Source organism: Micropterus salmoides, unplaced genomic scaffold (genome assembly GCF_014851395.1).
Source record: "Micropterus salmoides isolate LMB-PRFRI ecotype aquatic unplaced genomic scaffold, ASM1485139v1 Ms_hic_scaffold_2, whole genome shotgun sequence".
Lineage (NCBI taxonomy): Eukaryota > Metazoa > Chordata > Actinopteri > Centrarchiformes > Centrarchidae > Micropterus > Micropterus salmoides.
Genome location: NW_024041150.1, coordinates 4,855,533 through 4,999,711, shown reverse-complemented (window position 1 = coordinate 4,999,711; position 144,179 = coordinate 4,855,533). Strand labels below are relative to the sequence as shown.

Genomic DNA, 144,179 nt, shown 5'->3' with positions numbered 1-144,179 from the left:
TTAATTTTTATTATTAACATTACTACATTTCATTTCAGCAGTACTTGCAGAATATATGATTAAGTAAAAAAATACATAGGATATTGTCATGGAAATTATATTCCTGGTGAGGGGCACAAAAGAGACAAAGAGAATAAACAGAGAAGTACTACAACACAAATCAGCTGGACCAGAGCTTCTGTCTCCTAAGACAGTCACTAACGTCTGAACCCGAGCAAAGGGATGCATCATCATTTACACAGTCTAGGTTTCTATGTTTTGGGGAACAGAGATCTTCTCTCAGCCTTGAATGAACATTCCAGGAGAGGAGAGGAACAACAAGAGGACACCAAAAACAATCTCACAGCTCTGACCTAAACCCTAGTAAATGAGGACAGACTAACATAAGGAGTATAGGAGAGGAAAGGTTAAGGATAAAACATAATACATAATAATAAAAGAACATACATAAAAGATTAAATGTAAGAGGACACAATTTTCTGCCATAACAGATATCAATAATTCAACTTCAGCAACTGAACCAAACATGGTAACCAGTTCAACATTATTCAAACTTTTAAATCAAGTTTAGAAGAAAGCGTTAATCTATAAACCTGATAAAAACTAACACAGTTAGCAGTGACTAATATTTATCTTTGGAGGATAATGCAACTTCCATTATTCAGAGATTCAGTTACTTGAATTAATGCCATCGCATGCTGCTGACTCGGTGGTGTGTTCACAACACTGCCGCAACATAATGTGAAACGTCTCGGGAAGGGGAACGAGACACTGCGTCGGTGACGACACTATGGGAACGCCTCTGGGCGTAGCAGGGCTGAATTATGAATGAAACTACTCCAATCCTATTGGTGTTGATAGAACAGTAGCGTGTGATTAAGAGGAGAGCGCACAGGTGCCGGGTGCAGAAGGAAGGTCCAGACTGTAAAACCGGATTGTGCGTCACACAAATCCTGGAGCGACGCCCCTGCGAGGAGGGCCCTAGAAGCCGCCATGCCTCGAGAAGTCTCCCTTCCTCTGCCTTCACATGAGGTGGGGAATGAAACGCCTGCAGCACTGTGGACCCTGCCAAACTGGACGGAACCTTAGGGTCATAGCCTGGACAAGGGTGCAGGGTGGCCCTGACCCTCCCCGGGGCAAACTCCAGGCATCGAGGAGAAACCGAAAGTGCCTGAAGATCCCCCACCCTCCTCAGAGAGGTGATAGCGAGGAGAAAGGCCATCTTAAGGGTCAGGTGCTTGGCCTCAGCCGACTCCAGGGGTTCGAAGGAGGCCTCAGCCAGAGCTTCGAGAACCTCTGCCAGGTCACAGGTGGGAACCCTGGAACGAGTCACGGGTCTCATCCTCCGGGCTCCACGGAGGAAGCGCACGACCAGCGGAAGCCTCCCCAAGGGCCCATCACTCAGAGGGGCGTGGAATGCTGCAATGGTAGCCACATATACCTTGAGCGTGGACGGGGAGAGACCCGTGGAGAAACGGTGCTGGAGGAACTCCAGTATCATAATTACCGAGCAGGTAACTGGGTCCACAGCCCGTTCTCTGCACCAGGTGGCGACCACATTTCACTTCAGGCCTTACATCCTTCTCGTGGATGGGGCTCTAGAGCTGAGTAGTGTCTTGACCGGGCTGGGCGTCAGATTGAGCCACAGATGGCGCTCCGAAGCCACCAATGCTGCCATGGAGCGGCCGATGGAACGGGCCGTCTCCTTGGTAACACGGAGAGCTAAGTCCGTAGCTCTACGGAGCTCGGTCAGGTCCTCCTCAGAGGGACCCCCCCCAGGTCACAGTCCCGAAGATGATCGGCCTGGTACGCCTGCAAGACCGCCATCGTGTGCAGGCTGGCACCACCACGACCCGCTGCCATGTAGGCCTTGCCCACTAAATCGGATGTCATCCGACACGGTTTGGTGGGGGGCGCTGACGTCCGGAGGGATGAAGCGAGGGTGGGAGAAAGGCGCCGCGATGCCTCAGCGACCGCGGGGCCGCATCCGACCATCCTCCAGGAAGAGAGCCGCACGAGACCTCAGCACCCTCAGGGGCAGGGCCTCGGAAACGCTTAACGGACATGATCTCGGCTGCTTCACTTGACTTCAGGTAAGACGATGATGATCCAAACATACTCAGAGTGCCTGCTGAATAGAAAGAAGCTAATGTGTCCTGTGTGCCGGCGTGCTTATATACGCCTCCGGTTACGCCGTCACACTCACACACACACACACGTGTTTTAAATAGGACCATTCTGTTGTGTTTTAATTTTACACTTGCTTTGCAAACGTCTGTTTCCGATGCCAGTAAAGCCCGTTTAATTGAACTGGCTGTTTGTATCACAGGGATTGTCCCTGCTGACACTGTGCGACTGGTGTTAACTGTTCATCAGAGTGATGGCCTGTGGGTAGAAACTGTAATAGTGTCTGGTCGTGTTGGCGGGTCTGCAGTGATGTTTCCTGCCAGTTTTCTGGCTCTGGGGGTCTGACTGTATGTCTGAGCACCCATGTGCAATCAGAGGACAAACATCTGCAGCTTTCCTATAGCTAAACACAACAGCAGCTGACATCACAGATCTGATTCTGGTGTCTCTCTCTTTAGGATGTTTCCATCAATGCACTAACCTGCTGCTGCTGCTGCTGCTTTCCTGTTTGATTGGAAAGACTAATGCTACAGATGCTTGACCCTCCCGAGCTCATGCTTGCACAACCCTGGTTTAAAGTTTCATTAGTTTTTAAAGTACAGTGGATCACTGCTGCTCTCTGCTGGAAAATGTTTTTAATTGCAAAATATCAGTGAAAGTAAATCCAGAATAAAAGCATTATATTTACCAGAAATTAAGTTGTTACTGTGGTAAGACACAATATTGACATTGTATGTACAATAAGGTCTTTAAAGGATTGATTCCAGTTAATTTTCACAAGTGCAAAGTTCGATTTAAATGAATTAAATGTAGAAAATATAAATGCTGTACATCTTAAGGGCATGTGAATGTCAAACACAGGTTGAGTCCAAAGAATAAATAAATCCAGAAGAGGTGTAAACAGAATTCCAGTGAGCAGAAATTATCCACCAACAGGGAGAAGACACACAACATCATAAACACAAGACAAAGAACATGCAAATCTAAGTTATACATTTTTAAGCAGAATTTTCTAAACTATCTTATCACCAGAGGTCACTGTTGGATCACTCAAGTAAAAACACCACATGCATGAGTGAGGATGAGAGGGCAGGGGCTAATGAAGATACAGTACGGTGTGTGAAATATAAAGATTTGAGTGGAAAAGGATTCATGTGAATGACACGTGAAGAACTGAAATAGAGATCCGCTTAAAATGTGGAGAATGAGCTTCTGTGTGACTGCAGTCACATAGAAGCTACAACAGAATAATGTATGATGCATAAATCGGCAGCTTGTTTTGGACAATGCACAATTGTTTCTTCTTTATTTAAATTGCATTGCATGTTTTCTTTTTGTACAAATAAACCTTTCTCCAAGCATTTTCATTTCTTATTTAACATTTAAGTTTTTTTCCCCAGAACATTTTTAAGAAATGCTTTCAAAAAGTGATGTGGACAAAATCTAAATGTGGTGGGGACACGTCCACAGCGTCCCCAGTGTAACTGACACCTACCACTACAGACATTTTACTATGTTAAATTCCATTGACATTTCGCACAGCTGCTGCTTCTCACATCATAACCTGCTTTCTTCATCAAAAGGTTGAGACATAAAGCAGGTGACTTATCCTGGCCTCATTCTCATCGAGTAGTGATTATAAGCTTAACAAGTCTGGAGACTCATTTACTTTAAAACAAATAAATCACTCCCATCCCCCCAAGTCGAATCTACCTTTACAGAGTCCTGCACTGTAGTGTCTGTGGTGGAGGAATTCAAGCATTAGACTCACTTTATAAAGCTTCCTAATGAGGAGGAGTTAAACAAAATAAAGCTGGAGATAACTCAGGAGGAAATAATACTATCTTTATACAAAAATACTACATCGAAACATTGCAGAAATAACATTTCACAGCAAATATTGTGAGAATCTACGTCTAAAGAGAGTGTATTCCTTTCTGAATGTTGGCCTGAAAGAACTCTGGTTGTTTTCATAATGTTGTGTTTTAGATGAAACCAAGCACCGTACGGTTTGCATGCAGTGTGTTTTGAGTCGGTTTGCTGCGTGAGCTCCTTAACAAAATACAAGCAAGTAAATAATTTGGAATAAAATAAAAAAATAAAATACACCCTGCGTAAAAAATCATTTTAAATGTCTTTAAAGGGCTCAACAATAACAATGACCTGATTGCCCTGAGGCAAGTAAAATGCCATGTCAGGCTAATAATCAACTCACTTAACTGATCGGGCAAGTGGCAAAAATGAATAAAACACATTGTTTTTCCAGAGCCGATGATGGAAGTAGCCAAGGAGTGAGTCAATTCACTTCATTCTCATCTCTGTTGAGAGTTGCACATGTGCAGTATCGATCAGACCCTCGCAAGGAAATGGTAGCAGGTAAAGACAAAGTTTATGAGCTGAAGCTCCAACGAGCATGTCAATTATCCTGTGGCACATACAGTGGGTACGGAAAGTATTCAGACCCCTTTAAATTTTTCACTCTTTGTTTCATTGCAGCCATTTTCCAAAAATCAAAAAAGTTCATTTTATTTCTCAGTAATGTACACTCAGCACCCCATCTTGACAGAAAAAAACAGAAATGTAGAAATTTTTGCAAATTTATTAAAAAAGAAAAACTGAAATATCACATGGTCATAAGTATTCAGACCCTTTGCCGTGACACTCATATTTAACTCAGGTGCTGTCTATTTCTTCTGATCATCCTTGAGATGGTTCTACACCTTCATTTGAGTCCAGCTGTGTTTGATTATACTGATTGGACTTGATTAGGAAAGCCACACACCTGTCTATATAAGACCTTACAGCTCACAGTGCATGTCAGAGCAAATGAGAATCATGAGGTCAAAGGAACTGCCTGAAGAGCTCAGAGACAGAATGGCAAGGCACAGATCTGGCCAAGGTTACAAAAAAATTTCTGCTGCACTTAAGGTTCCTAAGAGCACAGTGGCCTCCATAATCCTCAAATGGAAGACGTTTGGGACGACCAGAACCCTTCCTAGAGCTGGCCGTCCTGCCAAACTGAGCTATCGGGGGAGAAGAGCCTTGGTGAGAGAGGTAAAGAAGAACCCAAAGGTCACTGTGGCTGAGCTCCAGAGATGCAGTCGGGAGATGGGAGAAAGTTGTAGTAAGTCAACCATCACTGCAGCAATCCACCAGTCGGGGCTTTATGGCAGAGTGGCCCGACGGAAGCCTCTCCTCAGTGCAAGACACATGAAAGCCCGCATGGAGTTTGATAAAAAACACCTGAAGGACTCCAAGATGGTGATAAATAAGATCCTCTGGTCTGATGAGACCAAGATAGAACTTTTTGGCCTTAATTCTAAGCGGTATGTGTGGAGAAAACCAGGCACTGCTCATCACCTGTCCAATACAGTCTCAACAGTGAAGCATGGTGGTGGCAGCATCATGCTGTGGGGGTGTTTTTCAGCTGCAGGGACAGGACAACTGGTTGCAATCGAGGGAAAGATGAATGCGGCCAAGTACAGGGATATCCTGGACGAAAACCTTTTCCAGAGTGCTCTGGACCTCAGACTGGGCCGAAGGTTTACCTTCCAACAAGACAATGACCCTAAGCACACCGCTAAAATAACGAAGGAGTGGCTTCACAACAACTCCGTGGCTGTTCTTGAATGGCCCAGCCAGAGCCCTGACTTAAACCCAATTGAGCATCTCTGGAGAGACCTGAAAATGGCTGTCCACCAACGTTTACCATCCAACCTGACAGAACTGGAGAGGATCTGCAAGGAGGAATGGCAGAGGATACCCAAATCCAGATGTGAAAAACTTGTTGCATCTTTCCCAAAACGACTCATGGCTGTATTAGATCAAAAGGGTGCTTCTACTAAATACTGAGCAAAGGGTCTGAATACTTATGACCATGTGATATTTCAGTTTTTCTTTTTTAATAAATTTGCAAAAATTTCTACATTTCTGTTTTTTTCTGTCAAGATGGGGTGCTGAGTGTACATTACTGAGAAATAAAATGAACTTTTTTGATTTTTGGAAAATGGCTGCAATGAAACAAAGAGTGAAAAATTTAAAGGGGTCTGAATACTTTCCGTACCCACTGTAACACGAAGCAAGTTCAGCATACTTAGGATATCTTTTCGTTATCTACTTCACTAACCCTAACAATCACAAGATCAAATCGGGAATCGGGTTAAGTGGACACAAGAAGCTGGTTATCAACTCGTTAAGTTTCTCAATACATTCTACAATAAGTACAAACCTACAAGGCTGTGGTAGCCTACTTCAATCAGTCTCTGTAGGGTGATGTCGCTATACAAAGGTTTCTCCCAGCAAACATAAAAGCAGCCTAAAAACCAGTCTGTGGGTTCTCTGAGCTGATTGGTCAGTAGGCAGTGTTTTTATAGAGTTGATCTCTTATCTGGACCATATCCTGCTCCAGTACTGTGCAGTTTGCCACAACTTTAAGAGCTGTACTTTTGCATGTAGATTTCAGACTCACTTGCAGGCAATAAAAAAAACAGTTGAACCCTGCTTTTCTTTAAGACTTGAGACAAGAGAAAATTACATTCTGTGTGATCACATGCATGTCATGGTTTCATGCTGTATCAGGTCTAACTACTTTACATCACGCTCAATAACAATAAATCATAAATTTTATGAGCTGCAAATAACCAGTTACTACAGCTCTAAAAAAATGTAGTGGAGGAAATTGTAGGCTATTAGATTTCCCCTTTTTTATTGCACATTTTCACACTAGAAAACAAAATCACTGACTGGATAAAAAACAGAGAAACTTTTGTATTGTTAGATTTATCACCAGTGGGGCAAAAGATGTAAAGACATGTTGTAGCGTAACTAAATCAGAAGGGGGTTTTCTCTGTATGGTGAGCATTTTAGGACATTATATTCAACTTGGCTAATGCCTGGTGCATACTAGAGGATTTTCAAATCTAAACTGATTCTCATTAGTCAGGACACTGGACACACACTTGGCATGTACTAAATGATTTCAGTTGCGATTCCAGGGACATTGTGATCTCACCAAAACTTGCGCGAAATCAGGGAGACTCTGATCCAATCGGTAGCATTAAGATTATTAGTCTGTAAACCCCTCACATACAGGATCATTTGGGCAGATGATCTGTTCAGACAGGCCTCAGATCAGGAATACGACCATGTTTGTCAGGAGGGGCAAATCAGACCCCAAATCTGCCCAATTATCCTCTAGTGTGGATCCAGCAAGAGCTAAACCAGGGGCGTTGCTAGACATAAAGCTCTACTGGGGCACAGCCCCTCCCATACCCCATATCCATTTTTGAATGTGTATGAAATGTGTTAGTATGTGCTTTACCAGCTTCCCTTGCTTGGCCCATTATAATTGGCACTGCCATGACTGGAGAATTAGCACACATACCTACATCACCACCTGTACTGGTCCTGACCTCCCTGGGGGGCCCTCCTACCTGAACCATTTAAATTATTTGCAATTGCTGCTCAGTCACACCGACACTGCAGTGCTCTCACCTCAATCCTCCCACCTTTAAAATAGTCTGTCTCTTTAACAAGCAACTGTGCTTGTACTGCTTGATGATCCAGCATCTCTACGGACAAATTTCAGTATAGCCCCTGTAAATTATAGATAACAACTACTACTATATCAGACCCATTCAAACTGCCCCCTCCAGGTTTCCTTTAATACTATTTATTCTACGACTTTGCTGAATAAGTGATGATTATTATTTACTGAGACGTCACATTGCCCAGTCAATAGACAATGTGAATCCACTGCTTTCCATATTACGAGTTGTAACTAAACCTTCACTGACAGAGAGATAGCCTAATCACGGTCTTGTTTTAAAGTGATGTGTGACTATAAGGAGTGCCATCACAATGCTTTTATCTTTTCCAAGCAGCAATTTATAAACACCGTTGCCTGTCGGTGTTTATAAAAAATAGTAAATAGTTGTGTTTCACTTTAACAGGTTTCAGGCACAAAGGCTGGAAAGCAGCTAAGACACAGCCGACAAGAGATGTGCTGCTCAACTGGGTTAGCAGGACAGAGTAGAAAGATTCACCAGCTGCACATTAACCTAACATTACTGTTATTTGCTGACATCAGACTTTGAGAGGAGATAACACAAGTTTACCTGACCGCTGTTCCCGAAAGTCACTCTCACTGAGTTTTTTTCTCCTTCTTCCCTCTTCATCCTCTCACATTGTAAACACTCGCTTTCACCTTTGACTCGTTGTTTTGCGACATTTCACAGCATTCACAACGTGCTGTTTCACGTTAACCAGTAGTTTTATTTTGAAAGTGTAAGCAGACATGCATATCTACTATTCCTAAACTGAAGTAAGCCAAAAGGTGTGTGACTCTCCAAAACAGTAGCTCAGACTCTGTCCCTCCTTTCTGTCTACTTGGTCAACTGACTGATGCCTTGATAATGATGCATTGTTATCCATTTGTTAGGTAACCCAAGGTCAGATTATCTTGGTTTTGACAGACTGACTGGCACTATGTAGAAAGGGTTGCATGTGGCTTTAATGAGACACACCGTGTCTCGATTTGAACCAACAGACTCTTCACACGTTTAGAGGGGTGAACAATAACCTTTTTTAGACACTTATACTTTCACACCTGTAGTTCAGTTCATTTTGTCTGGAACAAGTGAAAAAAATCATACCACCTCTTTAAGGAGGTCTTGGTACGCTTGTTTGGTCCGCTTTTGGTGTGCACCGAGTGCAATTGCTGCATTCACACCTGCCCAAACGAACCGCACCAAGGGGGGAAACAAACTCTAGTGCCATTCAACCGAACTAAATGGGCGTGAAAGCACCCTTAGTGAATATGAATGAATCTAGGAAGGATAAATATCCCCAGACAGGAACTATCCTTCTGATTTGGTGTTGGCATTGCATGTGTTCACACGTTGTATGCTGGTACTGTATCTCCCTGACTGGGCACATCAAACAGTGTTGCATAAGTCTTTATCAGCCTCCGAAACGTCTTCGTCACACCTCAACCTGGTTCTGTTTATTTTCATAACAAGCGTTTATCATGCTTATGCTATTGGTAGGATGTTATGCTCACATGCTCAAACTTGCTAGAGGTAGCAGTTTTAGAGGTAGTTGCCATAAACTGAAATGCTGGATAGGTGTAAACTCTGATAGTAAATGAAAGCCCTAGGATCAGCAAGGTTAATATGATTCATTATGTTAGCTAATAAACTATTGGATGGATTGAAACTAAATGTTGAACTTTACCATAAATTCCATCCCCGGAACCATACTACTGTGGTTAAAAGTTTATCAGAAAGTGACATTTAGATTCTTTGTTAGTTTACATGTGTGATACAAAGATCTTCATAAGACAGGACAAAAACAATGCAGCAAAAGACAAAACTAGAGAATGTGTAACCTACAAGAGGTTTAGTGTTTTATAAAAATGTGGCTTTCTCATCAGTGTTATCACAGAAAACCTCTTCACACTCCCGCCTGATAACACACGAGTCCAGAAAGTCTTGTTGACCTTGCGTTGTCCTCCTGTGTTGGACTGAAGCGACCGCTGAACTGTCTCCTGCAGTGTCAGTTGCTCACGCAGATTAACAAAAGCTGCAGCATCAGTCACCATTCCAGTCCGGCCACAGACGCCTGACTATTTCAAGACCAGTTGAGGCCAATGTGGCAAGCTGCCTGCCTGCGTGCGCGTGCCTGCGCGTGTGCGTTAATGTCGCTTACATAAGGACGATTGTGTGTCTGAAAATGGTCCAGCCTACTCTGACCTAATTTCCCATCATTGCCCGGGTGTGTCAGTGTGCAAAGTCTAAGAGGGATACACACCTGTGATAAAACTGCATGACTGACAGACTTATTTTACTTTGAAATTTATTAAAATATTCAGTAACACAGTAATCAAACAAGCAATTAATGTAAATTTGTAACTGCAGAGAACAACCCTCTCTTAGTGCAGCAGAGACAGGAACCCGTTTGTGTGCCTCTGTGGGGTCGTGTCAGATCATATGAGTGTTGGAAGTGGTTGGTATTCTCTCATGTTACTTTTATGTTGAAATGGCAGTGTGCGGTTATCACGATCCAGAACTTATCATCAAGACAGCAGCTGTGGGAGTGAAACAGGTGAGAATTCATGTCATACAGCAATGTCGTTGTGTGACCTGCACAGGTGTTTTCAGTTATTCTGGCTGATTAGACCTTTTCAGGAGAGACACTTCAATGACATCCTTCTGCTTCCTTCTGTTTGTTGGTTGATAGGCCGAGACAGATTACACCTCAGTGATTCGTATGACTTAATTAGATATGATAGCTTCAGAAATTCTCTGAATGACATTACAGATGACCTCATTCAATGTGCAAATTGTTTGAATTCTCTTGTATACACCAACAGATTCAACTCCAAAATAGAGAGACATGGCTTTTACTTTTTTCATGGCTTTTCCTTGCAAAACTTTAATTATAAAAAAAAATCATCAACTAAACATAAAGAAAGAAAAAAACAGCCTTTCAGTAAAGCTGTGTTTTGCTGAAAAAGAGGATGCACTGAAATATTTTTCCTCAAAGTTTTTATCACTATTTTAACCCATTTTTCCTGAAAAAGCTCCACTCAAGTGACCCAAAGTCAAAGTGAAGAATGGCGAATATCAAATTCCTTTTCAGTTATCACTCTCATTTCTGTCATATTTTAAAAACTTTTTGACCATGTTCCTGTTGAGAAGCAGTAAAAGAAAGTGTTGAATTCCCGCACACTGTCAGCAGAAAGTTTATTTAAAAATGCAACATTTTAGTCATAGACCTTCAACACGCATAAGATTCCCAATATAAAACAAGAACAACAACACATTAATATCTAATAATCAATCTTTTCACATCCACTGACCCACAAGTAGGTCGCAATCCTGACTTTAAAGAACACTGATGATCAGAAAGCAAAGACTCCATTGAGACTGGAACTGTCCTCCAAAGTTAGACTCAGGATTAAGTTCAGGTGAGGAGAGCTGCAGCTGCTTCAGTTGGCTAATCTCTGTACCCGTGTCCTCTGGGGGGTTGGAATAGACTTGTGTTGTGCAGTGTCATGGGGGTGTGTCCAGGGTTACAGTAGGTCAGCTTGCAACCCAGATTCTCTGCGCAGTCAACTGAATCGGTGGAGCCAAATACATTTATAGAACTCAAACATAATCAGGGAAAACAATTCCTGGAGCTCGTAGGCTGCAAGCAGGATCATGCATATCAGCAGGTTTGCTGCAGACACACCCACACCTTTGTCTCAACAACCTCAACACAAACACCATGTGGCTGCTAATATTTACCTGCGTGATCTCATGCAGGCATAAAAATATTAAACTGACAATAGGTCTGTTGTCTGAAAGTGCAAAGTTGAAAAATACTCAACAAAATCAGTCTATCCCTAAAGGTCTAGGTTTAACTTTAAATATTAGTTATTAGTCTTTCTCATTGTGGACATATTGACCTATAATCAAACAAACGTGACTGTAAAAATGAATGTTTGCAAAGATTTTGCAATTGCCATTTCTGTCAGGGCTCAGGGGTGAACCGATACCTAAGACCAAATGTAACTACGATAAATAAATAAATGTAATTAATACATCTGATACTAAGCAACAGCAAGATCAATACCAAAAAGAAGGATATTAAGTATTATTAGTTATGCATGCCCCTATTAATGACACAGTACCCTCCCCCATGAGTGGTGATCTACGTTGACCTGAACCAAATTCTGTGGTTATCGCCTTACCCTAGACCGGAATCAAAGTGCCTCAATCTCAACAGAATCACAACTCAAATGAAAGAGTTTACACCAGCCTTCTTTCTGTCAAAATATCAACATTTTACTTGCAGTAATGTCAATTTTTAAACTAATGATTGCACAATCTTCTGCCATGGAGGTTGGTGCAAACCAGTGTTCATGGCCGACACAGTAGTTCGACAGCTGCAGGCCACAGGTCCAAATAAATACAGAAACTCTTTGGTTAATGTGTATTGACAAGGACTCTGTCCATTGACCTTTAGAGTCATGTTTCCCTCTTCTAATCCTCCTACCTTAAACACAGTCAACAATGTAGCATCATGTTCGGACACTCAAACAGCTGAATGTTTGTTTTGGCTGCCACCAGATCACCTGATTGCCTAAATGAGGTGTTCACTTTCCATACAACCAAACAGCTTGTACGAGAGCTCACACAGGTGTTTGGCTAATTAGATTTCTCTCCGGGGAACTGCTGGTGCAGATAAATTACTTTGGGTTGTGTGGTGGCTCATTAGTTGGTTGCATTACTTGTGTCATATTTCGATTAAAGCTGCAGTAGAGAATTCTTTTAAAAATAGCCTTTTGTCATATTTGCTAAACGTCAATGTAGTACACACGACAGACAATCAGACAAATCTGGTTCCTTCTACTGTGCTGTTGTAGCAGCTGCCTCTGAAGCCTGGAGCGCTCTGCCTTGGGGCGCCAAGTGTCTGAGGGACATCTTTGACAAGATGAGTTGATGCGAGAGCGGCCAGGGTCCTGGTGAGACTCTCGCAGTATAAAGCGAGCCCTGCGCAAGATTAGGTTTGCCAGGGCAACATGCTCTTTCTTGTGGGTTTGGTGGGCAGGCTTAGCCTTGATACGAGCAGCAGAGGCACGGAAGGTTTTGTGTTATGTGTTCAACTGTTACCGAATGCTGCTTCAATGTGCAATAATACCTGCAGTAAAAAATGTAAAATCCAGTTTATTATTATTCTCAAATGCTTGTTGCTGTAATATTTCCGTCATCTAAAGCTGACCATAAACACCTCGTCTCACTTGGCGATCGACTAAAGTCGCACATGCTGCTATCTGACCCATTTGATCTGCCTGCGCTGCCTCAGGAGACCTCCGCACTAAAATCTGTTTCTATTTCTGTAGTTGTAATGTGAGGATACACTGCATTGCACTACGAGTAGCATAAATACAGTTTATGTTCTTAAAGTCTCAGTTGCATGCTGGTTTGTCTATAAAATCTATTCTACACAGTTTTAATGCTAAGAAACAAATCCTTTGCATGTCCAAATAGCAGCACGACAGTTTTTAAAGTTGTGAATAACGTGGAAATGTCAGCAGTAAGGCCACCTGACAGTCAGAGTTAATCTGAAAACTTAAAGTTGACAGTAATTTAGAAAATGTCAACAAACCCTGAAAAATCATAAATAACCATGAAAATGCACAAAAGTCAGTACATCATAAGGTCACGAGTGCCGTAACAGAAGTGAAATGCGCAAACAAGGGTTGGGCAATAAACAGACGTCTGCAGGCAGGTTTATTAGTTGGTAGCAAGGTTATTATACTTTTGGATTTTTCATTTGTTTGTTTTGACTTTGTTTTCAATTTTAGTTTAGTTTTTATTAGTTTTAGTGTTATTTTTAGTCTTTGTAGCTGCAGGATTCCTAGCTCAGCTCAGTTTAGTTTAGTTCAGTCCAGTTTAGTTTTTTCACCAAAGATTTAAATACAAGTACAATCACTAGAAATAATGTAGATTTGTGAAATGGGACAACCTTTTTTAAAGATATCTGAAGCTTGTATATAGGGGCCCAAACACTAAGCAAATCTATATATTTGAAATACTAAGACATTGTCTAAATACTACAAATAATTGAAGCACGAAAAATCTACAGTATAATTTCTAACCTACATACAGAAAACCCTTAGACCAAACTACCCTAATCCTACTAACCTGTGGTCCTGAGAAATTCATTACATCAATCTCTAGCTCCATCATTCTTGGTTAAAAAAAACTGAAAGATAGTGGAGGCCCCCCTTTGGAGCCATAAACGACAGGTCCCTAGCACCCTTAAGGCAAGTATGACTGGAAAGCAGTTCTATTAAAATCTAAACCTTTATTAATCAAAAAATAGGTATTAAAAACAATGTGAAGCACAAAGAGACAGTTTGGCTGAGATACCAATGAGCCCATAAAACACACACTAGCTGACATGCAGTAAATATAATGACCAGCACACACGTTAACCCAGAGCAAGGGGAGCTCACAGTCAGTGGACATTGGGCAATTTCATCACACATGCAGGATGAGCACTAAGCCAGACCATCAGAACAAAACAAGGAAAAGAAAACCACCAACACAGTGACTCACTAAGTTACCTGCAACCCAAACTAAACACAGCTCTGTCCAGTTGTTGCACTCATATTATTTTGTACAAATGTATGTATAAAAGATAATATAAAACATGTTTAAATCCCACCAGCTACGCAGCCGATCCCCACCTGGGTCTCCCAGGCTACGTTAGCCCACCCCTAATGTTACTTGGGGCTCTCCTTGTAACAGCGGTCTGCCAGACGCCGCCCTGACCCTGGGCTCTCTTGACGGATAAAGCAATCGTGGCTGGACAGCCACACGGCACGCAGCAGACAACAGCATAACACACCCACGGCCTATCGGCTAATCACACTGATTGAACTGCCGGTCCGGCCAGACCAAGTGCCCTGCAACGTCAGCTCCACCAGCTTCATATCCACTCAAAATGTAGGCTTATTTAAGTCCTATGAAATAAATAAACAAAAACTAAGGACATTTTCTCTTTCATTTTAGTTTATTTTGGTTAGTTTTGCAAAGCTACATTACAGTTGTAGTTATTTTTATGTAGAGGCGTTTTTATGTTTATTTAATGACAATGTTTTTTCACATCTAGTTTTCCTTGACGATAATATCCTTGGTTAGTAGCTGCATAGAAAGCTCAGAAGAGTTCACAATAAACACATTTGTAAACAACTGTGATGAGGTTTCAGAGCAGGGCCACGCCTCAACCACACATTCAATCACCCGTCAAGCCTACTTATACCTGGTTAACCCATCCTGTGCAGTTTGTCTCCGTTTTCTCGATTCACCCTCCCTCACATTATTGTGGCGTGTTCTTTGTGAAAAGACATCTCACTCATGCTCTGTGTAGCAACATCAGTCATGCTCCTTAAATAAAGTAAGACATTGTAGATAGAGTAAATATGTAAACCATAGATCAAGATCTTTTTCATCATAGCAACAGATGAGATAAAGCCTCGACTATTGCTCAAGCTTCTTCCTTCGACTAGGACTAGCTGGCACAAAGGCATTGCAGAAATCAATGCTTCGCTTAATCTCAAAAGCCAAATTAAAGTTTGTGTCTGTAGATCATAATATATAATTAAAGTGCTTTACAGATACTTGTCCCTCCCACCGGAGATGTGAGCTGTGGAGGCGAGGCGAGTTGAGGCAAAAGGAATTCAGACGTACTTCAAGATGGCGCTGAGATTTATTTCCGGGTACAGGCAGGAGGACGGAGGAGACGAGGATACTTTACGGCACAGATCTGATTCCTTACAAAGATCACTCAACTAATCTTGTTGCTTTCCTCTAAATCTTGCAGTACCCATGGAAAAACTACAGACGTAATGGTTTTAGAATTTTGTGCAGGATTTCTGGCTTCTTCTCAAAATATGCTGATAAAATGCCACATATGAAGCTTTTAGTGCAGAAAGACAACTGTCTGCCTGTTTTGCATCACACTGAGGCTCCACTTCAACCCTTAACCAATCATTTCACTGGGTTTAATGCATGGGCTTTCCTGTTATCCAACGATTATCATAGCTGAGGAGTGTTTTAACCATCTCACCCATTTTTGTCTCTTTCTGCTGTCATTGCAGCCTATGCCACTTTACCCCTCCACCCACTGCCGCCAGCGTCAAGGCTCCATTTAAAGCCACTTATATGAGGCTCTCAAATTGGCTGTTATTTATAGGGTTTTATCCCTACACATCTATCCAATCAACCACAGTCCAATTGTGTCTTCCCTGATTGAACTCCTTTAAAATTGTGGCCGGGGCGTTTCCCAGACTGAATGGCATTACTGTATACTGTAAAAAGTGGTCAGGAGTCAAGAAAATAAGTGGGTCAGAGGGCCCTGCCAATAGCCTTTAAGGAGGTCTAATTTGGAGACTTGGCTGATCCTCACTCGTCCATGCGTGCAAGCGGAAATGAGTCTGGTCTGGTAATGGCAACGGCCTCTGGTCAGGAACAGCAAAACTGTTGCCAAGGAGACACTTTAATTACTCTATTCAACTGCTTTTTTTTCTCTTCCCACACTGAAACGCATTTTTACAACCCGAATAAATGAAAATAAAAATGATAACACATGGAAGGAATCATGAGTATTTTTATTCTGGCTATCATACAGCTATGCCTGATATTTCACTGCGATTTGCTGGATCTAAGTGCTTGAGGGAAATAGTCGTACATAACCTCAGAGCTGTCAACATCTTAAAATAAATCTGTTTCATGTGACAGCTGTAAGCCAATCACGGTGCTTGATAGCCTCTCCTGATCCCTTTTGTCTGCAGGCCCAGTGGTTACTATGTGAACTGTAACCATGCCAGCTGGTAGCCCAGAAATCACGCAAGAGCCAATGGTATCTCAAGGTCTCTCTCTCTATCCATCTCTCTCTCTCACTCTCTCTCTTATTTACTAAAAGGTGTCACAACCTTTCTGGCATCTTTTCCTCTCAGGTTTCTGTTGTAATACAGACATTTCCAAACAGACTGAAAAGCAGAAAATGTGATATCGGGGTTGCACAGGAATGGTCTTTTCTGCAGTGGATTCCAAGGACAAAAAATTTTATCTGAAACCCTGGTCACACAAAGTTGAACAGGAATCTGCTTAAATAAAGTGAACAGTAGCAATACCACAATATAAATACACTATTAAAAAAAGAATACAGCATTCAACATTTTACTAAAGTATATGTGTAGAAGTATATATATCAGGAAATGTATCAACAGTACAAGTAGTCATTATGTGAATTTAATAATATATATGCAAGGATGCTCTTGAGACAGTACAGCACATAACAGCAGGGTGTAAGATGCAGCCAGGAACAGCTTACATAGAACACCATAACCAGGTAGCTGGCATAGTGTCCAGGAACATCTGCCATGAGTATGGACCGGAAGCCCCAAGGTCAAAATGGAAGACACCTCCTTAGGTAGTTGAGAATGACCGATCTAAGATCCTGTGGGACTTCAAGATCCAGACTGACAAACTGTTGATGGCCAACCAACCAGACATCATGTTGATCGTCAAACAGTAGAGGAAGGCTGCAGTGATAGATGTGGCAATCCTAAGCGACAGAAACATGAGAAGCTCAAAAAATGCCAAGAGCTGAAAGAGGAGCTAGAAAAGATTTGGAGAGTAAAAATAACAGTGGTGCCAGTATTAATTGGAGCACTGGGGACTGTGACCCCCAAACTACAAGACTACAAGTACTCTAGCAAATTTCAGGTGCAACATCTGAAGTCTCTGTGCAGAAGAGTGCAGTCCTAGAACAGCTAAGATACTGTGCAGAACCCTAAAACTTCCAGGCCTCTGGTAGAGGACCGAGCTTGAGGATGACACACACCACTCCACGAGGGGTGAGAGGGGGACATTTTATGTTATTTATGTATGTATGTATGTGTATATGTTGTAGTCAGGACCAAGACCAGAGTGTTTCGAGACAGAGACAAGACCAAGACTTTGAGGTGTTGAGACCAAATCAAGAACAAGACCAAAGGAGGGCAAGACTGAGTCCAGACCAGTGCCAGTGCCCCAGGACACACAATAAAATGGGGAACATGCAAATCATAAGCACTCCTCAAATTGATCTGAAAGATCCACATTCCCATAAAAACACCCACATACAAACACTAAGGGCTCTTTACGATCTAAGCACATGGTGTGAAGAGAACGGCACAGTTGCATTTTGGGGCGTGTCCAACTCAAATTTTGCTAGTTTAACGGCCGAAAAATTGGTCAGTGCACCAGGCGCATGGTTCAAAAGGGTTGTACTTAGTTTGTGAATTAGTCATGGGTGTGTTATGGGCGTAACCAATCACCAATCAGAGTGTCATCTCCCAAAACAACTGTTATAAATGTGATGTAACAGGACAGAGGACACTCTCCACAGAAAACAGAATTCAACTTTTAGCTTCTGAAATAATTTAGACACTCTGATGGAGCTCAGGGTTGTTCAGGAGGACAGCTGCTTTACTCCAAAAGGTTTTACTGTATGATCCTGGACTGTGTATGAGAACTTTTGGATGTGTAGAAGAATAATCAATGAAGTAATACCAAAAAACAGTGAAATACAGCGCCATTGACTTTAGACCTGTTTTTGTTGGGGGGGGGGGTCAATGGCGCAATCACTTTCTGCTGCCTCAAGATAGCAATGTGCCAACAATTTGCCTAACGACACCTCATTTTAAGACCAACACTCACGTCAGTGCACAGATGAGTGCAAATGCATTTACTATTCAAACAGGCTGAGCATGAAAATGACAACTGTCGTTTGGAAACTAGCAATAATACTTGCGCTACGCATTTCGCCATGTGCAGGATAGGGCCCTAAGAAATGAGATCAACTCAACCACCTTTTATTAAACACTCCTTTTCCATGTTTTTTTCCACCTAACACAATACATTTTTTGTGCAAGCATTAGGTTTTCTGTTTGACGCCTCGCACCTGTGTATTCAACATCAAAAATGGCACTCTTAAAGTAACATGCCATGTGCAAACAGAGCAAACTATTGAACATGTATGTTTTCATAGAAGTGGAGGATACACATAGTCTCCACTTTCTGCTGTCACATCTCTGGCCCAGCTCTCACCCAAATGAGGGAGCGGTACCACGACACGTAGATTTAATGTTCGGAGCTGTATTGGGCCGACATTAGCTAATTAGCCAGTATCTTAACGCACACATTCATAGTTTTATATCTTGTCATTGTTTGTCACAAGCAAGAATGTTACTTAGGAAAAAGTTCTCAGACCTTGCCCTGTCCCTTAAGTCTCTCACAAAGTTAACCCGGCATTCTCTACTTCCCTCAACATGTTAACTAAATTAGGTAGCTTGTGCACCTAGCTAGGTGGTGAATGGCTGGCAAGCAACTGAAACTAGTGCCCTGAAACAGCTAACTTAATATGTATAGCTAATATTTGCTAAATAAAGTTTTACATCAAATAAAAAGGTATGGATGTTAACAAATAAATCAGACAATGCACATGCAATGTACTGATATTCCCGGAGGTGTGGTCTTGAAATAAAATCACGAGTCCTCTTTGTTTGGGACAGACCAAATAGAAATGCGGTCGATTCCGAGACAAGACCCAAACTTTCAAAAAGACTGATCTCAAGTACTACATAAATATTATGTACTGGGAAAAAGAGTTCCCTGAGTATAACAATGAAAATATTCAAGCATACTTGTTGTTCAACATGTTGTATTTTGAAGCTGCAGTTACATAACCGTGTAAATAGTTGTGTAAATGTTGATCTTATTGTTCACCTTTTCCTTTCTACAGTTTATTGCCCCAGTTTTATGTTTGTTTGGACTGAATTTTTGGTTTAGCAATATGTACACATGCAGCACAGATGTGTGCAATAAAAGGTCTTTGAATTGGATTGCAAAAGAAAGTGATCAAATGAAATGTGAAAAGCTTCAACACAATTGATGCTGAATGGTTTTTATACAATTTATTGTTTTTACATTTTTTTTTTTTATATATATATATATATATATATATATATATATATATGATTAATGTTCTTCTGTTTGTGATGACATGGCAGCCTCTTCCAGCTGTTCATCAGCCTTCTGCCCAGTGCATTCTGGGACTAAGGCCCCTATGACTCCTGCTAAAGTAAATGGGTTTAGAATTGTGGTGAAACAGTTGCTCGTTTACTTCAGTGATTAATAAATACCAACTTTTAAAAATAGTAAGCCACTACACCCCAAATTGTCTCGTTCCAGCTTCTAAAGTATCAGAACATTATCATGGTCTCTGGGGAAATAGTGTCAGGCTCCAGACGTGGAACCCAAAAGCAGACCGGAGCCAGAGTAGAGGATTTAAGGTTATTTGTTTATAACAATAACAAACTGAGGCATAGTGGGTGGGCGGTGAGTGGGGCAGGGGTTCGATTTGAGTCCCAGGTCCAAACGGTGCAGGCAGAATATGGCAGACAGGAGACAGGCTGGTGTTTCAGGCAACGTGAGCTGGGTATGTCCAGGGTTTGGTGCAAGGGGTCTGGTTGCATCATTGACACAGCAATCCAGCAGGGACTAGAAGGCTGGTCTGATCCGAAGCAGGCTGAGGTGATTGGATTGATGTGGAACAGGTGCGTGTGTGGTGATTGGTGTCAGGGAAGCTGAATGACAGGTCCGCTACATCATCATCTCCATGCTGAACAGGAGAGAAGGAGCATAACACAGACAGACAGACAAAACCAAAACACATCAAGAACACAGCAATCATTCCAAAACTCAAAATAAATCAAAACACACTCACTCTCATACAAGATGTACTAGATGACGGGCATCATCATTATTTTCACTTTATTCAGAGCCCAGTGGGGAGAGAGAGAGGGAGGGAGATATTGGTAAATTCAGCAGCTTTTGTTAATTTCTTGAGCAACACTGTTTCTGATAAACGACACACCCACAACACTGCAACTGACTGTGAGGTAACATCTTCTGAGTGAGTGGAATGCTCCTTCCACGTGTTGTCATTTCCCCCCTTTCATAATTAATTTGGTCATCCTAACATCCACAGTGTTGCCTCAGTATGATTTTAGTTTGTTTAACCTTGGTTTTCAAGGTTTACTGTTAAAATCCCAGACTTCTAACTTCAGCATGATCACTCAAACACGGCGTGATAGTTATAGCTACAACCCAATATTGGAAATCTCTCATGCGCATTACCACAAAAATCTGCAGCTGATCCATGCAGAGAGGACATGTCCACCAAATTTCAGCCAAAAGCAGAAAATGTTTTCTTCACACAACTCAAACAATATGGGTAAAAACATCAACTTATTTGTTACGTTTGACATTTTGGATGTAAGGTCTCTTCATAAACCATAATATTTACTTGTCAGTGTTACAAATTGTTTTACATTTTGCCTTTTATAGCATTTTCTATCACTGCTGAGTTCACCTGGTTGTAAATTCTGCTATGTGAAGAAATATTGTTTCTGATGCAATCCTGAGGTCATGTTGAGATTGATCTTTGTAAGCCACAAGACAGACAGACAAGGCTGTGATAAATACTGTCTGTTGTCTTTGAGCATGTGAAAGTGGCGTGTTTGGTGCTTTGAGTCTAAAGTCTCCCGGCAGATGATGGTACACACAGGCATCGCTGAGGGGGAAAACCCACCAGTGATGGGAGCAACAACAGGAATCTTGCCCTCTGACCTAGACGTCTGCGGAGGAAAGAAAACAGCCTGTTTCTGACTCTAATTCAAAGATATCCCTAATGCAAAAAGTACTGTTTAGATTTACAAAAGAAATATCCTGGAACAGACTAAGTGGGCATTTCAGGGATTTCTTCTGCAGCTAAGAAGAGGCTGCAGGTACAGGTGAATGATATGGAACTGAATACAGATCAACCAGATGTTGGACTAACCTCTGTACCATTTTATTAGACTTGTTAGTGAGAACACAAAGCTCAGAGGACAACAGTCTGTCCCTCGGTTCAGTTCAGACCACTGTATTCTAGTTTTGGTTTGGAGCAGCACAGCCTCTAGGGGGCAAAACAGGGCAACTCAAAGTCTTGTTACGAGATGATCAAAAAATGTGGTCAGGATGACCCTCAACTGAGATTTCACAGTGTAACTGAGTGAATTGTTTTCTTGTAAAAAGATTAAAATTAAAAAAGGAGTTAAGTCACTTGTTGTCTGATCGGCCTCCGTTCTCCAAATAAAGTTGACTCTGTTCCATTTGATGTTTTTGAGGATAATAATTAACCCACAGCTGAAAAATCAATGAATGTTTAAAAATAGCATCTCTGTCAACATGTATGGAAGTTAACACCAAAAACTGTGACCAAGAGAAGGAATCCAAACCCCTCAACTTTTAATTATATTTAAAGTAGTTTTTTAATCATTGGGCATGGATAGATTTAACTGAACATCTTTAAAATGTGTCTGAATATTCTCATTCATTCAGGCCACAGTTATCAAAGGAAGGTTAAAATCAAAGGCAACTGGACTGTCATCCAAAAGGCTGCTTCAGTTCTGACTCCCAGCTGTTTCACCTCTGTGGGGTTGTTATCAAGGTGATTGATACCGCTTGGTTCGTTAGCGCTCCTGGCTGTGAACAATAGTCGTTATGGTGGTTGGAGTCACCTGAGGACAAGTCTGAATCACTGTCATTAGTATTGTCACACCAACATTTCTCCTTGGATTGTTGAAAGCAACATGTGCTTTAATCAAAGTATTAAAGTCTTCAGTAACCATTCATTAGGCAAAGTTTTTTCTCAGATAATTTCATCATATATCATCATTTACATTGACATCCTTGTAACGAAGACTAGGGAAGAAAAGCCTTTGAGTTCATTATTTCATTGATACCTAAGCCATCAGATAAATCACATCAGACCCATATGACCCTCATTATGTAAGCCTGTTTGTTTCTTAAATAAATGTTTGCTTTGGGTGTTTGTTAATGCTTGTCTATTTGTTCTTGTTGGTCCACAAATGTGCTGAACAAGCAGAATGAGACTAAATTTAAATTCCAACTTAGAAGTGAAATATCAAGCATAAAAAGTCTGTTATAAAACTGTCAAAGAAAACTATGGATTAATTTATGGATCTGTGGAAGAGAGAGTGAGTCCCTGGCTTACAAAGCATCACTTTTCCAAAACAAATTATAATGTTTAAAATTTAAAGAATCCCTTTGCTGAATAACAAATTTCTGTCTAAGTAGGAAAAAATAATTACTCTGATTTGTGCCAGGAACCATTTTTAGAACACATTTACCGGTAATCATCTTTTAAATAGATTACACTTTTCATTCTACAAAGTCATTGGGACTGTGCTATGGGTATCCCAGTCATGTCAGGGAAGAGCCAGAAGCTTTATTCAGCACTCTACAGTGAGTAATCTAAGATTATCTGAAGCACCAGAAGGGGTCCATCATGTTTCTCAAATAGCAACCGAGGCAACAGGCTCAGGCATCCGAACGATGGGGCCCTAGTAGGCGACACTCCCCTATCAGCTGGCCGGCAGCCAGCTCAGGTTTTCACTGATTGGTTGGCGAGGAACTCCACTAACTTTTCATTGGCTGATTGAGAAACCACATGACAGCATATGCAAATTGTCTCTATGTGGCAGTAGAAATCCCTCACTGCTGAGCAAACTCAGCACTGAAAGGCAGGAAGAGAGCAAGAGAGAGGTGGAAGAAAAGGGGGAGTGACGACAGCAGGCACTTTCAGAAAAAGCTCCTTTTTATAGATTTCAAAAGTCAAAAGGGACTGACAACTGAGACGTATCTTTTCTCCTTGGAATTGTTTATCTCTTTATTCCATGAGTGCTGCAAGGTAAGGATCACAGAAAGAGTTTGGTTTAGGTTTTGCAAAAGTGACGCATGTCATGCCAAAACATAGAGAATCTTTACCAATCTAAATCTTTAGCACTTTTTTGTGAAGATGATTTTGAAAACTGTGTTTGAATGTGTTCTGCATAGTTAAGCCATTATAAAACCATAAGCATAGGTTGTGAGATGAGAACTTTTATTGTACAGAAATTGTATTGGCAGAAGTGATGACTTTCATGGAACTGTTAAAGTCAGAAAAATTAAGCTTCTCTAAAAACTGTCGTCACTGTTCTAATCCCTCTTCCTTTGTCTCTCTCTCCACCTCCCTCATATTTTTTCTCAATTTCCTCTCTCACACCACCTCCATTCTTCCCTACCCCTCTCCCTCCCTCAGTGTGCTCAGGTCTTTCAGTCCATCAGCAATGCCTGGCCCAGTAATGCCGATAGATGTGGCTATGAGATTCTACATCAGTCACTCTCCGCCTCCTCTCCGGGGTTTCCTCAGCTCTTACGATGAGCTGCAGAGGGCCAAGAACCGGGTCAACCAGACCACCCGCAGCCACAACCAGCAGCTCTACAAACCCCTGCGGCCCTGCCTTAGCAACCAGCAGAAAGCGTTGGATGATGGCGTCTGCATGGGCTGGAACAACAAGGCTGGCAAGAAGAAGGTGGTGTTTGCAGACACTAAGGGTATGTCACTCACCGCCATCCACGTCTTCTCTAAGTTTGACGATGAGCCATATCAAAACAAGCATTGCAAAGGAATCATGGAGGATCTACAGTTTGACATGACAGACCTGGAAGCAGCCACAATGGATCTAAAGATCAGCTCGGTGCGCAGCCTTGCGCTGGACTTTAACCAGCCCTCAGCTGACTACCTGGATTTTAGGAACCGCCTGATTCGTAACTCGGTCTGCTTGGAGAACTGCTCACTGCAGGAGCGCTCGCTGACCGGCACCATCAAGGTTCGGAACATGGGTTTTCAGAAGTCGGTGCAGGTGCGCACCACATTCGACTCGTGGGCCAGTTTCACTGATGTCGAATGCACCTTCATGAACAACGTCTACAGCTGCCAGGATACTGACACCTTTGCATTTGTCCTGGAGCTGCCCCCCTACATCCCACCACAGAATCGGGTTGAGTTCTGCATCTGCTTCAAAGTCCAGGACCAGACCTTCTGGGACAATAATGACGGCAAGAACTATGTTCTCAAACATGTTGGCTGGAACGGAGAGGACCTGAAGAGACCCCCATCTTCTATTGCACAGAAGAAGCCTTCAGAGCACAAAAACGGGGATGTGAAGCTGCTGGAGATGGAGCTTGACCAGTTCGGCAGCCCACGCATGTCCAGCGGACTCTTTCCTGGCTGGCAGAGCTGGGGTCAGATTGATACCACCGTGCCTTATTGGTGAAAACATCAGAATGTTTGCTGAAATGGCATTAAAATAAGATAACAGACTCTGGTGTGGCATTGAGTACGAATCCAGTTGTGGGTTTGAGCTTAGACTGGCTCTCAAAAACTCAAGCAAACTACTGCTTTTTTTTTTTTTTTGCAGAGGAAGTGCACAAACCAGACTAACTGTAATTGTGCTCAGCTTACCAGCTTTTTGCTGTAAAGTGGTCATTTGTCCTGAGAGACTTGAGGATCTGTGGTTTGGAAGATCTCTCTCCCATTTGTTTCAAATATTCCTCTATTGTAAAATATGTGCCTTCTCAGAGTGCCTGCCCACTAAAATACAGACTATTTGTACAGTCCACGACAAATGTTAAGCACCTTTTGAGGGCCTGATGTATTGGTTAAATATGCACTGATTGAGATGTCCCTCTCAATGTTATGTCTGTAAACTGAAGCAGTGGAAATGGGGCTGATTTAGTCCTTCATATTGAAGGGAAAGTATGAGGAGTGCATGACAATGAAATGCTTCTCTGCTAAAAGAAACACAGCTGTTCATTTTGAATGAAAAATGTACACTAAACTTTTGCACCTTCAAAAGGAAAGAAAATAATTGAACGTGATTATAAATGGTCACACTTCTAAACTTTTAGCCATGCAGCCCTTTCTTTCCCTTCGTGTAGATTGCACATGTTTGTCTGATGAAAAATGTTTGGCTGATGTAATTTTGAGGTAAGTTAAGGAACTGAGCTGCTATCAACAGATGTGTCACGAGAGAGACTCTGCATGTGATTGGTTGTCCTAAACAGGGAAGAAGTTTGGAAATCTCTGTGGTTATGGTATGTCAAGAAAGGGTTGATGTAAAGACAGGTTGTTTTGTTTTATGCGCTGAGTGTACAGTATGTCTGGCTGGAATTGAGATTTTCCTTTTTTTGAAAAGAATCTACTTTTTTTTCTCATAGTAAAGAGAGGTCTGTGCCCCAGCATATATTTCACTTGAAGGTGTGTGTTGCTGACGTGCACAATGTCAGTCATGTATTTCCCTTTCAGAAATAAATTTCTATATTTGTGCAAACATGACTCCTGACCCTTTTGTTATAAATGTTTTGGTAGTTTAGCATACTATGCTTTACGTTGTTTTTGATGAATAACTCATCAAGATAAACATAAAAATACTACGTGCTCTAGAGCAAGTGCTAATGTATTTATCATATTTAAAATACACAATGATAAAATTACAAATCAAAACCAATTTCAGTTAATATTTTTTCAGTACACACATTTCTCACTTTGTTTTGTACTGTGAGCCTTCTACAATGCATTTGTGGTGTACAATAAACATACAGTATGAATGAGCTTACATTTAGTGATCCAAATATAATCAAACAAGTGGAAAAAAAACTAATCAAAACAAAATATTGTAACCGCCTACCTGCAATTTCATAGACAGGCCCTTCAGAACCGTGAATCTTACAACAATTCAGGTTTATTCTTGCTTTACGATGCTGTTAAATGTCTAATTACATAAGAGGTGTTTGTAAACACAGGAACAGTGTGAAGTGTAAACACTTGAGTTAAATGAATAATTTGTGAATATGTTAATACATATAGAGGACGAGGCTTTTATTTACCTCAACAAAAGGGAAAACCTGGCCTTTATTTGAGAAAGGCTGTTATAAGAGCTACTACATTTACTGCTACTAATGATATACTGTACTTATTTGTTGTGTTGATATGCTCCTCCTCCTGTAAGTTTAGTACAAAAATAAACACTTCATCTGTTTCAGATAAAAAGCTTAAAGCTGTTAAGGGAGGAAATGTAATGCATTACTTTCCCTTGAGAGCTCATTATTTTGAAACATCGGCAGGAAATAATGATTTTCAGTAACAGCTAAACATCTCAGTATAGTATAGTACTAACCAGGCTGCAGAGGGAGTATCATGGAAGTAGCATCATGTGCTTCACAGAGACATGGCTGAATGAACTCACAGCGGGCTCACTAGTAACTCCGGATGGTTTTCAATTTTTTGACAATGGACAGGAGAGCTAAGGAGATGAAAGTCGGGGGAATATCACTGTTTGTGAGTGACAGATGGTGGGCACATTCATGTTAAAGAGCAACTGACATTGAGCTGTTAGCTGTTAGCATATGGCCATATTACCTGCCAAGGACGTTCATCGTCGCGATAACTGTAGCCATCACCCCCTCAGCCGATGCTACATCAGCCTGGGAGCACTTAAGGCTCGTGCAGACTACACGACTTTCAGCGTCAGCCGATCGCCGTGCTGTTCACATTACACAACTTGCCGTCTTGAAGTCGTTGTGGCGTTCACACTACGTGACTGATCGGTGACAGGGGGTCACACGCTACACGAGCTGACAGTGGCTGTGTCACCCGACGCTGGTCTCCAAACCATGTTTAGTCAAGAAACACAAGTGAAATGTGAAAGAGGAAATGACGATAACCTGCACACGAAACAGCTGTTGTTTGTTATTATAAAGACAAAGAATCTGGGTGGAAGAATGGATTAGCACACGCAGGTAGCAGGGATGTGATGTGTGATGTGTTGAGTAGTTCACACATAACGACTGGCGACTGCTGATCAACCGATGATTTACCCCCGATCACAGCCTGACGGTCGCTGAGCGGCAAATCGGGTTAAAATCGTGTAGTGTGAACTAGGCTTTGTACACAGTCGTATCAGAGCTGCAGAGATCGTACCCACAGTCCCTCCTACTAATCTCCGGATACTTTAACCCAAATAAAAACTAAATATGTTCTGAAAAATAGCTTGTAACAAGAAATGTTGAATAATAAATGAAAATGCTTTTAGAAAGGTTTATGTGCACAAAAAGAAATCATGCAATGCAGTTTAAAAATAGAAGAAACAAATGTGCATTGTCCAAGAAAGCAACAAAAAAAGCCATTGATTACTGCATTATATTCCATCATATTTTGAATTTCCTCATGAATTTTGTGTTGCTCTTCATATAAATAAAAGACACTTACATCATAAATTGGGGCAGAAAATGTCTCCAGAATGCAGTAAATTAAGAGTTTAATGCCCTAAATCTTCTGGGGCAGGATCCCCTGACCCGAACCATATATTTCAGCATTGAATATTTCTTCAAAGAAGTGTTAAAATATCTTCTTGTCTTGTTCTCGTGACCAGTTTTTCATCACACCCCTAATCTCAGACCTTATGTCCCCACCACTTTTCAACTCAAAGAGATGCCCTTGCTTTTACCATGCTTTCCTGTCCTCCAGTCTTCCCACCCTCAGCCAGTGTGTTAAATGCCACACCAGGGACAATAAAACATTGGATCTACTGTAAGCAAACACAAAGGATGCATAGCTACAGCTCTTCAGCCCCACCCCCGCCCGGCCACTCTAATCACAACCTAGTACTATCTGCTGCCTGTTCACATACATTTGGTAAATAGACAACCCCCAACCAAAAGATATGTGAGAAAATGGTCTGAGGAGACCAGCGAAGCACTGAGAGAGACCATGGTCCTGCTGAATGAAAAGAAAAGACTTTTCAGATCTGGGGACAAAGAAGAGCTGAGGAGGGTACAAAGACAACTTAGATTGGAGATAGGAAATGGAAAGATCAGCTATAGGAGAAAGCCGAACGACCGCCTTTAACATAACACCACAAGGGGGGTCTGGAGAGGAGAGAAAACGTCTCTGATGTAGTGTTTTGCAGCACAGGGGTCCCACAGGGTACGGTACTCCCCTGAAGAAGTTCTCCGATGATACGGCCATTGTTGGACGGACGTCAGAAGGGAACGATCAGGAATAACAGGAGATCATCGCTGACTTTGTGCACTGGTGTGAGTAACCAACTTCAAATTAATGCCAGCAAGACAAGGGAGATCATGGTAGTCTTCTGCAGGAAGGTGCCCCAGACTACACCGGTCCTGTACAAGAAGGGCCAAAGTTGTCTTCATCTGCTGAGGAGACTGAGGTCCTTTGGTGCGTGCAGGACATTGTAAAGATCATTCTACGACACTGTGGTGGTCTGTTGGGAAATAAAATAACCGGTTCAAAATCATTTTGACGGTATACTGATATGTAATAGGGACAATGGCTGTGTTAGTGAGCGCTTCTCCTTTGCCGAGATAATCCATCCACCTCACAGCTGTGGCATATCAAGGTCCTGATCAGACAGCATGCACAGCTGTGCCTTAGGCTGGCCACAATAAAAGGCCTTAGGCTGGCCACAATAAAAAGGCATTGTGTTGTGTGATGGAACTGCACATTTTCAAGTGGCCTTTTGTTGTAATACATACACACACAGCTCTTTCATGAAATTAGAATTCATGTCTTATTATCCAGTTTCCTTAAACTTACAAGACCTTTAAATAATGAAACCTCAAACCCCACATTGAATACACACTATTAACAGTAAAGATTTTAAAATAATGCAAAACCCTCTTTTTATTGTTCAGTTGGATGCAGTTGAAAGTCTCAGTTGCCTGCAGGCATTTCTCTTTGCTTTCCTCAGACTCATTTCAATTATCCATGTCCATGTGTCCTGTCCATGATGGATTCATATTCAGCAGGAAGAACGCTCACTCCCTTTCTTTGGCATGCACAAAGGAAAGACCTCAGGCTGCACTAGGATGACCTTCTGAAGCCTAAAAGATTCCTGCATTATCATAGTTTTAACTCTTTAAATACAGGCTTAACTTTGCTGTTCTTGGTATTACTCATATTTCGAGAATCTTTACTCAAAACACTTAACAATTCTATGACATTACATTTTCAGGGGTCATAGCAATGGTATTGTGGTGTTTGTGCGGACACTGTAAATCAGAATGTTTTTTGATGCCTTTACCCACCAAGGTTTTGGGAAATAAAAATTCTTCAAACATGGAACAACCTGCTAAACAGAATCATCCCAAGTTTATATATAACAAAGATGTCATTATGAATTCAAATCAAGTTTATTGTCACATTCAGAGTGATACACAATACAATGTCTAGTGAAATTCATTCAACCCATCCTAAGTACAGGGAGCAGTGGGCAGCTACTCTACAGCGCCCGGGGACCAGCTCCAATTCTAAGCCAGTGCCTTTGTCAGGAGCAACAACAGGAGAATGAACCTGACATGTGTTTGATGGTGGGGCAAACCATCGCAATCACGGGGAGAACATGCAAACTCCACACAGAAAGGCCTGGGATGACTGAGGTTCAAACCCAGGACCCTCTTGTTGTTAGGCCACCCTGCTGGAATTTAAATGGAAGAATAAATTTTGTGTAAAGCATACTGAACACGCATTAGCTTTTCATTTTGAAATGGATTGTTGAAAAATCTATACAGACTCCAGATTGATCTTCAGAGCTGAATCTGACCTTGATGACTGAAAGATCGCCGTCCTGTTCCTCCACTTTTCACTGTGGGCTTTATAGTTGAAAATGGAAAAGCTGATCCCATATCAGCTTCAAAAGACACATCCTGAACTCAACTTGCCCTCAAGCTCCAGCTCATCTCCACCTGGCTGATGGAATCACATTCCTTTAATACCTGTAATTTCCTGATGGATCACTGTAAACAGCCTCTCTCTCTCTCCAGCCCTCCATCTTTCGGTTTTTCATTCTCTTTACATATGTATGCAGGTCTGTTTTTTACAGTACGGTTCACTGTCTTTCTGTTTATTGCACGCCCTACTGTCATTTCCTTTTCTCTGTTTGGTTTTCTTGTTTACATTCCTTTCTCCTTTCTGCCTACTGCCCACTGGGTTATATGCGAAGACTGAATTTCACTAGACATTGCACTCTGTATGATTGTGTATGTGACAATAAACTTGATTTTTTTATTTCATTTCTATTAGTTATGATGCATTTTACTCCACAAACTAACTGATGTAAATCTGTGTTACTAGACATCTACAAAGTCCAGTTTAACCATATTGAAAAGCAAAGAAATGTACCTGAACGTCAAAAAAAAATTTTCTCTACAAACCTGTAATCATCCAGGTGAGTTGTTTCTAGAGGAGATTGAGGACCATGTTTTAACACAATGCATGCATTTAGCCTTCTCACCAGCCTCGGCTTTGTCTTGGAGTAGATGTCAACTGACGTAATGCATAATTTAACAGAATTTCCAGACAATTGGCAAACTAAAAGGCAAATGAACGTGCGTTTCCATCCAAGTGTTGGTTCTTCTAGATGAGTGCCATCAAACCATTGCAGAAGAAAAGGTGGCAATGACATGACGTAAATTAAACAATGGAGGCAGATGGCCGCCCACCCTGAGCCATGGTTCTGCTTGAGGTTTCTGCCTCTTAAAAGGAAGTTTTTCCTTGCCTCTGTCGCCTAGTGCTTGCTCTTGCTGGGAATTGAGTATGGTCTAGACCTGCTCTTTTATGAAAAGTGCAGAGAGATAACTGTTGTTGTGATTTGGCGCTATATAAATAAAATTGAATTCAAAACATGATGAAGATATTGCATTTACATTTATTATGTATTAATTTGAGGAACGGTACAGTTATTGCATCTCTCCACACAGGTCTGATGTTTCCGTCTGCCTCCATTTTTGGTCTCGTCACAACTCATGTGCTTCATGTACATTATGATTTATTCTCTGTCTTTTTACATTTCACTTATGTTCTTTCTTATTAATTGTAAGTTTTCCACTTCAACTAAGCATGATATTTTTTGCAGTATTCAAATCTTTTGAATTTCTGGTTTACATTCAGATTTTTCAGATTCAGGTGCAAATTGAAAATCTGCATAAAAGGTGGATGGAAACGCACTCAATGCAACAGCCAAGGCACAATAAAATGATTTAAGAAAAAGCTAATTATCATATGCACCTACACCCGCCATGCAGCCAACAAGCAAATGATTGGCTTCTATCAAGAATGAACAGAAGTCCCATTATTTATATATATTTTTTAATTAAAGTGATGTCACAGATTTGGAATACTATGACTTATTTTCCATTTCCATTGAAATGCACCTGCACCAACCACCATAACTGTGCAACTGAATAATATATCCCTCATTGATCAGTTACCCTGTCAGCGCCTCCTGACTCTAATCCTCTCTTGCCTGACGCATCAGAATAAGTAAGAGTTGTGTTTACATTCATGTAACATACAGTTTCATTACCAGTCAAGACATGTGCAACTGGAGTCATGTGTAGCTCAGAGTCCAACACTGGTCAAACATTAAATGAGGCCGGGCTGCATCCAGACAATGACTGGACTGAAATGATGCAATGACGATGAAAAGACAGAAACCTCCCATACAGGTATATTAAGGTCACAAAAACAAATCCAAGTCTCAAAGATTTAAACAGGTTACACAAAGTCATGTAAGGTTCATCTTATAAGGTTTTTTACAAACAGCTTCTTAGGAGTACTTTAAAGATAATTAAAATATGAAATAAATCACCAGAAAAAGAACTAATAAGCAAGGAAAAACTAAAAGTACAAAAGGTTCTGTGTTGGGACAGACTGAAGTAAAGGCTCCGGTTGTTTTTCAAATTTATTAAAGATTTTACTGTATATTTGGAAACGCCTCAGAGAAATAGGAAATTATTGGTTTTAAAGGATTTATGGAGTTTAAGAATCTGTGAAAACACAAAACAGCTTTGTGACCTTTTATGCTGATGGGCCAGTGCCTGTGAAGAAAATAATGTTGTGTGTGTGTGAAAGAGAGAAAGACTCTGACAAATGAAAGAAGAATGTGGTATAAAACGTGAAGAGGAAGTTAAACAGAGGAAAACAAATGCCATTTATGGCTAATCTACTTGGGTAAGACCAGCACTTGATTTTCGGCAAGAGATGATTCACATGTCTGCGTGGTTTCCCGGGGAAACTGTTTAACTTATAAACTGTTTATAAAGACTTAATGGGCAATTAAGGAAATTAAGTTAATTTTGTTGAACTGTCCTCCAGACAAGTTACCTTTGAAAACATCCTATTTTTAAAGTGCTACAGTACACACTGTGGAATGAATCATTTATCTAAATATACCAGGTCATAGTTTAAATAAATGAAATGCTCTCTAGTTAAAGTTAGTCTAAATTGTAAGCTAATCCGGATAGATTCAAACCATGCCCACCAACCTGTAGGCCTCTGTATGCTTAAAGGATAACACAGCAGATATGTACAGCCATTGGACTCAGTACTGGTATTGATACAGCCTCCCTTTTGGTTCTTAGTCAGCCTCAGGTCATCACAGTGGTAATGAAGCCTGAGGCATCCAACAAGAAAGCAACAGATTCAGTTTGGGCATTTTGGCAGCTGTAGCATCTTTGCAGTATTTTTTTATTTGCCTCAAAGAGCCAGTGCACTGACTACATTATTTTAATATCTGAAAATCAGGTTAACAGGTTGACACAGGTGGGGGAAAAAATGTAAATCATTTCTGTTGGGTCCAGTAACACGGAGGGCAGATACGCCTCTGCAGGGACACAGTGTGCAGGTTGGCATGTAAACACATCCAACTGTCCAACCTGAAGGAACAGATGTTCTGTCCCCCCTGAACAAATAAAACCAACAGCTGCAGATGGGGGACAACATGAAGTGTCTCAGTAGGGAGTCAGGCCAATACAAGCCCCCAGAACAGCTTCAGCGCTCCTTTCCAAGTCTGTGAAACTCTACTGGAGGGATGAACACCATTTCTCCACGAGATATTTCCTCATTTATGCACACCACCTTTATTTAATCAGGTCATCTAATTGAGATCCAGAGAGACCTGAGTACAGCAGAGAGACCACAATAACACTTCAGAGACAGTGACAGACAACACTTAAGATGTGAAGATGAAGATGGTCTTATGGAGGTACTGGTGGACAGCATTGTATTCACATCATTTTCATACTCAAACCATTTAAGACGCATTTCCACCAAATGTACCCGGGACCTTTGAGTCCCTGGATCTCTTTTGAAAAGAACTAAAAGGTTCCTTCAGCCCATTGTTTTGTGCATTTCCACCGTGGTCTAAAGACCTGCGAAGATTAGGAAAATTAACCCGCTGACGTAGGCTGTAGGCCTATACTGCGTACAAAGCGATGCACAGGCATCATTATATAGTAACGATCCATGAGCAAAATTTATAAACGAACATTAGATTTGATTGGAATATAACGAAAATACGATAAAGTTTGTTACAAATTTAATAACAAACTGGATAAAACTATCAAGTTCTTAAAAGAACTCCAGCACAGAGAAAGCAACACAAACGTAATATTGTGACAGTTTGGAAGGTTATTAAAACATTTCCAGCCGACAAGAGCTGCAGATCAGCTGCAGCATCACGTCTGTGTTCCCTGAGCCGCAGAGGAACTTTAACAAGCTTTATTACCTGCTGTAATCAGCTGTTCCGCTTGTTTTGGAGAGGAGATTGACTTCAGCTCTGTGTAAAAACTTCCTGACTGATGAAAACCCAGCATTTAGCGCAACTCCATCAACTGTTTGCCATAAACACACCGCTGCACGCTGGCTGCTGTTTCCGAGCAATACATTTAATGCAGACGTACATCGGCGAGACTCGTGTAGCTATTTGACTGTTGACTGTGATTTATTGGTTTGCAAACAACGGTGGAAAAGAGGAACAGTTGTAGAAAAACACCCAACATTCTCGATTTAAAGCCAGTTGCCTCTAGTCACCCATTCAGAAATTCACTGCAAGGCGAGCCCCACCCCCTCAAAGTACCGGTACTTTTGGAAAGTACTACCCCCCCTAAGCAGGGACTTTTTGGGGGGTAAAATAAAGACCCTAGAACTAAATTTAGACACTGGTCCCTCCGGTGGGAATGCAGTGAGTTCCTTGTTCCAGGATATATTTCCTTTGGTCAAAACGCAGCTTTAGTGAGCTGTGGTGCACAGAAGCATCTGCATTTGATATGTTTCTCCACCACTTTTCAGGTCCTCAAGTGAAAAGAAAAGAAACTTGAGAATAAGGTGACAGATGGATGTTGGTGTGTATGTTTGTTTTGATGGGAGGTTAACATAATAAGCTTAACTTTTGTACTTTATATTGAGGTACATACATCTGTGTGTGTACTCAGACTTTACAAGGCCACACAAATGAACCGACTGTCCTTTACTACAGTGTTTGTGTGTGGTATGGCATGCGCGTTATCTAAGTTAAAAGGTCAAAGGTCATCGGATAGGACAGCTCTCTTTCTGGCACATGACCAGATAGATAAGAAAATTATATTCAAGGTGCAGTGCTGTGGCCACATCATGTGTCATGCAACACAAAATGAAATAAATGCTAACTATAGTTCAAAGTGCAAAAGTGCAACCAATGAGCAGAATGAATGGATCAGGGAATACTATTGGCTGGTTGCAATTTATCTTTGTGTCTCCCCCTTTTGTGATGCTTTTTGTGTTATTTCTCATTACTACACCTTGCGTTCCTTTGTCTGAACAAGCTCAAGTATGCTGTACAACACACCTGTTTCAGTTGCATGGCAGTTGTATTATCTTCTTCATTAAACCTTAAAGAGTTTTGTCAATAAAAAAAAGATAAAAGAAAAATATAGAAAAATATTTCCTAGAATTGTTTCTTCCTTCTCATGACATTTGGGACAGTCAGACTTCTTTTAGCTTGGCTGATAACCACTGTTTGATTTCAAAACTTTGGATGCATAGAGGTTAATGAGGCAATTAGAGGTTAAGATAAGTCTGTGAATGTTTGAGGAGATTCCTCTCAGGTGATAGCAGATTGTAACCACTGGAGCACTGGACTACATTGATCTGTTAAATCAATAGAAGGGTGAGGATTCTTCTTCATTCTTCATTCTTCTGCCTTGTCACAGTAGCTGTTTCTAATTGATGCTTAGCTGCAGCCTTGATGATAAACTAAAGACAGACTGTTTGAAAGAGGAGTGAAAGAAACCATTTACACCAAAAGAGAGAGCCAATCTCTCAACAGGGGAGGAGGCCTGCAACACCACAATGCTGTCCTTTCAATGCTGATAACCACTGTTTGATTTCAAAACTTTGGATGCATAGCAGGATGGAGGCATTTAAATGGTTTTCACTGTAACAATGTGTTCTTCCAATTTACAAGCGGTGTCATTATTATCACTGCTGTTTGACCTGGAGTGACTTACACAGTGATAAACGCTGCCCACATGTATTAGGAACTCAAACACATGTCCACATCCTTCTTTAATGCACATGAGAAAAAACACACACACACACAGTCATCAACACAACAGCACAGATGCATGATCGCACAAAAAATAGAATCAAAAGAATGAAATATTTTTCCTACTGAAATTTTCAATATTCACGTGTATGATTTTATTCTGAGTAACAGCGAGGCTCTGATTGTTTCTCTGTGCAGTGAATAAGACGCATCCCTTTGGTGTGAGAGACCCAGGTTCAACTCCCCACTGTGACATATCCACCACTGTGTCCCTGAGCAAGACACTTAACCCCCAGTTGCTCCAGAGGTGACCAGAAGTGCGACTTCTGACATATATAGCAGTTATAAGTCGCTTGTGTAACGGTGGTTAACCAGGATGGAAATAGTATGTGTGTCGTCCACTTTGGTCTGCTGAGGCCTGAAGAGTTTCTGGAGAGAGTCTGTCTCTGAGCTGAAAGGTGACCATGAGGCGCACGGAGAAAAATACTATAATTAGCGCTAAGACACAAGCCATGACTCGTGTTATCAGTTAGCCGACACGTACGTGCCGTAAGAGAAAGTAAAGTGGAGTCCAAAATTAAATTAGATTTTAATAAAAGCTACAATAAAATACCAAGGTCAAGGTTGAAAGAAACCTGTGTTGACTATTAACTGGTAAGTTAAAACTAAATCTATATTATCGTTACATTGGCATTTCACATAAAGAACTCGTTTTCATATCCCTGCATGGTCAGGCACCTGGGTACATCCTTGACCTGCTTCACCCCTGTATCACCACTGGGTCACTTAGGTCTGGAAACCAGGGCTTACTACTTACTGACAGTGTGGAATGCGCTTCCCTTAGACACACATTCTGCGGTCTCTGCTGAAGTCTTTAATAAAACAGCTGAAGACTCTGTTATTTAAGCTGGCCTCATTCTCGCCATGAGCTGTCTAAAGTGTGCCAACATGTGTGTTTAAGGGCCATTATTGCTTTTTCTTTTCTGATGGTCTTATTTCTAATTTTTTACTCTTTTAAAGCACTTTGTGACATGTGGTGTATTAAATAAATTTTATAATATATACACACACACACACACACACACACACACACACACACACACGGGGGTAACTGCAGGGCAGGGGGGAGTGGAAGGATCTAAAATGACAGGAGAGTTAGTAAATGGCAAGAGAACAGCAGACAGTAAATGCTGAACTAGAATCAGGTTGACGTAATAGTTTTGTTTTGTATTGTCTAAAATGATGGATGAATAGACAAACATAGCCATCTTTTGGTGTTGCTGTTTTGCAAATTATGTGGTGATATATTTTTCTGTTGCCAACAAATTGTTTTGAAATGATGATTAATCACTAATAAATTCCAGGGTTTCCCGAACACTAGAAAGCTGTGTTGAGTGTCTCTCTGTCTAAAAGAGCTCCTATCGAAAGAATGAATTTGTGTTGTTTCAATAAGAGTTTCGGTCTCGAAGGAAATAGAAATGCTAAATCAGAAGCTTGTAAACAAAGACTCAAAACCTGAAACAACACTAAATATACCAGAAATGGAAAAAAATACTCAAATGGGGAAACTCAAATAAAATCCTTCAACCCCCACTGTGACTCAAGCACTTCTGTACACACCCAACCATGCACACAGTAGTGACTCTATGGTGTTCAGGTGGGAGTATTTTAGTAAAAAAGAAAAATAGCAACCAACAAAGGCGTTCTTGTTCCATGCTACCACTGCTGGCTTCATCACAGAACCTGCATGGGTGTTTCTTGGGCCGAGGTCCACGCACCAGGACCTATAAACCACTGTTTGGAACTGATTTCTGTGCCTCAGGTTTGAAATCTTTAGCTTTTGAGAGAATCATGCACTATTTGGAGACAGCAGGGAGGCAGGGGAGGTCATGAATCCTATAGAAGATTAGCAGGGCAGTGTGTAGATAGTGGTCTTGCACTAAATCTGGGTACAAAGTGCTGTTCAGGTAGATTAAATCTACAGTACTTTGCTGCAGAAAAGGACAGAGTCTAGAGAACCTGGCCAGTGTCAGTTTTTACTGCGCTGAGAGTTTCATATCGGGCACTTTCCTGGCTCAGGAACTGTAGTATATCACACATGATTAAATAGTTCTGTATTTGGTTTGTGGGGAAACATGATTGGTTCAGGCTTTAACAAGGAACAGGGGGAACCTAACTTCTTTATTCCACAGAAACAACTTTGTTTGCTTCTGCAAGTGTGAACATACTGCGCAGATTAATGAAAACTGCCTCACCCTACCATATCAACCTTCACATCTGATACAGACCTTTTAGCTCGGTCTCTTTGTGCCCCAGATAAAAGCAAAGAGGATGATTGTTGCCCAGTAGCAAACTGCTCCTCAAAGAGCTTCTTTATAAAAGGTCAGTTACATAATGCAGTAAAAAGAATGTATAATGGCATCCTGTGTTTAACAAAGCTCACTGCTCCAAGACCTGACGTCAGCCAGTCAGTAGCACTTTATTAAACGTAATAAACAGAGACAGGCTGACTGGGAGACACGTTTGCCGCCTGCTTCTGTTTCTGCAAAAAGAAAAACAAAGAAGACAGACTAAACAAAAGCAGAAATATGGGTATTGTTTTTGCATCATACATAAACCGTATTTCAAAAATCCCTGTTTAGGCATTAGTCTGTTGTACATCTTAGTTGAATTGCACAAGCTCTCATACCATCAGCTGTCAGCACATCTCTGTTAAACCTTGTTTGGACATAAACGGGACTCATTCTGTCGTCAGCAACGGCAACTGCCAACAACCCCTATTAGTGCCAAAACTACAGTGGCCCTGAGAGCTCTACGCGCTGCAACCTTAAGAAAATACATGCAAATAGACAAAACACAAGCAAACACCATCTTCTTCAACAATTTGTCCACACATGCATAACATATAAAAAATGCTGCAAAGTCAGAAAACACAACCAAATACAAAAAACGTGTTAGAAAAACAGAAAATCACATGTGGGGCCACTCTACAAAATTGCCTTTGTGTCGTCACTCCGATATACATTGTGAGTCATTGTTCCAGTGTTTTTCTTATCTGAGCCAAGAGAAGTAGATGACCCCATGCAGAGTTAAATCAAATGACATCCAGCTTCCTCTCTGATGTTTTCTTCTCTTCACATGTGACTGCTGTGCAGCGTACGAGGAGGTACTGTGAATGTTTGATGAGCTTCCTCTCAGGTGATAGCAGATTGCAACCACTGGAGCACTGGACTACATTGATCTGTTAAAACGCCAATTGGCAAAATCAATAGAAGGGTGAGGATTCTTCTTCATCTGCCTTGTCACAGTAGCTGTTTCCAATCGATGCTTAGCTGCAGCGTTGCTTGATGATAAACTCTGTGAAGACAGCTCAGGTTATGAGGTCACGAACTAAAAGCATGTTTTACCATAGACAGAACTGCTGTGTGTTTATGTTTGTGTCATGTGAGCAGATTGTGCGTCAGAGTGTATTTGTGTCTGAGCGATGATTCTGGCTCAGGACATTTGAAGGATAAGGGACACTCTTTCAGTGAAAACAATGTTCTTATTTTGGACAGACGGTTTGAAAGAGGAGTGAAAGAAACCATTTACACCAAAAGAGAGAGCCCATCTCTCAACAGGGGATGAGGTCTGCAACACCACAATGCTGTCCTTTCATCCCTTCACAGGAGAGTGAACAAACACTCACACACTTGGCCTCAGGTGACTATAACGGACACAATAACTGTTGTTACAACAGCCAGGAGCCCTGACGGTCCATGCCCTTGTTAACAACCTCACACAGGTCAAATAGTTGGGACAGTCAGTCAGAAGTGACAAAGTCTTTAAGTATCTATGTCCAAGTCCAGTTGCCCTTGATTTAACCTTCCTTGATATCTATGACCTGAATGACTGAGAACATTCAGACATTCTGGCTCAGCTTTAAATGTCAGAAACAACAGGGAAATATTGTTTCCTGAACTCGAAAAGCAGGAGATCACATTCCTCTGTCGCAGAAATGTTTTAGTGTGTGCGCTTGTGTGTGTAAACAAAGCCAAGCAGAGCCTCTTTCCCAGCTACACCACACATTCAAGAATCAAAACAGTATTTTACATTAACCTCAAAACTTGCTCCAAATGTAGCAGCAGGACTAAAGCACACCAGAGTGTTAACCTTAAATATGTTTTTTCAATGTTATGCTAAGATTAATTAACTATCTAAACCAAATTTCAAGTTTCTGCAAGTTTATTTTCAACACAAACTATTTAACCATTGGTTGAGAATTGAAGAAGAAACAAACACTAGCCTGACAACCTCACAGTCTGACATTTTGTTCATGTAAGCTGGTTTTGCATTGCCCATGAACACTCTGTGGCAGTGGTTGATCGGAGTTGTCCATTAAAGGAATATGTTGATGGCGAAGCTGTTATTTCTTTGAGTCTACTGACAGCAACCTGCACAGAGAGGACACCTGTATTTCATCCACTCATTGTTGGTCAAGATGGATTCTGGCTTTGCTATAGGAAGACTATGTCCTCATTCCTAACTACGTCTGGGGAAACAGTCTGGAACCCTACGGTGGCCCTGAAGTGCAAACCACAACAGCAAATCGCTACAACACGACAGAAATTTGTGGCGATTTGCTGACGTGGTTTGCACTTCAGGGCCACCGTAGCACCAGTCAAAGATACACATTTGAAAGTTTAAAATAGTATTTTTTTGATCAGAAGTCCGGTTTGAGTGGGGGTGGTGATGGAGCAGTGGATAAGACACATGCCTTTGATGTGAGAGACCAGGGTTCGAATCCGCAGTCCCTGAGTAAGACGCTTAACCCCTAGTTGCTCCAGAGGCGTGCGACCTCTGACATATATAGCAATTGTAAGTCGCTTTGGATAAAAGCGTCAGCTAAATGTAAAATGTTTACGGACACAAAGCGGAGGAAAATATATCACATGCAGAAAGAGGCAGGGTCCTTTCTTACCACTAATATTTTAAACTGAAACACAGTGCAACTCAAAACACCAATCATCTCTGACTTTGATTAAACTAAAACAGGAAGTTAGTAAATAATTCAGATGCATTGCTGCCTGAGGCTATAACATACTATCTATGTTATGAGCTCCACTGTGGTGATGCGACAAGACATTACAACCCAAACCTGCAAGCAGGTGTTAGTATTTTCTCAAATTGTGCACTAAAAAGAGAGCTGAAGCTTTAACTTTTGCATCGTTAATTTGCACATCTCTTCGGTGAAAGTCGAGCAGCGCTGACGGAATAATTACCCTGACTTATTTATGTTTCTTCCTCATAAGAGCAGCCTCTGTTTTTTTCCCTTGCACTTTTGTGTCACTTTTTATCAGTAACATGCAAAAATAACCTTCATGTGAGACAGCATATCTGCATTTTGTCAACCAGGAGATTTACTTTGAAAGTGAAGCTACAAGTTACTTTTCATTGGAAGTAGTTGAGCTAGAAACACTACACACAGAGCAAATTGCTCAATATTTTGGTGGATACGACTTTACACAACACAAATAAAAAATGTTTTTGGGTAGTGAAATGTTTGTGAATTGTCTTCTGTTAGTTACAATAAAAGCTGCCATGAAAGAGCAGCTGTTCCTGTAGACTGGCAGCAGCTGGGTTTGTCACAGGAGTGTGCAGCTGTAACGTGATGCCTCGCTAGTGACGCCACGTCTGCATGCTGTGAGAGCGTGCTCAGCTGGAGAGATGTGGGAGGGGGGTAATAGGAGAGTGGTGACAGAAAGAGAAAGCAGCAGAGAGAGCAGAGGGAAGGGAAAGGAAATGTAAGTGTGTCGGAGAGTGGAGGAGAGAGATGGTGACGCAGGCCTAAAGAGTCCTGACCTCAACTAGACCTTGATCATATCCAGACTAACAAACCCAGCAGGGCTTCAGTGTTTCCAACCCTAAAATAGATTCACATTAAGAATTAGAGACCATCTTTATCTGATTTGTTTCCAGTGGAAAATTCATTCAATCAAAAAAATATATTTGAGTTCTAATGAAGACAGCCAGGTCCTGTGCTTGGTAAATCTGTCCAATTAATACTTGGAAGAGATCTTTATGACTTCCACAGATGATTAAGTTGTCTAGCCAAAAAAACAGGTACAAGAACAGGTAGAGTAGGTGCAAGAAAGTAATTAAGATCTAAATGAATTTCTGTCTTGTTTAGTGTAGCTAGAGGCTGGTCTACACTAAACTAATTACAGTAGTAACTAATAAATCTTCTCAGTCCATTACTGGAGTATCTGTGCCTGAGAATATTTTACTCTACTATTGTACTTTTCAAAGGTTGAGTTGAGTAAGGATAATATATTCATTGATAATATGGTTGATAGAATTTGGCTAACATGTAAGGATTTAGTTTTGAAAGTGACATGAAGTAAAACAAGAAGTTCATTAAAGTTTGTTTGCTCATTGACCTGTTGGGTCATTTACTTTAAGGACTTAAGCTCTTTAAATTACTCTATATAAGCGACTGTTCCAGCTAACACATGACACACTTGCAATATAATTTTAAAACTGCTCTTTGGTAACGAATGAATGCTGGAAAGAATGGAGAAAAATCATTAAAATTGCCTCAGACTATTGGGCCGTCAGAGATATAAAAGCATCCATTGGCACAAGTAATGCACGTTGTTGTTGTTTTAAAGACTGTGGGAGGATGTTAATGGGGTCTTGTTGTGTCTGCTGTCAGAGAAATGTGACAGGGGAGTCTGAAAAGAACCCGAATCCACGTGAGTCTGAACATCACAGAGAGTCTTTCTGAACAGACAGAGAGGAGACAAAGAGAGCAGAGGCCGCTCCAAAATACCTTCACACATGTATGAGCACTGGCTGTTTTCCCATAATACACCATTCATGCGTCCGTTCATGCGTGACAGTGCAAAAATTATGACTCAATTAACAGATTTTTAAAAACCATGAGGGAGAAACTCTGATAGTTTTGTTTATGCACGTTTTTCAGCTACTCAGTGACTTTGGGAAGGCAGTATTTGTAGTAGCAGTGAGATGCACAATGTGCTGAGAGCCTATCAATATATAATGATTCTGCACCAAAATAACAGCTGATAGTGAGCAGAGGGGAGAACAGATTTGACAGCTGCAATATGATTGGTTAATGTAAGATCGTAGCAAATTCTGGTTGGTCAACTGAACGAGTAGACACCCACATCAGCTGATCAAGAGAAGCAGGAGGGGAGAGAAGCAGAGAGGAGGAATGAATAGGCATAAAGATAGGTCTTCCTGATATAATTTATGTGGAGCTTCATTTGTTGGACAAACAATTCAGCAACCACAGTCCAGCCGAGAGAGTCAACATTTTATATCTGACTTAATATACCATAAAATAAACTTTCTTAATGTTCAAATACACAAACACACTCACAGACAGGCAAGGTAAGTTTGTTGCCCTCAGAGAAAGTGATGTTAACAGCTGCATGGTCACTCTCTGTACTCAACCTGTTCTTACTCCCAAGTCGTCACATTTGGACGCATGACAGTTAGTATGGACCGCTTAAAAAAAAAAAACAAAAAAAAGCTTTCTTGTGACCCCAGTGCCCAAACACGTGCAAGCAAACGGGCGAAGAGTCCTACATGACAAACATAACACACATGCACTCACAAACCTAGAGTTAGACAAAATTCATCTCATCACGTGACATAAACACAATTTATTTGGAGCAGAGCAAAATAACATGGTCATGGTGAAATTCACTGTGAGGCTGCTGGGAGTTTGTTGGTCCATATTACCCTGTGTGAGCTGTTAACCCTCTAATGAAGCCACGTGCCTCTTTATGTCTGTTCACATTATCACAAAGCCTTCATTTCTGACCAAATTAAGGAATACTCCATTCAACATTGTAGGAAATATGCTTGTTTGCTGTCTCATCAGGAGTTAGATGTGATGACTGATAACTTTTATTTCTGTCTCAGTATGACAGGTTGTTGGGAAATCACCCACAGACTTGACTTATTGTTAAACAGGTGAACATGTAGTGCAGATAGAGGGCATTCGCTGCCTTGAGATTGCTTGGGCTTTCAATTCAGCGAGCACAGCCTGACTTGATTAAATGGTGTTGAAAGTCACACAACACGGTGCTGACACACATGTCCAGGACAAAAAGTAACAGGAAGCCACACGAGCACACAGCAGGGAAGGAGACTGTATGACAGGATCAGATAAGTTTCAGATATGAAAATAGTTTTAATCAATTGTCAATTGTAAAACTAATTTTAATCATTGTTTCATTTCAGCACTTACCAATATATTTTAATCTGGTTGGCAAAGCTTATCTTTCAGGCCTCTGGCAAGATGTCAAATCAAACTTTAAAATCTTTTATTTTTGAGAGATAGATTTTTTATTTTGAGCGAGGGGCAGGCAGGTGAACGGTGGCGGAGGCTAGCATCTGTGAAAACGTTAAGAGCGGGTAGTGGAAGTCTGGTTATGAACAGTAAGGCAGGAATCCTCAGACATAAGAGAAACAGTGATCAGAGCTACAGATTTTGTGCATTTCTTGAAATGCAAAAGTTATATTTTGTGCACTAAAATGTCACAAAACTGCCCTTTGATTTGGAAGCCATATTCTAAATGTTCGATTATATTTATATGGCAGATTTATAGTAAATGCATCATCCATCATGTGACATAGTTTCAGTTCAAATAAAACAAGAAACTCACAGAGAGTGCTGAATGTATATACTGTCAAGAGGTGACATTTGAGTTCAGACAGCTCAAACAGTTGGCTGTGAGACAGATGGAGGTGGTGACAGATCATGTGAGCTTCAATAAAGCTATGTGGGGTAAAGGCCAAATACTGTATATAACACCGCAGAGAGAGTGGGGGTGAATAAGATGCTGGGAGGGAGGGTGGGTGATAAAGAGCAGGAGAGAAGATGAGAGAGTGTTAAAGGGGTGAAAGAAGATTAGAAAGGGTGCTGAAAGGGGAAAAATAAAAGTAAGTGGGGAAAAATTTTGGTAAAAGTAAAAGAGGTTGAGAAGAGACATGTTTGGACAGAGAGGGGCACTGGGTGAAAGACCTGGGAGCACAAATTTAATCTCAGGCGGTTCAGGATGTCCAGAGTGCAGAAACGGCAACAGAGTCCTCGGATGACATCGGAGGACACAACAAAAAGGAAGACAAGGTCAACCTCTGGTTCAAAACCTACAAATAATGATCTAGATCTAACTTTATCAGTTTTATTAGAAGAAAACACTGTCCATACCAAACATTTCAAATGAGTAAATAATAAATATATTGCATTGCAGAATGTTTTGTAACAACTAGTACATAAAGCTTTTAACTGGCCATAGTCCACAACAAATCTGGGGATGTATATACAGGTGCTGGTCATAATTAGAATATCATCAAAACATTGATTTATTTCAGTAATTCCATTCAAAAAGATAAACTTGTATAATGTATACATTCATTCCACACAGACTGATATATTTCAAGTGTTCATTCCTTTTAATTTTGATGATTATAACTGACAACTAATGAAAACCCCAAAATCAGTATCTCAGAAAATTAGAATATTGTGAAAAGGTTCAATATTGAAGACACCTGGTGCCACACTCTAATCAGCTGATTAACTGGAAACACCTGCAAAGGCCTTTAAATGGTCTCTCAGTCTAGTTCTGTAGGCTACACAATCATGGGGAAGACTGCTGACTTGACAGCTGTCCAAAAGACGACCATTGACACCTTGCACAAGGAGGGCAAGACACAAAAGGTCATTGCTAAAGAGGCTGGCTGTTCACAGAGCTCTGTGTCCAAGCACATTAATAGAGAGGGAAGGAAAAGATGTGGTAGAAAAAAAGTGTACAAGCAATAGTGATAATATATATAGCTGCAGTTTGAGCACTATATCCTGGAACAAGGAACCTTTTGGAGGAACTCACTGCATTCCCACCGGAGGGACCAGGGTCTAAATTTAGTTCAAGGGCTTTATTTTACCTGCTAAAATCTGAAAAGTACTGGTACTTTGAGAGGGCGGGGATCACCTTGCAGTGAATTTCTGAATGGGTGACTAGAGGCAACTGGCTTTAAATCGAGAATGTCAGCTGTTTTTCTACAACTGTTCCTCTTTTCCACTGTTGTTTGCAAACCAATAAATCACAGTCAATAGTCAAATAGCTACACGAGTCTCGCCGATGTCCACCTGAGATCGTACGTCTGCATTAAATGTATTGCTCGGAAACAGCAGCCAGCGTGCAGCGGTGTGTTTATGGCAAACAGCTGATGGAGTTGCGCTAAATGCTGGGTTTTCATCAGTCAGGAAGTTTTTACACAGAGCTGAAGTCAATCTCCTCTCCAAAACAAGCGGAACAGCTGATTACAGCAGGTAATAAAGCTCGTTAAAGTTCCTCTGCGGCTCAGGGAACACAGACGTGATGCTGCAGCTGATCTGCAGCTCTTGTCGGCTGGAAATGTTTTAATAACCTTCCAAACTGTCACAATATTACGTTTGTGTTGCTTTCTCTGTGCTGGAGTTCTTTTAAAACTCTATGGCTTTATCCAGTTTGTTAAATTTGTAACAATATTTACCTGTGTCTCTTCAACACACACACACACACACACACACACACACACACACACACACAAACGACAGCAAGAGCAACTGGACTTGGTTGAAGATACGTGAAGATGTTAAATGTCCTCTCATTCAAAAGGTTTCTTCAGTTGTGATTGGCTTGAAGGGAGCTGCAGCTATTTACCCTCTGTGGGGTCCTTATCAGGGAGATGGATATCTCTTGGTGGAAGAAGATATTTATGATTGTAATAGTTTTAGATTTTGTTGTATTCCACAGTCACAAAACCTGTGACATTTTTAGAGTTTGAGTAATTGCATATCGTGCCTTATCATCGTTGACTGTTTCGACATGACATGCTGATGTGATGCAATATAAATGCCATTGTTGTTGTTTATAAGCAGAGTTCCCATGAATTTTGACTAATACAACAAAATTACTTTACTGTCCATTTAGTAGGACAGGACTCAGCCTGTTATGTAAATAAACCCATATTTTCCATAGTTGCACAATACACACATTCCCAAGATGTGAATCCAGTTTGCTTACCGCTTATCAGTGAATCACTGAATACTTCTTTCAAGATCTTCCAAAAATACCAGCTTTGGGTTTGGTACAGGGTTTGCCTACCTTAAAACTGTATGCTCATGCTGTGAAAATAGTGAAAACATGATTAAGTAATATGAAAAATGCGCTTTAAGACGAGACTTAACAGTGTCGATGTTTGGGGATGATCTGATAATCAGGGGTAGATTATTCCACAGTCTCAGGGCCTCCACTGAAAAAGCACGATCACCCTTTTGTTTTCATAAGAGACTGTGGGATGGCTAAGGATGATGGATAAACATACTGAAGGTTTACTTGTTGTGTGGAACATCCTGCACCTGCACAGCACTAGATTCCCCTGCAAAGAGACAGCTGAAGCAGCTGTCAAATGAGTAAATATTTGGGCTGTGCACCTCAAACTGTGAAAATATTTCTCTGCTCATGCATTCTTGAAGCATGAAAAAGCTAACACTCATTTGCTAAAACAAATGAGAAATGAATGCAATTTATTACCTACAAAATAATAAAACTGAAGAGCGACTTAAACTTAATAAAGACTGTCAAGAGTTTCTCTGTATGTGTGCAGGCTGTACTGCCAAGGTTTGTACCTGATTTGATCTACATCCTGTTTTTTTGTTACTAAGAAAGTAATGAATCGTTAAGCTGGCACTGAGAAATGAGTGGGCGAAAGCAGGTGTTTTACATCATCAAGAGAAGAGTGTTCTTCTTGGTTTTGTTATTACAAATCAGTCTTTGCATTGGTGGAACTCCAGATGCAAACAAAGCAAACAAAGCAACAAACCAGACAAGGCTAAATACTCTCTGTCCCTTCCTTGTTGACTGTGGCAAAATGCAGAAACAACAGCAGCAAATCGAGTATCATGGTGACCTGCAGGAAAAGCGGAGTTTGAGTTTCACCTGTAGCATCATTGCTTTTTCCAGTAAAACACAAATGGCTTCAAAACTCACACCTAACACTGAAAACAGCAGCAGCATCAATGAGGTTACATACAACACTGCCAAACACTGTCTTCTGTCCTAGCTCCCTTGGTCGGCAACACGCTTCACCACATTCAAAACTTCAGACTTTGAACAAAGTTTGAGGACTGAAACTGGACCCAGATGACATCATGGTGTCCTACGGTGTGACCCCCTGTGTGAAGGAGATATTCAGAAGATCTTTTCTTCCTGCATCGGGGAGACTTTATAATCTTCTTAATCTTCTTAATCAGCACTGTTTAAAGCAGTAACCACAACTCGGAGTGAAAATCAATGCACAAAGTCACTTTGCATTGTTTAAATATTGGAATTTGTCCAGGATAAGCACAACAACATGCAAATTGTCACTTGCACTGTTTTTTTGGTAATTTGTTTTATAGTTGTATAATTACATATATTTAAATTTAGTCTTGTATATTTTATTTCTTATTGTTTTATTTTGCCCAAACCAAGATCAAGTCAAGACCAAGACCAGAGTTTATCGAGATCGAGACAAGACCAAGACTTAGGGGGAGGGGGGGACAGTTGTTGTTAACTGTGACAACACATTTCTAATTAGGGTTATTGGTTGCATTTGAAGCGATACGTTTTACATCCAATCAAAGTTAGGATGTTAACAAATAAATCAGACAATGCAAAAGCAATTTGTTGATATTCTCAAAGTTATGGTCTTGAAATAAAATCCCAAGTCCTCAATGTCCGAGACCGAGACAAGACCGAGTACAAATGCAGTCGAGTCCGAGACGAGACCAAGACCATCAAAAAGGGGTCTTAAGACCGATCTTGAGACCAAGACCGGTCTCAAGTACTACAACACTAATTGTTAGTATTATGTTTAAAGTCACTTATCACTTTACTTTATTCCATGTTATCCATTTGCTGCTGTAATGTTTGAAATTTCTCACCCGTGAGACAAATAAAGGCTGATCTTGTCTTATCTTGTTCACATCTATCCCCACCACGGAGGCAGTGGAAACCGTAAGGATGTGACTGCTACAAGACAACACCTTGAATAATAAAACAAACCCAGTGACGTTTTATAGAGGAGACACACCACTCAATCACATCCTCAATAAAACTCTATGGGGAAAGCCTGTAACGGCAAAGATGGGTTTGGGATTATTTCAAGCTAAAGAAAACATCAACTCTGTAATGTTACAGTCCGTCCACCGTAAAACGAAACGTATGTCGCCTTGGCAACAGTGGACCACAGACAAGGTAAAAGCAACTTTAGCATTTAACTGAAATCAGGATTGATTGTTGAGTTGAAGCCAAAGTAAGCTGCAGTCCTCAGCTGAAAATGTGACCATGTGCGTTTGTTGTTCTCCTTTTTGTAACCTCACAGTCAGGAGTTAACTGTGTCTCGGGAGCTGCACCTTTTAACTCCCCTCCACCTCTCTCTGTAGCTCAGACGATCGCTGCTACTTGTGTGCTAATCCATCCTTTCACCCAGATTCTTTGTCTTTATAATTGTCATCTTTATAATAACAAACAGCTGTTTCGTGTGCAGGATGGCTCATTTCCTGTTTCACATTTCACGTGTGTTTTCTTGACAAAACGTGGTTTGGAGACCTGCGTCAGGTGACACAGCTGCTGTCAGCTCCTGTAGTGTGTGTGACCCTCTGTCACCGATCAGTCACATAGTGTGAACAACACGACTTCAAGACTCCCGTCATATGACGGCAAGTTGTGTGAACGGCACGTTGAAATAATCTATAGAAGCTTTGAATACTAAAACCTTCGTTAGCTGCAGCCCTACATTGGAGTATACAGGAAACCCACACGCATAGAACAATGTTTACAAAACCCTGCACCACCAAGCTGATAACACACCAACAAGTGCCAAAGAGAGAGAGCAAAAACATACAGACACTGGTCCAACTGAAAGACAGAACACCCAAACACAAAAAAACAATCTAGTGTATGCGGTCCAATGCAGTGAGGAATGCAAAGACCTGCAAATTGAGGAAACTAAACAACCACTACACCAATGCATGGCTCAGCACGGAAGGGCCAACTCCTCAGGTCTAAACTTGGCAGTTTACCCTACATCTGAAGGACAGCAGACACTCTTTTGATGACAGCAATGTCCATCAGGGAGGACAGATGGTTTTAAAGAGGCAATTTAAACCAGATTAGAGAGACCATTACTCAACAGGGGAGAAGGGCTGAGACACCACGTATCCCCCACCTGCCGAGAGAGTACCGTTCTTTCATCTCTTCCCAGGAGAGTGAACGCTCAAAACAACTATCATTGACATTTTGCCTCATGTGACTCCAACGACCACAACGGCGACGTCCTACAATGTCACCGTGGTTTGTTATCTGATCTTTTGAAACGAAACCACTTTCACACCAGTCGCTCCCCTTTTTCGAACCAACCAGTAGCGTTGTTCCTTTCTCTTTCAGCTACGCTTGTTGCTGTGCAAAAAGTCCAACAGAGAAACAATACATTTCTATGTTCCTGTGTGGCTCTGAAATACTATTTTAACATTATGATCACCACAACTAGTTTAGCCAAAATAAAGTAGGAATATGTTTTCATTCATGTATTTATACATTTACTCACTCTGTAAAGCAATTTCATATGAAGGTTTGGCAAAACCTTGTCCCAACTTGTCCCCCTGGATAATCTACAAGATTCAACTGAGAGGTTTCATCTTCCACCTACTGGCTTTACCGCACCACCAGCACCGTCTAGACTCAAAGGACTTCTGCCCATCCTTATACACTACCAATTTGTGCCTCCTTATTGAACCACTTTTGAATGAGATGTGAAGTACATAAGATTGAAAATGAGCTAAACCATGTATGGGTATGGTCTATTACAGTAATGAGAAACCATATGCGTGGGATGCCATGGGTAGAGAGGGTTATTTTAACTGCCAGCGTGTCTCAGCAGTTGGTAAAAGGTTGAGGTCAACAGATCAAGAGACTGAATGACAGATGCCGACTTCTAGAGAGATTTCTACAAGTAATACCCATGTAGCACATGTGGATGAACCTGCAGTCTGGTTCAAGTATTAAGTGAACGGAAAAATGTTCTAAACTGCGTGGTTAATTGTGTCTGTAACATGTGGTTGTGTGAGCCAGAAACTGGTTTATTATTTAATGTTTTCCTGTTGTTAGAAATGTGCTTATTTAGGCCTGAGGTAAAACAGGAATGTATTTTGAATACATCTGTCTTTTTTTTATTTTTCATTCTTAATCAGTCAAATAGCAATCCAACCACTCAAACTGATATTGCACAATAAATGTAAAAAATATCGACATCAAATTCAACGAAACAGTCTCAAAATGAGTCTTACAAAATTCTGAGGGAATGGAGAGGATGTGCAATGTTTTGTTCCTCTGAAGTGACGATGTGAGGTCTAGCGAAGGGAAGTGATGCATGTTTAAGCTGCCGTATTGCTTCTCTAGAGACTTCACAGCAGCATGCCCTCTTGCTATGAAAAATGTATTATAGACAAACTCAGTTTTTGTCAACACATTACTTTTATCCATAAACAATCCCAGCAGAGACTCCATGTCATCTGGGAACTCAGATTACTGTCTACATCAGTGAAGCTGAGGTGGAGCAGGTGAACAGTTTCTGGTTCCTGGGAATCAACATAGCAGAGAACCTGACATGGTCGTCTCGCATCTCCACTCTCTCCACTCTTGAGGAAGCCTAAGAAGGCAAAATTCCCACGCCAAGTTCTTGTCAGCTTTTACAGAGGAGCAATAAAAAGCATCCTGACTGGAAACATCACTATCTTTCATTGCAGAAGAGAGTCAAACTTATTTTACTTTACAGCCTGTTATAATGTGATAAATAAACCTACCGTGTACTTTATTTCCCACAACTCCTGTTGCACTTTAAACCCCTTAATTTAAATTGTCTCAAAATCAATTAAAAGTAGCATGACACAATTTCATCATTATCAACTATAAAAACCTGGAGGAATTTGTAAATCATCAGAAATCCTCTTCCTGCTGCATTGATATTCTGCCAACAGGCTTTTTCAAAAATGTTTTTAATTGCATGGCCTCAGATCTTCTAGAAACTCTCTATTTTCTCAGATTTCTGCCCACAGGCCCTGAAAACTGCAGTCATCAAGCCACTCTTAAAAAAGCAACAACTAGTCATTAATGAGCAGTATAGGCCCATATGCAACATCCCCTTTTTGAGTGAAATCATTAAAAATGCTGTTTTGCAACAGCTAAAGCAGCATTTAGTTTTTATGAATCATTTATCTGGAACAAACTCCCAGAAAACTGCTGCAACTCTCAAGACTTTTCTTTCTGCTGCTGCCTTTTCTTAAATCAAATTTAAGGTTTTTGATCAATATCTAACGCAGCCCTGTAACTTTTAACTGACAGATCTTGTTTTTATGTTCTAGTCACTCTATTCGATTGTGTCTTTTTATATTGCCTCATACACACCATTCAGGCACCCCCACACACAGTGTTGCCAACTTAGCCCCCCCCCCCACTCCAAAAGTCATATGAAATATCCACCCTTGTGTATGTTTGTAACCTTGGGCCACAAAGTTCCAACCCAAGTTTGTGCATGTTTACTTCCACCTTAAGCCACAGCTGACTGCAGCTAATCTGCAGCACATTGTTCCCCTGTTAAATTTCATTGGACAGCATCCCTGCATATCAGTTAAGAACATGGAGCACATATGGAGGAACATCAAGTCTCCGTTTGATCTGAGCAGACTGGTAAATGTACACCAGTCACATTTGAGAGACCAAATGTATCCTGACTCATGCATCAGCTGACTTTGATATTCATTGCTGGAATTTTTTTCCCCTAATTATTCCATTCAATATGTTTTGTATAGTGCCAATTTATAACACTGTATATGCACTTCTCTTATAGACCATATTCTTTTTAATAATTACAGAGACACAACAATTCCCACCATGACCAAGCACTTGGCCACAGTGGCAAGGAAAGCAACTTCCTTTTAACAGGCAGAAACCTCGAGCAGAACCTAGACTCAGGGTGGACGGCCAACTGCCTCGACTGGTTCGGGTGAGAGAGGGGAGGTGGAGAGGGGGGAGAGAGAGCACATGGTGACAAAGACATGCAGCATTTCCCTCTTTCCATGAGCACTTGCAATACAAAAGTACATTTTGAGTAGTTGCCTCACATTTTGTTTAGGTGCAGAGATTGCTGTTCAAATTCTCCCCTGGCTGGATGAAAAAGTGAGATGATGGATTTGTAAGTTAAGCCCTAATATGATGCGTAAAAGTATTTATTATTACAAAATTGTAAGGGAATGAAGAGGATGTGCAATGACGGGACCGGCGGAGCTGGTGCCAGTCGGTCCACCGACGAAGCATGAAGAGCAGGAATTGGCTGGGCCACCAACGGAGCTGGTGTCAGTCGGACCTCCGACGAGGGACCAGCAAGAGGTGACGGTAGGACCACCGAGTGGTACCTGGGGAGCAGGAGTTGGCCAAGGATCGGGCAGGTGGCTAGCAGTGCTAGCGGGCCAGGGATCGGGCAGGCGGCTAGCAGTGCTAGCGGGCCAGGGATCGGGCAGGCGGCTAGCAGGGCTAGTGCGCCGGGGAACAGGCTTGCGGGCGGACAGGAGGCTAGCTGCCGACGCAGTAGCCGGAACAGGGGCAGCCAGAAAAAGGCTACCAACCAGGAGGCTAGCAGGCTGGGTGCTAGCAGGCCGGGTATCGGGCATGTGGAGGCTTGGCAGCTGAAGGGCTGAGGTGAGGAAAAAGCTTGTGGCCTGGCTTGGCAGTGAGTCTATTAGCCGGTGGTCCGATAGTGCCTTTTCCCGTGCTAAAGAAACAATAGCATCCCGATAGCTGACACTACAGCCACTCTCCCACTCCTACTCATTCTTCCTCAACTCCATCAGGTCCAAAAATCAATGCAAGTGTCCGCTGGGTCCATCTTGGGCTGGTTCATTCTGTTACGTGTAGCTGTGAGGCTACACGGAGTATCAGAGTCTGGACCCAAACGCAGACACGGAAAACAGAAGAAATGCAGTTGGTGAGATTTATTGGAACAAACAGGTGAAACTTACAAGTGTTGAGATTGTGGCAGTCCAAATACACACAGGGAGCAGCAACTGAAAACGAGTGGAGTCCTTGAAAGGTAACATCCAAAACATGAAACAGCTACTCTAAAAAGTGGGAACACACGAGAGACATGGATCTGACTACTACAATGAACCAGCCCTGAGTGAAGGAAGCAAACCACTTAAATGCAGGTGAGGGAGAAACTAATCACACACACGTGAAAACACTAGACAATCAGTAAGACCACAACCACAGGAAGTAAAACAAGACAACAATACTGGAGGTGGGCATCTACAAACTAAAACAGGAAATACTCAAAACACACACCCACCACACCAGTACCATGACAGTACCCCCCTCTTAAGGAACGACACCTGGCGATCTCAGTTTTAGTCAACACATCACTTTTATCCATAAACAATCCCAGCAGAGACTCCATGTCATCCGGGAACTCAGATTACTGTCTACATCAGTGAAGCCGAGGTGGAGCAGGTGAACAGTTTCTGGTTCCTGGGAATCAATTGAAACCATTGCATGGCCTTAGATCTTCTAGAAACTCTCTATTTTCTCAGATTTCTGCCCACAGGCCCTGAAAACTGCAGTCATCAAGACACTCTTAAAAAAGCAACAACTAGTCATTAATGAACAGTATAGGCCCATATGCAACATCCCCTTTTTGAGTGAAATCATTAAAAATGCTGTTTTGCAACAGCTAAAGCAGCATTTAGTTTTTATGAATCATTTATCTGGAACAAACTCCCAGAAAACTGCTGCAACTCTCAAGACTTTTCTTTCTGCTGCTGCCTTTTCTTAAATCAAATTTAAGGTTTTTGATCAATATCTAACGCAGCCCTGTAACTTTTAACTGACAGATCTTGTTTTTATGTTCTAGTCACTCTATTCGATTGTGTCTTTTTATATTGCCTCATACACACCATTCAGGCACCAGGCACCCCCACACACAAACACACAGTGTTGCCAACTTAGCCTCCCCCCCCCACTCCAAAAGTCATATGAAATATCCACCCTTGTGTATGTTTGTAACCTTGGGCCACAAAGTTCCAACCCAAGTTTGTGCATGTTTACTTCCACCTTAAGCCACAGCTGACTGCAGCTAATCTGCAGCACATTGTTCCCCTGTTAAATTTCATTGGACAGCATCCCTGCATATCAGTTAAGAACATGGAGCACATATGGAGGAACATCAAGTCTCCGTTTGATCTGAGCAGACTGGTAAATGTACACCAGTCACATTTGAGAGACCAAATGTATCCTGACTCATGCATCAGCTGACTTTGATATTCATTGCTGGAATTTTTTTCCCTAATTATTCCATTCAATATGTTTTTATAGCGCCAATTTATAACACTGTATATGCACTTCTCTTATAGACCATATTCTTTTTAATAATTACAGAGACACAACAATTCCCACCATGACCAAGCACTTGGCCACAGTGGCAAGGAAAGCAACTTCCTTTTAACAGGCAGAAACCTCGAGCAGAACCTAGACACAGGGTGGACGGCCAACTGCCTCGACTGGTTCGGGTGAGAGAGGGGAGGTGGAGAGGGGGGAGAGAGAGCACATGGTGACAAAGACATGCAACATTTCCCTCTTTCCATGAGCACTTGCAATACAAAAGTACATTTGGAGTAGTTGCCTCACATTTTGTTTAGGTGCAGAGATGCTGTACAAATTCTCCCCTGGCTGGATGAAAAAGTGAGATGATGGATTTCTAAATTAAGCCCTAATATGATGCGTAAAAGTAACATTTCTTCCCAAATTCATTGGTTCATTTAAAAGTTTTACAAAACAGTTCTTCCACTCCTCCAACAAATTTTATAAAATTGTCAACAAATTCGAAGCAGGATGAAAATTTATGAAAATATTCTTGTTTCTTGCTTTCCACCTCTCTCTCTTTCAAACCAAAACCGGTGTTAACTATTGCATGCAAATCCAGCAACATCAGCAAGAAAAGTCATTTACATAAAGCTTCAGCATTATATTTTCATGACCTTTTTGAGGAGACTTAACCTCCCTAAGCCTCTTAGTAGCGCTAACTATGACTACAAATATCTGCCAAACAGCTTATTTTAACCTATCATGCCATGGTGAGCCTTTTAAAAAAATATTTTGTAGTGTGTAGTGCAACTCTGCTTCTTTAATTCAATTAAATTTTCAAAAATGAAGAGTAAAAGATGATAGAAAGTGTCATTTAAATAAACCGACAATATACGTCATTTGTAACTCATTTGATCAGCAGGACAACATCATTTCATCTTAATAAATCTTTTTATGATGTGGTAACACTTCTTCTATCTAGAAACAAAAACAACTTTGTTAGATTTCATCAAAGATCAGTTAAAATAAACCAGCGTTGACTGAAACAGGAAACAGTGGTTTCCTGTGTAAAAGTCAGATGTTTTTATGTTCCATGCATTCACCTCAACCTCCTCCTTCTGCAGATTTTGTCGCTCTTTGTCAAACAAAGTAATCTGACTTCCTCCTTAATTACTGCCACTGCTAGCGAGCTTTGCCACTTACATGCATATCTAATTTTTTAATGGGATGTCTCAAAGTTTATGGCCAAAATATAGTCCTAACCCTAAAACTTTTCATTCCATCCCCTGCTACTAGACACCCTGTGGACACCACTGCAGGTCAGACTTACTGCTGGATAATTGGAATATGCTTGATGTTGTTTACATGTGAGTCTGGTTTCAGTCACTTCAGATGAACGTACTAAAGATACTTTATATTAGCCAAGAAGGGAATTTGGTAAAGAGGAGTATTGGAATTTGCAGGAAAGGATAATTACTCTCAGGTTCTGTCTTCTGCTTCAAATTATCACAGCGATCTGTTCAAAGAGGCAATTCTTTATTACCCACATTTTTCTGTTTTTGTTAAGAAAGAGGGTGAACAGGACTTCATGATGGCAGTTTGGGCAAAGGACTGAGCACTGTCACCAAGTTTAGCATGAATTATGAGCTGGCTGAGGCCTTTTTAGAGCTGCTACATACGTCCCATGAATAAATCGTAATTTGAGACAGTAGTATGATGATGACTGACTTGTAGCCTAAATGTTGTCCAGATTTGGAGGGAAACCTAACAGTACTAACTAGCTAGTGGCATAGATAGTGTAAATGTGATCGCAAGAAGAGATTACACCCAGCCATCTGGTACAATAATAACTTGAAACCTATACCAATGTGGGCAGTGTTACTGAATAATCACATTGCCCACATAAGCTAATTGGTCCTCCAGCATAATATTTCCCTGACTCACTTATTTGGCAAATTATAATAATGTGAGGAGAATTTAGAGGATGGGGAGATGGAAAACTGTCCCTTCAGAGTGAGGAGGAAGCAGTGAGGAAGCAAAAAAGCAAACAAAAAAAGCTTGTGTAACTGTTCTCACTTTTTTTGCCAAGTCTTCTTTTTTTTTCTCCACCAGAGTAGTTTGTTAAAGTCTGTAAATCTGTCGAGTCAAGCTCTGAAACTTCTCCAGACCGCAGACGGGCTGAGACTCTGCTGCACACAGAGGCTGCTTCTTCACATCTGGAGCAGAAACAACACGAGCTTGTAGGGCTGTGTGTACGTGTGTGTTTAAACACGAGGGAGAGAGAAGTATAGTGAGAACAAACACGAGGGAATTTTTATTTTAAAGATGTTTATCTTACATTCACGTTTCCACACTGCATGTTAAGTTTTTTAGTTTTTTTAATAAAAAAAATTTAAATGCTGCTCTTTCTGTTTTACTTTGTCTCTTGCATATTCACCTCTGGAAGAATTTGCAAAAAAAGTTTTAATTGTTTGTCATGTGTCAATTCCAATTTCAGTACCATACAAACTGCGTGGTTTTGTGCACGTATGCCTGGGATGCAAGTGTTTGTTTGTGTGTGACTGTGTGCATGCATAATGAATGTCAGTTTTATTCTCAGCAGTCAGTCTATTATTTTGGCAACACACCTGCTTTATGGAGCCAAGACTGAAGAGTGCAGCCTCAGGGGTCAACTGAGGACAGCAGCCTGCAGGAGGATTTAACCACAGGGGGAAAACTTACTGTAGCATCACAGACGGGAGGATCAGTAGTGTGTGTGTGGAGTTTAATACGGCCCCTGGTAGTAAAAATACTTAATTTTTAGGTCAAAACCATTGGCCCTTTGCTCAGCTGATAAATGTCTGCAGATTAATGTTTGACTCTGAATTTGAAGACATGATGGGGATGGGAATACAATTTCCAGTTTATGTCTCTATACTACAAATCGAGCTTGATAAACTTTGATCAGCCCATTTAAAAAAAATAATAAACTTGTTGCTGTGTCACAATAAACCAAAATATTTTAGGGAGGCTTTGTAACTTTAGAAAAACATGTTGCACCTGTTACACCCATTATCACTGTGGGAAAGTGATTGGGTAACAAAGACTGCAACTTGCCTGCACCTGGACACTTAATGTGGGAGTGAAGTTGACTGCTGCAACTATTGCAGGATGCGAAATTCCTGCCGTCCGAAACACAGTGGTGACCAATTAGTGGCGGCAAATCTTTGTCTATAAAATCAAAATAAGTAACTAAATACAAGGCTGCACATGTTAGATCACTTTGCTATTTCTCTTCAATTCAGACTCAGTTTAGCATCCACGCAAACAGTGCTCTGCTCTTATACAGCTTAAATTGAATTTAAAAAGAGAACCTTTCACCATTTGCAGATTCTGCATTAACGAAAATAAAATAAATAAAAAACAATTAATTAATCAATTAATTTATTATTTAAAAGCAGCTGAATGCAACATTCCCTGACATTAAATGTTGCAGCAGAGCACCAGCATCTCAGACCAAACAAATGGGCGATCCGGCCCACCAGACTCCATTGGGGAAAAAACTGAAATTTTACCCTGCAGATCATCTTAAAACACTTCATTCAAACTGGACAGAAACAAAATTGTAGTATACGGTGTTAGAAAACAAACAGCAGTATTGCTCTCCTCAAAGCTTCACACACAAATACTTGTATACTCTTATATTAATGTTCAGAATCTCATATATAGAACCTTTGAAGAGCCACTATGTGTGTCAGTTTCTTAATTTAAAGTGTTTTGTGATTTGGTGATGTGAGTATTTCACATCAGACAACTGCTTGTGGCCTGATGCCAGGATCAGGTTACCTTTACACGAAGAGATGAATCATGCGCCACATATTCTCAGATGTTTGACAGTAAAGGTTGAGTGATCGCCAAGAAAAATAAATCCAAATGTCAGTCGCATGAGTCAGACTGAACTGAGAAATAATAATGTATTGTTCGATGCATCTGACTGGGTATCAGGTATGAGGTGTGTTAGACAGGACAATGACAATTGGGCCACTGAAAAATTTAGGGTGGCACACTAAAACCAAAAACCATGGCTGAATTTCAGGAATTCTATTCTGCAATATTTAGACTACTTAAATCAACACCACTGAAGGCCACAAGGAAGCGCACAGACAACGTTTTAGGGATCCAGACCCTTTCTATCGCTGCTTTCCACAAGAGATCCCGCAATCAAAACGGAAGGAATGTCCACTGGCTCTATACCTTTCATACAGCGCAGTGGACCAGTGCTATGCCGGTAGTGTTGTAGTACTCGAGACCGGTCTTGGTCTTAAGACCACTTTTTGATGGTCTTGGTCTCGTCTCGGTCTCGTCTCGGTCTCAACCGCATTTGTGCTCTGTCTTTTCTTGGTCTCGGACATTGAGGACTTGGGATTTTATTTCAAGACCAGTCAAGACCATAACTTTGGGAATATCAATAAATTGCTTTTGCATTGTCTGATTTATTTGTTAACATCCTAACTTTGATTGGAAGTAAAACATATTGCTTCAAATACAACCAGAAACCCTAATTAATGACTGTCACCCCTCCCTGCGATGCTTACTCTTAGTGTTTGTATGTGGGTGTTTTAATGGGAATGTGGATCTTTCAGATCAATTTGAGAACTACCTATGATCTCGTTTCACATTTTATTGTGTGCCACGCAATGCAGGGAACTGCTCTTGGTCTTGACTCGGTCTCGCCCTCCCTCGTTCTTGGTCTCGACTGCTCTCAGCCCCTAAAAGTCTTGGTCTTGTCTCGGTCTTGATAAACTCTGGTCTTGGTCTTGACTTGGTCTCGGTTTGGGCGGTCTTGACTACATTGCCGGCATATTAGCGTAATAATCCCGGATAATAAAGCAATGTGAAAGTGCACAGTGGTTTTTCCTCTGAGCAAACTTCTGGATGACTCAGGGAGTCCGCCAACTGGTAGTGGCCACACGGTGCTGTTTCACATTTTCCACAGAGTTTAATAAACATTATGATCTGACGGTCACTGAGCTCATAGCTGTTTTCCTCCACCTGCTTCTCAATGGAGTGCCTGTTGGGAAGCGATGTTTACCCTTCCAAGTAATGTTAAGCTCAGTCCAGCTGACTCCCGCTGTTCTCATGTTTTGCAATACTCTCAGAAAGATCAAGATGAAGAAAGACACAGGATGGTCTCCCTCGAAGCCTGAACTAATCATAGAGAATTTTAAACTCATCATGCTTGATAACACTCTGTTTGTTTTTTAAAAGACAATTTAGCTTAAAGTTCACAGCAAAAATTGTGAACCGCCAACTTCAATTGAAGGAGTTTTCTGACCACGTCAACACAAGCTGGAACCACACATAACAGAATCTGACATTTTATAACAGAGATCTGTGTTGTGATTCCATCCTGTATTCACACCTGCATCAATCAATGAAATATAATCTATTTACCACTATTTAAATGGAAACAAAGAGCCATATTTACTGTTTCATGGCACAAAATGACCATGTGGATGTTAACAGGAGGGCTTATTTGGTCCGCAAGTTCTGTAGATGAATGGCCAAATATCTCAAAGTTATAAATAATGATGATTTAAATGATCTACTTTAATTCAACCATCTTTTTTAAGCTCAGTATAAATAACAAATGATGAGACAGGGTTATGTCAGCCCCGCTGGAGACCCTCCAATGATCCATGAACTGGTGATAGGAGAATGGTTTTGACATCACTTTCTGTGATTTTCCATTGCATCGTGATCTTTTTACTGGGCAACTTGAGTTTGATGGGGTTAATGTTTGTGATTTCTGTGTGTGCAGCCCAAACAGCAACAGCTCCTATCAGAAGAGCAGTTTTCATAAACCAAGTTACAAAATGCTACACTCAAGATAACAACAAGTTCAAAACGATAATAGAAATGAAGCAAAAACCTTGAGACATTAAACTGAACCACATAGAGATAAAAACAATAGATTAAGTAAAATCCAGTAAACAAACTCGAAAGCATGGGTTTGTGGGCATGTATGCCAAGTGCCAACAACAAGCCACCAATACCTACAGCGCCGCCCCCACTCCTCATGTCATGTGTATATACTATGGCAATAACAGATCAATGAGAGGATGAACTGTTTTTAGTTTAATGAAGGGATTTTAAAGACCACACTGAAACAGCAACCAATAAATTGATAAAAGGGATCAACTTTAGGTCACTGTCACAATACTTGGCACTATAGCGTGATTATTTTTGAAAATTAATAGGGTGCAATTTGCTGAGTCAGCTGTCTCCTCTCCTATTAAAAAAAAGATAATGGTGGGTTCTTGGCAGGTTAGTGAGTGACAAAGCAGAGCTGGCCATGGCCTACATATTTCTGTTTGTTTAACAAATGATATGACCCCTCGTTCCCGGGCCTTAAAGTAGGGCACCTCACCACCACGGAGAGACAGAGAGAGAGGAAATAAAAGATAATAAGCCTCAGAAAAACATTGTTGGGGATTAATTGGTGTCCACAGTAAAGGACAGAAAAACACAGAATAAGAGTGAATGTGTGTTTGCGTATGTGGGGTGTAAAGGTGAACACCCTGTGATGAAAACTCACTTCAACAGCAGTGCAGCCGAACTCCAAACTCTGAACCTCTGCATTAGTTTCAGCTGAACTGAAACTGGTTGAAGAGGATTATTAAAACATGTAGAGCAAATAATCAGTGTTTTTTTTGTAGAATTTTAAATGCATTTATGGTCCCAGTCAGCAGTTGCAAGGTGTCACATTTACATCAGAGAAGGCCCCACGTCTCTGCGTGTGCAGTAAAAATATTATACTGTTTTAAATATATATACCGTTTCAACAATTTTCTAGAACACGTGTGCCTGCAAGTTAATTTGCTTTGGAAACTGTTAAAATATTACTGCAGTGACAGATTCATTGGCTTGAGTCATTTCAAGGAAATTTTAGGAAAGAAGATTTTTGTCAATGAAAGTCAGTGACCTCTTACATTCTGACAAGGCAAGGCAGTTGTATCTGTATAGCACATTTCATTACAAGTAAAAGTGCTTATAATTGTGGTACAGAAACTTAAACTCATCACTCTAGCATGAAGAGGAAATCGTAGAGTCAATTACACTCACCTAAAGGATTATTAGGAACACCATACTAATACTGTGTTTGACCCCCTTTCGCCTTCAGAACTGCCTTAATTCTACGTGGCATTGATTCAACAAGGTGCTGAAAGCATTCTTTAGAAATGTTGGCCCATATTGATGGATAGCATCTCGCAGTTGATGGAGATTTGTGGGATGCACATCCAGGGCACGAAGCTCCCGTTCCACCACATCCCAAAGATGCTCTGTTGGGTTGAGATCTGGTGACTGTGGGGGCCATTTTAGTACAGTGAACTCAGTCATGTTCAAGAAACCAATTTGAAATGATTGGAGCTTTGTGACATGGTGCATTATCCTGCTGGAAGTAGCCATCAGAGGATGGGTACATGGTGGCCATAAAGGGATGGACATGGTCAGAAACAATGCTCAGGTAGGCCGTGGCATTTAAACGATGCCCAATTGGCACTAAGGGGCCTAAAGTGTGCCAAGAAAACATCCCCCACACCATTACACCACCACCAGCAGCCTGCACAGTGGTAACAAGGCATGATGGATCCATGTTCTCATTCTGTTTACGCCAAATTCTGACTCTACCATCTGAATGTCTCAACAGAAATCGAGACTCATCAGACCAGGCAACATTTTTCCAGTCTTCAACTGTCCAATTTTGGTGAGCTCTTGCAAATTGTAGCCTCTTTTTCCTATTTGTAGTGGAGATGAGTGGTACCCGGTGGGGTCTTCTGCTGTTGTAGCCCATCCGCCTCAAGGTTGTGCGTGTTGTGGCTTCACAAATGCTTTGCTGCATACCTCGGTTGTAACGAGCGGTTATTTCAGTCAAAGTTGCTCTATCAGCTTGAATCAGTCGGCCCATTCTCCTCTGACCTCTAGCATCAACAAGGCATTTTCGCCCACAGGACTGCCGCATACTGGATGTTTTTCCCTTTTCACACCATTCTTTGTAAACCCTAGAAATGGTTGTGCGTGAAAATCCCAGTAACTGAGCAGATTGTGAAAAACTCAGACCGGCCTGTCTGGCACCAACAACCATGCCACGCTCAAAATTCTTTCCCATTCTGACATTCAGTTTGGAGTTCAGGAGATTGTCTTGACCAGGACCACACCCCTAAATGCATTGAAGCGGTGTTCCTAATAATTCTTTAGGTGAGTGTATATAATGCTCTGAAGCGACTGGTCAATATTAGTTGGTCAAAGTGTTACAGTTAACAAAGGAAACACTGACTCATGTCAAAATTACACAATGACTGACTGCTCAGTTAATACATATTAAATAACCGTTTAAATTCCTGCCAATCCAAAGCTCATTTCACCTTTCACACTAACTTGTTGTCAGGTTTATTAATTCAGCTATTAATAATAGAAGTATGCTTTTGATTGATAAATCCCATATTTACTCAACTACCATTTCTCAAAGTACTTTCTTTTTAGTTCTTGTAAATAAAGTCAGTGTGAAGCTACAGTTAACCCTGGATTGGTGCTGTCCAGACGACTGGTTCTTTTGTGCAGCTCCCAGTAGGAATGTGAGGCAAGGTGCATCTTAAAATAAAAAAACAAACACATATAGCCAGCAAATCTTTTTCTAGAGAGGAACGACCCCCCTGTCAACCTTTACTTTACAGTAAATACTTGTGGAAACATTGCAGTACATACAGTATATTATATAACACTTAGGCAACAGAGAAGCACAAGACGTTTTCAAAATGGGTCATGCATGGTCATTCACTCGAGAGACAGTCATTACAAACTGATGTAATTCATGTTAAAACCCAACAGAAGGAATTGTACATACATTTAACGGACAGATACCGATGAACCTGAAGGTTTACAACTGTTAAATAATAAAAACAAACATGACTTTTCTCTACTTTTTAAGTGCTCTTTTCTGACAAGTTCAAATAATTACATCTCAACAAATCCTTTGAATCCATTCAAACTATTTTCAAACAGATTTTTTTTAACAAGGTCTTTACGCTGCCTTCCCACTGTATAACCTGACACAGTTTGGTCCCATTCACATACAACAGACCTGGGTCAGATTCACATAGCAAACCCCCCCCCAACTTCTCAGACATCACATTATCCCATTTATCCAAGCTCCTCTGACAACCTCTCCCATTTCAAGGCCATAAAATGTGTCCTTTTTGTATTCAGCATAGTGATGCTGACATTTTTCCCAGTCCATGGTGTGAATGTGGAATGAAGTCCTTCTCAAACAGATGATTTGATGCTTCTGGCTCCTGCTGTTGCTCTGGACTTGTCGTTAAATGACAAAAAAAAGCATCCGCTGTTGTATAAGGAGCTTTTTCAGACCCTATAGACGCTCAGTGAGACTGAATGAGTGACCCAGATCCGGCTGTTGCTTGGTAACCTGTTTTTTTTGTTGTTTTTTTTACCAGCTCGTCTTTAGGAATTCAGACATTTCCCATGGCAAGCTTTAAATAAGAGTGCTGAGTGTTTAAAACCAGCACAGCTCTGATTGAAAGCCAAAAAAGTTAAGCTAAACCAAAGGCAGAAAGTCTGGATGCCACCAACATTTAAATCATGACTGTCTGAATTTCTACTTCCCTGATTCAGCGTTTCCCCAGAGAACTAGCATCTTAACTTCCTTAATGTGATGTCTTTCTTGTTGAATGGAGAAGAATCATTGGAGAGAAGGGCGCTGTGATCTGACAGACAGGTTCTAAAATAAGGTCGGGGGTAGGGGAGACTGACTATAAGTTAGATTCTGCTCGTGAAGTTCCACATTAATTGAATCTTAAAAAATAAGCTCCCACTTGAAGGAAGATTAAATTCAAAATAGAAAAAACTAAGACTAAGTGCAGGTGAAAACGTTTGTATTGAACACAGTCCATGTAAAAAACTAATGGCACCATGTCCTCCTCAGAGCTGCACCTAGTGTAATTTACCTGTTGTTGAAAACGGAGCATCACTTTCCACAAAGTAACAAAGTTTCTGACCACACTTGACAGCAGCGAGCACAAGAGCTGTAACGATTAGCTGATTCATCGATTACTTGTCAAATATAAAATGAATTGGCAACTATTTGGATAATTGATTCATCGTTTTAAGATAACTAACTAAATTCTCAGATTCAGCTTCTTATATGTGAATATTTTCTGTTTTTTTCCTCCTCTATGACGGTAAACTGAATATCTTTGGGTTAAACCAAGACAATTGAGGACGTCATCTTGGGCTTTGGTAAACACTCATTGACATTTTTCTTTTTTACCATCTATGACATTTCATTGACCAAACAACTAATTGATTAATCGAGAATATTAATCCATAATCGATAATGCACAGCGCTTAAAAGCAGAACTTCAGTCCCTACATGAGAAAGAAATTATGTGCTTCTTTGGATTTTTCCGAGGACATTCGGTATGATGTAATAATCTGTAAGCACTTCACCACAATAGCTGAAATATCTCAATACTCAAATAACCAGTCTGACTATTGGACTACTTGTTAATAACAGGACCTCTAGAAGATGACTTCTTTTCCCATCCTGCTTCATCTTCTGATCCATTCTCGACTAACATCTACCAGCTTCCCGCTGCCGGTCGTTGGTCACCTCTCAACCTGACGGCAGCCGAGAGAGCCAAAACAAACACCCAGCTGTCAATCAGCTCTGTACCACAACATTACAACATTTACAACTAAATTAGAAACAGTTGTGCTGCAGCCTTTTGTTCAATTAAACAGGCAGCAATGTCAAAAAAACAACAATAAAACAAATCACAAGACAGTCTATATCTCATGATACACAATAGCGTTCTTCTCCCAGCAAAGCTTTACATCCCGACAGTGTGCTGCAAACAAAGCAAGGGATTTAAAAACACATTTCCTATGCCTTCATAAAAATACATTTAAAAAGTCACCAAAGCAGTGAAGTCAGAATCCACACAAACAGGAAATATTAAAACATCAACACTTGACTGTTCTCCAGAAATCTTATATTCCAATTAATATTTTTACTGACCTAACCTTCATTTTTTTTTACTTGTACTGTATCTGTTGCGTTTGTAATTTGAACTCCAGCCTGATTTTCTGTTCAACTCAGACTATGTCTACATTGAGCCGTATGAAAATGACAGTGACACACCTGAATGGCATGAAAAAACCTGAAAACAACCCGGAAAAAATCTGACTTTTCAGTTGGTCGACATCAAAACTGCATCTCAGCCAACATCATGTAAGGAGTGGGCCAGACAGACAGCCGGCTGACTAAACAACACATTGGACGCTTAGTCAACACCCTGGGACCTGTTTTTGCACGTGTAGGGCTCCGCGGTCGAATTTGCAATAACAAATATGCAACATTCAGTTAGACTTTCAAAATAAAACTAGCGGTTAACGTTGTGAAACGTGCATGGTCAATGTGAAACACTGCAGTTTGGTTAGGTTTAGGCACCCAAACTACTTGGTTATTTTTAGGAAAACATCATGGTTTGGGGTACAATAAGTTATAACACCACTCTAAACAAACACCAGCCTCTTGATGAAAGTCCGGTTTCTGGCCTACACAACCTACTTTTAGCGTTTAAAAAAAAGGGCTTCCCATTGCTTTATAAACTAACGCCAAGCGGTCTTGACCATGCGTCCGTATGTGATGACTTAGGAGTGAGAATGAGTCATTGATTCATAGCTGCAACATCGTCTGACAAAATGAATAAATAAATAATAAATCCATGTTTACGACAACTACTCTTAGTAGTTGTTAACGTTGTTAACGTCTTTTAAAATGAATAATCACAGAGACGACTAAATGTTTACCTTTTTAACTTTACAGGGACACACCTTCCGACCCTCACTGGAACACCAAGCAGGCATTTTAACATTTACGCTCCCTGAAGGCCGTTTTGGAAAAGCTCCACTTTGGGGGGAGAAAAACTTCTCTATTCTGGCAGGAAATGGAAAGAAAAAGATGCATTTAAAAATTAAGACCGGCTTAATGCAGACTTAGTCTCAGTTTACGCAGCACCATAAAATACAGGATCATTGAACATGGTGTACAAATACCTTGTTCTCTAATATTGATAATAATAATTACCTGAGCAAACCAGCAACCTATTATTATTTAAATACAAGGTTTCTGGAGAACACACATGACTTTTCAGTGGTATGGGCCCAGACATGTTTAAAATTTCATTCATGAAACCTTGATTTGGACCAGCAACGGGTTCGGGAGGCCTACGCTGATATACCCCCCCCCCCCCGTGACAACAACTAAAAATCTGAATTTCTTCAGTCAGGGCTGTCTAACATTAAAACTAACATAGTCCGTGTGCAAATAAAAACATTTCTAGTGTTTCTCTGTGGCTGTTGCGGTGGGAAGTTCCCATCTTCTTACAACACTCACACACTGAGCTGTCAGACCCCGATTTTACAATACAAACTGCGTTACAGTACATAATAATATTGTTGAGAAACTCATTCCCTCTACAGTCTGATCTACGACCAAAGAGATACATAAGGTGCGTTGTGATAGCTGTGGCAGACAGATAGCTAACGCCACTAATAGTCTGTGTGTCTGTGTGTGTGTGTGTGTGTGTGTGTGTGTAGGCTGGTCACTCCAGGCCGAAGCCCTCAGCGTTGGAAATGGCGATGGTGAGTTTGTGTTTGAGCTCCTTCCTGGTTCGATACGGAGGCAGACAAATCTGATTGAAACAGGTGTGAGAGATCGGCAACCTGCAGAAAAACAGAGAGAAAGAAAAATGAGAAGAAAAAAAAAAAAAGGTATTTTTAACCATAAGAATAAAAAATAAAAAAAGAACTGTCCAAAATAACTTTTTTAGTCAAACACTCTTGCTGTAGCATCTTCTAGATGGTTCTGAAAAAACTTCATGAGCCCGCAAACAGGCAGTTTTCTTAAAATGCGGAGAAATTTGGGACCGTTCAACTGATCTCACATATAAAAAAAGGTTTTTACTCAACACAGCTACTCAACAAACGTGACTTGGTTGCGCCATACTCAGCTGCTGCTGTCACTACGGTTGCTCTGGCAAACCAATCATTGCTGGTTGACATAAAACACATCACTACTGGTTTACCAGCGCGGGAATCGTCACACTGAAATACAGAGAGTTTACCTGGAGGCGACGGGCTTAATCAGCAAGGTGTGAACTCATTTGGCGAGTCCTGCACTCTAGCTTTGAAGTTCAATAGTAAGGTCTCTAAAACATTAAAATTATGTGCAAGACCACGTGTCTCTCTTACTCAGTGTGTTGATTCAGCATAGCCTTTTGGAAGCAAATTAAAATAAAACATTTTTAATAAAAAGTATTTGGTAGAATCTCAGAATCTCTCAGGACCCCTGTGTCATCAGGTTCTTTCTATGTCCATTTAATTTGAGTACTGGTCTCAGTGTGGTCGGTTTTTGTAAACTACCAGTCAGTTGGAACTTCGATCTTGGAGATTTTGAAGTTGAGGTCGGCCATTCCTCCTACGGGAACGCGGTCACTTCCTGTGGCGAAGTGGAGGAGCTTCTTCTGCAGCTCCAGAGGGAAAGCCAACACCACATCCCAGAAACACCTGGTGCAACACAAAGAAAATCTCTCTCAAATAGATTTATGTGTAGCCAAACACCAAGAAGCCTCAGTGTGACCGGGATAAGAGTGCACATCACTGTTTGATGTGTGATGCCAAGCTGGAATTTGTTATTTCCAAACAAATGTGCTTTTTAAAAACGCTCTCCAGAAGAGATGCATTAATAGATTTTGTGAACAAGGAAAATCAAACCTTTCCAGAATGTTTGCCTGCAGAGAGCTCGTAAAACTACAGAGTGACAAATAAATAGTTTACAGTCAGACAGACAGTACTGAAGTTGTGTAACAGGGCTGCAGCTGCTTGTTGTCAGCTGTCAGCACCATACTGAGTTACGTTATCTGTGGCTGACAAGTGTTGGCTTGTTTTCTTCCCCTGCTACAGGAAGGATGGACGTGTGTGTGTGTGTGTGTGTGTGTGTGTGTGTGTGTGTGTGTGTGTCAAACTTAACGCCTTACAGGCTTGCAGCCTAAACACACAAACCATCTGTCAATCATGACGGACAAAAACTAAGTTGTTCTGAGTAGAAAAAAAAAGGATGTGTTGACTTCCTGCACAGCAGAGTAGGTTAGTTTCAGTAAACAGGAAGTGCAGGTGTCTCACCGTACGGTCGTGTCGGTCTTGCTGAATCCTTCATATTGAGCAGCTTTCTGCAGAGCGGTCATGTCGAGCTCTGGACTGCCGCACACCAACATCTCCACCTCCTCCGGCCGCAGCAACTGCAAAAAAAAAAGAGAAGAAGAATAAATACACACTTTGGTGTACAATTTAACTCAAATTAACTTTTTGAGATTGAGCTTCTTAAGAATTTATTTCATTCTAAAGTCAAAGAAGACATGCTACACAAAGAGAAGTTGTTGATATTTTTTAACAACTAATGAACAACCTCACACATTGATGTACATCAAAAAACGCAGTTTCCTAAATTATAGTTTTCATTATCTCATGAGATAATGCAACGTAAAACAATATACCAAAAATGTTAGGTAACATTACGCATAAAACATAAAACATACATAACATAAAAGTATTGTAAAGTAACAAACTAATGCAACACCGGTCAGCACAGTGTAACATGACAAATAGAAAGAACAGACCAACATGAATTCAGCAGTTTCTTCTGATTATATTTCTAATTCAATTCAGTTCAATTCAATTTAAGACCTTTATTTGTCCCCAAGGGGCAAATAGTTTTGCCGCAGTAGCAAATAGAATTAGACAAAACACGACAACAACATCAGTAATGACAAATACAGGGTGAGACCAGACCATAAAACACATAAATAGTGTGCCTTATTACATTTACATGAATATCTGTTAGATTGGACTGAAGTGGGAACCAGAAGGCAGCAACTTAAATTCTGCATGCAGAATCATCAGACATGATGGATTCTGCCTTCTTATGCACACATTTGTTGTATAGTTCAGTTATTATAAAGTATATAACAATACTGACAAAAAAATATGATTCCATTGCATTACAGGGATTCTGATATCAATATCCATTTAATAACAGTAATGCTGAATTACACTCGAGCCTCATTTCCCGTAAATCTCTCATTCACAGTTAGGCAAGCCGAGTCCAGCGCAAGAATGGTGGGCCCTGCCACAGGCGACGAACTACTGAACTACTGTACAGTGAGGTAATTATCAAATACATTCAACAGCTACAGCGGAAATAACTGCTGATCAGAAAGGATCAATAGCAGTTTGATTTCATGAAAGTCTTCAGGATTATAACTTCAGCCTCCGTGCATGTTAGTATCAGCTGGATTTGAGCCCTGGCGGCTTCAGTTCCTGGCTCAGCCCACTGATCTACTGTCACCATGAGGAAACATTTGAATAAATCAGCTGGACGGACGCAACATCAGCTCTAGAGTAGAATTTCCACTTTAACAGAAGAGTCATTTCCGCTGCTTGAATGGTGTAAGAACACAACCCGTAAAAACAGGAGGCGAAACAGGAAATCCGGCCTCATTCGAGCAGCTGATAACAAAGTGTGTCAAACTGTAAAAGAATCTGCTTCAAACTGTACAACAGACACACAACTTACAACTTAATGACTCATTGTTGGGCAAGTCTGTACACGGTCATGTGGGTCACGAACACCAAAACAGCAATTTATAAAAAGTAGATTAGAGTTTTATAATGTTAAATCCACAGATCATTTAAAATATGTTCAGTATAGTTCAGTAGTTTCTCTGTCAGGAAGAGACAACAGTTTACAAACTTACTGACAGGCAAAAACTCCAGACTCTGTCACAACACCATCACACACAATCATTAAACCACACACCCACAAATCAACCACAGGCCTGCCTCATCACATCCTAACACGTCACACAGTGTGGACGTGACTGACGACAGATACACAAACGAAACATAGAAAGACGAATATAGAAGTGTGTCTGACACACTGAACTTTGACCCCAATCAAAAACGAATCAGATACAGCTGAGTTTGAGACTCAGATGTGCTTTAGCTGTTTTTAAGTTGTTTTTTTTAAAAGTTGATGAACATCAGCAAGAATACAAAAAGGTATTATCCTTTTTCACAGTAACTGTGCCCATGTGAGTTACACGTCTTAGCTTCCTGGCAGGTAGGGATGTACAAATAAAAGACAACCGGTCCGCCCACACCCAGCGTATCAGAACTCAATTATAAGCCATCAAACGCATCACAACAGCACAGGACATCACACACCTGCTAATTCACTCTCCTACCATCTGGGTGCAGGCACGGGTCCCTGAGGTGCAGAAGGACCCGTTTTGGCAAAAGCCTGGTACCTGCAGCCATAGTGCCATGAACACCGTGTCTCGGGGAGGACACCGGGAGTCTTGCTTTCACCTGTCCTGTTGTTGTTGCATGTTGTATATGTTGTACATTTGTTGGGAGTGATATGTGATGTTAATTGCAGATGTACAGTGTTGAGAAAAGAATTTCCCTTCGAGACAATAAAGTGTAAAGTGTCGCTTATCGAAACGATCAAAACCTAATAAGTGGTGTATCCACGTGTCCATGCCTTCTAACGAAATACCAGATAAAGTCTCACTCTCCGTTTCTCTGCCAAATATATCAGGTGTGAACTTCAGTCACATGACTTGGACTTGAGTCAGACTCCAGTCACATGACTTGGACTTGAGTCAGACTCCAGTCACAAATATGATGACTTTAGGCTCAACTTGACAAAAATAAAAAACTTAACACCAATGACTTTTGACTTCACTTGTACTTTTAATCTTTTTACTCAAACTGACCTGATACCCTCTCTAAGCCCAAATATAAATTATGATATAAAATAAACTGTGTGCAGTGCATTAAGACTTCATGAAATTATTTGACAGTAATTGTGAAGAACTTCCACAGCAATGAGATGTTCAAGTGTGCCTGTGAAAATAGTTGGTTAACGTCTGTGCTGTGGTGTAAATGATCAGCCGAACGATCGGTGTCTCTCTAGATCTTAACGTTTCCCAGACTGGTCTAAACGCGGCACGTGTGCATCTTTCTATCAGAGTAGAAGTGTAGAGTGGTGGTTACAAAAGAGACTTCATTATGACGGGGATGTCTATCTGTATGTCCAACACTTTGGTACAGAGCAAGATATCTTTACAATTACAGTCTTGCCAAATTGCATTTAATGGTCTCCAGAGGATGAAAACTAATGATTATGGCGACTTCCTGACCGTTCATCTAGTCTCAACTTTCATTTAGACAAAGTTTCCACTTCCTCCAAACATTAAAGAGTCAACAGGTCATTTACATTCATCCTCCCCAGAGGATGCAACACTCCATGAACTCCATGTGCTTCCTTCTAGCACCTCCTGCAGGCTAAAATGGCCACTTTCACAGCTTTGCACACAAAATTTATACAGATAAACCTTTAATGTACTGCGCTGTTAAAGGATGGGTTCACAGTTCAGACGGGTCATTCCTAATCCACCTTTAATGTAGGTGATTTTTAGTACGAAATGCCCTCTTTGTGTTTCCCTGTTGAGCTACAGTGGAGGGATAGTTAATAACTATCCAAGCATCAGATAAATGTTTGAATGAAATATACATTAGGACGGGATCTTTTAACTGTCAGTTAGAAGGAGGACTAAATAACAGGAAGCATAACCTGTGTCAACGTTCATTTTGGCACATGACAAATTGTGAATCTACCATTTAATGCTCTTCAGAGAGGGACCCCCTTTGATTTCAAGGTTCAAATAGACACGTTTTGTTTGTAAATGGCTTATGCAATCTATTCTTAAGTTGAGGTGTACCAGCAGCTCCACCTTACAGGACAGCTGAAGAGCCTTAAACTTCTGCTTTACTAAAAATAAGGAAAGATAAAAAGAATGCAGATATAAATAGGTTTTATGATCTAAATACAGTAAATATAGCAGAGCTTAAATGTTGAGGAGATTTGAAGGTGAGCAGAGCCACAGAGGGCCTTTCCCTTCTCTGACCCAGATTCTGGCTCTCAGCTGATAAAGTGCAGTCAAACTGTCCGTCTTATCTGCAGTCAGCTCTGTCAGTCAGCTCTGGACGTGTGACTAACAACAAAACACTTCAATAATATCTTACACAAAGTCCTACATTGTCCTCTGTGAACTTGCCTGTTGTGACACCTGACCCTAACCCGAGTGTGGGCCAGGACCTGAAGGTAGCACTTAATCTACAGCACTTCCATGTTAATCCTTTGTTACATTTAACTTATGTACTACATATGTATAATTAATTGCTTTTTTCATGGTAGCTCCAGCTAAATAAATAAAAAGGGAGAAAAATATACACCCAGAGTTCAACAAACAAAGAGCAGCGGAGTCAGCAGCTACTTATCAGGAGAACCAACATTTGATTAAGGAGGAAGGTAAATAGAAATTGGCTGCCTGAGCTCCATGATGGAGAGAAAGAAGGAAAGATTAAAAAGTTCAATTCTCAGTTATAACTTCCTAAAAAGTGATTCAACATGGAAAGTCTTTCTGTTGCTGCACAGGAAGTGATGAAATCTACATTACCAGCATGTTCGAAATCTTCTAGGAAATCTAGTTTATCTTGAAACGAGGCTGCGTAAGGCCACAGCTGCTAAACTAGTATATCACATCACATTTAATCCACATGACCTCTGCTGAATTCAGTTAGCCGCTTTATATCAGCACAAAGAGAGAAGATTAGGTGATTTTTATACCTTCAGTTTTTTTCTTATCTCTTAAGACGAGATTGTAACGATGTCTGTTCAACTTTAAATCGATAACGTACTCAGAAATCAAAATGACTGGACTGGAAACTCCCTTAATGACAGGAAGCAATGCTGTTTTAGAGAGGCTTGATAAAGTGAAGAATGTTACATCTGATACAGACACATCCGTGGACTGAACGATGATGATGAGAAGATGTGCGCACATTTTTATCATCGGGAGTAAACACACACAAACGGGGCCTGTAATGTTATCCCACCACTTTGTGCCTTACTCTGCCTCCAGTGTTTCCCCATTGCAAATTTGAGTTTTATGCAGGTAGTGGCTTCACGGTAGCGTTTCCTCGCCTCATGTTTTTATTGTCTTTAATTTAAAATGTCTTTGTTTTATATGGCAGGTGTATGAACAGTGCTATACAAATAAAGATTGACTGATCGTCCTGTATCCTGCGACAGCCACAGATACGGGCATTTGATTTATTTATTGATAAAAAAACGTTTTTGAAATACATAACCTACCCTATGTTACATATTCGTTCAACTTCCTGGCTTGCTGACACCACAGGCTAGAGGCTAAGGACAGAAATACCCAAGAGGAGGTCAGTCTTAAGAGATTACAAATTTTTTTTTAAAGTATTGACACAATGCGTTCCACTAAAAATGTTACAACCATAGGCACGATTAGTTTGAAAAGCAGCTGCAAACATTTATTGGCTGTAATAATTAATTAGTGACCGGAGGGGCTGAGTAATGGAAAGTTTAATATAATATCTGTGCCGGCTTGCTTGTTGCATTCACTGTGGACTCACCATGAGCGCATCGGAGGCACACACACTGTGGAATCCATGGTAGAAGGCAGCAAACTGTTTATAAATGGATTTATTCAGCAGGAAGTCGACGTAGAGCTGGACATACTCTGTGGAGAGAGAAGGAACAGAACAGTGCGATTATAGATATATTCCATTACAAACTTTTACCCATTTACCCTCCAGCCTGAGCTCTTTAAACACACACAGAAGGACTCTGGCAGAGAGCTGGACCTGGACGGCAACAATGGAAAATTAGGTTTCATGAGAGAAATAAAGTTGAGGTTCTCAGCTCCAACAAAAGAAGCTTTCGAGCTGAGCCAGGTTTCTGTGTCGCTGCTCACATGACGTTAAAACAGCACAGGAGGGGGGTTTAAATAGTACTGAAGTTCTCAGCAGTGCTACACTGATGATATTAAAAGATAGGAAGGACCTAACTTATACTTTAACTGTCTGTCATGCATGTTGCACCAAAGTGCTTTGGGTTCAATTCAGTAAAGAAATCATGGGTGTCGAGGTATTGTTAAGAATGTAAATACAACATTAGCCGTACGTGGGTGGTGGTGATACAGTGGATAAGACACACGGGTTCAATTCCCCACAGTGAAACATCCACCGTTGTTTCCCTGAGAAAGACACTTAACCCCTAGTTGCTCCAGAGGCGTGCGACCTCTTCGATTAAATGAATAAATGTAAATCCACTGAGGTAAAGGTAGGTGACAAGGAGAGAGATGCTGGCTGCCAATCTTGTGAACATGCAAGGGCGTGGTTTCAACTAGGGATGTGGAGAACATTTATTACTACTATATATACTATTTTTGTCTTTGAGATTGATTTTTGTACTAAAACCTCTCTGAACATGCTGGATCTAACTGTCCAGCTGCCAAAATCCAGAGCAGAGTGGATCTAAGCTGATAAACATGTTGACACACTCATCTGAGTCGCCGCAGTTGTTATCTTGCAGGGACGACCCTAGGGATGAGTATCGCTATTCGATACCTTTATGGTAACCGACGGCAACGTCTTCGGTCGAACCAGTATTTCAACCGATACTTTTTATAACCAAATCGCGGCAAAAAATATAAGAATATTTGTATGGTTTTTCTTGCAGCTAAACACGCAAACACCACACCTAAAGAAAGAGAAGAGCACTATGAACTGTATTAAAAAAGGCGAGTCCAAGCATGATTTTAACAGGCATGTTCCGTTGGTTTCATCTTCTGGCATCATTTAACACTCTATACATTACAATTTATTTGCTATTCACATCACTTGTCACTGATCGATGCGTTACATCACATGAATTAAAGGCTTTTGTGGCGCAGCAGCGATCGGCGGATTTTCCTGACCAGGTGTAGCTGGTTTGATCAGCTGGACGTGCAGCCTCTCTTTACTCTGTGAGTCTTTACTGTAGTTATGTGACTTATTAAAAAATTTAAAAATTTAAAAAATGGAATATCGCTAACCACTTCCTCTCTTGTAGCTACAACCAACTCTGTTTGACTATGTACTTATTTAGTAGTAGGTGGGCAGCAGCAGCCTGTAGCCTGCAGCAAGCCATGGCACTGCGTTTCACCCTTATTCAAAATACAGAACCTCAAGATATTGCTGTCAAAAAGAACCATTAGGAATTACCCTAAGCTCCAGACAATCTATGAGCTGTTTGCTCAATGTGCCCCGAAGAGTCTCATCAGGTTCAGCTCATGTTCTTCACTGCGAGTTCAAACTTATAGAAGATTTAAAGCCGAGGTGCATCTAGCCGAGGATTTGTACAGTAGCCATGTATGATTGTGAGCAGCGCTTGGTGTCTGTTAGGATGATCTGCTCTTTATTAAAGCGTGGAGCATTTCATCCTGGATGTAATGTGTTTTTCGCTCTATTCCAGTCTGATCAGCAGGCAGGAAGAAGGTTCATGCCGGTGTCAAGGTGGTCTGTATGCCAGTGAGCATGTTTCTTGGCTTTATCAGAGAATGACCTCCGCGTCAAACTATGAGGCTCGTGCTGTGACTCGCGATGACTCGCTGTGGGACTCACCCTTCCTGTTGTGCTTGGTGACGGGGATTTTGTCTCCTCCAGTCTTCAGGTTGTAGGATTTGACCACGCCCATTTCCTCCTGGTACACCTGCAACACACACAAAGTATAATGTCACATGGGTGGTGCTGGTGCATGTCTCTGATTCGCCAGGACTGAAGGATCTCTACCCATTCACTCCCACATGGATGGCAGTGAGCTACCATGCAAGGTGACCTGACCATCTGGAGCAATTTGGGAGTTCATCGTCTTTCTTACGGACACGGTGACATGTGGCCTTCATTTCAGCATCAACCACCAGCCCTGTGATCAGTGACCCGCTCTACCCAGCAGCCCCGCAGCAATCATACAGATCTGAACATTTTAATAATTTTAATTTAACGTTTTAATTAGATGTTATGCCACAGAGAACTTTCACCTCACGCTGCCGTTGTCCTCAGCTCTATGGAGCATTTTAACACCTTGCCACTTATTTCTTTGGTTTTATAGCCTGTAACTTTATTGTCTGGTTCATTCTCAGTGTTTCCAGCAGCAGCAGGCAAATGTTTTCAGCAAACAAGTCATACAACAATTAGCCATAATGTTATGACCACCTGCATAATATTGTGTAGGTCCGCCTTTTTGCACCACAACAGCCTTGACCCGTCGAGGCATGGACTCCACTAGACCTCTAAAGCTGTGGTATCTGGCACCAAGACATTAGCAGCAGATTCTTTACAGTCCTGTAAGTTGACAGGTGGGGGCCTCCATGGTTTGTCCCGCACATCCCACAGATGCATGCCTTCTTTTTATATTGCATCCTGGTGCCTTGTTTTCCCCAGGTAAGCGATGCACACGCACCTGGCCATCCGTATGATGTAAAAGATAATGAGATTCATCAGACCAGGCCACCTTCTTCCATTGCTCCGTGGTCCAGTTCTGATGCTCTCATGTCCACTGTAGGAGCAGTGGACAGGGGTCAGCATGGGCACCCTGACTGGTCTGGTCTGCGTGGCTGGGTTCTGACAACTTTCTGTCAGAACCAGCATCAACTTCTTCAGCGGTCTGACCTGCAGCAGCTCGTCTGTTGGATCGGACCACACGGGCCAGCCTTTGCTCCCCACATGCTTCACTGAGCCTTTTCCTTCCTTGGACCCCTTCTGATAGGTACCGACCACTGCAGACCGGTTTGGAGATGCTCTGACCCGGTCATCTAGCCATCACAATTTGGTCCTCGCCAAAGTCACTCAATTCCTTACGCATTTTTTCCCCTGCTTCTAACATCAACTATGAGGTCACAATGTTCACCTGCTGCCTGATCTTCCCGCCCACTGACAGGAGCCATGGTAATGAGATAATCACACTTCACCTGTCAGTGGTCATAATGTTATGGCTGATTGGTGTGCACCCAGTGAACAGTACCTGCATACCACCAAACAGCCCATGATAGCTGGTGAAGAAAATGTGGACCATCTAGAAGCTGAAGAGCCCAAATGTTTTTAAGGAGTTGGTAAAACCCAAACTAGAGCTGAATGGAGAGTAAATATAACAACATACTTTCAACTGGTGGACAGAAATAAGATTCAAGAGATATGAAATTGCGAGGAGATAAAATTTGAGATGCTGTTTTTCAAGTTGCACAGCCCCAAGATGGTAAAAAAAAGAAACAATCGCTGAAGTCAGGTTTAACTATGGTCTCAAATGACAGCACAGTCACGGTTTACACAGTAAATTCAGCTAGTTAGACAACAACAAGTCCGACGTCACACTCACCAGTGTGCCAATCTGTTTTTCACTTATGTAACAACTAGATGTTTTTTAAACTTTGTTTTTAGTAGGATTATTTATGTGGGACTAAGATTTATATTCAGCGTACAGACATGATCTTCTCATCAAAAAAAATAAAAATAAAGAGAATTAGCAATTTTTTCAAGAGAATCTGTTTCACTTCATGTACGGTATTTAAATAAATGTTAGAGTTAAGTTTAGCTTAGGGTGAAGGGCTATATGTGTGCAGGAAATGGATGAACATATGGGAAAAAAGAGGAGTCACGGTGAGTGGGAGCTATATGAAATATATACCGAGGGATCCAGTGTACTGCAGGTCAGTGGTCCCACAGTGGTGCGAGCAGCCTTTACTCACACTCAGCTCACACTGTGGGTTAAAATAACACCTCCACTCAGGCTTTTACATGGCTTCATATATATATATATATATATATATATACCAGCTGCACAATGAAGTATTCCATTATATCTGGTAACTGAGAATCTGACAAGCCTGTTTCTTGAAACATGCTGACGTCATGTTATCTGAAACTTCAGACCAGTACAGATATCTAACCAGGAAGTTTAAGGATTTTGGGGAACTTTTTGACATGAACTCAAGTCTGCAGTGCTTCTCATCAAGCAATACAGGTATTCAGATCCTTTACTTCAGTAAAATTAGCAATACTACAAGTACAAGTTCCTTCTAGTTCATTAAGCATCTGTGAATCTACTACTACTTAGCAACGCATCATATTCTATAAGATCATGTTGGTAGCGTCGTTTGCAGCTTTGTGATGATGCATTGTACAATATACAAGTCAATGTACTGTTATTCCACTGACATCAAGCTAAATCAAATGGCTTGACTGAAGTTTGGGCTTCAGTTTAGGTGAAAAAGTAAAGGTTTGCACAGGTCAATATAAGGCTGTTATTTTCAAGCACCAAGCATCCAAAATAAATAAAATAAACTTCAGCATTCATTTCTGTAAAAACATAAATGTTTTCTATTGCCGTAACAATCTTTGGTCATCCATTATCCATAAAGCAAAATAACTAGGGCTGGGTCTTGTTTTCAGTAGAGATAGCAAAATTATTTTTTCTCAAAACATTATTAAAAAAACAAAAACAAACTAAAACATGGTTTATCTACTGAACCTGTTTTCCCCCTTTAACGAAAGAGTCCAAAGTACTCAAATGTTATTTTTTGTCCAAACTAAAACAGCCATCAAATACAGCCAAAATTATGATTTAAGGTGATTGTTCTTTACTGGAGTAACTAACTGGGAACTATCTGATCAAAAACAAACTGGATTTTAATACCCCGCCCACAACATGTTCATTTTATCCTTCCAACTTTTTTGTAAGAATGTGTGGCCTATATTTGGAACCAAACTGTCCATAATCACAGTTTGATGCTTTTATAAATTACAATTTTATATACTCTGACTTTGCCTTTTGACTTATCTGCTGCGTGACATCACTGGTGCTGATCCAGATCGCCCTCTGGTCTTTATTAAAAATCACACAGCAGCGACAGCAGTCACAGCTGTCTGTCAGCACCGTCACACCTGCTGAGATACTTTCATCATGACGCGCCCTGACCTTAAACACAGTCCCTTGCAGAGTTTTATAAGACCTTTCTCACATCAATCACAATGTTATCGCTTATCAGTCAAACTGCTAATGCTGAACACAATCCCAGGATGAAACGACCAAAAAAAAAATAAAACAAATAAAAAAAGCTATTCGATTCCTTCTTAGCTTTCTTCATTTTTGTCATTTTAAAGAATTGAAAACAAGTTCAAATACATGTAACAAAAAAACCCCTCCTCTCTTTGCAAGCGCTACGTTAAAAAAAAACCCCCAGCACCTCCTACCTGAGCATGTATGGTCATACCTGGAAGCTGAGGTAGAAGTCTTCCTCTACGTTTCCCTCGTAGCTCAGCAGCTCTCCCAAACCATGAGCCAGCTCCTGCAGACAGACACAAGAGTTCAGGATCAGGTGACTGGTTCAATCCCAAATGAAATGAGAGAATCTGACAAGTGATTCCTCTTAAAGGGGATAAATGTAGTTTTTTTGTGATTAAATTTATTTGTGAACAGGTTGTAACCTCACATAGAAATTTACCATACACCTGCTTTTATCAGTTTCTAGAAACAGCCACTATTGCTGCTTCGCCTGTGGAAAAACCCACTGGTTTACGTAGGCGTTCATGCGCGTGCCAGTGCCTCTTGCCTACCCACAAAATAAAATAAAATAAAATAACACCCCCCACGGTGGAAGCAGACCCGTTCAGTACACTAACGTTACTTAATACAGCCTAACTGTTAAAATAAAGTGAGGCAATGACCTCATTTATAATATTCAATTAGTTCACCAACCGTTTCATTATCATCCAATCCATTTAGTTAAAAAACTACACATGGCCCCTTCAAACAGACAGGAGCATGTCATTATTAAATATCAGAACACACTTGAGCAAGGCACCAAAGCTACCTGTTTGTGCAGATGTATGTATCTGCTGAATGAAGTTTGGATATTGACTTGTCTGGGGCCACCAGGGGTCATCGTACTGGCGTCAACTTTGGGCCTCAGAGATCAGGTATCCTGCTGTTATGTAACCTCAGGGCCCGTTTTAGCATCCCAGTGTGTGCGCGCACACGTGTGCTGGTATCCGAGTGAGAACCGGAGTTTTCGACCTTCACAGTGAGGAAGGTTTTGGATGTGGCGTACGGGTCAGGTAACTTTGAGCGGCTGTCGAGAGACGGTTCCGGATCTTTCTCTCAATGCTGCTGCACAATACAGGTGAATGGCTACAGCGGTCACACAGTGGGTCTCTGTTGCAACGTGGGGACGGAAAGCGAGCATATTATTTTCACTAAGTTGCAGAATGTGGGCTCCTGCAGCAGCTGTGAGGCGCTCAGTGCCTTGCTCAACCGCACCTCCGTCTGAATCTAAAACACAGCTGCCTCCAAACACTTGTGTCATCACGCGCATATAAACCGACCAAACCCGTGTTCACATGGTCTGAGAACAAAAAAGTACACGATGCGGGTAAAGTATGTTCAACCGTGATGTATCCACTGGCGTGCAAGAGTGAGGCAGAAAATGTATGAATGTGTGTGTGTGTGTGTGTGTGAGTGTGTGCGAGAAACAGTGACAGAGTGGGAAGTCAGCCGAAGAGGGTAAATAAGCGCTTCACATCTGGGAACACTTATCAGCTGAAACCAAACTGTTTGTTACGTCAACAAAGTGTTTCAAGTGGATTTTTACCAAAAAACAAATACTCTAGCTAGAAAACTATTATTAAGACTAAAGTGTTTAGATTTGTTCACAGAGAAGACAGTAAATTAAAAAAACAAGAGTATGAGTATGACACTAACAATGGATGAATACTTGTGTTAAAGAATGTCTAATGGACAAATACTGTATGATATATTTAAAGTAAAGTAAAGTTGGAGCAACAGCAGAAGGGTTCTGAATCTAGAATTAAAGGCTTCATTTCAAGTTGGTAGCAGCACATGAAGTTAAATTAAGACTCTGCAAAAACAGTGATTAGAGGGATTAAGGTGTGTACGTGAACAGGGAGAGATCAAAAGTGCAACTCTGCCACCCTCTAGTGGCAGAATAGATAAATGCAAGCGTGAGCATGCAAGAGGTTGAGATAAAAATATAGAGTTTTAGGTTTAACTTTAAAGTTTTAACACACTTCACACTGAATATATTGTTGTGGTCTTATTTCTGTACACACACAGCTCTACAGGTGCATCTCAAAAAACTAGAATGTAGTGGAAAATTTATTTTTTCAAAGTGAAACTTTTTTATATAGTCTAGATTCATTCCAGTGAAGTGAAATATTTCAGAGCTTTAATCTTGATCATTACAGCTTATAGCTCATGGAAATCAAAATTCCAGTATGTCTACATATTTCAGAATTTTGAAATAAATTTATAATACAGAAATGTCGACCTGAGCAGAGCTCTAATTAGCTCGTTAACTCTGAACACCTGCAAAGGTTTCCAGAGCCTTTCATTCCCGTCTGGTTCAGTGCAGTTCAAATGAAATTTCCACGATATTCTAATGTTTTGAGATGCACCTGTATACACGTGCAGGTAAATATCCCATGGCTGATTTTGCTGTTGAGTCGTCTTGTTGAAGGTTTAGGGTTTCTAATGCCCCAATTAAATTTGCATCAACTAGAGAAAAATAAATCTGTCATTACAGAACTGACGAGAATTTGGTCAATGCTGATTCGTTGAAGTTTAAAGTTACATAAAATGAAATACTCGAGTAAAGTACAATTACCTGAAGCTTGTATCTCCACATAGTTTACCAAAATATTCTGATCAGTCTGGGAGTCAAAGCAGTGACATCTCAGACTGAGACACATACCGGCATGATCTGCTGCAGGTCGTCCAGGGTGGCGGGTGCCATCCCAACAAGGGCATTTTGGTCACATGGCACAGTAGGTGGACTGAGGAGCTTCCTGTAAGGGTGGACACACAAACGATTAAACTAAAATACATGATGACATTTTGATCAGTGCAGCAGTCCATTAACTAAATATTGTCACAGTAGGACAGAGGAACACGTGCGCACACACACACACACACACCTGTAACAGTAGAGTGGGAAGTGGATGTCCAGAGCGATGCTGTTGTAAACTGCCAAGCCCATCAGCTGGTAACACAGTAGGTTAAGGAGGAAGTAACTATTGACAGATCAAATACACAAAACACATTTACTGCAGCATGTACTTTCGCACTAGTTATTGTCTCGTCTTTTCTTTTGTACATTTTTGTATGAGGGAGCCTGAGAACAATACATCAACCTACATATACAGTGAGCATTCACAGGCAAACACGACACAATTATTATTTATTATTATTAAACCTTTATTTAACCAGGCAGCACACTTAAGAAAAACTTCTTATTTGTAAGGTCGAGCTGGCAAGATGGGAGTGGGAGGGGAGGCAAGAGATTAAAGAAAGAAAGGTACGGATACAGTGAGGGCATAAACAATACAGGGCAGCAGACAGAATAAATTACTCTGAGTGAGTGCAACATCTTAAAACCACCTTGTATAGTTCTCTTTAAGGAAAAAGACTCGCCATAAGTTAAAACTCTTTCGAACAGGCCTAAAAACACTTTGTAAAGTCTTGTTGCATGTGTCGAGAGAAATAAATTGATCTAATCATCACCGCGTTCATTTTAAAACATTAGTATAATTATCATAAACAAACAATCACCAGGAGTTTGCAGTGGCCTGTAGCATCTCCCTAAACTGACCCACATTTCATGAGCTCCGGTTTCACAAAGTGAGTAAAAGCTGGTGGACACGGACGCTAAAATGCAGCTGAAACATCGATCACATCAGACAGAAAACAGCTCGAGTGAAGACACGGCTCTTCTGCTGGTGTTCGGTCTCGTGTAAAATCTGACCTCATGGTTAATTTGACAGACTGCTGGGCCGCTACACGTGTGTTTTCTTTTATGGCAGAAAGAGTTTATTGTAACTTCATTGTGTAACTTCTGTGTGTGTGTGTGTGCGCACGTTTCTTGCCGAGCCAACACACACACATAAAGTGTTCACAGCTGCCACATGTGGTGACCATATGTGGAGGTAGACTGTGTGTCTGAACTGAACGCTACTGATTACAGGTAGGTGACACACACACAAATAAACAAATCTCCTACACACACACACAGGCAGAAAATAAACAAACTATACTATTACCACAACCATTAAGGTCATTAAGAAGTCAACGCCCCACCCCCCACGCTGACACACATATCAAAGAGGGTACCAGAAAAACATTTAGAGGCCCTCTTTCATTTATCTTCACTTTATGGGACAGGGATGTATAATAAGCTCTCTCACCCTCTTTATCCAGCTCTCTCTTTTTATGCCTGCTCTGTTTCACATTTTCCCTCTGAGTCTTTTTTTTCTACCCACTTCCTTCTATTTGCCAGACTGCTTCTTGGTGAAACAGCGAGATGAGCCGCAAACCATCGAGACGGTTTTCTGCAAATACTTGTACATAAAACAATCGACAACAATCAAAGTCAATCAGGTTTTATGTGACAATCATGACCAGATGAAGCAGTCAGGGAGGTCGAGGGCTTGTTGTGTTACTTTGTACAAACATTCATGGTTCCTAGATAATAAATCCTAATGTCGCCACCATCAAGGAAAAATTTTAATTAATTCAATACTTTAGTTTTTGACTAAATACTTGTACTGACATTCCCGTTGTCCTCAACTGTCCCTTTGGGTTTTGCTAATTAGCCCACAGGAGTAACTGATCACACCAGCGTGATCAAATCACACTTTGATGTCATCTCAGTTTTACCTTTTTAGGATACAGGTGATGTTGGGCTGGAAAAAAGATTCCAAACATTGGCATAGCAAATGTGTTTTAATGTGGTAATTAAGGCAAAATCAAAAGTAGATATTTCTGATACCAACGTTTCCTGCTCCAGGATCGATACTCAAAAGGATCGATATCTAAACTCAGCCATTTGGAGTGAGTGTGTGTTTTAATATAAGTATCTTACGGTCACCAGGATGGTCTAATTATAGGCTACTCGGTACATAGGAACTACTTTTACTTCCGCCTGCCAAAGTCATGCTCGCGCTACAGCTCTGTGACGGAGCTTCTTTGAAGTGAGCCGCTTTTACATTTCCCGCGCTTGAATACTGACTCTGGCTGTATTTTAGCTGTGAAGGTAACAATGACGCTGTGTGTGTGATGTGTGAGCAAAGACCGTGAAATACTTTAGCAACACCGCAAACGTCGCTAAACATCTGAGATTAAGTCAAAATAATATGACCTTATGAAGCAGCAGTTCTGGGCAGGATATTTTCATTATAATTAAAGAATATGAGTTATATAATATTAAGTTTGATGTCTTGTCGTTATGCAGCTATTATTTTGAATTGGTAAGGCTACAGCCTGCTCCTTATTTCTCTCATACATAGAGAAACGGGACGTCACATTAAACTAGAAATAAAATATGTATGAAATATAAGTATCGGTATCGGCAACACCAGCCTGGGTATTAACTTGGTATTGGATCGTATAGGAATTAAGTGGTATCGCACATCACTACTCCAAACCACGTTTGTCTTTGAAGAATTTATTAATAAGAAGTACTACAACATTAATCAGCTGGACGGTCACTAAAGTCTGGCCCCGAGCAAAGGGACGCATATTCATTTACACAGTCTAGGTTTCTGTGTTTTGAGGGAAAGAAAAACACTCAACAATCTCACAGCTAAACATCTACATCTGTGAACAGACTAATATAAAGAGTGTAATAAGAAAAGGTTAATAATAAATATGAGGAGAAGAAAGGGTTGAGGATAAATACAAACAAGACATAACATTAAGACTAATGATAATAGTAATGATAAAAACATGTATAAGAAATTAAATGTAAGAGGAATCAATTTTCAGGCCTATGCTGAAGCTTTAGAAATCCAATAAATACAGTGTTGATATGGACATTTCTGTTTGTTTATTTTAGTTTGAGACGTGAATCGACACATTTAAGCATCCGGCTCCAGGTTGCAATTATCTTTGTTTGATACTTGTTTTGTGGTACGATGTGTTTGTTTTATTAACATTTAAAGTTAGGGTAGGAAATTTTATTCAGAAGCTGGATTACAAAACTGGACCTAACCCTTAATTTGAGTTGAATCAAAGTATCACCCGGCACAGGAACACTGTACACCTTGCACAGACCGAGGGGAAACACGGGGACTGCAGTTCATTTTGGGCCTTGTAGCAGGTGAACACGGCCCTGCATCAGTCTCACCTGTTATTGATCTTTTTTGTTTACACCTGTTTATACCCTCTCTTTCTGTCTCACCCCCATCTCTCTGCAACACGTTCTTTCTGCTTGTCTTTTAGCTCTCGCTCTGGTTTTCTCTCCTGCGCTGCCTCTCTATAGTGAGCCAAAGCTACCATGGTGACTACACAGGAACGAGGGAGACTGATAAATTAGCTCTTAGCACAAGCACACATGTGGAACATGCATGGAACACCCAGGAGCACACACACTAAGACACACACATTACCCACCCTTCCTACTTTTTCTTTTTCTCTGCCTTGCATCTCTCCATCTGACTTTTTTTCTCTCGCAATAACCTGGCAAGGAGCAGGCAGCTATTAGGTTATATAACCTTTTGACAGTTCCCATCTGGCTCGTAACTAAGGCTAAAGTGCTGGATCGTTCTCCATTCACACAAGCTACACACAAACTGTATACACACACACTCGAACACACACACACAGTCTTGAAAGTACATTTTACAAATAGCAGGAACAGCAGCAGAGCTACCCTGCTGTGTTTGACACTAAGAAAGTGAGAGTCATGTATGGATGATTAACAGAAATGTATCAAACAACCACCTCATTTGTGCTTTGTATTAGAATAATAAATCAGCAGCACTATCATTATGGCTAAACCTTAAACAAGATCGTTGGTGTTTTCTGACTGGATGCAGAGAGAGATTTAGGCGGTGGCGTGAGGGGATAAAAAGTCGGCGGAAATATGCAAAGAAATGCAGGTTTGCTCTAGGTGAGTCTAAAGACACGTCCGTGTACTGTTAAAAAAGTTTTAAATTGAGTGAGAAATTAATGACATCGCTCAGCATGAAGAATAGAGTACAGTCTGTCAGCTCCTCCTACCATTTCTTACTCTCTGCTGCAACTTTCTAATGAATGTAGGTACACATGCTGTAGTTATTCTAAGTGTCGGGCAAAATAGGCCCATTTCCTGCTCAAACAAGGTGCAAGAGGGGGGAAAGTGTGCAGCTGTTTGAGGTGTAAAGCTGCTGGATACAACCCTGCCTCCAGTAAAGTAGATAACCATAATACTGATTTGAAACAACAAATCCATTATGAAACAAACAATGCTACCTGATTCTGTTTTTTAATAAGGAATCATTGTTAATTATTATATCTGACAAGTCACCAAGTGTTGATACTGAACAACAAAAGAATGCATAAACTTCTTCTAGTTATGTTCGATCAGGTTCTTTGTTTGAAACTGTAAAAGTAAGTAAAAAGTGACTTCATGCACGAGGTACAATGTGATTATTGTATAAACATTTAAAGCTGGGGTAGGCAATTTTATTCAGATGCATTTTTTGTTGAAAGTGTCTTTACATCCCGACACAAACAGTCATTTAATTTGGTCAGAATTAAATGACTGGCTGTCCCACCTGCTTGCCCGTACACCCACTGTGTGTGTGTTTTGGGGGAGTGGATTTGGAGAGAGGCGTAAAGGGAGGGGGTGGTTTTTGGGGGGATTGGATACTTTAAAAATCTTGCTCTCTCTTGCTAGTTCTCCAATGTTGCCTACAGCTTTACCCAAAGCCACGATCTTTCCCCTTACCCTAACATGCTCAGGTCCTGACTGAGTCCTGCTCTCTGTCCGCCCAGCTCCCCATGATCCATGACTGGATCAAAAATGAAACAGTAACTGGAAAATAAGATTTGCTTTTGAACACAACCCAGGCTGCAATTATGTTTCCTAACAAAACTCAACTGGCAAAACAAATTAGTAATATATAAACAGAATTTCTAGCACACAAAGTTGGTGGATATAAACTTCGAAATACTCCGTCTAGACATGGTCAGCGCAGAGCCGGAGTGTACATGTTTTAATAGGTTATTCACATGAATTACTTCAGTGCAATAGTAAAGTCAGTAGTAATAGATTTGCCCATGATTTACTACCCTAAATATTGAACATGCATGCTATGTAGGCTGCTGGTTTAGAGTACTGGCACTGCCAAAGCTGCAGGACTCTACTTTAAAGTATGGAGTAAAAATAAGAGAAACAGAACAGAAACAGCTGAAGTCCTGGTAAGATGTGAAATCAGTCTAAGATGAAGAACACAAATAAACACAGAGTCGATGAGAGGGTACAACAAACATCTGGCTGTTTGTTGTACGATTACAAAAACACTCCAGAGAAAACTACCTTCACATTCAATCGACACCTACACCTTTACCTTAAGAAGACTAAACCACTGCTAGCTGCAGTTATTGCCAATGTCTTTTACAACGCTCAGTTGAGCTTTAAAATGTTTTTGACGTATTTGTTATGTAAGAGCATGTGGGTGTAAAATCACTGAGGCCGTCTTGCTTTGGAGAAATGTTTCAGTGTGCAGATTTACAGCCTAAAACACACACATTATAGTATCTCTTTCTCCACTGTGGTTTAAAATAGAGGAGTAATATAGTATGTGGAGAGGGGGAAAAGAGAGGAGTTCCTGTGTGTGTGTGAGTTGCACATTACCCACAAAATAAAGTCTGTTTTGGAGTTTTTTGTCAACAGGAGAAAAAGACCTACAACCAGAAGCTGTGAGACCACTGAAGAGTAGGTTTATGAGATATGTATTGTCTACGAGAATATCTTAATTTAGTTTTAATGATGTGTAAACAGACATTATCGAGTTGTTTAGTCACTTTAATAAACAGCTTGTACGCGACTGTCAGTGCGTCATACATCATGTATGCGCTACACGTGTGCTAGAGTTAAACAGGCTGACAAATTCACCACTGAAGGTGAAAATTAGCGAACAAACAGCTCCAGGAGATCAAACACGGTCACCATCAGCCTTGTTAGATTTAAACCTCACTCGATGGATGTTGCTCAAAAGACGTCAATCCACAAACTAACCACCGCACAGTCTCAAGCGGATGAAAAGCTTTGGGAGTCAGCTGTCCACGACAGACCTGAACCAGCCGAGGTCCCGGCACAAACACAAACTCCGGTTCAAAAACCGCTACACTAATAATGATGGAATCAAAACCACTGAGACAACCATGACATTCATGAAAATACCCATTTCCATTAACATCATTAGTAAGCAACAATTAATATTCTACTAACTAGAGCGAGCCAGTACAATATTAGACAGCACATTTTTGAAAAATGCCAATTCTTGTCTAATTATTGGACAAAATCCAATGAAAATATCTGAGCTTTCCTTTTTGTCAATATTGCACACTCTTACTGAAGAACTATGAATGTATTGGGAGAACATAGGCTGCAGACACGAAACAAGCTATAATAGCTCATACTATTGATGTGAAAAAGTAAAAAAAAACCCACAAATAAATCATCAAAATGTGAAACCTGAACTAAATAAAGGATACAGTCCCAACCAACTGGAACTCAGAATAGTTGTCACACTTCCAACTGCTGAACCAATGGCAGCGCGAGTCCTTCATGTAGGTGAACATTCCTGAAAAATAAACAGAATTAGATTTAGCAGATCTCTGGTGATCAAAAATCAATAAAGCGTGGATGAATGAGAGATGGATGGACAAGGGAAGGAGGGGAGGTAAAAGTCAGGAGGGAACAAAGGGAAAATGGGTGAAAAGAAGAGCCCATATTTAGGAAGGAAGAATGACAAATTAAGCCACTGGTGGAATTAAGAAAAAAAAGTGATGGAGGACAGACGAAAGCCTTGAGGTAAGGATGGAAGGACAAAGCAGATAGAGCTGGAAGAAAACTTAAATGAAAAAACAAACAATAGAGAGGAAAGTGGAAACACCAGCTTCCACTTTCCTCTCTATTCATCTTGAAATGTTGAACTTGTTAGTAAATAGTTGCTTATTTACACATAATCCAGCTGTTAGGAAGCTAATTAAACATTCATTTGGAGTCCAGAGTTTCTGGTCACCTGGTGTCCAATAATCCCTCTTTTGGTTCTGTTTAGGGTGGGGTGGTGATGGAGCAGTGGATAAGACACATGCCTTTGGTGTGAGAGCGTCAAGCAGTTTTTTTTTTTTATTTCATGTTGAAAAACGAGAAGAGAGCGAGTCTTTCTGACAAATATAGGTTGGCGACCGTAAATAAGTAAGAACTTCTACGCAGCTGGCCACATGTTTAAGCATGTGTGTGTGTCTAAAGCCTTTCAGACGGCGAGCGACGCACCGCCTGCGGACTCTCTTGGATCCGTTGCGTCTCACTGAGCTCCTCATGTGAACAGACAGGCAGACAGCCACTATATAGGCACTAAGTATGGCTACGGCTTCTGTGTGATGCTTTATTTCAACCAGCGGCTACAACTTTATAGGCTACAGAAAACATATGTCTAGTAGAAATTATTGAAAGATAGTTGTGTGTGTTTTTGTGCTGTGTGCTTTATGGACACCGTATGATTTGTAGGAATGTACTTACATTCATTGTTGTAGCTTATCTTCAAGTTCAGAGAAGGTGTGTGTGACATTTTTAGATACTTTTGATATGATTGATGTTTGAATTTAAAGATGATAATTTGAACATCTGAGCAAACTCTGTATATCTCATTCTCTTTTTTAAGTGTGTAGGCTCATTGCTTTTTGTGTCTTGCCTTGTACATTTGTATGTGCAATTATTGGTGTGGCTATTTCTAAGGAGTTTTTGAGGGTGCACCCATAGCCATTGCATACCTTGAAAGCTCAGTGTTCAAATAGGCTTGCTCAGTCCCAATTGACTGTACTTAATAAATTTCTTCCCAGATGAACATGGTGGGAAAATGTATAAATAGTTTGGTACCTGTTACATCAACAAATTTAGTTAGTCTACAAACTTAGCGGTCTGATGGTCAAACTCCTGGCCTGAATTATTGTGCCAGTCACCCCTGGCTGAGTTTACTTAATGAATTTTTCCAGTTAGGGGCCACAGGGCTCCTAGTAAAAAAAGTTAGTCTAGAGCCTTGTTGCTGCTGAGCAGGTAGTATAAGTGTACAGCGGGTTTTTGGAGGTTTATTTCTGAAAACAGCTGCCCGCCGCCCCCGTAAACCACGTTATGGGAGGTGAGAGTGAAACACAAGAGTAAAGTTGCAGCCGGAATAATAAACAATGAGCTGAAAGTCACCTCAACGCTCCGGAAAGTTGAGAGGAGCTGCAGATTGTCACGCCGTTTTCAAACCGTCATTTCATACATCGTATTATAAACATGTCAGCTGTAGCTGCTTTAAAGAGGGAAGCACTCACTGGAAGATTTACTTTAAAATTAAGAAATAAGACTAAAGCTGATTATAAAAACAAAGACAAATATTGCAAAGTGCTAAATAACAGGCCTCTGATACACTTTTAATAACATCACAGTTAACAAATCTGCATTGTCTTGAGTATTTCGCTACACACCACTTACACCTCGTCAACATTCAGTCTGTGTTCAGTTTGTGATGTCTGAGTGTCAGAGGGTTAACGACGAGGTAGTTCGGTAGAATAAACTCGACAGGATTGTGAAGCGCTGAAGCTTTTCCAGCTCCGACTGAGTGAAACAGCAGCAGTCTGTTCTGAGCGGCGACACACATCTGGACCGCTCACATCTCTGAACACCAGAAACTGACACCGCTTCACGCATACGTAAAAGAGCCTGTGTTTGTGTGTGTGTACACCTGACTGTGCGCAGCTCGGTGTGTGTTTGTGAGGCAGAGCCGGGGCTTTCCCTGTGCTGCTAATGAGGGGAACACAGCTTTCATTGAGTGTGTTGCTTTGGGCCGACGTCCCCTGGCACCAAAAACACAGACGACCGCGGAAAGACGATGGAAAGAACAACTCGACGAGAGGGGAGAGAGACACAGATAGAAAGTAGGAGAGAGAGAAGAGGCAGATGCACAGACAGATGTTCGCTTGGTTTCCATTCAAGTACTTTTTATGCAAATTCCACTGTACTGAACAAGAAAGGCAAATCTTGGGAGAAAATGTTAAATCAATATTTTGAATAAAGGTTTATAACATCACATGACGCGAGACTGTTTCTTGTGGTTAAAGGATAATTTGGAGCAATGATGACGGAAACAAAGAGGACAAAGTTCAGCTTGAATGGATTTTGGTTAAAATAATGTTGGGAACAAAGGAGGAAGTCAGGGGGTTGTTGGGAGGATTAATGGTTAAACAAAACACCGGACTTTAAACACCGGACTTTAATGCTAATGGTGGTGATGGTACAGTGGATAAGACACATGCCTTCGGTGTAAGAGACCCAGGTTCAAATCCACTGTGAGACACCAATGTGTCCCTGAGGCGTGCCACCTCTGATACATAAGAGCGTCATCTAAAGTAAATGTAATGTGGACTGTCTGACGGGCAGGGGTGAAAAAAACAAAACAGGCACCAGCTTCACATGTTGGTGCAAAAATCTTACGATGCATATCTGTCGGAAATTCATGCCTTTTAAGCATCATCAAAAGCTAGCATATACGGTCGTATTCTTGAGCACTCCCAGGAATTAGATGTCCGCACAGCATAACTTTGGCAATAGTCATTCATAGATCACAAAGTCCTATTGGCCCCTCTGGGATTTCTGTCCTTCTTTCAGAGGGCACTTCATCATGTTTTGTTGAATATATGGCACACGGCAGGCACTCTTCCACATTTCCTCACACAAAAGGTGCACCCTAGAGGGCACTACGGCACATGTTTTCCACTGAAAGGGCACCCGGCGGGCACTTTACCACATTTTCTCACACACCGGGCCACCATAGAGGGCACATTATCTTGTTTATTCACAAATGGGGCACACTTTTGCAGCATTTATTTGTAAAATTTGGGGAAATGGGGGGTCAATCGCCCCTGAGCCCACCACTGTTTAACACAGGAGACTGATGTCCGCTTCCCATTTTCAGTCAACCATCAAGGTTGTTGTTTTTAAAGCATGACGGTGATAAATTCACTAACGTTAACCAAGTGTTCATTATCGTAATATGATGTGACGACGAAGACCCCCCAACCAAAACATAGCATGAGCAAAAGTCAAGCAAAACCACGACTGTTCCCCAAAAAAACAAAGTAGTTTTTTGTGCCTAAACCACAACAAACAAAACTTTAACCAGAGTGTTATCGTCCTGCCAATAATGCCGTCAGATCAGAAAAGAAGGAAACGTTATGTCTCATTCCAGCTAGCATGCAGAAACAACATCTTTTAATTTGGAAGACTTGTGCTAAACTTGCTTCTTTGATAAAAAATAAGAAGAGAACACTCAAGACCCACCAATGTCCCCACTTTTCAAAGTCACCACAGGCACTGAAGCGTTTGACTAGGATATTAAATTGGAAGGTTGGTTCTGATAGAAGATTAAAGGATCAGACTGGTGATATTCTATAGTTTTCCTTTTCCCAGCAAATCCCATGAAAAGCCCAAAGCACCAATGAGTTTAACCTACAAACAGGTACTTTGTGCGTATCAAAGCCTGATACAGCTTCTTTCTCCGAGACATAGAGCTCCTGTATTTTCAAACAAAGTTTATTAAAACCCATCAGTGAGCCTCACTGCTACATTGGGTGACATGCTCCTGCATCAGCATAAAGGTCATAGTTCTAAGCCCGCCTGGACAGCCAGGATATAATGGGTTTTTACGTGGTGATCCCAAGTAAAGATTGAACTTAACAGACTCCTGCTGCATAAACCACTTTTCCACCATTCAGCCGTACAGTATGTGCAATAAGATCCAACCAGCCTTACATTAATGGCTGTGTGATGCAAATTTACACTGTTATACAAGCTGCACACTCACTACTTTACATTGTAGCAAAGTGTCATTTCTTCAGTGTTGTCACGTGAAAAGATTTAATCAGATATTTACAAAAATGTGAGGGGTGTACTCACTTTTGAGAGATGCTGTATATTGCATGATTTCTTGGAAATAACGGTCGTTTGGAACATACCTATAATGTGGGTTGACGGCAAAGATGCGGATGGTTCTGTGGAGTGGTTTGAGAAGTTTCTAGTGAAGATTTGTTGCTTTTTCTTAACTGTGAAACTGTCTTCATTAGAATCCGTTGTGGCTGCTGTGAACTGAAACTGACTGCAGCTGCTCAAAAGGAGCAAGATACAAACTTTTCAGAACTATTTCACCACTACAGAGGGTTAGAGGTCGATACTCAAAAGATCGATATCTCCTGTGGCCTGTTCCTCTGACATAGCAGGGATGGAGGGGGATCAGGCACAAGAACGCAAACAAAGAAAGACAGAGGCGATAACAGAAATAATTAGAGTCAGTAAAGACAGGAGAGTAAAGTGAAACATAATGAGATGATCCAGTGCTGAATTTCCTAAACCAACACTGAGCTGCTTTTCTCAGCCATCTGACACCTAGTCCTGCTGCAGCTTCACAGACCTGAAAACTCTGAGCTTGTCCTCTGAGACATCCAACTAATAAAAACGTACTTTCCATTTTTGTCTAGTAAAAATTTAATTTCCTTTCCGCTTGTTTTCAATAAAGTATAGCTTAACTTTCCATTGACTTTGCATCAAACTGGATTTACCCTCCAGATTCTCAGACATCTCTTGCTCTCCGCTTCTCCTTAAAAGACCTGTTGAAAGATCCCAGCTTTTCCATTTTCTTTGTTCACACTTGATTTATAGTTCCCTAAGAATTATATCCAATAAGACCACCTCAAGGTGTGTGATGTCATCGATGCCAAAATGCTTACCGACATCCCAGACCAGACTAGTGTGAAATGAAAAGTGCGTCTCACCGTAGTCTGTGTGGAAGATCTGTCGGACCAGCAGCAGGAACCACTCCTTCGTCAGGCCGCCCATGTCCAGCCCCGCCTCCCCGACAAACGTCACCCGCAGCTTCTTCTTCAGGTCGCACCGCTTCCTCATCAACTATGGACAGAGACAAACGAATCGATCTGGTTCAACAAAATCTAATAACACAAGTTCAATTTTAACTTCATTGTTGTTTTTTTTATGTTGTGTTGCACACAAATGGTTTTGAAACCAATGTTTTCACTCTACTACATCATCTATACAGCTGTTTCATTAAAACCTGAAAACGTTCTGATCATATATTCCTAAATGTCAACAGACTAAATAACTTCCCAAGAAGAGAACCGCGTGGACAAACTTAAACACATATGGGCTTAATCTCGGTTCTTGAAGAAACTAACATTTATCATGACGCTCAGTCTAACCTAAACCTAACACATGAACGCAGAATATTAAAGGCATATAAGCTTATCCATTTTTTTCTGTAGTTCCCAGACAACAAAATTGCTGTTTTTCTCCGATTATTAAATATTTTTTTGCTCGTCATCAGAACCTCATAAGAAGCTAAACTGTCCAGTTTCCACCAAAGAATTTGAATACTACCTCAGAAGAGGAAACACAAACACACTACTTGGGTTACATCCATCAAATTAAATTTCCCCCTAAAAATCTTCCCTTTCTCCCTTCTAACTACTCACCCTTTAACTGTGAGCCATTCATACTGATATGATCTATAACACTAGTTTACAATTGTTAAAAACAAACAAACAGCCTCACCTGGTAAGTGTTATATTTAAGGAACTAAAAGTTATCAGGTCTTCATTCCAGAAATGTAAGGAATAAATCACATATATATGAAAAATATGCCTGTTTTTGTTTAATTGTGCATGCAAGCCTTTCCATTGCTAAGCTTGACGACAGCTCATTAATCCAAAGGTTTACAGATGGACAATAAACACTTATATCCAGCAATAAGAACCAACTTGCTTTCACATTTCCTGAGGGATGATGTTTCAGCAACAAGACCAAGGATCCAGATGTCTGGGCATCCAGGGATTGCTTCAGATTATATTTCAATTTAATTAACAAAATGAAAAGTGAGTTAACAGAAGAAACATCTAAATCAAATCAGTATTTGGTGTGACCACCCTTTGCCTGTTTGGATGACAACAGCGCCTTTGTTCGCTTCCAGCCTTGACAGAGAATTAACTCCCTGGTGTTCTCATACATAAAAGAATGAATTCTCTGCAGAGGAAACATGATTCTTCTTCTCAAGCTTCTTTGTGAATTTATTATATAGTAAGAGCTCATTATGTATTTCTGCTTTTATGAGTACAGATGTGACAAGAATACGAGAGTGTGTGTGCGAACTAGTGTTACTTTTGTCAGACGAAACAACCTTTTTTCGAGGATCGACGATGATGAGACGCCGACAATGTCCTTAAACACTGACAATCTTAACGTGCAATATTGTTGACGAAAAAATGACAACACTAAAATGGAATTAATAAAATAAAAACGTTAATAAAATCTCTCTTTCTTTTTGTCAGTATAATGAGAAGACAAGATGCTCCAGGCCACATTTTCTCCCTCTAAATTTTCACTCAAACAGCGTGTTCATTCAGCGGTATTTTTCTCTCCCTGCGCTTTGAATGCTGGGCGACCGGGGCGACGCCTGGTGGGGGAGGAAAACCATTACTGTGGAGGATGCGAACTCTGGTGACGCACACAACATGCTTGGTCCCATTTCTAATACAGTGAGGCGGACAAAATAACAGAGCGCCTAATTTTATTGGACTGGAAAAAAACACCACGAACTTATTAAGCGCCATTTTAAGGCTGACCACCCGGGAACTGAGGTAATTAAACGTCTCCTTTGCAAAAAAATGAGAACAAAGCTAACATTCAAATTTTACAAAACATTTTATACATGTGAGATGAGTGAAATTGAGTCTAAAACGATAAATATTTTTGCTATTTTGGTTCCAGCAGATTGACCAAAATGCAAATCAAAATAATACTAATGGGTAAGAAAAGATGAAAATGATGGTTAATGACTAAAATACTTTTTAGTAAACTAAAACTTGATAAAAAAAAAAAACCCAAAAAACAAACTAGTATTCAGTGGACTAAATATGACAAAAACTAACAAGGACATTTGACACAGGACTAAGACTAAATTTTTAAATGGCTGACCAAATTAATACTAGTGTGTACAAACCTCATCCAGTGAGTCGCTGAGGAGTTGTGCTCGTCGTACTTTAATGTTGAGGAACAGAAGGTTCATGTCCACTCTCTGCCTGCGAGAAACCTTACTGACCAGGCTTTGCTGTGAAAATCACACACACACACACACACACACACATTTAATGTCCGTAGACATGCATTTGTTGCTTGTGTACATCCTTTCATGTATCTGTATTACTGTACTTATATCTTTATAAGGACCTTGTACTGTGAGGGAACATTTGGAAAGTGAGGTCCTCACTTCAAAACCAGTGTAAGAGTAGAGGCTGGAATTCAATTTAGGTTAAGTTACATGTATGATTTAAACAACGTTCCTCGCAAGTAAAGAAGTACGAATATGTTTGCATGTGTGTGAATGAGCGTCTCACCCTGGCCTGACTGATCATCTGTTGCTCAGAGTCTTTCTGGATGATGGCTTTCTTCACCACAGTCGAAAGGATGAAGGGAAACTGACAAAAGGAGAACCTGAGAAAGGACAAGAAGAAATATGAAAACTACAAAATTTTGGCTTTACCAAATTGAGCAGGCTCTGAAATCTACACCCACCAAGCCCGACGGGAGCAGAATTCCCCACCGCACCAGCCAAGGACTTTTATTTCCTTTTGATTTCCTTTATCGGACACTAACGAGACGTGACGCAGCGTGAAACAGACTTCACGGCTTCTGAAAGCGTTTCCATAACTCTGGATAAACTGCAACTGTGGGAACGTTACTTTGTGTCTGCTCAGGAGGAGATCCTCAGTCTGACTTCCAGCCAGAATCATCAGAAGGAACTCTTGGTCACGGGTAGAGCTTCGTCAAGCTAATGTCACATCTGTTAGCATTTCGGGTCGTTCCCTGGGAAAAGTCACTACAGAGAGTCTATTCCACTGCTCCATCATATATGATCCATTTATCACTAATTTACTTGTAGTATAGAGTATAAACCAACTACTATTACTACTATTATTTTTCCTGCTGATATGATTAGTCAATCAATCACTTTGTTGACAGAACTATCATCGAACTGAATTCAACTAAATATTATTTGGTCTTGAGTGCCGGTTTGCCAAAACAAGCACTCAGCAGGCGTCACTCCCGGCTCTGGCATGCATGCATGCATGCATGCATATATATATATATATATATATATATATATATATATAAAAAAACGGACATTTTTCAGTATTATTGTACAATTTATAGATTAAATGATTAATTGATTAATGAAAACAAAAACACATTTCCTATTAAGAGTTGACTTTTCATGATACTCTCTGAAACTAAACTGTAAAAAGGAGGTTACGGCCATCAGATATATTTCTACACATTTTCTGAAAAGGTACGTGGAATTATAAAGTATTCTGAGCACTTTGTTGCTGCAATCAGGAAAACAAAACTCTGCACCAAAACTGCTGACTTGTTCCAAAAACCAAAAGTGAATTTTTTATCAAAAAAAGTTTATCAAACATGTTCTACAAACTTGACCCAGCAAAAAGCAAAGATCATCTCTGATTGGATGTTTCTCACAGCAGTCCTCTCTCTCCTGAAGCTGTCATGGACACAGTCTTTTCAATGAAGCAGAACTTCTACATCTCAGCGTCTCATTGTTTGTACTCATGAATGAACCAGGACAGTGTTGAAATGTTCCGACAGACAGTCAATAATACAATCCAATATAACATTGTTTATGGGAGAAATGCACCCTGGACAGTTGATATTTTCCTGCCCACTGTCCTACTATGCTGCGTGTTCTACACAACAAGTGTCTTCTTCTGCTGTCTGGATTGTTCATTTGTTTAATATATTTTCAAACTGTGGGAACACACAACAAGCCAACAAAAACACTGCTGTGAGTTATGGACCAACAAAATCTCTGTCAAGCAACAAATCCATTTTATAGCGCTCGATACAGGCAGAGTGATGTTTTCTACCAAAAATCAAACAATATTTTAGTCACTTGGTTTTAATTTACCAGGCATGGGAGCAGTTCCTGACACATTCAGTCATTTTAGTGAGAGTCAGCCAGACGGAAAAGCCACAGACAAATAGCTGACCTATTTGAATTGCCGTAGTTCTGCCAGGTCCTGTACTCCTCCATGAAGTCTATGTGCTCCAGAGTGATGTTGTAGAAGTCGGTGAAAGGCATGATGGGAGGAGAGGAGACACTGTTGGCTGCATCTGAGGAGAGAGTAAGTCAATTGTGTCAAAATGACCCTTGGCATTTGCGTTACTGTTCTGCGTTACGCTGATATGAAGGCGTGTGCGAGACTCACTGAACAGGCCGAGCACTTTGGTAGCAGAGGGAATCCACCAGGCGCACTTGGCCAGAGGAGGAAATTCGTCTGGTTCTGCAGGAAACAGACGGGTGGAGATGAACTGCAGGAGGCGCTCTACCAGCTGCCTGAAACGCCTCACCGACAGCCTGACACACACACACAAAGTTAATATTGGTTAACATCAGCAGTTTGGCAGAGTCACAAACTGCACACACCCGAAAATATACACATGCACAAGAATAAACCGTTAATGTACACTTTAAGAGAGAAAAAATAACAGCGTTGGATGGAGAAATTGGGTTTTTGGATCTGAGCACAACTGAACAGAACTTGTAATTTGAACCAGCTCGCTTGTAAATCATCACCACAAAAAGGACGCATTCTTCAGGGCTCCTAATTCAGGCTGAGAGAGACGTACAGAGCCCGGCTTACATTCATAATTGTAGGCTGTGTGTCAAGTTTTAAAAGCTGCAAGATCTGATTAAACTGGCAGGGAGTGGATTTTGTTTTTTTTTTAAATATAGGAGTAACTTTAACAGCTAACTTTACGTTGAAACACGGTTGTGGAGTTGTAATGCAGAAATAGTACATCTAACCTTTGTTTTACTCTGAGTGAACACCAGCTTAACCACATATCCATTAGTGTCTCTCTCTGTCTGAACACATCTGTTGACCTTGGGGAGTATTTGTTGTTTAAAATGAACTAAATGTGGTTTTAGTGTGATCAGAATTTATCATTCTTTGAATTGTAGGGCTGCACACTGTTTGAATCCCAGTGACAATAAAAACAGATACCAAAATAATGTTTAATTTTGTCTTAACACAGAAGTTTCTAATGAAATACTCCGACCTGTCGAGGCATCGACTCCACTAGACCTCTGAAGGTGTGAATCTGGCACCAACACGTAAGCAGAAGACACTTATGCAACAAACTGCTGAATCCTTTCTACCAGAACCAGCATCAAATTCTTTTCAGCAATTTGACCTACAGTAGTTCGTTTGTTGGGTCGGACCACACGGGTCAGCCTTCGCTCCCACCCATGACCCTGTCGCCGGTTCACTGCTTTTCCTTCCTTGGACCACTTCTGATAGGTACTGACCACTGCAGACGCTCTGATCCAGTCGCCTAGCCATCGCAGTCTGACCCTCGTCAAAGTCGCTCAAAACGTTACACTGCCCATTTTCCCTACTTTCCACGGCTGTGGCTCAGGTTAATGTTAGTTTCTGTTTGAGCGCTTAGGCTGAGTGTGTGAATGGGTAAATGGGATGTAGCGTAAAAAGCGCTTTCAGTGGTCACAAAGACAGAGCATTCAGATTTACATTTGCTGCCTAATACATCCCACCCACTGCCACGGTTATTCACTTCACCTGTCAGTGGTCATAATGTTGTGGCTGATCGGTGTATATGATCAAAGAATAAGTAAACAAAATTAAGCATTTGTTCAAGTCTGCCAACTCTTGACAGTTTTCTTGACTTGTTGCTGTAAATTGATTTCAGTCAGAACTCCAAATGCATTTACCCCGTCCTAAAACAGTACTGGCAGGGCTGTATACTACATCTGGGCAAAGGCGAGCTTAAGCCTTTGATGGTTTCTCCAGGCTGGGTAGGGATGCCACACACATGACAAACAACCGTCTGACCAGGGTTGGTTGGACAGTAAAATGGTACTAATGTATATGCAGCATACTTGAATATAGCCAACATGTCTTTACTGCCGCATGAGCCCACCTCCTCAGATTAGAGAGGAAAAACAAAGATCATGATGAAAAACAAGTCGGTGGCTGAAAAGAATGTAACTGCTGCAGTTTGGGGTTTGTATTAAATGACATGAGAGATTCATCAAAGCTGGAAGTGGTGTGTGATATTTGCATAAAGAAAGTGAGCCAGAGCAAAGTACTTCCAGTTAGAGATGGAAACACTTAAAATTTATGTTGCCATCACACAATAAATCACTTGCTAAGCCTGCAGCAAAGACGAGATGACAAGGCTCAATCCGCCTACACATCCAGAAGTTATTTACAGAGGCCCCAAATCACAAATGTCCCTCAGACGGCTTTACAATCTGTTCAACATACAACAGCCTCTACCCTACAGAAGGTAAAGAAAGTATACTTTTGCTTTAATCCTGCTGTTAAAGAACCCATTTCATTTCTGTGGCACTTCAAAGGTTTAGGTAAAATTTGCTGTTCAATGAAAACTCAAAGGAAGACAGGAAGAGTAAGGTTACATGCACAGACAGAAAGCTATGGCAACTTGGCAGCAAACCAACATTTAAAGGTTGACACACACACTTACTTTTTGAGCCAGTGAACCAGGAAGTGGTGGTCGGCCTCAGACAGAGCTGCGATCTGTCTCAGCAGGTGAGCGTAGATCACGTAGGTGCTGGTGCTTGAATACTGGGGGTTCTGCACACACACACACACACACACACACACACACAGCGATATATCATATTGTGATAAAGCTAACCACTCACATATCTGGCCTTGAAACTACCGTCTTCAGAAGATCCAGCTCCTGAATTGGGACACACACAGCTGGTGAACGGAAAAAGTGTCCATCACACTCAAACCTCCAGGGTTTTCAGTCTGCACGCTATCATAAATAAAAAAAATAATTGCGGGTTTATTACAACTTGGATCTCATTCTGGTTTCTATAAGTATTAAAAACCATTTCACTCACCAAGTTAATACCTCAGATCTGGGAATGTGGCGACATCACTAAGTCGGATGGTCAACCAAAAACATGAGCGCTCAAGCGATCAGACAACAAACCCCCAGACAGACTTATTTGGAAGAAAAAATGAAACCATATGGCAAAAATAAATGTCCATGTCAGACTTCTTTTTAGCAATGTCAGCATGTTCTCAAATCTGAGCGATTAACTTGGTTGTAACTGAAAGAAATGTTGGACAGAACCACAAAAATAAGCCCAGAGGTCCATTGTGAACATGCTACATGCTCCACACACAGTTAATATTTAGTAAGAGACAGCTGGGACACTGTGAAGGTAAACTAAAAGATCGAGTACAGCTGCTGTTGTTGTGTTTCTTTCAAAAGACATGACTCAGTTTGACTTTGAGAACACAAGGTTCTGTCTGTTAGACTGGTGTTTGGATGCAATAAAATAATAACAAATTACATAATAAGTGAGATAATCCCAAAGAGCTCAATTCAGTCTTTACAGGGTGTTATCACAGGGATGAAGAGAGAGAGAAAGAAGAGCCTATAAAGAAGAGGGAGTCGTCGTCAGGCAGGAAACCAGCCGTCCTCAACTCCAACATGACCTCACCCAGTCCCAATCTGTGTGTGTGGTTGTGTTCTCCTGAGAGTTGGAAGACGAGGCGAGTCGTCAAAGTCAAATGGGACAAAAAAAAAATCAGACATTTGGCCCGTGTGCATGTGTGCGCTGATGGAGCGTGGAACCACAGTGGAACTACTGCAGATTCCTGTCTTTATCGGAGTCTAATTCCCAAAACCATATATGGAAATCAGACACGAGAGAGAGACAGAGAGAGATCAAAAATAGGATCAAAGAAAGGAGCCCACAAACAGAAAAGGGCAGAATAAGAACGAGACAGAGAGGTACGAGATGAATATTTCTGTCCACCAGCAATGATAAATAAAAAAAAGATGAAAAAAAGATGGATGGAAAGGGCGTGGGAAAGAAAGAAAGAAAAACAGTTGTTGTAGTCATAAATCCAGTGTTAAATAAGTATAAATTAGTATATTTATACAGAAAGTATGGGTGTCGTGAACAACTTCCCAGCTGACACAGCGTGGAGATCTAGAGAACCACGGCAGCAAATGAACAGCCGCCAACAGTATCGATGAATGATATTGATTCGTGACAGCATGCATCTGTGTGCAACACTAGCAGAGCTGCTCTGGATTAAAAAAGGCTTTGCCTCGGTTTCAGTGATGTTTCTTAGGTGGAGATGCTGTTGACGGGGCGTCCTGGCGGGCTTGTGATATATAAAGGGCCAAAGTGAAACTGGAAGGAAGAAAACCTTATTCAAAATACCACTGGGATTCGCAACTACACTAATAACTAAAAATCTAGCCAATGAACAGAGTATTTCTTATTAGTATGTTGGGTGGGTCACTTCATGTGTTTAGATAAGGACATTTTTTTTTGAAAAAACACATAATATTCGTGTTTCTTCAAGGTTTACATTTTAAGCACCCTTTAACGATACACCATTTCCCATAAGCCCTAGATGTCTGCAGGCTAAACGTCACGGCTCGATAGAAGAGCCAGGCTGCCGTCCCTGCAGTGTTTTCTGTGCTCGCAAAGTAATCATTGTGTCTGTCATCAGAAGTTCAACACCTCTTAAGATCTGCTTAACTGATGCACAATGTATATTAACCTACAGGTCACCATATCAACAATAATGATGCTGCCCACAATCAGTTCACACATCAGTTTCTTTATTTATCCAGTAACCTAAACATCTGTTGTTTTAAAACGGACTTCAAACACACTTTCAATCAAATCAAGCGTCCACACTAGCTCAATAATCCGCTCCACCGTGTCCTGCAGGGAGTATCACTCTCATATGTAGCTTTCTTCCTCTCCCCACCTTTTATTGTGATATAACCGGACACCTTGGACTTATCTTTACTGTGTCTGGAGGAGTTTCAGTCTCACCTGAACAAGAATGAAATAAGCCCGCAGGTCATCTTTTGTCCGAGGCCTGAAAACACAGACAAACCAAAACCTGTCACAGAAAAAGAGCACTGCAACAAAACCAAGCTAGGCAAGCTCCGTCTTTGTGCTAATCCAGGATTAACAAGAAGGAGCCGTACTGAAGAAACAGAGAAACTAACTACTATAAGAGAGCAAGTGAATTGTCAAAATCACTGAATATTCCTTTAAGCCTAAGTAGAGCAGTTCTCTAAATGTTCTAGCATTAAACTGTTTGGCATCATCCATTTTACTTTACTACTCTATGAATTTAAATTACCATATTATCTGATTTATGTTTGCATTGTTGGGAATGCAGTTTAAAATGCAGACATATTCTCACCCTTTCCACTCCCTCAGCAGGCTGTTGATGATCCCTTTCAACACTGACTTCTGGATGTCCTGAGGCTAAACACACAAGCAAAAAACATATTCAACTTCCAAAACAGAAAGAATCAGGAGAAGAATGTCGGTCGCACGAAAAGAAACGCTGGTCTAACCTTTACTTAAACAGAAAGAACACAGAAGTGTTTAGGAAAGCTTGAAGAGAAAAGATCCTCGGCTGTTTTTACATTCACTGAATGAACTGACTAATCCAGGTAACACGTGTTGTTACAGCTTGTTTTGGGGCGTCATTAATGAGCATCTCCTGTCATCTCAACAAGTCAGCAAGTACCTGACGTTTTATACAACTTATGTGTGACAGACTGACCAACGCATTCTCACTCCCAACTCGTCACATTTTGACACTTTGTCACGGCTTTTTAACTCCCTGGGTAACCCGTTAGTGTCACTGTTTAAGGTTAGCAAGTTAGCAACGCTTAGCAACAATAAATATGCAATGTCCGGTTAGACTTTCAATTTTGAAACGGCACGTTATTAAAGTTGTGAAACGTTGCAATTTGGTTAGGTTTAGGCAACAAAACTACTTGGTTAAGGTTAATAAAAGATCATGGCGTTGGTTAAAATGACTACGTACGTCAGTTACCACGCAAGTTAACCAACGTACATTAAGAACCATTTTGTTTTGTGACATTTTGTTTCAATGGGACACGAACCCCGGACTTCTGGTTCAAAGTCTAGATTCTGGCCCTCCATCCACCCCAACCACCTCCTTACTCCGTCTTTTCTGTTAAATATCATATACCTGCCTTTACCGTCAAAAACAGACACTACAGGGCTTCCCCACTGCGCTGAACTGTGACGCTATAGGGATCCCCAGTGCGTTACAAACTGACGCCGATGGGTCTTGACCAAGCGTCCATATGTGACGAGTCGGGGAGTGAGAACAGGTTGTGATGTCATGATAAAATACATTATCCTTTGCAAATGTCCAATGACTTGGTGGCGGTTCGAAACCTGAAATGTCATGGTTAATGGTGAGATATGAGCACCATGTCTTTGTTCACAAGCCTGTATGTGTGTTGGTTTGTCGGAGTGGTCTTGCTGTCACATGCTTACTGTGCTGAGCAGTGCGTCGTAAACAGCGTTGACAAACTTGGCGTTGACTCCCGAGTCATCTATGGTGTTAAACGATCCGTTCGCCTCTCGCTGGGAAAAGACAGAGGAGGGAGGCAAGAAACGGAAGGAGAGAGACAGCATGAAGGAAAAAACTGCTTTCCCATCGTAAAACAGTTATGGCGTCTGGGGAAATTTTAAAAGCATCTAAAACAGTTTTCTCACAACAGGCATGCTGCTGAGAGCCAGATTGCGTGTGTGTTTATGTGTTCTACCTTAAAGGCAGCGTTGATTTCTATGAAGGAATCAAAGGTGGTCAGGTAAAACTCTCGGACCTCCCTCCAGTCACCTGATTGGACGGCACCCTCCATGTCCTCTCTGGCAAACACAAACACACGATGCTGATAAAGAGAAACCAGGCTTGGCTCCAAAATAACTAAAGAAGTGAGGTGGGTTTGTTTCATGGGGAGTTTTTAGCAGAAAACTGACAACAGTCTTAAATGTTCAGGGAACTCACAGAAACTCCTTGGTGGTCTTGGTTCGCAGGGGGATGATGGGGTCGGAGGGAAACGGAGCTTTGACCTCTGGGGGCAGAGTGTCAATGGAGAGCCGCTGCTTTTGGCGAACATCACTGCAGATCGGAGGCAGCTCTCTCCCTGAGACACAAAAAGACAATAAACCCCTCATTAACTCTGCTTCCTCTGAGACATGCAAGGATCACTGCAGCTCTGAGGAAGTTCAACCTACTCAGAGTCAACTCGGGGTTATCAAGCAAACTCAGGGTTCACAAACTCTGAAGTTAAACGGTACCAAGATGTTAGTTAGTTAAGTCGGAGCTAACTTAATTAGAGTTGGTGCGTGTTTGCATAAAGAGGGTTGTATTCAGCCGTGCAGGCAGGCTCATGCTCCGTATTTCTCCAGAGGAATGCACGTTGATTGTGTCAGGAAATTATGATTGTAAAGAAAGTTAACGGCTAAATCTAATATCGTGGCGGCCGACAAAGCCAGGGAGGCTTGTTGGCATCGCGTGGAGTAAATTTGTAGCCTAATTATCTTCACAGTGTTCTCATTGTAGTTCAAATCTCTTATGTATTTTATGGGCTCTTCTTTTATGTGTAATATGATTAAGATGTAAAGGTACAACTGCACATTATGTCCATTGCAAATAGAAAAAAAAAAAAAAAAAAAAGGAGCCAGTGGAGAGGGGTAATAATCCGAGACAGAGATTAATCTAAGAAAAAAAACTTGACTAGGCCTATTCTCTGGTGGGAAATTATATTAGACTTCACAGTCAGATTTAGCAGTGAGGAAACAGGTGAGTTTAGCCCACAATCACTATCATGCACCTTTGAGACTTTGCCGTGGAGTGGACGTATTCAGGAGAAAATTGATTTTTTGTGGCATGAATTTCAAGGTATTTAAGACGTTTTGTTCTTGTAAATTTGACACTTTCATCCAGGATTTTTTCATCCAATTTTTCCAGGATCCAGGAAAAATTAAGATTTCCTCCCTACAATCGCAGAGGCTGCAGTGCTCGCTGTATGAACGTAGCCTAATGTTGATGTGTTTCCTAACTTAATTTCAGCTGCAACCGCAGTGGAACAAGTCAGGATGAAATCTAAACATATTTTATGTTGGTGTGTACTAATATCCAACTTCCTATCATTAACACTGAGTACAGATGTGGTGTGTAGTCCGTATACAGGGTAGCCTCAAGTTAACCACGAACCAAATGTCCTCGGAGCAGTTTAGAGATGCAGCGTAAATTGCCATGGCAACAGGCCTCGGGTAACAGCTATCCACCTTTCGTAGTACGGGTTAATCAGGAAGTTACACCCGACGTCACGAAGTTAGACCTGGATAAGCCAGTTACCTCGCTTCGTAGTACAGGCCACAAACCTCGGAAGTGTCTTGTTTGTACTGAAGCAGACACAAGAGCCAGATTCTGTATAGAAAGGTCCAGATTTGAAGCTTGAATCTTAAGAGCTATGAGCTCACAAGTGTATAAAATATAAATGAAATGGTTTAATACTAAAAACACTTGCGAGATCAGACGTCCGTTGTACTGTGTCCCCGTGACACAAGCTTTTACTGTGTATTAGAAGGCAAAAGGACTGGATTTATATAGCACTTTTCTGCCTACCCGGACAAAGCCCTTTACAATTTTGCCTCTCATTCACCCATTCACCACACACACACACACACACACAGGAACGAATGTCGAATCCGCTAATCAAACCGCCAACCTAGTGATTAATGGACGAACCGCTCCGCCGCCTGAGCAGCTGCCACATCTTCATGGACTGATCACAGTAGCTCTCGAATTATAAATGTAGAAGCTTATAACCCAAGCTGATTGTTATAACTCTCTACATTTTAATATTATTTCAGTCTGCTGGCTTTTGTTTTAGCTGTACATTCAGTCATTTTGCTAATGAAAACGTGTTTCACACTCACTGGATTCATGGAGGATGAAGAACGATTCATTAATTCATCAAACAATCCAAGTAGACAGCACTTTGATAGAAACATCAAACTGCTGATGACTACTAAAAGCAGAGCTGCAGTTCAAAAGAGCTTTAAATCAAAGACCGAGAGGAAACAGACAAATTGGCTGGACAGCAAACAAAACAAGAGATTTTGTTTTTACCATTTCTATCTGCGAACATGTAAAGGTGCCGAGAATAAACACCGCGACAAAAAGACAAAGAGGACAGACGGTAAAAGAGAGAGCCAGACTGTCACTGACGATGTTTTGTCTCAACACACACACACAAATATACAAATGATAGCTATTAACCTCAGTCAGTGTGTAATCACAGAGGCCAGACCACTGCGCAACAACTCCCCACAGCATACAAATACACACACGGTCATTCAGAAAGACACGCGGGACACCTGTTCACCCGTCCTCCCACTTCTGACCAACCATCAGTTCTGTTTATAAATAGCCTCCTATTGTAGCCGTCCTCACAGTAACAATAGTCACCAGCAGGCTTGTCCAGGTGCATTGTGGGTGCTCAATCTGTAGGCATTGGCGGGTTGTACAAGCAGAAGATAAAAGAGACACATAGTACAGAGACGGACAGACGGATGAATGACAATGAGATCAGGTGTTACACATCACAGGAATCCAGATGTTTCTTTCTGTATAACACTGGAGAATTTCTTCCTGAGGGTGGCGCTACAGAAAAGGTCACGTGTCGTTATTTAAAAGAGTGCATCGCATCCCGAAAGCTGTTCAGGAAAAGCCATGTAAATCTATCCAGTAGATTTCGTCGTCAGGTATGTGTACAAGTAGAAGTATTGATTTCATGGTGGAGCTAGAGAAAAGGTTGGAGGTTCAACTTAAAAAATGAAATTTGTATTGTATTAATATATATCCCAATTTGTTTAATTTGTTATTGAAAAAGGGCCATGTGAAGTTTTAAGTGACTTCTAGCGCTGAGGTTTCAGAATGCAACTTCTATCTTCCCAGGCGCACGCTCAAACCAATGAGCAAGCCAAAACAGAGACCAACAAACTGGAGACGGCATAACACAACATGCTGCAAACTCAGGTAAACTCCCACTGCAACGGTACAGTCATTTTTTTTTTTTTATCAGCTTGACGTTGAACTGATCCATGCTCGTTACATGATGATTTTACACTGACTGCATTTAATGTCAGCATAGCTAAATTGATTGGAGGGTGACGTTATCCAACTTGAGCCGCCTAAAACACAGATCACAATCTGTTTCACATGCTTTGCAGAAATGATTAACTGGCTTTATTATTGCATCAATGCATTAATTAATTAACACAGACAATTATTTTATAGCACATTAACGCAGTTTTTAAAAAATTATTGTTGATCAGCCTGCAAATCAATGTTTATAGCAGTACATTTAAATTAAATTAATTAATAAAAGTGCGCAATACACTACTTTAGAATTTATTATTCAATTTAGCGCATAACAATGCGATTAATCGTGATTAAACATTTTAATCGTTGCCCAGCACTCATTTTTATGTGAGGTTCACATATAGGCAATAAAAAAGTGATTCATTCATTAAAAAAAATAAAATAAAAAATAAAACTACATCTAGATCCTTCAAAAGATTTGTTTTGCAGCATAAAAATGTCAATCAAGTAAAGAATATAATTTATCATAATAGTTGAAAGAAGCAGATGGAAAACTGGCATACTGAAACTGAAAAAGAAAAAAAAGTGGAGCTGATAAGATCAGGAACAAGGAAAAGAAAATACTCCTAACCCTCATCCTTTCATCTTTGCATATTTGCCCTCCCTCCTCCTCCACAGCTTCCTAATTACCCCTGCTTTGTCATCTTGTGCATCACCCATCATTTAATCCCGGCAGTAGCAAGCCTTGGTTGTCATGACATCCTGTCAAGACCTCCAAGGACATCCTCTCACTCTCCTCTTTTTATTGTTATCTTCCTCAAGTGTTGTCATGAAGTGCAATCCATTAATTCGTGTTATTGTTCCTGCTGAGCTTGAACGAAGGGAGCAGTCCACAAACATCCGACTGCAGATGAGCATGTACGGTCATCCAGCGTCACAGGAAACCACGTGAGGGGTTTTTAATTCAGTAAGAGATACCCATTTAATTAGGGGACAATTTACTGTAAAGGTAAGATTGGTCTTTTTCCCCCCATTGGGGTGCTTTATTAAAGAGGTGGTATTATGCTCATTTTCAGGTTCAAAATCATATTACCAGAACAGGTTTATATGGTTTCATTTTCAAAAAACACCATATTTTTTTGTCATCCTGCACATTGCTGCAGCTCCTCTTTTCACCCTGTGTTGAAGGCTTCGTTTTAGCTATGGAGTGATACATCTTGTCTCTAAATGATCTTTGTTGGGAGTTGCACATGCTCAGTTCCTAGTTAAGGACTACTAGCCAATCAGAAGCAGAGAAGGGCGGGTCAGCGAGAAGCCAGTAAACGGCTCGGGTTCAGCTGTACGTGTCGCCGACCAGCTTGGCAACATGGACTGGAGCGAGAGTTTCAGAGTGGTGAGTTATTAATCTGTATCCATAAAGTTTTAACTGAGCTCTGTCTCTACATCACAGGAACAACTTTATGTCCACTGACTGCCTGGAGGGTAGCTGGTGTTTGGAAGGGAGAGGAGAGCTGTGTGCTGCAGCTCGCTGTTTTTCCACTGCTGTTTTTGAGGACGTGCTCACGTACTGACACACATGCACTGTTATCACCAACTGTAAGGTGTCAACATGTTTGACTCGGACAAAGTTTGGTCTAGTTGGTAACAAGGCCCTGAAACACCATTTCATTTAAACCCCATTTACACCTGGCATTAAAATGCAACCTGTATCTATTTACCGTACACATTTTAGTTACCATGATACCTGAATTCGGTTACCGCGCTATTATAAACTCACGGCAAACACTGTCCAGCATCAACCAAAGTTAGCGACAGTCTCCCAGAAGCAGGTGAACATGCACAGTATGCACCGTGGCTTTGTTTGGCTCAAAGACAACACGGCGTAAGACAGCGCTTTCACTCTGAAGTCAGGTCGGATTTTAGTTTTTATGAGAGCGCTGAGGGAAACTTCATTGAAGAAAATGACCTTATAGTGAACGCAGGGTGAGTTAACTTTAACTTCCTCTGTATTTTTGGCAGCTGTTGGGCTCATTGCAGTTACTGTCACTGTCTTCTAAAGACTTATGTTTTTATATAATGGTGGACGGGGTCATTTGCATTACCTATGTTACATAAAATCTAAAATCTTGATAATGCACACTTAGATGGTTTTCACATGTTTACAAAAGGTATTATTCGGTTTTATTATTTTAATGTTTACGCAAAAATACAAAATGGCTATTTTATTTGTATTTTTTAATATAAAACTTGTTGAAATGGTTTCAGTGTGTGCATCATTTTAATCTTTTCACATTTTTACAGTACCGTGATAATACTGATATTTTGGTCACTATAATCGTGATATGAAACTTTCGTACCGTTTCATCCCTTGTGGCAACACAAATGCAAAAAGCATAAAGTTAACTAATAAACAAAGAAATGGTACGTGGATATCAGAGCTCTTGGAAGCCAATTAGATCTTACGGAGGAGTAAGCTGTTAATCACTAATAATCAATTACTGAAATAAACCTACAACGATCATACAGTGCAAATGCGTGGAATTCTCAACAGTATACATATTGTGTGTTTCTATGATTTATTTAAATTTGTGTATGATATTTAGCTGTTTATTTTAATCATCTGTCACATCTTGTGAAGCAAAGCGGTAAATGTGGTAAATGTGGTCTGTAAATTAACTGGATCAGTCTATTTTCAGAGTTTTCACAAATATTGTGTGTGAAAATGTGACGATTCACTCTACAAGCCTCACATGTTTAAAGATTTTCTTTGAGCATTGAGGACGTTAGGGATGTTTAGAGAACCGAACCAGGAGCATGGTGGTAGATCACCTTCAGATGTGAGAGAAACTTTTTAAGGAACAAAAGAATAAACAGAAATTATTTTTATACAACCAATTTTCTTCTCTGTACCCAGTCAACACATCCTGCTGCAGGGCCCCAGGTTCCCTGCTGAGATCAATAAAGTTTTTAATCTTTTTCCATAACAAGCTGCCAGTGTTTCTAGAAAAGGTGTCATTGTTTTTCCGATCCTGAAATGAAACTCAGTCCAGCCTCGGCACACAAAACCATATTTAACAATATTAAAAAAGGAAACACAAACCTCCTGTAATACTTTACAGATGAAAAAGCAAATTGTGGTGATTATCCAGTGGGCCGGACGGCTGTAACGGGCCCGAGGAATGCTACACTATCTAATGTGTGTGTGTTGAGTGTTTTCACTTTCATATGGTTTTCATTTGGGGCGGAGGTTTGCATAATTACTCTGGCATCAGTAGCCGTGGTGACAAAGCGGGCTGGTGAGCGCTCCACTGGGTCTGCGTTCTCACGGCAGTCAGAAATAACCTCGTCTTTAACAGGAAGCAACATTCCCTTTAATGTCGAAATGCTGACAATGAATAAACAATATCGCCGCCGTCAAGAACCTCGAGGCATGATTGTTAATTTTGATTTTTCTCTTTTTTTTTTTCTGTCACAGGGACAATTTCATAACTAATATTTCTAATTTTGTGCTTTATCTTCTGAGGACTCAAACAAACATCTTATTTTTCATGAAACGTACTGAGCAGGGAGAATATTTGAAAACATTTCAACAGATAATCTAACTTTTCTGATCACTGAGTGATTTCAGCTGAAGGTAAAGAAGTGTGAGTCAGCTGAGACCTGAATCACCCCGTTAAACCGCCTGTAACTTTCTAATTAGAAGTGTGATCCTGTGATTTTCTGCACGCTGTAGATTTTTCTAATGCACGGTCATCAACTGGAAAACAGCTTTTCTTCTTCTTCTTCTTCTTCTTCTTGCTTTTCTTAAAGCCTTCCATTTTGGAGACAGGAGTGCTGCTCCAATGTTGTTGCTAGCAGTTCAACATAAACAGAGACTGAGTACATACATCGAGCGTATTGTAAACAGAGGAAGTAACACACCATTACATCCCAGACAGAGACGGGGAACAAAAACACACCCCACTGACACTCAAACTGCACTTTTGTGACCCTACTTTAACGGTAATATTTGAGATTTAAAAAGACTAAATAAGGATCTGTGAAAGTTCACATCGATGTAAAGATGCTATCTTCTGCACTGTCCCTTTCAAAAAAAGTCACCTCATATCTTAATCATTTTAGCGGCTTTATTTGCAACTACTGGGTAGCCAAATCTGCTGATGTGTTGCAGCAGGAAGCCTTCATCAGAGCATGTGTGACAGGTTTTCTTTTTAACAGGACAACACATACACACACCGCTGCACCTTCAAGAAGATCCACAAGACCAAAACAGACAGAAAAAGAAACGCTTTCCATTAGTTGCAAACTAAATCAGTAAAAATGATAAAGGCTTTTTCCCTCCGTAAGTCTGTTTTTGGGGAACATTAAGACAATGAACCTCTCATGAACAGTGTTTCTGTTAGTCTCACAATACTTGCCAGGCAAATTCCAAACATCAGACAAGGATAAAATACTCTCTTCAACAACGTGTCCCAATCTAAGCAAGTCAGTTAGTGTATTATTGAGTCATATATTTCTTTTAGAAAAGGCCAATGAGATTATTTCATGTGTTTTTAACATTAGTCATTCTTTCAGAGTCAAGTTAGTCAAGACTCCTGTGTCATTTTCTGAAATCTGGTGCAGTGATCTGTTGCTCTCACCCACAGGCAGACTGTTCAACTGAAGAATAACAGTCTGGAACGCTGAATGTGAGAGCTTGACAACATCTTTATGGTTTGATTGTTTTGTATGATTTTCTCTTTTTAGATTATTAAAAAAAAAAATCAGCGAAAATGTTTCTGGTAACAAGAAGAGAGGAGAAAATGGAAAATGGCTGAAATGTGTTGAAAAATAACCCTCCTAAGTAACGTGCCTTGACATCAGGCTTAATTGCTCTGATGAAATGATGACATCACTCGCTGCACTCACCGTGTCTGAGCCACTGGGTGCTGGTCAGGGTGCCCGTCATGCCGCCAGCCAAGCCCCGCCCCGCCGCGTCCCGCCGCTGGCTCAGTGTGGAGATGAAGGTGCCCAGAGACGGAAACGGCTGCTTAGCTCCTCGTCCTATACCCTGGCGCAGGAAGATGACATCATTACCACGGGGTACACAGAAGAAGAATTTCTGCTTGTGTACGTTGAAGACAGCGTCACTGAATAAATAACCAGCATTTCATACAAATGTAGTTTGGAGTTCTCTACTTGTTGATTTTTGGAGCAGAATTTAACAGTAATAATGAAACCATTTATTATTAAAGATGACAGTAACAATAAAAGAGGCATCTAAAATTAATTTAAAAAATTAGATTATTGTTTTACCTTCATTTACTTAAAAAAGTGAAACTCTCATACTGTATATTCTAGATTCATTACACATAAAGGGAAACATTTCTTAATAAATTATTTTTTTAGTCCTGCTGATTACGGCTTACAGCTCAGGGAAATCAAAAATCGAGTATCTCAAAATGTATTAAAATATTAGACTAAAGGATTTATAATACAGAAATGTCGACCTGAGAAGAGCTCTAATCACCTAATTAACTTAAAACAGCTGCAAAGGTTTCCTGAACCTTTCATCTCTCACTCTCGTGCTCACAATGAATGATATTCAAATTTTCTGAGATGCATCTGTGCACATGTGAATACTAAACTGCACTGACCATCAAATTGTAATATAAAAAATAACCAATAACATAAATGTAGCTTTGCTGCACTACAATTTTTTTTTTTTTACGTGTGTAAAGATTCATTTGTGATCAGCCAATAATACTGATATAGCAAACCTAGCTACAGTAACTGAAGTTACATGTAAAGTTCAAATACAAGAAACATCAGAATATAAAATTTTGCAATTTATTACTTAAAAATATAAGGCAACAAATGGCCAAGAATGTAAAAGTTATGAACACAAATGCTTTACTAAAAAAACTCTTTTCCTTCTCAGATTTTAGGGTTTCTCACCAGGATGGGAACTTCTTAGATCTATCCAAAATTTCAGCTGCATGAATAGACAATGATAAAATAACCCAAACTGATCTGATCTAAAATGTAGTACGTGAAGAGGAGAGGAAGAAGGGAGAGGGGGAAAAAATGGATATTACAAGACGAAATTAGGGTGAAAGGGAAAGAAAAAAGGTGAGGAAATAAAATGGGAATATGAGGGTGTAAGAAAAAAAGACAAGAAAAAGAAAAAGGATCAAGAGGGAAGAAGAAAGAAAGGAAGAAAGGAGAAGGGGCAGAAAGTGCAAGTAAGAGGATGAAAGGAGGGGAAGAGATCAGGAAAGGAGGAATAAGAGAAAGAGAAGAAAGGAAATTGATGCAGATAAGACAGGGGGGGAAGAGTAAAGACCAGGAATTAAAATGTGAAGACGGAGAAAAACACAAAGCATAGATGAAGAAGGATATGAGAAAGAGGACGGGAAACCTGAAAGAACAGATGGAGAGGAATGAGCATACAGGAGGAAGAGAAGAGGAGGAGGGTTGAGAGGTGGAGGAAGAGGAGGTGGAGAGATCAACAGATGCACAGCAGCTGCTCCTGACAGCAGCGCACACACACACACACACACACACACACACAGCGATGTGTTCAGGGGCTGCAGAGAAGAAGGAGCAGAACGACGATTAATCTGCCGTTCAAAATGAAACCGTTTCCAAAGAAAAAAAGACCCCGAGGACAAATCAGAATAAAATCATAGTCTTGGCATCCACACACATTATCTACAGTTTCCATGTCATTATATAATTTTGTCTCTCGTGCACAGCAGCGTGGAGGAAAAAAACAAAACAAAGGGCAGTTTGTGTGTGAAGCAACAACCTCGGACAGTTAGTGAGTATTTTCAGAGTAGTTATACGTAACATACTGTCCACACAAACACATTCATCTTGTGTCTTTGGACAGAAGCTCATTCCTCAGTGGGAGGTGGGAACATCTGACTGATCTGCACACAAAACACAGCGATCCATTTATCAAGACCTACATTTACAAGAAGCTTGTTATTTGTTAATATTTAAAATGTGATTTTAATGGTACTCAGTGTGGCGGGGCTCTACGGATGGCAATGTCGGCTGGTAGGTCCACCCCTTTGGTCCAGACTGAAGTATCTCCAAACCAATACTTAGGTTTAATACCCGCAAAACCAATTTATACTTCTGCCTCGAGTCTAAGTCGTTTACACATCGTCGTAAACATTTTGTGTCTGCGTCGCTTTGCAGCTGTGCGCCCAAAACATTAGTTGCCCGTGTGGTTTCTATGTTCCAGTGTGTTGAGTCTCTGCTTCTTAGTCGGTGTACAACAGGCTGCTACAAACGATGGCGACTGAAAGTGAGCGGATCATGTTGAACAGCAGCGACTTTTAGTGAAACTACTAAAACGCTGGAAGAGAGGGCCTCGGAGGAGACGGTATGTATGTACGACCCCTGACCCGGTCGAGGCAGAAGAAGAAGGACGAGCCAGAAATGTAACGCTTCCGAGCCGTCCAATCACAGCCCTTGCTGTTCGGTCAGCATCGGCAGACGTATAAATTGGCCTTTAACTGTACTTCATTTTCCACTGTGCACACTGGGCTTCTAGCGTGGCTGCAGACTTTTAGTCTTGATCGTCTCCTGTTGCTTTGCTTGCACCTGTATAATTCCACGGCTTTCTAATTGAAGCCACAGAGCAGCCACGTCACTCCCTCCTAACTCATCACAGCTCCACCCACAGCAGCTGATAGACAGGTGGTCTCTGGGAAACGTGGAGCAGAGACATCACTGAGCAACAAAACATGGAGACGACTTCCAAATCAGTTGTACTACTAAAAAAGGTTGTCGGCAAGTATTTCTCATAGGTTTTTTTTTGATTAAATGAACACTGACTACGTCCCGGTTCACATCTGACAACAATTAGCAGTTTTCGCAGCAGGTTTTATCATAGTGAGTCCAACTCTTCAGTCTGAAAGGAAATGCTGTCATCCAGCGAGAAACCACACCAAGAGGAGCTCCACATCTGACGCTCTTTCTCACACACACCCTCCTCTCTCTCTCTCCCTCAGCTGTTAATCACTAATCAAATCCTGTAGATTATTGCGAGACCGTGTGAGTTTGGATCGGTCACGTTTTGTTTGTATTCTCTTGGGTTTTTCCTCTCTGCCATGTCCAAAGGTTTCATTATCTCATTGCTTTTAACATGTCAAATATATTAGCTGAAGTTCTTATCCTGACTGGCTGTTAATGAATCGTCAGACAGACAGACCTGCAACTGATGAGCATTCTGTTAAAGAAGGAGGAAACGTGTTTTAAATTCACAGCCATTATCACCACCGGCTGCATGGATGACGGCGCACTTGGTTGAGTTCAGGCACCACAGGACCAGATATGAGCCGTCCGCGGCTGCCAGATTTCACTGGCAGCACTAGGGCCAGCTTTATGCCAGAGATGACACTCAGAATTGATCGAAGACAGCTTGAACTGATTATGGTGAATTATTGATCACAAGTCAGGGATGACTCTTTCAGCCAGTCGTGACAGATTTAGGCCATCGATGGTCTCTTTGGCTCTCTGAGTGCTATGAGAGAACAACTCGAACACAGACTGAAACAAAGTGAAACATCCACTAGACTGAAACTGTATATGTTCTGTGTGTTCATACGGAACCAGAACCAAATTTTAGAGGCAGAGAAATTGCAAACAAAGTCAGGGGAAGGACGCAATTTCAACTGGAGCGGTGAATCTGTGCAAATTATATATTACCTGATAAGTCTGTCTGTCAAAGACGATCTAATCTGATCTTCAGAGAGTCAACTGTAGGTGGAAGCATCACATTTAAATCATGCTTGATTTGATAATATCGGATCATGCTTTTTAAATTATGGTTCAGGTTTTTACAGATCAGACTGATCAGGCTGCAGAATTCACACATTGGTTTATGGCTGATGGCTCTACAGCAGGTCACCACAATAAACACCGGAGCACTTTAAAATCCAGCGATCTTACATGCACGTCTCTCTGCCAACTTGTCAACTTTCATCTGGGATAGACCAGAATCATAGGGGGCCTTAAACAAACACCTGAGACATGTTAGACCACGCTCACGACACCATCGTCAAAACACCAAATGAGGGAATATTATCTTACAAGAGGGATGTTCATCTGTCCAGTGGAGATCTATAAAGGCAAAGAGCACTGAAGCTGTTCTCTAGGCTCATGTTGGAGCAACACCTTCCTGAGACACCTGTTGCACGTAATGCATGTTCAATTTACAATGACAGAAACAAGAGAAAATCACATTAACCTTACACCGAGAAGCCAGAACCAGAGAACGTTCGCCATAAATTAATTTTCTGTTTAAATATCTAATCTAATGTAACCAGACCATCATCTCATCATACCCGTGGAGATCTGGAGAAAAATGGGGTTTTTGGAGGCAGAAACAGCAGGTCTGGTCAAATTTGTGTTCAGGTGAAACAAACTTTCTTCTTCAGTGAGCATCTGTCTTCAATTCTTCAGTTTTTATTGGTCTGCAAACACAATGACAGCCCGCTGTATCTAAGACCTTTTTATCCACCACTGAGCCTGAATTTCCTCAGATCTAAGCTTAGGGGGCCAGAAGACGTCTGAGGGGGATTCAGAGAACGAGTCCGACTGAAATCCCAGAGAGAGAACGCATGCAGCCACTTTATTGCATTTCCAGACACAACCGGTCGGTCTGAGCAATGATAGACTATTTATTGGTCAAAACCATCTCAACTGCACATTCCTGCTCCCTGACACAATGGAGATGACATCAACCAACCAGCCTGCAACCCGGCCAGTCTGACTTCGAAGTGACACAGAGAAGCAAACATAAAACACACCGATGCAAAGTCCAACAGTCAGCCGCCTCAGACGCTGCTGGAGAGCTGATGTCAGGAGTCATTATATAAGACAGGGGCATCACTTTTTCCAACAGGAGGAGAGGTTTTTCAGTTTGCCGTCACTCTATATGCACACTGTATGTTAGGTGATTGTAGGTGGTTTAGTCATACATTATACATAGATTTATAATGCTTATGTGTCTTGTGTTCAAGTCTGTGTGTGTTCACCGGCCTCAAAGATGATCAGAATCTGTAGAATGCCAGATATGTTATTCTAAAATGAACTGGATTAAAGCGAGGAATTGGAAATGGACATTACAAACTGCATTAAAAAGAGATGCATATGCAGATTATCATATTGTACTGTACCAAAAGATGTGCCCCACTCCCTAATTAGGTGTTGTTTCTAAGGTGTGTTGTGTTATGGATAATAAACAGTGAAATAAAACAAGTAAAACAGAATACAGGCTGTACAGTAAAACACAAGCATCTTTCAGACTTGTATGCCACTGAATCACACAGCGCAAATTAATACTCCCTAATTATATAGTGGTGGACAATATGCTCCCTCCCCACAATATTGAAAGCGTTATTTAATGACTTTAAACACAAAGTACTGGATTTTTCTGTAATTTGAAATAAAGAAAACTAGTTGGTCATTGAATGATAGGTTACGGGTTTTTTTTTCCCACATTGACACTAAATTAATAATACACAAATAAAACACATTTCATGCCACACACACACACACAAAAACTTTCTGCACAATAAAGAGAAATCCCGGTAAAAACAATCACTTGGAAAATACAAAAGGAGAAAAGTTTTCTTACAGCAGGAGGGGAGCTGTTGTAAATTGGTGGAAGCTTCTCTCTTTCCCTCTCAACTCCTGACAGCGCAGATTGTTCTCCATCCATCCTCTCGGCGTGAAAGTGCGTAAAAGTTGGGGGTTTTTTTATTCCTGGAAAGACTCAGTCCTCTACAACCTCTGTGTTTCTGCTCCTCACAGGGCTGCACATGTTTTTACCAGAGCCAACTCTGACCCAGAGTTACCCGTCTGTCTGCCCAGTCTGCTCCGTTATGTCACATAAATCAGGGAGATTCACATCCTACACGAAACATTGTGAAATCTACCTTCGTCGCACAGGTGGGCTCTACGCGCACAGCCAGACGCGTAAACGTATCCAAAAGCAGCAAGTAAAGTCTAGCCTGAAGTTGTGTTCGTTTTAAAATACTTTTTAAAACACGTTCAGGGTGGGTTACTACCCGCTTCTTCTTCTCCTCTTTCTGTCCCTCTCTGCGTCGTCTGTCGGGGTAGCAGCAATGCTGCGGGCCGGCGCCATGTTTGGAGGAGGAGGCGCCTGGAGACGGCAGCGCCACACATACATACAGAGAGAGAGAGAGAGAGAGAGAGAGAGAGAGAGAGAGAGAGAGAGAGAGACTGGAAATTGTTTGGGATTCACAATAAAACGGGGAGCTTTGAAAGAAAGAAGGAATGAAAAAAGAAAGGAGGGTTTGTTAATAAAAACCATGTTCAAGCACAACTGTACTGAACTGAAGGGAATCAAACAAACAAACATGTAAACAGAGGCCCATGGAAAAAAAAGCAAGAATAAACATGATTAAAAAAAGTTTTTTCTCAACCAAACTTACTGTGCTTTCAGACCAAAAGCGAGCGTTCGGGGCGGTGAGTTTACTTATGTGGTGTATAATATATGTGCATTTGACGCATAACAGTTTAACATTGCACTGTAGCAGCTGGATAGAGGATTAGTGACCTTTAAGGGGAGAGCAGAGGTCAGTGGTTACGTGGAGGCTCAGACCCTTTTCTGGTGTCCAACAAGATGTCTACACTTATCCTATAGAACCGGACAGCACACTTACAAAGTCAATGCAAAGACGCGTAGAGCCGCGATTTTCTGTCAGGCGGCGCGAAGCAACGCGAAGGCCTTCGCTGAGTTGAAAATCTCCTTCTCGCATTGTGTGTGAACTCTTGCAGCGAATGTACTCACATGAGGAAAGCATCCAGAGGATTAAATTGGCGTATGGGCTGAAAGGACCATTAGACAGTTGCACTGTAGAATTTATAGAGTTACCACAAAATAAGGCCAGCAATTCTGTCTTAGGGAACAAGAGTCTTTATTTCCATTTTGGTTGTTTACTGGTCTCAGTGTAAACAAGTTGTTGTCAGTTTTGTTTACAGATATTTCTGGGAATGTAAAGGATCTCTTCAGCGAATTCATTATAACTTAAATATTAAAGGTTGTTTCTTCAGTTAGATTTCATTGTATTTCCAGTATGATCTGAAAATAATCAGTACATGTTACTTATTATACTTGTTACTTATCATGCACAGTTTTAATAATTCTCTTTTAATATTTAATATTCATTTATTGTCATTGCGTGGCACAACGAAATTCAGGTGCAGTACCTGAAACGTTGCTCAAAATATACATAAAAAAACAAATCCCACACACACAGGTAATAATAATAATAATAATAATAATAATAATAATAATAATAATAGGTGTCTGTAAGATGTGTGAGTTCAGTGCAGAGTTTAGTGTGTTAATACCCTCATGGACCTTTGAGTATATTTTTAAACTGACTGCATGAATCTTTTTATTGTCCTAATCCTGTTTCTTTTTATTTGCACTCCATACACACCATCTCCTCAGTAGAAGTAGATATACTTTATTTAATCCCCTGAGGGGAAAGGACCTTTATTTTGACAGTTGTGACAGGAAGTGATGTTCTGTGATTTCCTCTGTCTTGACTGAGGCCCTGCAGACTGCGTCACCGCTACAATTTAACTTCTGTCCATAATTAGTGAGAAACAGGATCCGGGCTTTGGGCCAACTCTCACGGAACATAAGAAACTGAAAAGCTCCTGATGTCGCAGATCTGTGTGTGTGTGCGCGTGTCTGTTATGTGTGTGTCTGTTATGTGTGTGTGTGTGTGTGTGTGTGTGTGTGTGTGTGTGTGTGTGTGGTTTCTCGGTACAGATGAGATCATCTGAGCTCTCTGTCTGGTTTCCTAAAAACAGCAGTGTTCCTGCAGATCCTGGAAAAGCCTTGAAGACAGTTTTAGATTTGATATTCCTGTAACAACTTCACTTTTTGTTGTCTTTCACTTTTATTTCAAGGCCATCATAAATTTTAGGAACATGTACACACAACCAAATATTAGAAACACCTCAACACCAGTCATTAACTACAATCCCTGTTAGTTAGTTGCACAAAAAGTACATTTTAATTGTTATGTAACTCTGACAAGCAGATTGATGCTGTGGGGAAAAGAGCTGTTTTTGTAGCAAAAACTTAATTTCTTTTATTCTTTTTTGCAACTGAAGCATCAGCTTTTCTAAAATTGGTCCAGTACAGCCGCCGGTTGAGCTGTGTTTGTTTTGGGAGCTTAGACTCTGTTTCTGCAGCAGACGGTCCGCCTGTTACTGTAACAGCAGATGTGTTGTGCTTCAGTTTTTATGGTGTCTGGGCCTCAAACTCTCTGCAGCCACGTGCACCTGATGTGGAAACACAAGGTCTGCTGGGACAACACTTGGTTGAATGTCCAGGATCATGCTGGATGATCAGGATCCTGTAAAACAGACCTCTGAACAGACGCTGTAGTAAACAGACATATCGTGTTGATGTTTTACAGCTCTGATTCCCTTTATGACAAGTTTACGTACAGAGGATCAAGGCTGCAGACTGAGGCACCGGGAGCTGTTGCATTATGGGAGTGTTATATAAGAGCAGATGGGCTGTGGCTGACTCATGGATTTATGGGCTGTGGGCTTCTTCTGAAAACACATCCAGGATTCGACACACGAGCTGGAGAACGAACACATGAGTCAGGAGGTGAATAAATAAATAGGTGAATGAATTAACGAGCCACCAAGAAGCCAAGCGAAGGATTGCTTATTTGATTTTCAGCACTGACGTATAGGTGTATTCATACATCCTGGTTATTAATTTATCTTCTCCGGATGCCCTTGAGCAGGGCATTAATCCTCCACAAACCCTCCAGGGGCCCAACATTGTGGTTGACCTTGACCTCTCTGAAGGAATGAGAGCATGTCGCTGGGTCCGATCTTAGGGACAAAACTGCCTTCTTCAGAAGACGACAGATCTCCTCTCCAAATAGCTAACTGATCTACAAAAGATTTGCTTCAGTTAAGGGGCAGTGGTGGCCTAAAGGTAGAGAAGCGAGCTTGTGACCGGAAGGCCCAGCAGTGGAGCTGCACAGTTGCTGTTGTTGTATTGGGCAGCTTCCAGGTGGGTGTGAATGTGTAACATTGCTCTCAGTAAAACTCCCCCCTGATTAAATAAAGTTCCCGAACCAAGAGCCTTGCACAGACTAGAACTAGTGGTGCATTCAGGTGCTCCTCTTTCATTTATAATTAAGGCCTCAATACGTTTTGGAAAGACAGAGATGTGGCTTACATTAAATGTGTGGTCAGATTCAACATGTTGGTGACTTTTTTTGATCAGATTGTTCCTCATTTAAGTACCGACGCCCCGTCTACCAGCGGCAGCATGATGCAGATTGAGAAACCCATGTCTGAAGCTAGTACTGCATCACCCTATCCATGCTACACCCCTCCGTGAAGCTAGGAGGCTTTTATGCTACATAGAATAATATATACTATAATATATGATATTTTTAACTGTCCCTGTGCCTAAAAACCTGATTGCAGTTTGATTTCATCACGTTCATGGTCACTATCTGAAGGTGTGGCTAACACAAGTAACGATCAGCCTAAAACATGTATGCTTTATTTGGATTTAGTGATTTTTTGGTGAGAACAGCCTCAATGTTCACTTGGTACATACGAGCATTAACAACAGAAAAGTGATTTACATAGAGCAGCAATACTTTAAAGTTGAGCATCGATGCCCCCTGTACGGGGGGACTGCAAGCAATTTTTGCGCAAAATGCAGATTGAGAAATTCATGTCAGGAGGCTCAGCTAGAAACGACCAACCATTTTTATCCACACCAAACACACATCAAACACCAAGCATCTAAATGAGCTTATATCAAAACATAAATCTCTCTGTGATCACTGTACATGGCTGCAGTTATTGCCATCCAGATATCTCTCATCTCATCCTACACTGCAGTTCGCCCTCTCTGAAGAAAGCTAAGCTCCAGCTCTGATCTGCTGTGTAACTCGTATCACTCAATTCACTAAACTTATTAACTTAGAGTTATTAGCTGGATAATTTTGGATGTTCTGTTCTCAAGTTGTGGGTCTTTTGTTTTGGAGGCTTTATGTTATTTGGAATATGGTTGTAAGGACAGAAATAGTGTTTTGAAGAAAACTCCCAATAAAAGTGAACATATAAACATTAAATATAGCCAAAACATGGACATTCGCCTGGTATGTTTTTGAAAAATCGTCCACTTAGGGTTACAGTCCCCTTAAGGGTTAGAGTCCCTAAGTGTTAAAGGGTTACAGTCCCCTTAAGGGTTAGAGTCCGTAGTGTTAAAGGGTTACAGTCCCCTTAAGGGTTAGAGTCCGTAGTGTTAAAGGGTTACAGTCCCCTTAAGGGTTAGAGTCCGTAGTGTTAAAGGGTTAGAGTCCCCTTAAGGGTTAGAGTCCCTAAGTGTTAAGAAAAGGATAGAGTGGGAAATGGGGAATCAAAGGAGTAATATAAGTAAAGTTGAGAGACCTGCCTGTTTTTATTTTCTATTTAACTCATTTAAAACATTTTTATATTTCCCTGTTGCTTTTGTTTTATGTAAAGCTTTTGATTTACCTTGTTATTGAAATGTGTTATAAAAATAAACTTGCCTTGCCCAATAACTGTTGTATATTAGTTTCTTTTCATCAAAATTACAGTTACAGTTGTATACTGTAGGTGTAGTAAAAGATATTCAGTTACATTATAATGAGCTGGATGATGGTTTTGATGGTGATATTGCTATTAAAATATAGATTTTATACCAGGCAAGGATGAAAATATCATTTTTTCCTTTTACTGCATCTCCATTTACTCGTTGATAGAAAAATAAATAGGTTCATTAGCTTCCTAAGCTTCTGACCTATCAAAGGAGAATTATACATCTAGGTGTAATTGTTGAGGAGTTATTACTGATTCATTTTTTATATGTTATTTTAGGCGTTTTTCCTGAAAATAGGTGTTTCCTACTGGTTAATTCATAATTTTGACAATTTCACACTGTATATACTATATGGCCACTGTGTTTAGACAGCAGTTAACATTTGAGGACTTTGGCTTATTTTCTTTAATTTAAAACAAAGGTATTGAAATGGTACCTGGAAAAAAGTATTTGCTTTCCGTACCATAACTTGTTTTAAAAAATACTGACAATGTCAAAAAGACTGAACCGGCTGACAAAGTGGTAAATTCAGCTCTCAAATTTTGATGTTGAATTTCAGAACATGATGAACAGCTGGCAAATAAAATAAAATAAATAAGAAATAAACTTGTAAACTGTAACATGCAACTAGTAGTCTCATTGTTTTTCTCCATCAGGCTCTGGTCCAGTAGATAAGTCACAGGTATTTGGAGTATTTGGACCGGTGAAGAGCTCGGCTGAAGGTCTTCCTCTGCAGCCTGAAAACGTTCTGCTCTGTAATAGGACAAGAAATGTTGAGTGTTTTTGAACTGAACAGAAGTTAAGCAGAGCAGGAACGGTTGGCAGAGAGGAAACTCTGCCGTATTTTCAACCCACATAAGCACCAAAGCTGCTGACCAAGACAACTTTTTAAAATCTAGGCACTCCTGGAGAAAATTGCCAAAAAAGAAAAGAAAACAGAACCCTGCCTTCGGGTTTTCCACCCTAATCCTACAGAAGGTCCTGCAGGAGAAAAGTTACAGGTTGGATCCTCACAACACTGAACTTCTACTTACTTACTTACAGAAAACACATTTCTTTGAAAAAACAATAATCCCAAAAGCTGTGGTTCTCTATGAAAAGGACAAGATGAAAGATCTTCACGTTAGCCAAGAATTCATAATGAGAAAAATTTAGTTTATACTCTTCTGAATCTGCAGCAGTCAAAGAGTCTTAATATGTTTTTTTTCTCTTAAGCTTACTAAATACAAAGACATCTAGATTAAAACTGGCCTAAATGTGGATGAGAAATGAAAGAAAAGACATCTATGGTACATAACTGCTGTTTAAGCAGACTGTATTTCTCTTTAAATATCATTGGTATAGATTTGCCGTTGTCATTTTGTTTTAACCAAGACATTATTTTACCTACAAATGTTCAAATCCAGGAGAAAATGAGCTGATCTGCCTCTTGTTGCTAAATAGAGGGGACACCTGCAGTAACTTCATTTATATGTATCTGTTTTTGAATAAGATTTTGAACGTGTGGGGAGTGTAGATGTGTGACTTGAGCAAAAAGAAGAAAACACGTCCACCAGTTTGACAACATGTTACACTTTGTGTGCGCGTGAAAGAGGAATTAGGTCGGTTTGTTCATCCACTGCAATAACCATCAGTTTGCACTGATGTGAGGACTCAGAGGAGCTGAGAGGGAGGAGAGGCATCTGTTGTCAGGAGGAATATTTGGTTTGATTCATAGCAACGCCTCAAACTGTGGGAGAGAGAGGCAGGGCGAACATCTGGGAGAGAGAGAAAGAGAGAAGCAGAATCCTCTTTTCAGACCTCTTGGCAACAACACACACACACACACACGCCTCTCCTCAAAAACCAGTGTGGAGAGGGAGAGAGGTTACGCTAGTTCAAATGAGATCCAGAGAGAGGGGGATAGAGAGGGATAGAGGAGGAGGAGGGTGAATGGTGCACACATTTCCTGCACATGAGGGTGTGTTTCTGGATCCGGTCTGAACATTTGAGTACACAAGAGTGTGTCTGAGCTGCACTGAGAGAATGAAAAGATGAAAGAAAGAAGGTTAAAGTAAGACATGGGAGTAACAGATAAAAAAAAATACAGGAAACTAATTTACAATATTTTAAAGTGAACAAATACACAGCAAACAAGTGAGGGCACAGAAGCTTAGAGAAAGGAAACTCTTGAATAGAGCTTCTCTTGCGAATGTCCCAATTATTGTCTGCTTCTTGTCAGACTGGAATGAGGACGATGAAACTCTACAGCTGAACATTTTTCTTATAATTAACGTTTAAAACATATCACATGTCATGTCTTCTCTCAACACAAGAGGGTGCTGTTCACCCGTGTTTCACACGGCCTGCATTCATTTGTTTTGACTGACAGACATCACAGCTGGTGAATGCTGAAACACGCCTTAAAAAGTGCAAGGAGCTGTGTTGGTTGAGGGTCTGTGCTGTTTCAGGTACTGATGAGGTGAAGAACGGAGGTCAAGAGTGACAGATCCAGGAGTCTGAAGGCTCATCAGATGCCACTCCACACTGCACAGAGGTTTATAAAAAGAGAAAGAGAAATACAATGTTCATCTTCAGCTTTGCACGAGGAGGCAGGCTCAACTTTTCTTGTTAGCTTTTTTTGAGTTTCTTCAGTTGCCTCAGAACAGGGTTTTTAACGTCTGAGACTGGGGGCCTCCCATCAGACAAAGCCTAGAAGAAGGCACCCTCCTCACATTTACATTCATTTAGCTGACGCTTTTATCTAAAGCGACTTACAATTGCTAGTCATGTCAGAGGTCGCACACCTCTGGAGCAACTAGGGAACTTGAACCCGGGTCTCTCACACCAAAGGCATGCATCGTATCCACTGCCCCATCACCACCACCCCACCTGCCATTAATTTACTTTCTTAGTTTCTAAGTCCTGGATGCCAATGGGATCATGATTGTGTTCATATAGACACTCAACAATTGAGCCATGATAACCTAATATTGCTGTCTGACATAATTTCAGACTACACCAAATACATAAGAAAGTCTGTGCTGAGGCAGTTTTTAGTTTCTGACTCTGGGTGGGAAAACAAAACAAAACTACTGGATCTCTGAACACATTTAGGCTGAACTCTCTCCCCCCCTCTCGACCTTAGAAAATACGATGTCCACAGAGGTCAACGTTTTATTTACCACGACTAAGATAGTTCAACAACCAGAATCAAGTGTTTATTATTGTAACCATGATGAAAAACTACCCCTAACTTTAAGTACTTATGTTCAAAATAAAAAGCAACAAACACTAGAATGGCCTCATGTAATTTTAAAGAGGACAACAATATCCCCACATCCTCTGATAAGGTGTGGATTTCAAATTCCATTTCTAAAAAAAAAAAATTTCAGTTTCCTGGCAAGTGACCCAAGGGATGGTTTAATAAATACACCAACACACATTAGACTTGTTTTCCTCAGAGTGTCTGTAAACACAATAAACTCAAACCGACGAGAAGCAAATTTCACACACCTGTGCAGAGGTGGAGCGCCATACATTCAGACGTGCATGTGACCACTATCGGTTATTTTTGATGAAGGAAAATGTAGATTTACAATATCTTTTGATTCTCTAAAACCTAAAAACTCAGACGGAATGACTGAACCCCTATGGTTCAGAACAAGGTGACATAATGGAGATGTTTGGTGACCCAGCAATCCTGTCACACAGCTTTTCTCCCAGACTTCAGTACAGAAGGTCCTTCAGGGTAAAGGGTTAGAATCAGGTTCAGGTTAGTGTAAGCTTTGGGGTAGGGAATGAATGTAGTGTGTCAATTAGGGTCCTGTCAAGTATAGTAGAACAAAATGTGTGTGTGGGTATTTGTGTGTGTTCTTGTCAGTGTCCCTCTTTGTCCGTCAGACATTTACTGCCTCACATTACCACCTATTTACAGCCTCCTGCTGCTGCTGCCGTAGAAATATGATCTAATTAATCACACACATCAAACCGCTCTAATGCTGGAGTCCTGTGTGTGTGTGAAGCACCTGCTGGGCCATCTGGGAGACTGCTTTAAACATAGACCCATGTTTGATTCAGATTAATATTAGATGTGATTTGTAATCATTAGTGCAATGAATGGGTTAATTTTAATAATGCCCCGATACGCCTGTTGTGTAAGTCTAAAACTCATCAGCAGGATTTCTAACAAGTAAACCTTATTACTGACACTTTCTTACATGTTTTTTTTGCTGTTAAAGTAGTTTGTCTTTTGCTGTTTTAATAGTAACGTTACTACACTATATGGACAAAAGTACTGGGACACCTTCACATTATTTTGTAAACATCCTGTTCTAAATCCAGAGCTGTTACCCTTTGCAGCTATAACAGCTTCCACTCTTCTGGGAAGGCTTTTTGCAAGATGTTGGAGTTTGTCTGTGGGAATATTTTGCCCGTGCATTTGTGACGTCAGACTCTGATGCTTGACGAGAGGGCCTGACTCACAATCTTCGTTGTAGTTCACCCCAAAGGTTTGTTTGATAGGGCTGAGTTCAGGCCAGTCAAGTTTTTCCACACCAAACTGGAGCTGACTTTGTGCATAGGGTCATTGTCCTGAAACAGGAAAAGGCCAAACACAAACTGTTGGAAGAACTATTGTCTAAAATTGTATGCTGTATGCAGTAGACAGGGATGTCCACATATTTTTGGCAAGATTCTACGTGAAAATCATGTAGACATGTGGTGACCGTTTCACATTAACTGAAGGATTAAATTGTCCTTAATTGGTTGATTAAAATATCCTTAAAAATGCATAGCCTCAAAGCATAAAAAAAGGTACAACTCAACACATTTTTCCAGAGCTTTCAACTGCATCTACCAGTCTTCCGGATGGAGTTTGTATAGATGTCATGGATGCAATATCATAGCAAATTCCATCCAATGAGGACAGTGAGATGTGAGTGAATGATCCAAGAAATCTAATAATTGGACCTCGAGTGAAACTAATATTTCCAAGATCAGTGTTTACGCTCAATGTTTCATTTCACCTTTATGAAAGGTGAAATGAAATAGAACAAAGTAGACTCTGTACTAAGTAAGTCTAGTAAAATGTGATGCACCTACACCGTCCATCTTCATCATATATTCATCATCTTTGTCGCCATCATCAGACATGCTGGATTAAGCTGAACAGAATTTGAGTCAGTTGAGGATCCTGTTCTGTTACACGTTCGTCTGACACAAGACAAGTGTGACTGACTGTCATGGTAAACACAGGTTACACTTCAATCCATTTTTGGAGTTTATGCACAGTGCTGTACAGTAATTGGTCAAACACAGAAGAACACATTTAATTACACATTCTTTATATAAATACTTCAGACATAACATGACCGAATGTAAAAGCTTAGAATTCTCTATTTTTAGGGCTTGAAAATTCCTGGTTGGAAAATTCTGATGTCGCAACGTGAACGTGATGTACAGAATGTGATCAGCACGTGAGTGGAAGGACTTACTAGGCCACCAAAGTCACATCTATAACCAGACTTACATTCAGTTTAAAGTATTTCTACTCTGTACATGCCGACTTGCGCTGCTCCCTCTGCTGTGATCTTTATAGTAAAGTGAAGCTGAACAGAATGTCTCTGGCACGTTAAAAAACACTTTTAGTGAACTCTCTGCAGCCTCTCTGCAACAAAATCACAGCACTTCTCCCCAAAAACCAGATTGACAGAAGTTTTTGTCGATAGCAGTAGTGTATGGATGACTCCCTGACCTTTTCTCAAGCACCACAGTCACAACCGAAATATCCACTTGTACAGAGCAATGATTATTATGTTTTGATCCCAGTCCTTTCTTCTAGCATCGCTCCTTCAGATAAACATTACATTTATAACTCCACTACTGAGAAAAGCTAAATCATCACCATGCTGTTTGCTCTGTCAACACTTTCTTATTGTAGGGTGTATTGAACACTGCAGTGGCATTCAGATGTTTTTTAAAAGGTACATAACTTTATTCCAAGTGTTTGGGATTCAGGCAGTTAAAACTATTTTGACCATTCTTCGTCTCAAAATTTTAAATCTTCACATCAAACATTTGATTTAGCTTGTCACCACGAGCGTCAAGGAGATGCAAACACAACTGCATTTATCTGGTGACTCAGGTGACCCATTTTAAACTGCACCAAACAAAATATAGCCGAGGTCAAGATGAGAGACTTAGGATTTTGGGATCTACCACTTCAGAAAGACATTTTTATTTTGTAGCTCAGAAACTGTAAAAGACTTTTCTGAATTCTTGTATCTTAGAGATGTATAAACACATTTCAACTCAAAGACAAACATTCCTATGTGGTTGATTCAATGTAACCTTCTTTTAGGTCATTACAACTGTTTCTGATGGGAAGTTACACAAGTGAACAAAACACATGCCGGTGACCTTAAAACTACCTGACTTTGATGTACTGTACTTTAGCTGCCGTTGTACCATGTCAGCACGCACTGAGTGACATGTGTCATCTGTATGTCTCTGCGTTGTGTCTCACATGCAGTTAGTGTTAATGGTTCAAACTTCACATGTCGTTACAAACCAACAGTGTGACTAAAACACCTAAACATGTCAAAGGTTAAACGTTTGACCTTTTTTCTTACAGCTTCTGTCTCGCGCAGTACAAAGTTTCCTAACGGTCCGAATATCTAATGTCAACTAATAATTTCTACCCCTTTTGGATGAGGACGTTTTGAAGAAGTACGGCGACTTAGTTAACTTCAAAAGAACAAGGTTAAGGAGAACTGGATTGCGTGTTTCAAGATGCCGAGCCATTCATTCCAATGAAAGCTGCTCACTACAGAAAAATGTATTCACATTTTACAGACGCTTCTTTTCTGATCGTGTCATGTGATGCTGCTGAAAGATGCCACAATTGCCTCCCAGCCCAATGCTTTTCCTGAGTGTTTGGTTGGCAGATGGAAAACTGGTCGGACGATGACAGAACAGCTTCCTCTTAAATGTGAGTGTGCGAGGTCGTGAATGAATATTGAAACCAGAACTACTCGTATAGTAGAGACAAATGTAGGAGTATAGAAACGCAGAGAGAGTGTGGGTAAGAGGGAGAGAAAAAATCCACAGTGCCTGGAGCTCATTGGACACCGATGAGCTGCTAGATGTTGCCACTAAACAGAGCTAAACTGCCATCACAAAAAAATCAATTTACATTTATTAATCAGAGCATTAACAATAATCAATAAAATCAGCACGGAGAGGTGAGTAGAAACACTTGTTTACAGATTGCAACTCACTGCCTTCACTTCCCTGTCGTTTCCCTTCTGTCTACGGATCGCTGCTGCTAAAATATTTAGACACCGAGACGCTTAACTAAGACACTTTTAGGTTTAGGTTAGGGAAAGATTGTCATTTTGATAACCGTGCACAAACTCCAGTGTACACACTACAAAACTCTCCACACACTTACTTTCCCTAAGTCGCCCTCTATACATAGCAGAAGGAAGTAGCGGTGCTGAGGATGCTGCAGCAACCCCCATGTCACAGGTAACATGGTGCCTCATGGTGACTATTGCAAGCAGCGTAAGTTTTATTATCTATATATATATCTTACATTTTTAATTATCTAGTAGGAACAAGTTATTATTATAAAAATATCACCTTACGGGACCGTAGTTTCTTGTAGCAATTTGTCTGTAGGTCTGTTGATCTGTTAGGATGTTGCTACAGGTTCAGCAGCCTCTCACAAATTTTAACAAACTCATTTCTTAATCAATCCCTCCATTCTGTCCAACAATGTCATTGCAATAAAATGGAATCATCAAAAACATGTCCATTATTTCCTATTATCATTTTTAAAGATGAATGAACCACAAATTTAAAAAAGAAAGATGCTGGTACAAGATGTTTGCTCTGGCTACGGGACCCGTCCGATATGAATGTAATGCCTAAGGAATACTGCGCTGTTTTAGTTTACATGCTGAGGTTTTCAGATTTGCCTCTGAAACCTATACCTCCACCCACAAACAGGGTGGATTATTACCTGTAAAACACGTGACAGTAGCATCTCTTTTCTGAAAACACTGTCTCTGTGACTCTAATCCTTTGACAGGAAGCGGTTCCAATGAACGTAGTCTGCAGTTTAAATTATTCGCCCCTTCCACCGGGTATTTTCCATTCAGGACAGATAAAAAGCAGTCACGCTGCATTCACAAGTGTTGAGGTCACTGATTTGTTTAGCTGTGAATGTTCGCAGTGACGATGATTCACAGCTACAGTGACCTGCACAGGGAAGCAGCGTGTGCAGGTATGTTCAGCTGAAATGTTCAGATCTCGTAAAGTGACCTCCAGTTAAAGTGGAAGACTGATCTCTGCTGCTGCAACCTGATGACACAGCAGCCACGTGTCGAGGCAAACAGCTCGATGTGTGAAGAGGGCTGAAAAGGATACAGCATGGATGCTCAGTCAAACATTTAGTACTTCACACACACACACACACACCCGCTAGTCAACGTGTGAATGAAAATCCACACACCTTTTTAAATCCTCTAGAGTGTTCTTTAGGTTCTCGGCTTCAGGCATTTTTTAGGAGTAACCATCAAACAAAAGCACAACACTAATGAGTCTTCCAATTATAAACAAACATTTAACACACCTACATACAGAAGTGTCAAGTTGTTTTTAATTGGGGGGGGTTTGGACCCATTACATGAAACCATTAACACTAATTGTTGTAGGGGGAGACCGGTATGGTTGTAACATGGGGAGAGTTGTAACAATACCAATTCCATCAATTAGAGATAAGATATGAGTCATGTGATCATTTCAGTATTTACCTACTTCCCCCCCGATCAGGTGTGGTGGTTATCAAGTCTGCAAACAGGTACATTCAGAATGTATAGAGAAAGAAGGATTTTGAGGTCAGAAAATCATTTTGACCCAAACTATATTTTGTTTAATATCTATACTGTTGCAGATAAAATTGTTTGACTTATATTAGATTGAAATGTAGTTTCCTAGGCAACATGTAATTCATTTTCACAATGCTAAAACAGCTAGCTAAACATTGGCTGACGGTGGCGGGGTGGGTTGAAACAGTTCTTTAAAACGTGCAACAATCATCCCCGATACATACAACTAACTTTCTTGATTTTAATATTTCACAGAATGCCCTGGGGCCCACCCGGCCTGCACTCCAGGGTTACCAGCATTCATTTGTCAGCACTCTGACCAGTACCGTTCACATGTTGTTCACGTGTTGGTGCTTCGCCGGTGGAGAGGGCAGAGAAGTGTGCGGGCAGCTTGTGAGGAATTCCAGTGCGCAAGAAAAAGTCCCGGTACGCCAAAGAGTAAAATATAGAAATGCAGGTACTGTGTACCGGTGAGTACCTGATTGAGAACATACACACATTGACACACAGCTCTTTTTTGTTAGACCTAAGGATGTACAGAGATGTTCTTTAATTAGGTATGTTTTAGTAGTATTTATCGAGTAGCCTATAATGTTAAGTAAGTTTATTTTATAGACACATTTACATGTTCATACATGTGCGCAAGTCATCAAACATAGACTGTTACAGTGAGAGAGAAACATAGTTCTTTTACTTCACTATACCTGTTTTTGAAGCATATCATATGGTGTGACATCTGCATTTGACATCAACTCACGAGGTCTGCGATATTCTTGTAGAGGATTCGATTGGTGCCATTTGTAGAAAACAAATGTGGGTACTTTGTATAAGAGTTTGAGAACTCTGTTACAACCATAAGCAGTCTCCCCTATCATGAACTGCTAAATGACACAAGCTGTTTTAAACCACGAGTGGGATTTTTTAATTTTTTTGTAGGACTTTTTGCAAAAATGCCACACCTTTATTTTTGCTTTTGTTTTGGTCAAGTTTAGGATTATGTTCTATCTATTTGGCACCACAGTTTTATTTTTGTATAAGACCACAAATATAACAGATTTTCTCATGACTTAGCAGTTTAATGACATTATATCTGTTGCCTTTTAGGTTTACCAGCTTTATTTATTTGATATGTAGATATATGGAGCCAAACACTTTTCGTTTGTACTGACAGCCTTTCCAGTCTTTTCATTTGGCTGCCACAAAACAAAACTTAATCACACACGAGGGCCCAAAATATAGATTCTGTGATCATGGTAAAACAAAATGAGAAAGTTATGGAGTTATTTGAGCTGCCATGATCATTGAAAATATGCAGCATAACTAAGGCCTTTGTAGTGTATTAGCGAGACAAGCAGCTACTGACAGCTCAGTCGGCAGTGTGGCAGAATATGATGTGAAATAAAGTCTAATGGGTTTTTATTTCAAGCCTGAAGGCAGCACGAACTGCTAAAAAAATGTTTAGTTCGATATCTTCTCAAGACAAATTCACAAACACACACACACACACACACACACACACTGGCCTGCTCAGACAAAGTTACATGGGCGTTAAAGTATCAGCATATTTCACATATATATTACATGCTGTCACACACCTGCTGCCATAAAACACAGTCACGCCCACACACTCACACTTCTGTGTCATCAGGTTGCCTGTCAGAGCATTAAGTCATCTTTCTATTCCAGAAAAACACCTGTGGCTCAGTGACACCAACACACACCACACGCCCCTCCACATACCGACGGCTGAGATGATGGGATGTGAATATATTTTGGATTGCAACCTGTTACATAGACTTTTATGCCATCAAATTACATGTAGTCATTCACATCCATTAACATTTTAGAGCCACAAAGATGTTTTTATTTCTGCTCATGGCCATTTTACCCCTCTATCTTACAGTAACACATGTATTTGTTGTATTATTTAAGCTTTATTTAATAGTCCTTTCACATGGCGACAGCTTTCTGTGTTGATATCAATAAGTCCTTGTTCTGGTATTCATAAATAGAAATTATCTGATAGAGCTGTGACACATACACTGACATGTTTAAAACTGGGAAAGCACACAGAGGTTAGCTGTCTTTGACGCCTGCTCTTATTCGGATCTTATTTTCTTGGCATGGTGTCACAACACACAGAGATACAGTTCACCGCTTTTACAAGGAGATCAAGGACGAGTGAAACTGTGTCGCTGTTTGCTGAGTTTATCTTGTCAGTTACTGTGTTTTCACGCAGTTACCCTCATGAGCTTCACAGCATTTTGCCCTCATTTCATTTCCATATAAAAGTTAGAAGCATTTGTGGATGTTGTGAAACTTAAATTAGCAGTAGCAAAATGAACTTGCATAGCCAATATCAATGTGATACTACTGACAATCACCTGCAACTGTAATTGTGTATTTGTGTTTTGCTGTCTTCATGTTATTTGTGTTACAATTTCTTTAATTACTTACTTTTTACTTATGTGCTTCTTTTTGTATTGTTACAAATCTGCTAATTTCTGAGGCTGTATTTTCTATATGTTATTGTTTTGTATTGTATTTTAAACTGTTTACGTGAGCCGTACGTACGTCACTGCTCGTCATGATAAATCTAAACCAAAGGGAATAAAAAACCTCTCACCCATCGATTTGCTTGCAAAAACCTGTCTAAAAAAAACTTATTATAACTTAAAGTTGGGTTCACAAAGCATTTTTTTCACAGTGGTTTTCTAGAGGGCATCTGTCCAGTATCAAATCAGCAGGTTCACAGGCCAGACTCATTTACATTTTGCAAGGACAGCTCCTCATTGAATCCGCCACAAGGTCCTGTATTCACAATTTAAACTCACCAAGAGAGAGCAGCTCTTTCAACTTTAAATCATCCTGCAGCTGCTCCCATTAAGATGGAGCAGAATATAGAGAGGCACTTTTGCATAAATCATTTTGGGCTCTCAGCAAATAACAACTCCTCTGAGACGGTAAACACCGAAAACTTTCTAAAGATACAGCTGTAAGAGTTAGGAAGCACATGCAAAGGGGTTACCAGGGTGTGACACCAGGATGCAAAGTGTTGTTTCAACAAAAAAACATGAGAAGGCACAACAAGCTGCACTACACACTTTAGCTGTGGAAGGTCCAAATTAAACAACAAAATACATTGTCCGTCCCCTCTACAGCGACACATAGAAGCGTTTTCTGATCTGACGCCTCTATCGGCAGAGCGATATCATACGTGCCTCACCTCCTCCCTACGCCAACACTGTTGCTCTATGGCAACATCACCTGACTTCCTCCTTCACTCATTGCACATTTTCTACAGCAGCTGGAGGTCTTTGTCACTTGAACATTAAATATGTTGTTTTGAGGGTCTTGCTGAAACGTTCTTGTCAGATGGCAAAGGTTGACAAGGTGATGCAAAAAGAATGTATAGTATGCACGTATAATGTAGTATTATGGGATTAAGTAATATGATTATTAAAAAAAGTAATTGTTATCTCCTAAAGCACCATAATCAAAATCAGCAGTGTAGTTTTGGTCGTGAACAATTCCTTCAGATTCCGCTAATCTTTTACATGACTCGGAGTAACGAGTAGTCTAAGCGAGTGATTTGATCATTTTCACGCATGGGTGAATGGTCTTGGACTCTTACGTTCACATGTCACGTGGCAGCTGCGTTGGCTCAGTCAGTCCAGGAAACAGAAACGATTTGTTTGTGACACGTAACTATGGGTCTTTGGGTTTGAGCTGCTCATTTGTCATGAGACAGCTCAGCCACAGCGCTGTGACGCACTAAATGAAATGAACAAAATGACTCTAAAAAAGATTAGTTCATTTTAGTCAGTAAGAAGTTCCCACCAGTGCAGATGAAAGAGGGAGGAATAACAGACTACATTTAAGGAATGTTAAATGTTATGTCCGTTTTATGGACACAAGAAATGAAACGACAGTGACAGTGAGCCATTAGTGTGCGGTGATTCAACAGGAGGGGAAGAAGCACTCATATCGTCTTACTGTAGAACAGATACTCCACCATGATGTCTGGAACGCGCCGTCACCAACACACCCAGACGCCATTTATCTTCCAGACTGACGGCTCAGTGTGTGTGCGGTAATGTTCAACAGGGGGAGTTTACATGTCTTTGTGCACGCTCCTCTGACCTCTGATGGCTTCCCAGACGTGGAGCACGTCTCTACGGAGGCTGGTAAGAGCATAACTAACTATAATTTGGCTGCTTAATCTATAAGAATGATTTTATTCAATGTATATCGAAGCAACCTTTTTTATTTTTGTCATTAAACAATCGGTTCACTTAAAACAATAGTCAGATGAACGTTTTATCATTGAAACAGGTTTTGCTTTCTGTTCATACTGGCCACTAAGAGATCTGTTCCCATGATTGACAAAATCCACAGTCCTCGTTCTGTGCTGGCAAAGTCTATATAATGATTCTGGGGAATCTTCACACCCTCTTAAATCTGAATGACCTCTGACCCGTCTGCAGTCATGCAGTCACTCCTCTGGCATCCTTAATGTGTCACCAGCTGCAAGTAGCTGGCTCAGTACACCAACATGACATTCCCACAAATGGCCGGAGCTGTTGAGCCATGTGCTGAGTCGACGCCGCTGCATGTCATCATCCTCATCACCAACACACTCCTAGTATGTCCATCAATGCACTCACATACAGGAAGCGAGGCGAAATAAAGTCACGTCCCTGTAACTAACTATAGCTGTCAGATGTGCGGTTGAGTCAGTAGCACAACATTTCCATCTGAAAAGTAGTGGACAACAACATGTGGAAATTTTTACTTAGTTACTCTTCACCTCAAATGTGTTGCAGCTCCAAAGAACCAAATGTGAGCCCTCTCTTGGGAACTGGACTGATTTGGGTGTAGAAATCAGCTCCAGTTAGCAGCACCCAAGTATGCTTGTGCTGATTCTGGTGCATCATTCATCACACGTCTGACATGTGTCTGGCAATCAGGCGTGCCAGATTTAGGCCAGTCTTGTAGAAGCCATTTTGGCTACTAAGGAGTTATTATAAGGCCGCTGTAATACACTGCAAGAGATGGTTCAGTTTTATTTCTTCCGCCTGTTGAGCTCAATAGAAGGTTAGAGTTTATCTCGACCGTGTTTGTCAGCTATAGAAAGTCTAGGTTTGGGTGGATGGGTGAAGTCCAGGTGGAGCTGAAGTGGGAAAAGAACACATCTAAACATGCTCCTCCAGTGATCAGACGCATGCATTGGTTTTTGCATGTTAGATTGCCCGCCTTCTGCTCTCCCATTGGCCTGAACCACTGCATCCTAGCTCAGGTTGCTGTAACGCGGTGAGACTTTAAAATACTGGATGTCTAATTTTTAAAAGATGTTAGCTTAAATCAAAGTCTTGCCGTGAAGTTGTTGCTGCTGATATCCTTCACATGGCAGCAGAGAGCAACATGTGACTACAGAGGTTAGTGACCACAGATTTCTTAAACACACACGCCCACATCCATGTTTCACAGATAGTCACACATACACAGAAGAGGTACAAACTCACGCAGACGCTGTCACATGGACTCACAGTCACACAAGGGTCTACTAACACACATTCATCAAATACATACTGCAGCACTGTCACACAGAATCATACGTGACACGAACACAAAGTCCGATCTTTACCTTTAAAACCAAAGGGACCAACAAAATGTCCTTATTAATAATAAATAATAATAATAAACTGAATTTGTATAGCGCTTTTCACGAACTCAAAGTCGCTTTACAGAGCAGATAAAGAAACTGAGGTGAAGAGATGGGTCAATTATTCTCTCTTTGAAATCAAATTGGTCCTCAAAAAGACCAAAGTACAAGGCACGCACACACACACACCATCCATTGTGATGTCACTAATAAAAATAACGTGTGTTTGTCCATAAATACCACATAAATCATCCTGGCAGTATGGCATAGCTCTGTTTTCTTTGTTTGACCTTCAATCAGAATCCACTTAGAATCACACCAAATAGAAAAACATCTAAAGAAAAGTGGATACATATTTATGAACGCTGTGGTGACATCAGTTGACTTTAAGAAGTGCTACAGTCAAAGCTAAACAGTGTAGGAAAATATGTGTCACATCAGAATTGCCACATCCAGCCTGAGAATACACACTGCTGCTGCTTTATTGCCCATTACAACCAGTTTATTGTTATAAAACAAGAGGCCACAGATTGCTAGAAAGACCCGACTTTAACTTTGAGTTCTTGAGATGTTTTAGTGGGATGATTTCTTTAGCTTCAAGAGCCTTTTCACTCAAAAATGTGTTTTTCCTATGTTTATGTCCCCTAATATGTCAGACTTTGACTTTAATGACGTGTATCTGTGCAAAGTTTGTTACAAGAGAGGTGTTTTCACATTCCTCTACTGAAGGGGGAGAAGCCTCCCCATTCCCTAAAAGATGAGTCAGACTCCTCATCTGAACCTGACTGAGGTTCAAACATGTAGGCTAGTGTTTTTACATACTCTAAATCATATCTGGAGGGGAACTTTAAGTTATTCTAACAGTATTAAAGTTGTCATCTGTCATTTGGACAATCTACTCACTCAACACTTGACAAAAGGGAAGTGATGCAGTTGTTGTTTTTGCAATAATGTGTTCACGCTTTGCTGTTTATCTTGTTTTATTTGGAAGTGCCTGGAGTTCAGATCACAGTTTATGTGAGATAACAGGGTTTAATTATGAGAGGGATTTAAATCCGGTCCTACAGATGTGATTGGACTGCTGCAATTTGGGTGTGGTTTAGTAAGTCCAGCGTCACACAGCTAAGGAGAAATGAAAAGATTAGACCTCAACCACATTGTTTGGAAATGCAAGAAAAGTATTTGCAGCTGAAATCCAAACACACAAACCTTCTGTTATATTGCTCTGCTAGCCAGCAGTGAAGAGCAGTACATACACATACATGAATAATTAACACATGAAACATGAAAAATACATTTTCAAAGTGTCTTTAATATACTGTATTTTGCTCTAGATGTTTCATGAGCTGAGATGAATAAACTCAGAAGCACAGATCTCAGATTTGTAGTTCAAAAAAGCCAAATCGGTCGAATTGAAATCTGATTTTCAGCCAAACGGTTGCGCCGGGTCCAAATAAATACACTATTTACCTCAGTGCCAAGGCTGTGTTTGTGCTGCCTCTCACAGAAATAAGCCACTGCAGGGAATCAAACTCTCTGTGTATGCTGATATTATCTTTTAAGGTTGAATCAATAAGAGCTTAACTGATGAGTTTCCTGGAGAGAGGAGAGCGGGTGATCCAAATGTTTTGCTGCTGGTGATAGACTGACTGATAAAGAACTCTGTTGAAGTATTTTTATCGCTGCACAATCAGATGTGCTCAGAAAATGCCTGGATTATCTGCCTGTTTGACAATCAGATAGAATATCTTATGTAAAGAGTGGACCTGAGGGTGGCACTGGAGAAAAGCTCACAGCGTCATGGGTTTGTCCTGAGCGCAGCATCAATGTGCAAAGATGATTCATCCTCTGCAGACAATGAATATGAACAGCAAACACAAGGACATCTGGCCTCTAGTTTCTGATATACCTCATCATCAAGGGCAAATTTGACCTGAATACTAAATAGCAGTGGTGGTGACGAAATATTCAGATCCTTTTCTACTAATGTCACACTGCGAAAATACTCTGTTACAAGAAAAAGTACAGCATTGAAAATGTTACTTAAATAAAAGTATGAAAGCATAATGTTACACTAAATATATATTATATCATTAGATTATTGTTACTTAGTGTAAAAGCAGAAAAAACAACCTCAAAATGATTACAAATATCTTAGAAAGTGGCATGAAAAGATAACTCAACTTAAGCACAAGTACTTTAATGTTGTACTTAGTTACAGTACTTGAGTAAATGTACTTAGTTACTATCCATCGCTGCTAAAAAGTAAGGTCATGCAGTCACCAAAATATTATGAATCATCCTCTTTGAACAAACATGTTGTTGTTGAAATCTGGTTGGATCTGTCGCTGAGACCAAAAAGTATTCCTGACATCAGGCCTCTGCTGCTAGTACTGCAAAATGGATCAAACATATATCAACAAATCAATCTTACAAATAGCTCAAGACCGTGTGTGCACATAGACACACTTTCTACCTTTATCCACACTTTTCTCTTGCTGATGATGCAATGTTCAATACTTCTCCCAAGGTCAAGAACGAGCTTTCAATCTCACTGAAGAATATTGCAGCCTACAGTGGAATCACAGTGAGACGTGGCCTTAGATATATTTATAATAAAAGGACGTTGTTTGGTCCAAGGTTGAAGCTTATGCGTCTCTTGCTGCTGTCAGTGAGTCCACCTGAGCTGCAGGGACGACACGTATCAGAGTCTCGTGCCAGACGCTGTTTGCCTTCAATATCACTGATGTCACTGCACCGTGTCCTTCTGTCCAGCAGACTGGCAGGAGTCCAGAGCTGAAGGACTCAGAGGAGCCTCCAGTTTCAGCCTCCAGTATGATGTGATTGAGGATGTCTTTAGAAAGTAGACAGCATTCAGTCTGACGTGTTAGTTTATCAGAACAGATCAATGAGGTCCTGGTTGTGCAGAGATTTTGATGAGGGGTTTCAGTCTTTCCTTTAATCAGGCTCATACATTGTTTTGTGTTGTTTAAATTCAAAGGCAAGAAACCACAATATTATCAGTTACCTACTAATTCTGTCATCATAGAAGAAAAAAAACATAATACAGTGCAGTGCTGAAGAAGAAGAATTATAATTTCATCACCTAAAGTAGAAACAATATGTTGTTGTATATTATTGAAAAAAGGTGACAAATTAATCATAACTCAAGGTCCACTTCCTCAGCAGATTGTTGTATCAGTTGTCAGCATCTTGAAGTTGACTGAGCCGACTTCTGCTGATACAGACCCCCAGATTTGACTGAAATAAGCAAGTAAATGAACCTTTTCTGCTTTTTTTTTAAAAAAGTGAAGTCTCAACACATTTATTATTTATGAATAACTGAATGAATAGTCACTCATTTTTTAAATTTATTTATTAGTTTTGATTTATTTATGGCTGTGTTATATGTTTCGGGCTGGATTGTTAGAGCTGTGCGAAAAACAGAATTATATATCATAGTAAGTCACAAAATGGTAATCATCCCCACGATGGTATCAATGACTCTGCTCCTACGTCATCAATACAAAATGTCTGTTACAGTTTTTCACTTGTTTTCTCTTTGACAACCTGTGAACAAGAGGAACTGAAACTTGTGGGTCTGAAACAGCAGTGTCACTGAACCAGAAAGTAGGTCTTGTTCTGAGTCACAAGACTCTCCCTTTTTCTCAGCTAGAAAAACTATTGTTTTCTTGTTGTTAGTTTCAGTACTGATAACACTCAGTAATCAGTCTTCTCCTCCCACACAGGTGACATTAAAATGTAACACTGCATTTTAAAGACAAACAAAAACTGTATTTATTATTAGTCTTTGTAAGAATTTTTAGCTCTGTGTCCAGATATAAAGACAACTGTAAGACATGTTTTTATTGTATTTATTTATTTGTTCATTTGTGATTTGGTTTTGGGAAAGGGGCACGAATAAATAATAAATGATTAAATTATAATAAAGATTGCTAAATAAAAATGTAACAGTAAGTAAAATCAGATCAAGTATGTATTTTTTGTTATTGTTTAAGTAAGGAATGAGACATTTCTTCTTTTGTTTCACCTTGTTTTCCAAACTGTCTGTAACATATTTATCCTACACCAGCATGTTCATGCTCTTTATTAAAGTTTTATGATATTTAGACTTAGTGAAATATGAAAACACAAGAATTCATGTTATAAATGGCTTCACCACTGATTCAAACGCGATTCATCTTCTTCTTCTTTCACGTTGTGCTTCATTAAATACACATTCAGCCCAAATTCAGCCTGTCATCTATTATATTGTTAGAAATGTTGGGATCTCTAAAATTTTAAATAAATGTTGAACCACATTTGAGTCTGTACTAACTGACCCAC

The 144,179-nt window shown here is 40.7% G+C and overlaps 2 protein-coding genes across 2 annotated transcripts; one reads left to right on the top strand and one right to left on the bottom strand.

Annotated features, from left to right (window-relative positions):
- The first annotated feature begins 23,287 nt into the window (after positions 1–23,287).
- Positions 23,288–25,948, top strand: LOC119913394 (protein phosphatase 1 regulatory subunit 3C-B-like). The gene is made up of 2 exons (XM_038732811.1): positions 23,288–23,484; positions 23,875–25,948. Exons 1-2 carry the CDS (start codon positions 23,471–23,473, stop codon positions 24,890–24,892), a joined length of 1,032 nt encoding a protein of 343 aa, XP_038588739.1. The 5' UTR covers positions 23,288–23,470; the 3' UTR covers positions 24,893–25,948.
- A 38,165-nt stretch (positions 25,949–64,113) lies between these two features.
- hectd2 (HECT domain containing 2) lies at positions 64,114–120,800 on the bottom strand. Its single transcript, XM_038732807.1, has 22 exons — positions 120,279–120,800; positions 114,551–114,692; positions 106,535–106,673; positions 106,293–106,395; positions 106,021–106,110; positions 104,903–104,967; positions 104,524–104,569; positions 102,168–102,277; positions 99,869–100,017; positions 99,650–99,773; positions 97,982–98,078; positions 97,588–97,695; positions 95,351–95,483; positions 90,032–90,120; positions 83,470–83,534; positions 83,247–83,340; positions 80,751–80,825; positions 77,107–77,194; positions 75,076–75,182; positions 69,688–69,803; positions 68,929–69,072; positions 64,114–68,229 (listed from the first exon to the last, which is right to left on the bottom strand). Exons 1-22 carry the CDS (start codon positions 120,360–120,362, stop codon positions 68,109–68,111), a joined length of 2,289 nt encoding a protein of 762 aa, XP_038588735.1. The 5' UTR covers positions 120,363–120,800; the 3' UTR covers positions 64,114–68,108.
- Between the last annotated feature and the right edge of the window lie 23,379 nt (positions 120,801–144,179).

Coding starts and splice junctions, on each gene's coding strand:
- hectd2 (XM_038732807.1), bottom strand. CDS start 120,362: ATGGATGGAGAACAATCTGCGCTGTCAGGAGTTGAGAGGGAAAGAGAG. Junction 80,826..83,246: donor ACCTGCAGCAGATCATGCCG/GTATGTGTCTCA, acceptor GTCTGTCTGCAG/GAGCTGGCTCATGGTTTGGG. Junction 69,073..69,687: donor AAGACCGACACGACCGTACG/GTGAGACACCTG, acceptor GTGTTGCACCAG/GTGTTTCTGGGATGTGGTGT.